This window comes from Pelodiscus sinensis, chromosome 10 (genome assembly GCF_049634645.1).
Source record: "Pelodiscus sinensis isolate JC-2024 chromosome 10, ASM4963464v1, whole genome shotgun sequence".
NCBI classification, from domain to species: Eukaryota; Metazoa; Chordata; order Testudines; family Trionychidae; genus Pelodiscus; species Pelodiscus sinensis.
Window position 1 is genome coordinate 35,317,500 of NC_134720.1, and position 144,179 is coordinate 35,461,678.

At 41.6% G+C, this 144,179-nt stretch overlaps 1 long non-coding RNA gene across 1 annotated transcript; it reads left to right on the forward strand.

Moving 5' to 3' along the window:
• Positions 1-21,094: 21,094 nt before the first annotated feature.
• LOC142830867 (uncharacterized) lies at positions 21,095-115,199 on the forward strand. Its single transcript, XR_012906398.1, has 4 exons — positions 21,095-21,188; positions 53,520-53,682; positions 98,007-98,096; positions 113,700-115,199. It is a non-coding gene; the product is annotated as an uncharacterized LOC142830867 (long non-coding RNA).
• Positions 115,200-144,179: the final 28,980 nt, after the last annotated feature.

Consider the following 144,179-nt stretch of genomic DNA (forward strand, 5'->3'; position numbering starts at 1 on the left):
AGTCTTTTTTTGGTGTTACCAGAGTGACTTTTGTGAACCCGCCGTCTATTCCATTACTGCTGCAAGGACTTTGCAATCATTTTGTATGTGTATGATCAATTAGCTATTTATACCTCTTCTGGGCAGGTAAGGGGGAGAGAATGGGTATAGGTCTTTATTGTTTTCATGCTTTACTCTGCATGGTGAGTAATGTCAGGTGAACAGATAATGCTTTCTTTGGTAGAAGATGTTTTTGTCACTTCAGTCAATGCTGTCATGGGCTCCTCATGAAAAAGGGCTTACAGATGTCCGAGTTAGACCTTTTGTGTTAACTTGATTAGTAACTTGATTACTAAACATGGAGGCTGCAGCTCAGAGACCTAGTATAAGAATTGTAGGACTATGTGGTTCCTCCCAGAGAAGTGTAACAAAACATTCCCTCCCCAAAAAGGATAGTGTTGGGAGAAATTTAAAGGAGTCTAAGTGCAGCTCAGTCTATAATTAGAACAATAACTGCAAATATCAGGAAATTATATGGAGTCCCTTATAACCTGTACTGGTTGTCTGAATGCCAAGATGTCCAGCAATAATTTAAAACATATTAAAGCCCCAAAATGAGATGTGATAGAGTTTTTCTTGAACTCACTGTAAAGTTGATAAGCAAATCCTGCCCTTCTAAATCAAGAAACTAAAGGATTACAAAAGCGACGAAGAGTCCTGTGGCACCTTATAGACTAACTGAAGTGTAGGAGCATAAGCTTTCGTGGGCAAAGACCCACTTCGTCAGATGCATGTAGTGGAAATTTCCAGAGGCAGGAATAAATATGCAGGCCAGGATCAGGCTGGAGATGACCAGGTGGATCCAATCAAGGAGGATGAGGCCCACTTCTAGCAGCTGATCTGGAGGTGTGAATTCCAAGAGAATAGAAGCTGCTTTTGTAGTTAGCAAGCCATTCACAGTCTTTGTTTAATCCAGAGTTGATTGTGTCAAACTTAAAGATGAACTGTAGCTCAGCAGTTTCTCTTTGAAGTCTGGTCCTGAAGTTTTTTTGCTGCAGGATGGCTACTTTTAGATCTGCAATTGTGTGTCCAGGAAGATTGAAGTGTTCCCCTACAGGTTTTTGTATGTTGCCATTCCTAATATCAGATTTGTGTCCATTGATTCTTTTACGTAGGGACTGTCCTGTTTGGCCGATGTATATAGCAGTGGGGCATTGTTGGCACATGATGGCATATATTACGTTGGTGGATGTGCAGGAGAATGTACCAGTGACAGTATGGCTGATCTGGTTAGGTCCTGTGATGGTGTTGCTGGTGTATATATGTGGGCAGAGTTGGCACCGAGGTTTGTTGCAAGGATTGGTTCCTGAGTTCGAGTTATTATGGTGCGGTGTGTAGTTGCTGGTGAGAATATGCTTCAGGTTGGCGGGTTGTCTGTGGGCAAGGACCGGCCTACCTCCCAAGGCCTGTGAGAGCGAGGGATCATTGTCCAGGATGGGTTGAAGATCACTAATGATGCGTTGGAGAGGTTTTAGCTGGGGACTATAGGTGATGGCCAGTGGTGTTCTGTTGGTTTCTTTCTTGGGCTTGTCCATTAGCAGGAGGCTTCTGGGTACACGTCTGGCTCTGTCAATCTGTCTCCTCACTTCCTCGTGTGGGTATCGCAGTTTACAGAATGCTTGTTGAAGGTCTTGTAGGTGTAGGTCTCTGTCTGAGGGGTTGGAGCATATGCGGTTGTACCTCAGTGCTTGGCTGTAAACAATGGATCGTGTGGTGTGTCCGGGATGGAAACTGGAGGCATGCAGGTAAGTATAGCGGTCGGTAGGTTTTCTGTATAGGGTGGTATTGATATGACCGTCACTTATTTGTATCGTGGTGTCCAGGAAATGGACCTCCCGTGTAGATTGGTCCATGCTGAGGTTGATGGTGGGGTGGAAGCTGTTGAAATCATGGTGAAATTCTTCCAGAGTCTCCTTCCCATGGGTCCAGATGATGAAGATGTCATCGATGTAGCGTAGGTAGAGAAGGGGTGTAAGTGGACGAGAGCTGAGGAAGCGTTGTTCCAGGTCAGCCATAAAAATGTTGGCGTATTGTGGGGCCATGCGGGTGCCCATAGCAGTGCCACTGGTCTGGAGGTATATGTTGTCACCAAATCTGAAATAGTTGTGTGTGAGGATAAATTCACAGAGTTCAGCCACCAGTTGTGCTGTGGCATCATCAGGAATACTGTTCCTGACAGCTTGTACTCCATCTGCATGTGGGATGTTTGTGTAGAGAGCCTCTACATCCATGGTGGCTAGGATGGTGTTTTCTGGAAGATCACCTATGCATTGTAGTTTTCTCAGGAAATCCGTAGTGTCACGAAGGTAACTGGGAGTGCTGGTGGCGTAGGGTCTGAGCAGAGAGTCCACATAGCCAGACAGTCCTTCAGTAAGAGTGCCAATGCCTGAGATGATGGGGCGTCCGGGATTTCCAGGTTTGTGGATCTTGGGTAATAGATAGAACAACCCTGGTCGGGGCTCTAAAGGTGTGTCGATTTGTTCCTGTGTTTGTTTGGGGAGTGTCCTGAGCAGATGGTGCAGTTTCTTAGTATATTCCTTAGTGGGATCTGAGGAAAGTGGCCTGTAGAATTTGGTATTGGAGAGTTGTCTGGCAGCCTCCTTTAGGTAGTCAGGCCTGTTCATGATGACAACAGCACCTCCTTTGTCAGCCTCTTTGATTATAATGTCAGAGTTGTTCCGGAGGCTGTGGATGGCATTGCGTTCTGCACGACTGAGGTTACCAGGCAAGCGATGCTGTTTTTCCACAATTTCTGCCTGTGCACGTCGGCGGAAGCATTCTATGTAGAGGTCCAGACTGCCATTTCGGCCCTCAGGAGGAGTCCATGTGGAGTTCTTCTTCTTGTGCTGTTGGTGGGAAGGTATCTGTGTGTCAGTGCACTGTTCAGTGTCGTGTTGGAAGTATTCCTTGAGACGGAGACGGCGAAAGTAGGCTTCCAGATCACCGCAGAACTGTATCATGTTAGTGGGGGTGGCGGGGCAAAAAGAGAGTCCCCGAGATAGAACAGATTCTTCTGCCGAGCTGAGTGTGTAGTTGGAGAGATTGACGATATTGCTGGGTGAGTTAGGGGTACCATTGTTGTGGCCCCATGTGGCAGGTAGGATTTTAGACAGCTTACAGTCCTTTTTCCTCTGTAGAGAAGTGAAGTGTGTAATGTAGATCTCCTGTCTTGTTTTAGTAAAGTCCATTTGTGCAGAAGGTTGGTGTTTTATGAGAGACTCCAGATTGGAGAGCTCTTTTTTGATGTTTTCCTGTTTGCTGTACAGGATGCTGATCAGGTGGTTCCTCAGTTTTTTGGATAGTATATGGCATAATCTCTCACTGTAGTCTGTGCAGTATGTAGATAGCAATGGATTTTTCACCTTCAGTCCATTTGGTATAATGTCCATCCGTTTGCATTTGGAGAGAAAGATGATATCTGTTTGTACTTGTGCAAGTTTCTTCATGAGGTTGATAGATTTCCACTCCATACGGCTAAATGCAGTGCCTTGCATGGTGTCAAGTATCAGAGGGGTAGCCGTGTTAGTCTGAATCTGCAAAAGCGACGAAGAGTCCTGTGGCACCTTATAGACTAACTGAAGTGTAGGAGCATAAGCTTTCGTGGGCAAAGACCCACTTCGTCAGATGCATGTAGTGGAAATTTCCAGAGGCAGGAATAAATATGCAGGCCAGGATCAGGCTGGAGATGACCAGGTGGATCCAATCAAGGAGGATGAGGCCCACTTCTAGCAGCTGATCTGGAGGTGTGAATTCCAAGAGAATAGAAGCTGCTTTTGTAGTTAGCAAGCCATTCACAGTCTTTGTTTAATCCAGAGTTGATTGTGTCAAACTTAAAGATGAACTGTAGCTCAGCAGTTTCTCTTTGAAGTCTGGTCCTGAAGTTTTTTTGCTGCAGGATGGCTACTTTTAGATCTGCAATTGTGTGTCCAGGAAGATTGAAGTGTTCCCCTACAGGTTTTTGTATGTTGCCATTCCTAATATCAGATTTGTGTCCATTGATTCTTTTACGTAGGGACTGTCCTGTTTGGCCGATGTATATAGCAGTGGGGCATTGTTGGCACATGATGGCATATATTACGTTGGTGGATGTGCAGGAGAATGTACCAGTGACAGTATGGCTGATCTGGTTAGGTCCTGTGATGGTGTTGCTGGTGTATATATGTGGGCAGAGTTGGCACCGAGGTTTGTTGCAAGGATTGGTTCCTGAGTTCGAGTTATTATGGTGCGGTGTGTAGTTGCTGGTGAGAATATGCTTCAGGTTGGCGGGTTGTCTGTGGGCAAGGACCGGCCTACCTCCCAAGGCCTGTGAGAGCGAGGGATCATTGTCCAGGATGGGTTGAAGATCACTAATGATGCGTTGGAGAGGTTTTAGCTGGGGACTATAGGTGATGGCCAGTGGTGTTCTGTTGGTTTCTTTCTTGGGCTTGTCCATTAGCAGGAGGCTTCTGGGTACACGTCTGGCTCTGTCAATCTGTCTCCTCACTTCCTCGTGTGGGTATCGCAGTTTACAGAATGCTTGTTGAAGGTCTTGTAGGTGTAGGTCTCTGTCTGAGGGGTTGGAGCATATGCGGTTGTACCTCAGTGCTTGGCTGTAAACAATGGATCGTGTGGTGTGTCTTCAAAGAGAAACTGCTGAGCTACAGTTCATCTTTAAGTTTGACACAATCAACTCTGGATTAAACAAAGACTGTGAATGGCTTGCTAACTACAAAAGCAGCTTCTATTCTCTTGGAATTCACACCTCCAGATCAGCTGCTAGAAGTGGGCCTCATCCTCCTTGATTGGATCCACCTGGTCATCTCCAGCCTGATCCTGGCCTGCATATTTATTCCTGCCTCTGGAAATTTCCACTACATGCATCTGACGAAGTGGGTCTTTGCCCACGAAAGCTTATGCTCCTACACTTCAGTTAGTCTATAAGGTGCCACAGGACTCTTCGTCGCTTTTGCAGATTCAGACTAACACGGCTACCCCTCTGATAAAGGATTACAAATTTCCATTGTAACTTTTGAGATGTACACACACTTTCTCAGCTTGTTGAGTAACATCCATTCCTCCCTGTTCTTAACAAAGTGAATTAAACAAACATAATAAAACTTACATCATTGGATTCAGATGATGTTCCTGCCAGCTGCTGCCATGTTATTGAGTAATACATTATCAAGATGATAGTGTGTTTGTGATGATATATTACACTGATACATCATTAGAACAATTGCATTCTTATGATATATTAGTCAATAACAGCCCCTGATAGAAGAAAAACACATTGGAAACTCAAACTCAAATCTTACTTTTATTGTGTATATACACACAACTTTTAACGTTAAAAAAGGGCATGGACAGCATCTCTTTGTATGTAATAGAAGCTTCACCCATGAGTGAAAGGCATTCATTTTTTGTATGTAGCTTTGATATCAGCTGTTAAAACTGTTTGTTTTTCAATATTTCCTAATTATGGCTGTGGCATACGTGTGTGTGTATGTGTGTGTGTGTGTGTGTATATATATATATATATATATATATATATATATATATATATATATATATACACACACACACATATAAAAAAGGCTCAATTTGTAGAGGAAATGCCTGTGTGTGCATTATACCATCTAATTCCTACTGAAACTGGGTGAAAAAAAATCACACAAAAGTCATTCATATGATGGTGGCATAGGATGACAACCATAACAAAGGAGCATAAGGTTCCGCAGGAGGACTGGCTAATGGGGGGGGGGGGAAAGCCTCCTAATCACTAGACATTTGGAGTATGTTCATAGCCAGGAACATTGTCTATTTCAAAGACACTGCCAGAAAATAAGTCCATATTATAGTTGATTCACTTTTCTCCGTTAAATGCTTCTCCTTCTTCCATTCACCCTTGTTCTTTCCTCCAGCCACTATTGAAAACTATCAGCTCCATTGAAACTGCTGAAGTTTGGGATGCTCTCCAAAAGCCATACTGAGAAATTAAGAACCAGGAATCAGAATCTTGCAAAATAATATCTTAAGAGTAGAATAAATAGAAAGTAAGTAACTTCCCATTCCACTTTTCTGTTCTGTCAAAAGAAATATCAACCCACTTAATATGATACGACTGCCCAAGGTGTACAGTGGGTTACATTTGAAAATAGTGATAGGATGTACAGTGAATTAGTTGCATCATTTGTTATAAATAAGCACAACCCCTTTACTCTGTTGCAGGCTTATGTTCTTCTCTGTTATACACATGTAATCACAAAGATGTCAGTGCAGCTTATCCAAGTAAGGTTCTTGCTTAGGAATATACTAGATTTACCCTTCAGTATAACTATGCCTGCTAGCAGACCCCTCCCTTAGAGTTTTATTAGAAACAATTACATCCTAAGCACATCCCATGCTGTGTTCCTCTAAATTGTGGGGCACAGCTTCAAAGGTGATTAATCAGCCACACCCAGGCAGAGGCTCAGAGCAGACTGCCTGGGTGGGGCTGATTAATCACCTGTGAAGCTGTGCTGCACAGCTTAGAGGGAACACTGATCCCATGTTTTCCAACTAACAGACTCACAGATGGACAGATGCACAAACTCTCTCAAATACAGGCAGTCCCCGATTTACGCGGATCCGACTTATGTCGGATCCGCACTTACGAACAGGGCTTTCTTGCCCCAGAGCTCGCAGGCAGCGGGACCGCCCAGAGCACAGCGGTCCCGCCACCTCGACCTCCAGGCGAGAAAAGCTGCTCCGGGTGCCCATGGTCTGCTGGGGACCATCTCCAGCAGACCAGGAACACCCGGAGCAAAGCCGGGGAGGCGGAGGGGTCCTGCGCCTCTGAGGCTTTGCTCTGGAGCGGGACTCTGCCACCGCTGCGGCTTTGCTCACGGTGTCCCTGGTCTGCTGGAGACGGTCCCCAGCAGACCAGAGGCACCGGGAGTAAAGCCGCAGTGGTGGCGGGGTCCCACGCCTCTGAGGCGCAGCACCCCGCCGCCGCTGCGGCTTTGCTCCCCGTGTCCCTGGTCTGCTGGGGGGGGGGTTCAGCTAGTGCACCCGCCCCCCCCCCCAGCAGACCAGGCTTTTGTTGTGGACCCTGGGGTAGAGCAGGGACCTACCTGGCAGCCCAGCTGTTCTGTCCCAGGCTCGAGATTCAGCCGCTGTTGAAACTGATCAGCGGCTGATTCCAGGAAGCTGGGGGCAGAGCAATTCTGCCTCCAGCTTCCTGTAGTCAGCCCCTGGTCAGTTTCAGCAGCAGCGGCTGAATCTGGAGCCAGTTCCGACTTACATACAAATTCAACTTAAGAACAAACCTATAGTCCCTATCTTGTACGTAACCCGGGGACTGCCTGTATATAACAGATAAACTATTAGGGCCAAATCGTCTCTCAGTTAAACTTATGCCACCCAACATATTTTTATTGCAATCACATGACAGTGATAAAGAGCATAACTTGTACCTTTTTACCTTGACCAAATAGTCTTTTTACATTTGATCCAGAGTTGGGATCATTTGATAGCACCATAATTTAGCCTTTGTATTCGATGTATATGTTGACAAAGTGGGAGTTGTATAAAAATGGAACTTCTTCCTTTCTTTCTTCCAATATAATTAATCATTTTTGCCACTTTGGTAGTGTTATAGATACAATGCTAAGTTCTTCATTCAGTCACAAAGGTGTAGATCTGCAGTAAATTTATTAAAATCAAGAGTTTTGTTCTCATTCAAATGAATATGACCCATTGTGAGTTCTTTGAAGTTGATTGCAAAACTCTCATTGACTTCAGGGAGCTCAGGATTTCACCCATTATATTCTCATCCCTTTTTCTGTGCTCATATGTAGCAATGGGCCTGAACTTGAACTCCAAATAAGAACACCATTTTGTTTTTTGTGCAGGTTTGTTTAGAGCCTGAAACTGAATTTTTCAGTTCAGGCCTCATTTCTGTTTTTTCATGTTGACGTTTTGTGCCTTTTTTTCTTTTAAAGCTAATTTGATGAAATATCATTAGCATAACCAGAAAGCTGAATACTATAAAGATAAAATCCAATCAATATAAAATACCCCAGATTAGGACATTTTGTTTTGTATTAATATGACTTAAACTGTAATGGAATAATTAACTGCAATTAATATATCTTAGCAAAAGTCAGCCTTGATAAATTAATGATGTCTAAATTGTAGGATTTAATATAGAGTTATATTAATCCAACATAATTACTAGTAAATGTTTCCTTCCTATGATGTATGATATTGGTTTCTCTTTGTTAATATTTTATATTTAAAATGAAGGATTCAAATTTAGAAACAGAGATTATTCATAGTGTGCTTCTTACAAGATAGTCACATATCCTGAAAAGTGCAATGGATTTTCCCTTTCCTTCCCCCCGCAAGTGTTATACCAAATAAAAGCAAGCAGGATCTTATGAGGAGGATAAGGCAAAAAGCCACATTTATTGTAAAGATAATAATGAAAAAAAAAGAAAAGATAGAAGCAAACAACGTTGTTTAACTACTTAACCCTTATACATATAAACATTCATTCATCCATTCATTCAGGTTCTGTGTATTTGTTATAGTTACCAGCCTGGAAGTTGCTTGTGACAGAATACTGGCCAGGTATTCTGTGCACAAGTGATGGTAGTGGGGAGCGAAGTCCTGATCAGATGCACACCTGAAGCTCCTGGTGGGCTGGCAGCAGAACCTTGAACTCCGATTCCATAATTTTTTAGTCCAGTTCTTATAGGAATGTTTTCCTATGCCAGTCTATGGAAATTGCTGCATCATGCTGATGTCTTCAGGGTGGCTGCCAGACGCTCGTCAGTGATCTCATCGGGTGGACCTCCAGTACTTGATTTTCTCCACTTGACACCTTTTGGTTGCACTGGCACCTGACGCCTTATTCGGCCCTTTGTTGCTGTATTCTCAGGCTGGCACCTCTCAGAACCATTCATTCATCGTCCAAGCACTCTCTCTCTCTTACATACATTCCCTAATTAATGTTTCCCATACAGTATTTTGTATAATAATAAAAGTTGTAGTTACAAAAGTTTCTGGGTGGTATTGCTTAAAACATTCTCTGAGTGCTGAGTAAAGTTACAATGTTTTAAAGAGAACAGGCGTCAATTATGTAACAATGCCCTTAGTCAATTACAGGAATGGCTCCCATAGCAGAGTTAGTGGCTTGACAATGCATTGTTACAATGTATCTCTGCAATATCAATTTCAAGCAGCCCCTTGCACAAGCTTGAGCATGCCCTGGGACACGGGGAGGGGAGAGGGGGGGCTGTTTCTGGCTACATAGGATTATATTCTTAACAGTTCTAAGTTACATGACCTAATACATTATATTCTAAAGGGGCAATGATAATAATAAATCTAAACATTTAACAATCTTAACAAATAATAATAATAAGAAGAATTAATAATAAATCTAAACACTTTGGCTACGTCTACACTGGCCCCTTCTCCGGAAGGGGCATGCTAATTTTGAACTTGGGAATAGAGAAATCCGTGGGGGATTTACATATCCCCCGCAGCTTTTTTTCCGGCTTGGGGAAAAGCCGGAATAAAGAGTCTAGACTGGCGCGATACTCCGGAATAAAGCCCTTTTCCGGAGGGTCTCTTATTCCTTCTTTGAAAGCAATGGTCAATCTCCAGTGAACTAAGGACACAGTTCTTGAAAGTCTCATTCAAGTCTCTAGTGGATACCACTGTAGGAGATGGTTTGCAGGACTGGACCCTAAGTCTGTATTGGTGTCTCCTTATTTTCCTTTTTTTTTTTAGAATTGCTTTGACAGATCATAATATACTGTTGTCTCATCCTCTGAGTAACATGCTTTGCTGTTGAATGCATTCTAGACTGTGACACCCCTCCATTATTTATCTCTAGAAAATTACAGTACCTATAGATTTTTTATTTTATTTTATTTTATTTTATTTTATTTCTGTTAAAAGCAAATTACAATGATAAGTGAAGTTTAACTTAAAGTACTCATTGCCTTTTGTTAGTAGATCTAAAGATGAAATGTGGGTGATTAAGTGCAAGAGTCAAAAAGACTCCTAAAAGTAAGGGCTTGTTGTGTTTACCAAACACAAATGGCCTTTTCCATCTGGCTTGTCACCTTTGAAAACAGAAAATAAAATACTCCCAGGGCATGTCTACACTAGGAAATTATTTCAAAATAACTAAATTAAAAGTATCAGAGGGGTAGCCGTGTTAGTCTGAATCTGCAAAAGCGATGAGGAGTCCTGTGGCACCTTATAGACTAACTGAAGTGTAGGAGCATAAGCTTTCGTGGGCAAAGACCCACTTCGTCAGATGTGTAATAACTCCCGAACAAAGTCAAATTAGCATGTCCCCACTATATGGGGATGACTTAGAGCCCCTGGAAGCATTGGGGACAAATTACTTCAAATTACTCTGGGGAGTAGTTATTTCAAAATAGAGTTAGTGTGGATACTCTGGTGCTGCTATTTTAAAATAACAATTTAAAAATAACGGGCTTGGTAGTGTGGATGTGCCGTTTATTATTTCAGAATAAGGGGTGTTATTTCAAAACAACTCCCTAGTGTAGACCTGGGCTCAGGGACTAAGAACTTTACTTTATGCAAATTGTCAAGCATCATGACCTTATTAAAGCAATGTTTTCCCTCTATTTTTGTGTCTCGGGTGCATTTGAAATCTGGACTGGTAGGATTAACAGTAACATTATTATTCTTGTAAAACTGCCAAAAAAAGAGTGGTGATAAGACTATTTGCTTGTTGTAAGCAATATTCTTTTCAAGATATACTAGCGAACAACTAATTCAATGCAAAACTCAGATATTAAATTATGCTAATGTTCGCTTTGTGTTGACAAATAGAAAATATTAATTAACACCCAGTCCTTACTTTTCTTTTAAAAATTTTCATATAGTTTAACTAGTGTTCATTAATTTTGTCTAAAATTGCCAAACCAATATTTCTAAAGTATTTTGAGATCTGTGCTAAATAACTTTAGAACCTCAGAGTTACAAACACTTTAGTAATTGAAATTGTTCATAACTCTGAAATGTCATAACTCTGAAAAAAATATTACAGTTGTTCTTTCAAAAGTTTGCAATTGAACATTGACTTAATGTGGTTTTGCAACCTTAAAATGCAGAAGAAATAATTTGCATTCCCTTTCTTTTTAGTTTATATTTATATTAATTATTATTGAAGTGTTGTTGTTGTGTCTCTGCTTCATACTTTCGGTTCCAAAAGAGGTATGTGGTCAATTTGTAACTCTGGTGTTCATAACTCTGAGGTTCTACTGTTTGAGTGAAAACCATGTAGCTCAGGCCTCTTTTAGGAGGTCAGAAAACAGAATGGATGTTTCAGAATGGACATTTCAGAACTTCCAAAAGGACTTTGTGAGTGTTTGATTGTGAGATGGATGTGTGGCTTGGAATGCTCTGACTTGATTCAAACCAGCTTCCATATGCTTACCTTCATTGCATTAAGCCTGAGTTGACAAACTGGGTCTAAAATACTCTTCTCACTGACAAACTTGGGAGAAGTTCATGTTCTGATCTGATTCTAGATTCAAATGTCAAGACTTAGGGTGTGTCTAGACTACTGAGTTTTGTCAACAAAAGTGGACTTTTGTCAACAAAACTATACCTGCGTCTACACTACTGCTGAGTTCTGTCGACATAATGTCGACAGAACTCATCAGTTTTGTTGACGCTGGTAAACCTCATTTTACGAGGCATAACACCTTCTGTCAACAGAGTTCTGTCTACAGAAGGTGTTATTGCCTGTAGGGTTGCGTCTAGACTACAGGGTTTTGTCGACAAAGCAGCTTGCTTTGTCGACAGAACTGAATGTGTCTAGACGCTCTATGTCGACAGAAGTTTTGTCGACAGATACTGTAGACAAAACTTCTGTCAACAAAACCCTGTAGTCTAGATGTACCCTTAGGTGTGACTCTGTCTTTAAAATTATAATCTAACGGCCTGTGGTATTGGTACAAGCATATGAATACAATTTTCATATGGCACAAGGGGCCAATCAAACACTGCTGTGACAATTGAAGTGCTTCCACTGACTTCACTGGGTGTTGAATCAGGTCCCTAATGCATACTGGACCCAAACTATTCCTGTGTAGGTACAATATGCTTTATATTACAATGCTTTTAGCATTGGCAAAGGATTCAAGCTATAATACATTAAATTATATGGCAGGACAGCCCCTTAAAGTAGAAAGATTTGCTGCTGCCAGCTAGCAACACAGATACTCAGCTACTTACCTTATTCCAATCTCACATGGCTTTGAGCTGCTGATTTATTCAAAAAAGGACAGAAAGAAAAGAGTAAGCTGTACTGCAGCATCTATGGCTTAACTCAAAGGGGTTTTCCTCAGAAGTTGTCTCCAAATTTAGCTGCAGGCTTTAATTTGTACAGGATCCTAGACTGGTGATCTTCACTAGGCTCCTGACTCTTTTTGTCTGCTCTCTGCAGTTATGTCTCCTTGGGCAGCCTATTGAAATAGAGACTTCTTTTAAATTAGTCTCCCCTTCTTCTCTTTTACACTTGCTCTGGCTCACCACTGCCAGTAATTGGCAGCTGCTCCTTCAATTTTTCAATTAGAGTTTAGTTGTGAGTTGGACTATATATTGCATTAGGGATTATGGGGGAGCGAACATTCCAATAACACCCTAAGGGTACGTCTAGCCTACATGCCTCTGGCGACAGAGGCATGTAGATTAGGCTACCAAACATAATAAAATGAAGCGGCGATTTAAATAATCGCCGCTTCATTTAAATTTACATGGCTGCCGCGCTGAGCCGACAAACAGCTGATCAGCTGTTTGTCGGCTCAGCGCGATAGTCTGAACGCGCGGGTGTCGACATCAAAGGTATTTGTCGACCACCCAGGTATGCCTCCTGGAATGAGGTATACCTGGGTGGTCGACAAATACCTTTGATGTCGCCACCCGCGTGTCCAGACTATCGTGCTGAGCCGACAAACAGCTGATCAGCTGTTTGTCGGCTCAGCACGGCAGCCATGTAAATTTAAATGAAGCGGCAATTATTTAAATCGCTGCTTCATTTTACTATGTCTGGTAGCCTAATCTACATGCCTCTGGCGACAGAGGCATGTAGTCTAGACGTACCCTAAGGCAGGCTACCTCCAGGCAGGCCCCCTCAGAGACTGACAGAGGCCTGGGCCACTTTGAGTTTAGATGCCCCAGCCCAGCCATAGGCCTCCAACGTATCTAACGTCTCATCCACATGGTCATACTAAACCTAACAGAATATATGAAAATGAACACTTGAGATATTTATTTTTTGACAATTAAGTCATTATAACAATAGCATGTACAGGCAGTCCCCGGGTTACGTACAAGATAGGGACTATAGGTTTGTTCTTAAGTTGAATTTGTATGTAAGTCGGAACTGGCTCCAGATTCAGCCGCTGCTGCTGAAACTGACGAGGGGCTGACTACAGGAAGCTGGAGGCAGAATTGCTCTGCCCCATCTTCCTGGAATCAGCCACTGATCAGTTTCAACAGTGGCTGAATCTCGAGCCTGGGACAGAACAGCTGGGCTGCCAGGTAGGTCCCTGCAGGACCAACCCAGCAGCACCCCAGCTGCTCTACCCCAGGGTCCACAACAAAAGCCTGGTCTTCTGGGGGGGCGCACTAGCTGCCCCCCCCCCCAGCAGACCAGGGACATGGGGAGCAAAGCTGCAGCGGCGGCATGGTGCTGCGCCTCTGAGGCTTTGCTCTGGTGTCCCGCGCCACTGTGGCTTTGCTCCTGGTGTCCCTGGTCTGCTGGAGACGGTTCCTAGCAGACCAGGGACACCCGGAGCAAGCCGGGGAGGCGGAGGGGTCCCGCGCCTCTGAAGCTTTGCTGTGGCAAAGCCTCAGAGGCGTGGGACCCCGCCGCCACTGCGGCTTTGCTCCCAGTGCTTCTGGTCTGCTGGGGACCGTCTCCAGCAGACCAGGGACACCGGGAGCAAAGCCACAGCAGCGGCGGAGTCCCGCGCCTCCCCGGCTTTGCCAGAGCAAAGCCTCAGAGGCGCGGGACCTCTCCGCCTCCCCGGCTTTGCTCCGGGTGTCCCTGGTCTGCTGGAGACGGTCCCCAGCAGACCAGGGGCACCCGGAGCAGCTTTTCTCGCCCCGGAGGTCGAGGTGGCGGGACCGCTGCGCTCTGGGCAGTCCCACTACCTGCGAGCTCTGGGGCGAGAAAGCCCCGTTCGTAAGTGAGGATCCGACATAAGTCGGATCCGCGTAACTCAGGGACTGCCTGTATATTAAAAAATGTAACTTTAATTGTGAATTTCCACTGCCAGCAAAACTCTTCATTTTAGGAATTCTTTTCTGGTTTTGTTGTGTGCAAACTCATTTATAATTGAAGAAAAATCTAATTTATGTGCAATATCACTCTTAATGTTAAACATTGCAAGGCCATTCAAATGCTCTTGTCCCATTGTAGAACGATGATAGTTCTTTACTTGTTTTAACACATTCAATGTGCATTCACCTGAAGCCACTGATGCAGGGAGACTGAGAAAAATATGTAATGCAATTGTGATATTAGGAACAGCTCTGTCTGACAGGCTGAGATTGAATATTTCTTGAAGCAGTTCTTTTGACTTGCATTTCGATTTAAAGTTGGTGGAATAGACACATTTCAGGAAGATGATCTCATCACAGAGATCTCTTGAAATTTTGTTTTTGTTCTTTTATTGAAACTGTTCAGCTGCTGAATATAGATCTTCATCACTCAGTTCTCTGAACTCCCAAAGGAACACCAAAAGGGTACAAATTTGTGGCAGTGACTACATGTTTTGTTACTCTATAAAGTGCAACCAGACCTTTTGTTGTTTTTTAAGTTTATCCCTTACAGACTAACTTGGCTACTCCCTGAAACTTCAAATCTACATGTAAGACCAGATTTGATGGAATCAATCATAACAACAAAAAATTGACTTAATAGTGCTTTTCTGCATCAGGTTGAGATGATAGGCTATGATTGGTGGAAAAGTCAGACGAAATGTCAATATCTCGTGCTACTGTTTTGCACTCAAAAAGGATTACGTCTCACTGATCTAGAATGACCATATTTCTCATGTCCAATATGGGACACCAAGGGGAGTGCCAGTGCTCAGGGCTTTAACCCAAAGAGGGGGTTTCAGTCCCGCAGTGGAGGGGGGTGGAAATGGGATGAGGTAGGGGCTGAGTTGCAGTACTGAAGCAAGGGCCACCCAGGGACAGGGCTGAGTTGCAGTCCATGGCCAGGGCCACTCTGGAACAGAGATTCAGATCTACAGGGAGGGCTGCCCTGGAAAGGGACTGAGCTCTACAGCCAGAACCGCCCAGGAATGGCGCTTCATCCCCATTGTGAGGGTCACTTGGGAATGGAGCTGAGCCTTGAGGTGGTAGCAAAAGGGTTAGGGCACCTGGGAATGGGACTGATCACTGTGGGGAAAAGGGCAGCCCGAGAACCGAGCTGATCTCCGTTGGGGGGCAGCCTGAGAACGGAGCAGAGCCCCATGGTGGGGAAAGGACATAAGCCCTACAGTGGCTGGCATTCCTGGGCGGCCCTGGCTGTAGAGCTCAGTGCCCTTCCAGGGCAGCCCTCCCTGTGGGTCTGAATCTCTGTTCCAGAGTGGCCCTGGCCATGGAGTTCAGCCCTGCTTCTGGGTGGCCCTTGCCACAGGACTGCAACTCAGCCCCCACCTCATCCTATTTCCGCCCCCTCCATTGATTTGAGCCCCATGGTGGCTGGGGCCACCTGGGAACTGGACTTGAGCCCTGCAGTGACTGGGACCTGCCTGGGAATGAGGCTGAGGCCCACAGTGGGAAAAGGGCTTCAGCCCCGGGGTAACCAGGGGCTACCCGGAAATGGGGCATTAGCCCCATGGTGGCAAAAGGCTACAGCCCCATGGGGAGGGTTGCTTGAGAACAGGGCTAAGCTCCGCAGTGATAAAAGGCTTCATCCCCACAGAGAGGACCTCCTGGGAATGAGGTTGCAGCCAGTAGTGGTGACACACAAGAAAGGGGTTTCAGCCATGGAGGGGGGCACCAGTGATTGAGACTTCAGCCCCATGTTCCTGAAAAGCTGGCAGACTCCCTCTCCCCCCTCTTAGGGTGCACAGAGAGGGAAGCTCCTACCTAGTTTCTTCCTCTGCTCCCTGCCTGGCTCCACACACCATGTGCTGGTGCCTGCTTTACTGCCACCCACAAATAAGAGGCTGCTGCAGCTGTGCTGACCGGGAAACTCAAGGACCAGCAGGAGGCATACAAATACAGGGCATTTTGCTGTTGTTTTTTTTTTAAGTTGGGATGCCTGGAAGACAGCTTAAATATGGGGCATTCCCGGTAAAAACGGGACAGATGGTCATCCTACATTGATCACAAACGTTTTGAATATCTTTAAGAAATCATTCAGTCTTATCACCCTCAACATCTAATGTAGCATTGTGTGCTTCAATTACAAGATTAGGTTTATGGATCGTTTTTAGCAGCTTCATCCACATGGACAACATTAAAATGCGTTCAAATTTGGAGATATACTTCTGAATTGACTTAAGCTCAGTGTCAGCCTATACTGTGAGAGTAAGAAATTCAAGCTCACTGAAAGCCTTTCTCACAGAGTCCTAATGCTGTGCAATTGGTTTAATGCCATCAATTCATGCTGACCTTCTTGTTGTCAACATGCTGTGAAGGGAAACAGGCAGATGCTGCTTCGGAATTTTCCACTTTTGAGGACTGCTACTGAAGAGGTTGCACAATTGTTGGACTGTTCCAAAGTATGTGATTGTTTCCTTGCATGAGTCAGCACAGCTAACGCTAACAAGATTTAATGTGTGGTTGCCACAATTAGAGAAAATACAGTTTGGATTTTGCTCAAGAAGGACTGCTTGTACTTTATTGTACTTCCTAGCCATAATGGATCCATTGTCATAGTCTTGGACAATGCATACTTGAAAATTTAATTTAAAGCCTTCCAGAATTTCTAATATACAAGCTGGGTATGTCTACACTACCCCCCTAGTGCGAACTAGGGGGGGTAATGTAGTCATACAGAGTTGCAAATGAAGCCCAGGATTTGAATTTCCTGGGCTTCATTTGCATAAAGCCGGCCGGCGCCATTTTTAAATGCCGGCTAGGTCGGACCCTGTGCTGCGCGGCTACACGCGGCACGGACTAGCTAGTTCGGATTAGGCTTCCTATCCGAACTAGCTGTACGCCTCATGGAAACCTAATCCGAACTAGATAGTCCGTGCCATGTGTAGCCGCGTGGCACGGGGTCCGACCTAGCCAGCATTTAAAAATGGCGCCGGCCGGCTTTATGCAAATGAAGCCCGGGAAATTCAAATCCCGGGCTTCGTTTGCAACTCCGTATGACTACATTACCCCCCCTATTTTGAACTAGGGGGGTAGTGTAGATATACCCGCAGTGATTTCTTTTCCAGTTTGTATGTGTGTGTGAAATTATTGAAAAAATGGCATTAAAATGTCATTTGTGACTACGAAGTTTTCATTATCAGAACAGGAAGTGTTACTGTCAGTGTGATACTGTCTAATTGCTCAGGCATATTATCTATGAAAAATAGTGTTATTGGCTTTAAACTCTTAACTGCTGCTTCACTCTGTTGCTTTTGCCATCTCTTACTCGCACCGCTTTCATATTTTCACTTCATTTTTTTAAAGGAGGTCTTTTAAAACACAGTAACACACAATAAATTAATTCACTAAAGGCTATTGGTTATAAAAATTGTTAATTGTATATACTTCACAATGAATATTACATAGTAACAGTTTGGGAGTGTTATTTACTATGACCTTCTGGCCCGTCTTTTATAGTAATGAATTCCCCTGAAAGTCTATGGGGCCTTGCTTTGTCAGGTGGTGTTGTTAATCACAAAATAGTGAATATTGTCCCCCAATCAGGGTTGTTTTTGGAGTTTCTACACCATAGTTATCTTGCCTTTTCAGCTCTACTTTTATCTCATATTCCTGGGTGTATGTCTTTACATTAAGGTCATCAGTCTGGTCTTCTTCGGTTTTACAAATGATCTTGATTGTTTGGTCCAGAAGCCTAACACCTTCTTCTTGAATATCCAATATTATGTCTCTTCCTTTGGGGATTGCTCTCTATCCAGGCTCAACCCTCCAGGAGGCTGGAGATTCTCTCCTATCAGAGGTTGCTAGACTCTTGATTCCTCCAAGTGGGGGAACAGACTATCATCTGAAGAGGTGGGTTGTGCCCACAAAAGCTCACGATACCATCTACATGTTTTGTTAGTCTTTAAGGTGCTACTAGACTATTTGTTGTTTTTTAAGTTTTTCCTGTTACAGACTAACTTGGCTACCCCTCTGAAGCTTATCATCAACCTGTCTGAAGTCTCACAAGAAACTCCCAGACATGGCTGAGCAAAAGGAAACTGAGGCAAACTCTCTGTAACACCTGCTCAACTTGAAGTCAGATCACAAGCATCTAAGAGCCACCCCTGACTCTCTTCCTCGCTACTTCAGTCACTAATTCCTCACTACTTCTACCCATTGAGTCCACCTTTCCATTCCTCCATTTATCAGTCCTACCAGTAATTTTATTGACATTGTTTTCCCAGGGCCCTCTTGCACTGCCTGAAAGCATGCTCTCTATCCCATTTGCTGGAAAAATAACCTGCCTTCATTCCACCTTTATCTAACCTCTTGTCCAATCTCTTTCTTCCCCTTATGCCAGGAAAATGTCATTGCCCATTCAATTCCAAAGGTCTCTCATGACCTTCTCATTTTAAAAGGTACTTCTTAGTGTTGCTCTTTTTTTGCTACAAAGGCTAGGTATAAAGTAATTCTTATTCAGTTAGCTGGGGAGATAAAATTAAAGGGTGCAGGGTGAAGCCTATCACTGCTTAAATGCAATAATGCAAACCATATAGGAGGAATGCATTTTAAGTCCCGGAGGCATAGAATAAATCACAGAAAATCATCTCTATGCCTGACAGATGGCTTCGTTATGAAAGTAAATGCAAATGGATGAGAGTAATATGACAAGAATAGCAGAACTCTACGTCCTGATATATTAATAAAGTATGGTAGGGAGGTAGGGCAGGATGCCTAATCACTGATTGTGACAATAGCCTATTAGGACTCAGAAGAAACAGCATAGATTCGAGACTCAAACTTAATGAAAATATCCAGGGAACAAAGGTGAAATTCTCCAAAAGGACCAGTGGCCATCCATGTCAAGAGGGAAGAACTAGAAAAAAATAAGAAATTGCTTATCCCAGCACAGGGCATGTAACACTCAACAGCTTTCAAATTCAGCTCAGAATGATCATGAATCACCAGTGGGATAATATTTGTGATTGTTATAATTAATTTGTATTGCATTAGTGCCCAGAGTTCCCAATGGACATCTATGCTAGCTATGTATATGTATAAGAAAAGGCAGTTTCTGCCCTGAGAAGCTTACAGTCTAAAGAGACAAGAAGTAATAAAGGAATAAAAGGAAACTGAGGTACAGATTGATTAAATAATTTCCCCAGCATCACACAATGAGTCTCTGCACACACAAATCTCTACCCCCATTCCCTCTTCCAGTGTCTTTACCACTTCTTTCTTACTACTCTTTTGGAAACAGGCCAGGGCAAAATATGGCCCATGGGCTGGATCCATCCCACCAAGCCACTGGATCCAGACCACAGAGGCAGTGGGGAGCCCCAGGCAGGCTTCCCTACTTGCCCCACATGCTACCCAGAAACGTGGCTGCGGGAGCTTTCTCTTTGAGTCCGGAGAGGTGGGAGGAAGAGTCAGATGCTGGTCCCATTGGCTGTTTTCTACACAGACACTGGCCATTGTGAGCTGCCTGTATGAATAACAGCCACAGAGCACAACCCTCCTGATCACTCACTCAAACACATGGCCGAGCAGGCAGAAACATTTTATCTTCTGCAAACCTCTGCAGGTGGGCAGGCAGGTAAGTAAGTCTCCTGGCAAGAGCCTGCCTCTGACACCTCAGCTCCTCCCTTCCCCAAACCTCTGCCCCATATTCCTGCCCCGCTACTCCACATGCACCCATATTCATCCTCCCAGATCTGGCACCCCAATCTCCCACCCAAGATCACAATCCCCTCCCATCGTCAGTCACATATCAAAACCCTGCACTCTAGTTCCCTGCCCTAGGTCACAACTACTTCCATCGCCCAAACTCCCTCCCAGACTCCATTCTCCTGCACCCCAATCCTTTACCCCAAGCTACCTTCTGCTCCCAACCTCCATCCCAGACTGTGCACCTCCTCCATTAATACCATGGAAGAATGTGGTCCTGGACCACTTTCCAAAATCTGGGGAGTGACATCAAAAATTATTACCCCATCAAAACTTATTGCCCACTTCTGCTATAGAAGAAGAACCAAGACCTTAATCAGTGTTCCAATGTTTCTCATAGTTTTCTAATTTTACTTTTTCTTCGTCAGTTTCATGTTTGATGTGTGGATTACAAATCACTGTCCTTAAATTTCTGTATCCATGTAGTACTGAGACTGTATGACACCAAAAGAAAAAAATTGCCATGTCTGAAACTTTGCTAATCTCTGTATCGTTGAATTACTTTGAGCATCAAGAATTAGATATGAGAGCCTTATAAAACTGTTTGTCCACATGAGCAATGCCCATAGTAATGTTTAACCTTTGCATATAATCCTAATAATTCACAAACAGTTGACAAAGATTAAGTGGACAGGTTATCAAGAAGGTTGAAATTTTGTGTAACCAATTGGTGAGTATGTGTTATAGAGTCCCTGGTCCACAGAGGATGTGAGTTGTTAAAGCCCTCAGCTGCAGACCCTGGGTTGGTTAGACCATGCTGTAACAGGTCATGCTTTTGTTTTGGAGGTCCTGGTATATTAGTTCAAGATGGAGACTGTCACGTAAGTAGGAGTTTATCTGGGATTTAAACTGTGGTGGATCTCAAAAGATGCTCAGGATTGGTTTGAATGGTAAATCAGCCCCAATTTATATGAGGGATAATGCACACTTCAGAACAAGCCTTCTAACAATTACTAATGCTCTTGCCTTTTTCTTTTTCTTTTCTTCAGAAATAACTTGTCATCTATGATTCCCCATTTGTTTTTCAAAATGGCTTACAAAATTCAACTTATACTTGGCACAAATTGAGTCACCACATCTGAGTAAGTATTCAGTCATGTGATATAACACTGCATGACACTTAGAATGTGTTACACAACTATCATCACAATTCCATTAAGATATGGTGCATGGAAAACCTACTTCTACATCTGACATTCCACTTCTGTCCTTTTATCTTCACTATGCAAGTTATGCACAATAATTTCCTTCTCTCCCTCGTCTCCACTCTCCTCCCTCTCTCCCCCCACCTCCTTTCTTCCCTTATTTATTCTTAGATCTGGACTTCCAACACTCCTATCATCTGAAGAAGTAGGTTGTGCCCACAAAAGCTCATGATACCATCTACATGTTTTGTTAGTCTTTAAGGTGCTACTAGACCATTTATTGATGTTTAAGTTTTTTCTGTTACAGACTAACTTGGCTACCCCTCTGAAACAATAAATATAGTCATTTTTGAAGGAAATTATATTATATTTTTGTACGAGTGATATTATATTTTTGTAAAGTGACGTTACATGTTATACATAGCTGGAGATGCATTTTGATAAACAGATCTAAAGTTTCAGGCATGAAATTGGCATGTATGTGTAATGACACACAGTTACCTGTTCCTCATGTTCATTCACTCAGCTGCCAATGTGATGACTGCCTGCATCTGCTTATTTGTGGGTGCAGTTGAACTGCCCAGTTAAAAAAAAAAAGAAATAATGAAAAAATCCATTTGGAATTGTAGAGAGATTTCTTTTTTAGAATATAATAACTGCTAGCTTAGACATGTGAGGAAAGTACAGCATAGACACATGCAAACCCTTGAAAACATTTCCTGTGAACGTTAGCTTCAATAACATAGTGAATTCCCCTTCAACTTTGTTCAGGGCCTTTTAAGGTGCACTTTTCACAAACATTCTTTCTCACTAGCTAAGCATTTTAGGCTGTGTCTAGTCTACACCTCTCTGTCAAGAGAGAGATGTAGATTAGGCACGTCGAAATTGCTAATAAAGCATAAACATGGCCGCTGCTTTTTTTCTAAACGGAGCTTTTTCGAAAAAAACAGCAGTCTAGATGCAGATCTGTCGAAAATAAACCCTTTTTCGACAGATCCTGTAAACTTCATTTTTTGAGGAATACAGGTTTTGCTGAAAAAGTTTATTTTCAACAGATCTGCGTCTAGACTGCCTTTTTTTCGAAAAAGCTCCATTTTGAAAAAAAGTGGTGGCCATGTTTATGCTAATGAAGCATGGGATATTTAAATCCCTGCTTCATTAGCAATTTCAACGTGCTTGATTTGCATCCCTCTGTCAACAGAGGGATGCAGTATAGATGTAGCCTTTATGGACAGAGCAAAAAGTAGTTATTTGTGGAACTCAAATATATAAATATGAGTATGAAACATGAATGATGAGTAAGTACATGGATAATACACAACTGCAAAAGGGCTGCTTTTTGCGTTTGCTAGATAAATGGTTATTTGCTCAGCTCTAGGATAGTACTCAGAACAAATGAAGTGGACCATTGAAGAAACTATTAAGTAGTGTAAGTCCTTGCTCCCAACAAAGTACCTGAAATATTTTAGATATTCTGGAAAATAAAGATGTATTCTTAGATCCACAGTGGCAGGCACTGTATAAGATTCCAAAATGGAACAAAATAATTCCTTTGTAAGTAGCTTTCTGTTATATACCTACTACTGACACTTTGTCCTTGTTTAAAAAAACCCAGACTTTCTAAAGTTTCTATAACCTCCTTTGGAAGATGTACCAAATGTAGCTACTATTGCCTAGCAATAAAGCATTGAACTTAGCTCAACTTGTTTGTTTTTATTTGTAAGCAATATCTGTTTTTACTTACTCATGCATCAAGCTGATCTGCAGGGGAAATTAATATATTAGATATACCAAGCCAGCTCATTTTTCTATTGTCAGTTTTTTCATGATTAATGCTACAAAACGACTGTTTAGCTCCATTGTAAATGACACTTCTGGTTTCACTCCTTACTCGGATTTTTTAGGGGTTGTCATCATTAACTACAAAATAATGTGAAGTTGAAGTTGTATATTATTGTATTCTCCTTCTGAAATGACTGCATCTACCTTTTCATATGTTTTGAAAATTGCAACATTAAAATCAGGCAATTAAACAGCAATTAAACATCCTGTGTTTTATTATTTAGAGTGGATATATTGATATCATTTTAAGTATATGGTTTCTAGCTTTTATAATTATTAATGTACTGAGAGAATCCTGGGCCTTGAAATTAGTTGCATAAGAAAATCTGTCTTCTATCTCATAAGCTGTAAAGAGAATCAATACATAAATCTATCCCATGCTTTGTAAAAATATGCTGCATTATAACAGAGGGGGAGAAAAGTCAAGAAACTATTAAGCACAGGAAACATTTCTAACCAGGTTTATTATAAGCCTCAAGGGGAGAAAGGGAATGGAAGCATATTGTAAATTGGTTTTAAAAGAAAAAAAAGAGAGAGAAACTCATAATACTGGATGTGCCTTTGGACTAAATGTTCATGAAAATTCAGTCCTGTCCAGAGGGACCTCTCACGAACCTATGTATCAATTAAGCTCCATTTAAATTCATAATGGGTTGTGCAACAGAACTGGTGTGGAGGACCTTGCATGGGGATGAATATCATCTGCCTCCGAACATCCATTCACACACACACTAGTGCTTTAGAAATAACAAGGCCTTAGGTGATTATTGGACTGATATCCTACTTTAGGGGCAATGGATAAGATATTCCCTGAAGAGACAACATTGTTTCAACCCTTTCTCATACATTCAGGTGGTGAAGGTAGTTAAAGACTCCCTGAAATCCCCTGCTCAGATTTTAAATCTAGCCATGCGGAGGAGAACAGGAGCTGCCCAGTCACTTGTGTATAGAGTGGGGCAGAGAGAAAAGGATCCCCCTGATCTGGTCCCCCACTTGACAGCCAGAGTTAACTAGCTGGGTGCAAAACGGGAGAAAAAGCTGCTACACAGCAAGGGGCAGGACTATTTACTCTTTGCCAGAGCAAGCAGAGAGTTGGAGAGGAATAGTGATCCTGAGTCATAATTAACTTGATGCTCCCAAGGTGGTACTCCATGCTCTGAGCAGACTGTAAGGTTGCAGTCTATCCCAGAGTTTCCATGGAATGACCCTCCTGAGTTCAAACCTTCAGTTTTTTAACACATGTAAGCAATTTATCTAAAATACAGCTAAATAAAAGGGAGGTAGAACACCCTCCCCCCATCACCACCACCACCACCACCACCACAGTTGCATAAGAAACCACACGCGCGCACACATATTTACGAACAATGTCTTGAAATATTTACAGGAAGGAGCAAGACAGAGTTATTTTTCTCTACTGCACTCTTCTTTTGATTTAATGATGCTCAAGAAAATGATTTTAAGTTTTACATTTCCACCAGTAAAGAATGATAGCAAATTCCAACACTTGCTATGTGAGGCGGGCATTTTTAATATTTGTACATAGATTACATTAAAATAGCTTTGAAAGAGCTGTTAGGGTAGGTATATACTTTCATGGTCCCCATAATAAGTCCATAATAGATGATGAATGCTATCCACAGTTTGTATTTACAGCATACATTGAGTCTTTTCACCTACTGCTCCTGAACCCACAGGCAGGCAAAACTGCCTATTTCTAAGTGTATTATTTCATAAGCAAACTTCCCATCAACTAACTGGAAAAATAAAAAATGCATTATTAAGACAGATCGTTAATACTAGGGAAACTGCTCATCCACCAACAGGCAAAAGGAAAATGTAAATTATTAATAGGTATTATTAATTCTACCCAAAATCCCTTAAAGGGAAATGAAAGGTTTCAGCATTCCTTTTGAAGAGAGTTGAGAGTGGTGAGCCTGGTAGATGCATAGAAACTTTCTACAGTACATTAGAAAAACATAAATTATGAATGAGGTATGGAGCATCAACCCACAGGAAAAGCTAAATGTACATTGTTAATGTATGTTATTTTTACTTAGTGAAATCCCAAAAAGAGGCATTTTTAGGCACAAGAGAGTGGTTGGCTTTTACAAAATTATTCAGTAATCAACAGGTAACTTGAAAGTATATGTAGGCTCAGCAGAAATTGATTTTTTAAAGTTTGGTGGATAACATCGGGTTTTTAAATTTTTTATTTTTATTTATTTAAACCTTTGAAGTCATAGGATAATATTGGGAGTCATATGGGATATTCAGACTAGAATTATGTAATGACAGTATATATGGAGATATAAAAGATACATTTTTATAACTGTTAAAACATAATATCACATATATATGATATAAATATCTTTAAGCAAAATTCTAAGTTCTTAAGAAGATTTTTCTTAGTTTGCCTGCTGGTAAATTTCTATGATCATCAATGGAAATAATTTGGTTTTTGTATACAATGAAATCAACATTTAATTGGAGGGAATTGATTTACTTATTTTAAAAAGTTAATCCTTCCAACCATTACTGTGTCATTACTGTGCTTTATTTGCTTTAACAGCGGTGTGAGAAGTTCAAAGCCATACTTGAAAACTAATTCAATTCAGGCCAATTAACATAGTTGTTTCATCAGAGAGAGGAGAGGAAATTCAAGAGTATGTTCATCTCTTCTCAAATGAAATTTTTTCTATGCCATTGTTAATGAAGAGGACAAAGGAAGAAGGTAGAGTGCACATGGACAAATATGTGCAAATGCTGAAACATAATTTGTGAAACCCATGCAAAAAAAATCAGCTATTATTTTCTTAGGTATATGGGGCTGTGTATTTTAACTTTCATCTCTTAAGATAGGACTGGGTGGGTGAGATGCAAAGAATGAAAGGGAAAATGGTGAAGCAGCTGGAATGTGTCTTTTGTTATATTATGCTCTCTCTCCAAGGAGGGCTTCCACTTTTCTTGAGGTTAATGAAGCTACAGATTGACCCTCACCAGTCCCACACTGTCTAGTCCAGCAACATCCATGGTCTGGCATGATTTTAGATAGGTGGATATCCACTTATTATGGGTGTGGCCAAGTTTCCCATGATCCCATACAGTTTATTTCCCACGATCACATAAAGTGCTGGCTGTCAGTGTTCTGTTCTGTTATTTAGCTCCAATTTACCCCAAACGTCTTCTAAGAGCCCTGTAATGAATGGAAGTGTTGGTAATGTTGCTAGACAATATTGACTTCCTATTGTTTGTCAAATTCTCTGGTTTGGCATCAGTCAGGTCCCAAGGGTGCCAGATTAGAGAGGTTCAACCTATATTTGGGCTTTGGCAGAACGGATGTGGTGTGCAAACATTACTAACCAAGGCCCAGACTTTGAATTGCTTTATTGCTGAGCACTTATGTGAGCAGTTTCAGTAGTATTTGCTTCAGTGGTATTTTTTGTGTGAGTATGGGGTTCACAATCTGGACCCAAGAGATAGACAAGCCTACTGTACCTATATGTGTTACTGCAATTTTAACTGAATATTTTAGGTGGAAATATTAAATCACATTATCTTGATGACATAGAACCTGTTAGTCTCAGGCAGTTGAGTCCAATTCTTAGAACCGATTAAATATTTGGTCATTTTAAAATAATAAAATCTGTTTCCTTTTTTGAAAACCTCATATTCTCAATCACTAATGTGTTGACATTTTGCCCGGTCCTGGAGTTCCCATTGCAGGCCAGGTTTTTACAGTGATTGAGGTGCCTACACATGCAGATAGATGCCTTGTGAGATCTTCAAAAGCCCATGAGTGCTCAGATTCCACTGAAAGTAATAGATATTGGTTGGCATCAAGGCACTTTTGAAAACCTCGTTAGGTGCCTACGTGCAGCTTTAAGGTGCCTAAACACCTTTAAAATCTGGCTGTGTAAAAACTTCATTATTTGTCTCAGTATGTGTGTTTTATTCATAATCAGATATCAATATTACCTTTCTCTCCATTCTGAAGTAAATATTAATGTTACTCTTTGTGTAATGCTATAGTGACTAACCTCCAATTACTTCTATTACTATCTTACTCCAAAAGCAGACCCATTGATTAAATTCTATTTATGATTATGAGCCAAACTGTGGAACACTTACTTGTCTGAGGGTCCTAATGATGACTGACTAACTGAAGTAAATCCCTGCCCTCCAGTACCATAGTAGGAATGCCTTGTAGCATTTAGTTCATGTATCCTCATAACACTGCTGTTATCCTTGGGCTGTATCAAGACTGCATCCCTTTTCCATAAAAGGGATGCAAATTAGACACATCGCAATTGCAAATGAAGCGGGGATTTAAATCCCCTCTTAAAATAAGGAATAAGGGATCTTTCGGAAAAGGCTTTATTTTATGAAAGATCCCCATCTAGACTGGCGCTTTTTTCCGACAAAGCTCCAAGCTGGAAAAAAGCGGCAGCCATGTTTATGCAAATGAAGCGGGGGGGACTTAAATCCCTGCTTCATTTGCAATTGCGATGTGTCTAATTTGCGTTCCTTTTATGGAAAAGGGATGCAGTCTAGACACAGCCTTGTTGTATATATAGGGAACTGAGGTTTAGAGATCCTAAATGACTTGACATAGTGATACAAAAATCTGCATTGAAGGCGAGTCTCTGGAATTGAATGCTGGAACTATCCTTATTCTTTGCAGTAATTATGTGAGTAAATCTCACCAGCATAGATAAAGGTGCTGCAATTGCTAGTCTAGAACAGCACTTAACCATTGCTGGGATGAGACATAAAAGTAGTCAGGATTTTCTGTCTTCAGATAGTGGGCATGTCTACTCTAGGAAATTATTTTGAAATAACTAAATTAGAAATAATAACTCCCGAAATGACTATTTCAAAATAACAGGCTTGGTAGTGTAGATGCTCCACTTATTATTTTGTGTGGCTTGGTTTTCCAGCAGCTAACTCAGCTCTTTCTCCATCTGCCTGGGGAGCACACACAGTCACCCTTTAGCTTTTCGCCTTCACTTCCCTCTGGCTGCATTATCTAGGCCTCTGGCTAATGAGGCCCACAACTGCTTCCCATTAGTTCTTCAGACATGGGCTTGCTCAGCTGGCTTCCATTTGGCTTTTTCAACCAGGCTATAGTGGCAGAGCTCTGACTTAGCCAGCAATCTGTCACATTTGAAATAAGAGGGAGGGGGCTTATTTGGAAATAACTCCCTAGTGTAGACTAGGGCAGTGAGTGATCTCAAAGCAACATTTCCTGGGACAATTTGTTAAAGAAAGGTGCTATAACTGGTAGAACCTATTTCAATTCCCACTGGACAGCCTCAGCTCATGACATATATCACATTGCTTATAGAAAAATGGCAAGAGGAAAAGCTGCCTTGCCTTGAGCCTGTCTTTCATTACTATATCATGTTTTAAGCTCATGTTTTACCTTCACCTTTATATTTGCAATGTAGTTTAAATTAGTTTGTCTGGTTATTTATTGTTTTGAAATAAAGAACATTGGTTACCTGGCAGGTTGTCACAGCTCTAAGAAACAGAACACGTCACCTTTTATTCACTTATTTATTTTGAAAAAAAAAAGAATTAATGAATCCGGAACAGAAGGTTCAGCTAGTAATGGAGATTGAGGGCTCTATCCATAAAATATTTCTTGTCCATTTCTATGATTTTTGTCAACTCTTCAGCATTCTGCCTTACATTTACATATTACCTATCATATGAAATAAAAGTTTACACAAATAGATATTTGAGCTTTGCAAAGACCTGAGAAGCATAAAGGGTAGCTGCTAGCCTGAGGGTAAAAACAAAAATGAGTGTCCAGATGATCACAATAATACAGTCGCATAGGTCCCAAGACTTCGGTACTTTTCGAGTTCTAGTGACTCACTTAAAGAATGTTTTGATTGTTTGCTAGTTTATTGAGGACTGCAGTGAAAATTCCCCCAACAGGGAGAGACATCTGTAGTATCCATTCTGAAGAGTGTTTAGACAGAGACCCTATGCTACCCAGTCTGAAAAGGACTGTGACTATTTAACTACATCTTTACATCTTTTTAGTTTAAGGGATCATTTACCAATATTGTGGCACTGGGACCATGTCTGTCTTAATTATGATAGGTCCTGTGTTCAATATTTTCTTAGAGAAGACTGTCGCTTCCGGTACAGAGAGTGGAGAACAGTTTTACAGAGAATAGAGAACAGTTGGGGTACTCTTATTCCCCCAAAATAATTCTTTATCAACAGTTCAAATTCTATTTTTCAAATTCTAGTTTTAGAAGTTTTAACGAATTCAAACAAATGTGCTTAAATATAGTGACAAAGGGAACATAGCAAGGGCACGTCTAGACTTACTTTCACTTTTGAAAGAAGATATGCAAATTCATGCCAAATTTGCATATCTTCTTCCAATCGCTTTTTCGAAAGAGGTTCTTTTGAAAAAAAAAGTAGTCTACATATGGTTCTTTCAAGAAAAAAACCCTTTTTCGAAAGAACTGTGGAAATCTTATTTTTTTTAGGAAGAATGGTTACTTTCTTTTTTGATAGAACCTCTTTTGAAAAAGCGATCAGAAGATATGCAAATTTGATACAAATTTGCATATCTTCTTGCGAAAGTGGAATCAAGTCTAGACATGCCCCAAGAGTATGATTTATCAGATACGGTATGTCTACACTGCACGTTTATTTTGAAATAAGCTATTCCGGAATAGTTATTCCAAAATAGCTTATTTTGAAATATCATGTCTACACTGCAGGGAAGCCTCAAAATTAGTCCGAGGCAAGCTTCCCTAATCTAGATGTGCTGTCTTTATTTAGAGCTCCAAGAGGAACTGGAGAGGAATAACTTAAAGTGTCCCTGGTGAGGGGCTATTTTGAAATAGCAGCAGTGGAGCATCTACACACGCCTTATTTCGAAATAGCTATTTCAGAATAGGTGTTATTCCTCACAGAATGAGGTTTACAGGTTTTGGAAGAAATGGTCCATTATTTCAAAATTATTTCAAAATAACGGAATGGCTGTGTAAATGCTTTCATTTTTATCTTGAAATAATGCTAGTTATCTTGAAATAATGGTGCAACATAGATGCACTCTAACACAGTGAGAAATAATCATAAATACTCCTGAGAGATATAAGATTAAAATTCCCTAACAGCTTTTCCCTCCCCACCAGCAAACAAAACAAAATAAAAAAACCCAAAGTGAACCTGGATTAAGTTTGTTCTGGCCTCATGAAAATCCAAGTGCTTTCATAGTTGGATTTTGTGTGTCTATAAATTAATGTCAGTTTTTCCATGTGGGTGATGTTGGTTAGCTCAGTTAGACAAAGAAAGTGAGGGGAATAACAGATTTCTGTAATGTGACACTTTTAGCAACTATAAAGGCTACTGCATCCATCTCCTTAAATTATATAAACAGGGTAGATCTTCCAGAATGCTCACAACACGAGGCTTGATGTAGAGTAAAGATAGAGCATCACATACTTCCACAATATGGGAATACTTTGACTTTTAAAAACTATATGAGATATGTTTGCATTGGAGCTGTCAGACCTCCAATATTTATTATGTGGGGCAAGTCCAGCTTTGTGCAATCACTCAAGAGTCTAATAATATGTCATATGATTTTTTTTTCTGAAAGAAATGCAAAACAAAGTACTTGAATGTTATGTGCATATTGTGCCAGATATTATTCCACCTGTCAAAAGAAATTGAGATGTATAGCTCATTTCCCTATTTTTCTTTTAAGGTGTAGTCAGTGGGATAAATGGAGGAGTTCAGCTATCGTATGTGTTATCCATAAAATTTTTGTAGCTCACATGCATTTTAAACTTCACATCAAGTGCTGTGTTGTTTGTGACCTGGCAAGAAGTCAGCTGATTGTAGAATGACCTTGGTCTTTTGGTAACCGGTATTTATCATGATGATATGTGAAGGAGACTCAAGTTGTCTATTGAATCCTATCTTTATGATTAATAGGCCCTGGTTAGTCAGGCAGGTTTGAGTTTTGAACTATTAGCAGATTTAAATCAGGGAGTATTCTAGGTTGTGTTGAAAGAATAGCAGGTGAGATCAGAAGTGCCAATGTACTTAATTTTATGAACACATTTATGAATAAATATTTCCTTTTTCTTTAAAAATGCAAATAAGTGTGTGTAAGGGGGGAGAGACTTTTAATGGAAGTTCAGAGAGAGAGCCAAAAAGATTAAGTAAATTTTCTTCAATTTCAAGTAACACTGGGGGTTTAGGAAGTATTAGTCTGACAAAATGATTTTAATAAAGGCCTTAATTAAAAAGCCTGATTATATAAAGAACAAGCAAGACCCCCTTTTTGGAAAGGAAGACTTATTAAATACTGAACAACTTTATTTGAATGAAAATTGAAGCAAGGCATTTAAGTGGAATTAAGTTAAACGTAAGTTAATTTTAATCCTTTTTTCATCTATAATCATTTCTACCTTTCCTAATATATATGTTGTTGAATGCCATTTCTCCCTGTCTTTTTTTCACTTCTCTGAATATCATCCATGTTTGAGGATACTCTTTGATAAAGCAGATCATATCCTGATGCCTGAGTAAACTATTTCTTTGTAGGAATAAAAGTTGAATGGCTGCATTTGAGCTAAATTTGGTTTCTGGAAAATATTAGTCAACTTTACACTTCTTCCGCTTTATCCAGAATCCTGATAGAACACAAATTACCTTAATGAAGACAGTAGCAGTGGAATTGAAGAGGGATTTTTGAGAATGAGTAGAACATTACCCATGAGTAGTCCTTGGTTATACAGGTGGGTTTGAGTTTTGAACTATTAGCAGATTTAAATCAGGTATTATTCTTGGCTGGCAGGGATGGACGATTGGAGAAATATTATTTAAAGGGGATTTTTTTCAGATTTTTAACATCAATATTGAACAGAGAGATCAGCCGCATGTCTCCACACTGAAGACTATCCTTGTCTTTTGTTGGAATAAGGCTAATTATTGATGTCCTCATGTTTAGTGACATTATTTCTTTTTAAAATATTTACTATAGATTTTCTGACAGTATCAGAAATAATTGGCTGATAAATATCTTATAAAATTCCATTGAAAAGCTATCATTCCCAATTAGCAACCCAATTGCTTTCTTAGCTCCTAGCAGAAAGATATCTTCCTCCATGTAATCAGTTTTAAGTAATAGCAACAATGAATTTAGGGTGCAGTCTGTCCAGGAATGGGTCAAATAGATTGGAACTGAACTTACCATGAAATATGCAAAGGGGCTGATAAAATCTTTAAATTGTCTGTTAATTTTAATGGGCTAAAGTACAGAAAGACTACTGTCCTATAGTAAAAAGGCTATAGTGTTTACTTCTGAGGAAATTCTGTGCCAAAAAGTGAAATATTTTGCACCAAAAATTGAATTATTTTGAAATTCTGAAAAATTCTCTATATTGTATTTATAATACACACACACATGCCATTTTAATTATTGTCTGACAAGTATTTTGAAATAAAATACCAAACTAATTGAAAAGAATATGATTATATTGTTATGCTTCTTAAATTAAAGAATTAATTTACAATTTGCAGAATTTAACATAATTTTATTTTTTTGAAAAAAATTGGTGCAGATTACTTTCAGGAGTACCAGGGTTTGGTGTGGGTGGCTTGGTGGGGGAATCAATACACAGGGGTTCAGTGCAGGGATCTGGGTGCAGGAGAATGGGACTCTGCAAGGGGGCAGAAGGTGAGGTGAAGATATTTAAGATCAGTGTGTGGGGGGGGCAGGAGTGGGACTTGGTGGGATGGGTGGTTCCAGGTGCATGGGTGGCAGAAGGGGTCAATGTACAGGGAGATGCTTCCCCTGTTTGCCCAGCAATCATTCATACCCTGCTCCCTATACCTCGAACCCTTCCCCCAAAGTCTCTTGGCATCCCACACCCAATTTGCAGAGTTTTCTGCAGACAGAGGAAGTTACTGGCAGGTCCACTGATGGGGAGGGGTAAATGAAGCAGTTTTCCTGTGGCCCAGTGATTCAACCCAGCTTGGCTTAACAAGGAGATCTTGCACGATCTCAAAATAAAAAAGGAGTCATATAAAAAATGGAAACTAGGACAACTAACAAAGGATGAATATAGGCAAGCAACACGGGAATGCAGGGGCAAGATTAGAAAGGCAAAGGCACAAAATGAGATCAAACTAGCTACAGTCATAAAGGGAAACAAGAAGACCTTTTATAAATACATTAAAAGCAAGAGGAAGACCAAGGACAGGGTAGGCCCACTGCTCAGTGAGGAGGGAGAAGCAGTAACAGGGAACTTGGAAATGGCGGAGATGCTCAATGGCTTCTTTGTTTCGGTCTTCACCGAGAAGTCTGGAGGTGTGCCTAACGTAGTGAATACAAGCAGAGAGAGGGTAAGTTTAGAAGATAGGATACACAAAGAACAAGTTAAAAATCACTTAGGAAAGTTAGATGTCAGCAAGTCACCAGGATAGTCAAGGAGCTGATAGAGGAGGTATCTGAGCCTTTAGCTATGATCTTTGAAAAATCATGGCAGACAGGGGAGATTCCAGAAGACTGGAAAAGGGCAAATATTATGCCCATCTATAAAAAGGGGAATAAGAACAACCCAGGAAACTACAGACTGGTCAGTTTAACATCTGTCCCAGGGAAGATAATGGAGCAGGTAATTAAGGAAATCATATGCAAACACTTGGAAGATAATAAAGTGATAGGGAATAGCCAGCATGGGTTTGTGAAGAACAAGTCATGCCAAACTAATCTGATAGCTTTTTTTGATAAGATAACGAGCCTTGTGGATAAGGGAGAAGCGGTGGATGTCATATACCTAGACTTTAGTAAGGCATTTGATACGGTCTCGCATGATATTCTTATTGATAAACTAGGCAAATATAACTTAGATAGGGCCACGATAAGGTGGGTGCATAATTGGCTGGATAACCGTAGTCAGAGAGTTGTTGTTAACGGTTCTAAATCCTGCTGGAAAGGGATAACAAGTGGAGTTCCTCAAGGGTCTGTTTTGGGACCCGTACTGTTCAATATCTTCATCAATGATGTAGATATTGGGATAGAGAGTACGCTTATTAAGTTTGCAGATGATACCAAACTGGGTGGGGTTGCGACTTCTTTGGAGGATAGGGACATAATTCAAAATGACCTTAGCAAGTTAGAGAAATGGTCAGAGGTAAACAGGATGAGGTTTAATAAAGAGAAATGCAAAGTGCTCCACTTAGGAAGGAACAATCAGTTCCATACATACAAGATGGGAAGCGACTGTCTAGGAAGGAGTATGGCGGAAAGGGATCTAGGGGTCATAGTGGACCACAAGTTGAATATGAGTCAACAGTGTGATGCTGTTGCAAAAAAAGCAAATATGATTCTAGGTTGTATCAACAGGTGTGTTGTAAGCAAAACTCGTGAAGTCATTCTGCCGCTCTACTCTGCACTAGTTAGGCCTCAGCTGGAGTACTGTGTCCAGTTCTGGGCGCCACAATTCAAGAAAGATGTGGAGAAATTGGAAAGGGTACAGAGAAGAGCGACAAGAATGATTAAAGGTTTAGAGAACATGACCTATGAAGCCAGGCTTCATGAACTGGGCTTGTTTAGTTTGGAAAAAAGAAGATTAAGGGGGGACATGATAGCGGTTTTCAAATATCTAAAAGGGTGTCACAAGGAGGAAGGCGAAAATTTGTTCCTCTTGGTTTCTGAGGACAGGACAAGGAGTAATGGGCTTAAAGTGCAGCAGGGGAGGTTTAGATTGGACATTAGGAAAAAATTCCTAACTGTCAGGGTGGTCAAATATTGGAATAAATTGCCAAGGGAGGTGGTGGAATCTTCCTCTCTGGAGATATTTAAGAACAGGTTAGATAGACATCTGTCAGGGATGGTGTAGACGGAGCTTGGTCCTGCCTTGAGTGCGGGGGGGCTGGATTCGATGACCTCTCGAGGTCCCTTCCAGTCCTATTATTCTATGATTCTATGATTCTAAAAGGGCCCAGGGCTCCTGGTCATTGCTACTGTGACAGCAGCAGTCTGGAGCCACAGACTCTTTAAATCATGGCTGGAGAACCATTCAGCATGCTCCGGGAAGCACTGAAGACTGGAGGGGGACATGGCATGGCCTGAGTGGCAGTGAGGGCTGGCTGCTCCCAGCCCTCGCCCTTCCACCCAAACCCCACCTCTTCTGGGAGCACAGAGCTGCCTCTCTCCCACATTGCCCAGAGGCCTGGCAAGACTGTTGCTCCCCTGGTTACCAGGACATGATATGACCCTGGCTGGTCCATGCAGGGAAAGGGCAGAAAATACTCTGTCTCCATCCTCCTGTCCCCCACCAGCTGAGACTAACATCCCTGTGTGGCCAGGGCATCCCCAGAACTCCTTCCCCCTGAGTGATTGATCTCTTCCCCCCCAGCTTCCTGAACAATCTGACACGCTGTCAGGAGGGGTGAGTAACCACTGGTTGGTGAAGTTTCTCTTTGCTTTCCACCAGAAACCATTTTCTTCAACAAAGCAAAGGGATTCTGTGGGGAGAAATTTTTCTGCTATGCAGCAGGAATGCAGAATTTCCCCAGGTTTAAGTGTTACTAGATGAATCCATTTTAACTTTCCTCACTCTGAGTCTGCCTGCTTTAGCCACCCATTCATAATTTCTCTGTTTAACTCTATTAAGAATGTAATATGAATTCAGTATATTAATTGCATTTGTATTTTGAGGTAATGAAAGAGCATAGAACTCACCACACTGAGGTCCTTCATGTTTATTTTTCAAACTTGGTAATCTCCTCTACCAAAGAACATCTTTCTTTCTTTCTATAAATTTTTATGCATTCTCCCCTAATATAACCTTCAGTAATTACCATAAAGTTGCAGTAGAGGAAGCAATATTTTCCTTTAAGAGGTTGGTAATGGATGTTTCGGTCATCTGAAGAAATTCAGGGTCTCTGAGTAGAGGTGCATTTAAATTCCACCTTGAGGATCTTTTAGCACTCTGACCAATATCTATGTGAAGAGAAATTGGAGGATAATCAGAGATGATGATATTACCAGCTTGTGCCTCCAGAGCTGAAGGAGCTAGCACCTTAGACATCCATAAAAAAATCTAATAAAAATCTGAAATGGGAGGCATGAACCATGGAGAAATATGTGTAGTCATGCTTTGTACGATACTTCAGTCTGCAAATATCCTCTAGTGCAATAAGCTTTAGTAGGTATAATAGATGGTTTGCAAAGGCCTGCAATTTTCACCTAGAACAGAGAGTTTTCTCTAGGATATTATCCTTGACAGCATTCTAATCTCCTCTTCCGAGTACCACTGGGAAATCTGCTCTGCTGGAAATAATGTCAGTTATTTCAGCAATAAAAGGTGCATTCCCACCACTAGGATTATATACACTGCCCAAAATTAATCTCTTAGCATTGAAAATGCCTTCAATTATTATGTATCTGCCTTCTGAATCTGACCACAATTGAATACATTGAAAAGTTAGGGCTCCTGTGGATTAGTATCACTATTCCCTGGCTTCTGGAGTTGAAAGAGAAGCAATGTTAATGTCACACCCAGAGATTTTAATTCTGTCTACAGCTTTATTCCTTAAATGTGTCTCCTGAAGAAAACTTATGTGACACACATCTGATTTTTAAGTGCCTAAAAGGTTTGATTGTCTTGGAGGGTTCTGTAAACCCCATATATTCTATGACTAAAACTTATTAGAGTTCATGTAGTTGTTCCACTGCTAATTGATGCCCAATAGATTGACAGCCTCTGTGTGCCTTTCCATGCCAAATAAATAATGTACAATCCACTTTATTCTTAACATTCCAGATTTCTAATATGGTCACATTCAGATCTCAGATGGTTATGCCTGCACCCACGTTTTCTCCCACCGTGTATAATATGAATCAATTAGGAATCTGTCAGAAACATACTTATATTTACAAAAATACATACATATTCCATGGTATATAAATGAATGAAATCTATTGCTTCAGAAGTATGAGGCATAAGTAATAGTAGACAGATAGTATATAAATGCTAATACGCACATGGTATATGAATATTTATCCTGAAAAACTAATGAAAAGGGTAAACATGAAATGACATAAATAATATATTTTCAAATTAATAAATATGAATATGTTTTATTGTATTGGAGGCCCCTGACTTGCGACGCGATTAGTTCTGGGGGAAGCGTTGCAAGTGAGGGGCGTCGTAACTCGAACCCTCATTGACCATAGGCACCACTGTGCACCATCATAAATGGAGGCCAAGGACATAAGTCGGTGGTTTCTGGTCTCTTCCGCACTTACAAAAATGGTTGCAAGTGCGGGGGGTCAGAACTCTAGCGGTCACAAGTTGGGGGCTTCCTGTATATAGATTGTCAATATGTAGATTTTCAGTAAAGATAGAAATGTAATAATAAATATATGTGAGCCTACATAAAGTGATACAGGAGGTCACAAATAGCATTAAAGTAAATAGTCATGAATATATTAGAAGCATATATATTCTATAAACATATAAATATACTTTTAAATGTGATTATATAAGGAGAAATTAGATAAGTATATTACAGTTATGAATAGATAGATAGATACAGAGATATACTTCTTCTGGCTTATCAATATATTGAGAGTATTAATTAACAACCTATACTCAACAGCTTGTCTAGCAGAACTAATTGCTCTCTCTAACACTATTAAATATATCAGATATGTCAAATATATGCACGAGTTGCCTGGTTTTCTCAATCACAGTTCCTTTTCTTCAGGGCTTAAAGTCTTCATTTTCTTTTCCTTTGTGTTAGCCTTAGTGAGATCTGGTCTCAATACCTGTAGTGCTTACCAAGCCTGCAATGGAGTCCTGAAGTATTTCACAGTCTGTCATCTTCATTATGAAGATTGCCAGATAGTTGAGGCTGTATTTAATATCTGATCCCCTGAGAGCTTGTTTGATACCATTAAATCCTCCTTTCTTCTTACGTAAATTTACAGGGAAATCTGGATTTAAAAATTAAAATCCTTATACTTCAGTTCCTATTTGCCTCCTGGAAAATATAAGCTTAATTTTGCCATTAAATCTTAGCAATTCTAAGATGATGCATCTGGGGCAATTATTGTTCTCTCTCCTTCTGGCTCCTTACACTGAATGAGCCTTTTCAGTCACCACACAAACAGTGAACCAAACCCAGTATCTCAGGGAACATGTTCTGGGGAAAGTTAGTCATGTTTTTCCCCCCAGCTCTTCAGGGACTCCCAGTAATCACAAATTATTCCTGTGTGATGTTTTCAAGATATTCTTGTCTCTCCTCAAGACTGGATAGTCTTTGCCTTAAGGCAGAGTTCTTTGTTTTAACCTTTGTTTTAATATGAACTTATATTTCTTCCAGATCTATAGAGAGCTCATATGTATCTTGAGATGCAAATTGCATATCTTATTTTGATCTATTTCAGAAGAGATTATTTTGAAATTTGGCACCAAATTTCAAAATAACATTCTATTTCAAGACATCCCTTAACCCTCGTGGAACGAGGGCTACAGGGATGCTGAAATAGTGTGCCCATTATTTCGAAAAATATTTTGAAATAAAAGGAGGCTTGTTAGGACGTGGGGTAGCTATTTCGGAATACCTCTGGTAGCACAAAATAGCCACACAGTGTAAAGATGTACCTAGGGACTAATAAAAGTATAAAGTATCATGAGCTTTTGTGGGAAAAACCCACTTCATCAGATGATGAACACTTCACACACACTTCATTGTTTAGCTAGATCCATACCTTTCCTCTATATGTTGTGGTGCAAAGATATAAACAGCAGTGAGAACTGTTTCTAGCCAGCCAAATGGCAAATACATGCAATACTGTTCCACACCACAAGAAGGAACACAATGTCTGGATAAGGGCTAAATGAATATGAATTGTTCTGAAGACTGCACTAATCTTGGATTATTTCTTTGTGTGTTGGCCTGATTATTAATTTTTCTTAGTATAGTCATTGTATTAATGCCAAAAAACTTGATAGATTTGGCAGCAATTTGATGAAATCATTGATTGCTTCAAAGGAGTTACTCTATTAAGTCCCATAGAGATTGAGTTTAAGAATAGCTTACATACCTTTGGTATGTTTATTTTGTTTGCAAGAGGAGATCTGCAGCTGGCAGATTCTTGCCTTTGAATATTTACCCAACAGGAACTATCACAAATGTTTTGTTTAGTGTTCTTATGCTTCTGGAAAACACATGGAATCTTTCTCAGGGGGAATGAGGCAGTACATTGTGTTCTTTGAAAATAAAGAGTAAATATCAGTATATGCCTATATTCACATGCACACACACACACACACATCGTGCAGCTGGTGTTATAATTCCCAATCCTTATAATTTCTTGAGTCCATCTAGTGGCCAGTTAGACTGTCAGGTGCAATCTGATGCTCCAGTCTTGTTGCAGGATGAACCCCAAACACCTTTCCAGTCCTTTATAATTGTCAGTCTTCATGGAGGTCTATGCATCTTCTTGTTTTGTCATGTTTGGATTACTAATCACCAACTGATGGTTTTCCACACAGTTTTTCTACAACCTCCATCTCCTTGTACCTTGTTCTTAGTATAGGTTGGGTACCTTTTGCACTTTAGGATCATCAGTCTGCACTCTCTTTGTGGCTATTAGGGTATCAGGATGATGATGCTCGTGCCTTCACTTGCTTCACTCCCTCTTTTGTAAATTGCTGGTGGGTTTTTTCCCTCTTATCTACTCACATGTCTCACAAACTTCAGTCATGCACAGAACAGTACAATGGTCTCAGTAACAGAACTTTTTACAGAACAGTTCAGAACAAAACTAAACAATTCTAATCTTATGAAGATAACAGATTTTTTTCTTCTTATTCTAACAGATCATACTAAGAAAATAAATACAAATATTCCGAACGAAAACAATGTTATCAATTCAGCATGTTGGCTGACAGTCACATAGCTGTCATTAAAAAGTTTTGGTTGTATTTCAAATTCCCGCTGCCAACGTGTGGGTTTATTGTTGTGGAGGAAGGAAAAGGAGAGAGAATGCAGCCTAACACTCCTGCATATCCACACTTATAAACTGGCTGTGTGCACAGATTGGTTTATATTCTCAGCTGGTTTAAATTAGAATTGCTCAAGAGGCGATGAGGGTGTGGAACACACAAGGTCATGGTGTCACTCCTCTCCCACCCCATGCTTGGCTTGTACTGAGCATGGTCACATAAATTGAGCATACTCAGTAATAACTGCTGAAGCTGCTGCCTTCACTCTGCCCACCCCACCTCCCCATCTTCTGGTACAGGTCCTCTCTTCATAGCTCCACTGAGGAGGAACACCAGGATTGACAGAAGGGTTGAATGATTCAGAAGAGGTCTATCTGAGCATAACAGGTCCTACATTCTCTTATGCACCAGACACAGACTAGGGAGAGGCAGATGTTAAATCTTTTCAGAAGATGACCGTGCTTCCCCAAGGCACTTGCAATCAAGTTCTAGCTTGCTTCCAGACACAACTGCGCAGATTACATCACTACCACCCCTTTCTTCTCAAGGGTGGCTACACTCATAAGTATATTTTATTTCTCTATTTTCACATATACACATATTTAGCAATTTTAAATCGGTATGAAATCCAGAGGGATAGCAGTCAAGAATCTAAATACTTAAATCCTTGTTAGTTTAAATGAGTGCTTCTCTCAGTGATTAAAAATTATTGAGAGTTGTATAGAAAAACCTTGAGGTACTCATTAAAATTAATAGGGATGGTTTGTTTGTTCATCTGTCAGAAAAGGAAAACAAGCAAAAATGTTCTTAAGTCTGACTGCTAATGTGCAAGAGGGGAAAATTATGATGTAACATGAACCATCAACCTATTTTGAGTCAAAGCTTTGTGAATATGTTTGAACATATTGATATGCTAAAATAGAAGGGAGGGATAATTTACTAACAATGAATTACGAGAAATAAAAATTGAAAGGAGACTGATTGCAATGTAATTGTCATATACACAGGACAGATTTCAGAACAGATGATAAAGGCAATGGAATGGAGGTGTGACATTTCTGTGCAAAAGGGCCAGCATCTTAGCTAGGGTAAATCAATATAGCTCTATTAGTTCCAGTGAAGCTAATTACTTTACACTGCATATCTGCCCCATAAATATAAAAAGACTAGAAAACTTACCCAGCATTGCTCAGGTCCATCAGAGCAGGGGTGCTGGCAGCCTGGGGGAGGGGTGCAGGAACCAGTCCCCCAACTCCTTGGGGGGGAGGTGGAACTGTGGTGCCTGCTCCCTGCCCTTGACCTGGCAGTTCTCCAGGTGTGAAGGGCTAGGGCACTGATCCTCTGGATGTGGGATGTATGTGAGGAATCCTCTGGATCCTTAGGGATGTGTGGCTTGGCGCTGGCCCTAGTGGTGCTCCTTGGGGGGCAGGACCAGGGCTGCGTGGCTGGCCCCAGACTCCAGGTTGTCCATGGGGCAAGGCTGTACTGCCTGGCTCAGGCTATGGCTTGTTTGGTGTGGCAGGGATACTGGCTAGTGAGGGTTCTGGCTGGTGAGTTGAAGGGGTTTGAAACTGTGGGGCCACTTATTTGGGCCAGTAGCTGGCAACATTTATTTGTTATTTATTTAAAATATTTTACCCTGCCTTGCTATTTACAATATTTGAGGTGGCATACAATTTTTTTAAAAACTCATATATATATATATATATATATATATATATATATATATATAAAAGTAAAATATAGGACCCCAAAGGGGGAGCATAAAACCTGCTAAAACACCATAAGAGGAGGGACGGACACACACACACAACTAAACACCAATAAAAGCATGGGGGAAAAGGGTGGCTTTGTCCTGGAGCTGAAAGAGTGCCAATATGCAGAGTCCTGTCCCCAGCTGTCACTTTCTTCCTGTTGCTGCCACTCCCTGTTGTCACTCTGTAATGTAACTCTCCTACCCAACAGCCCCTTCCCTTTTTGTGTTATGGAATACAGTTCTTTTCTAGGCACATCCCATTTTCCTGGCACAGCCAAACTCTTACCTTGCTTTATATTAGGGTAAGAGGAAGTTGCACATCAAATTTGATGGTCCTAGCTCTTACCATTTAGGAAAAATGGACTCTCAGATGGACAGATGGATGGACTCAGACAGACAGACTCTCTCTCTCTCTCTGTCTCTCTCTCTCTCTTTTTCATACTCATGAATGACCACAGGGGACAGCAAGTACCCTAGCCCCCACTACCTTGGCTTGCCCCAGGGAGCAGTTGCTAGCTGCCATGTGGTCCCTACCACCTAGGCTGCCCTACTGCCCATGGCTGGCCAAGCCTGTGGGAAAAGCCACTTGCATGTGCCCACCAGAACAGGCCCTGGGGAGAAGCCACTAGGGTGCTGCAACAGCCCAAACCCAGGCAATGCCATATACATCTTCTAGTGATCTGTCATTTCTATCTACTCTTCTGTCTATTTAGCAGGAATATTAGCTCAAAAATCTATCTATCTATCTATCTATCTATCTATCTATCTATCTATCTATCTATCTATCTATCTATCTATCTATCTATCTATCTATCTATCTATCCTCTTACTCCTGGAGCTTTTCAGACAGCCAATCAAATAATGAAGATTTAATTATACATAGCTTATACGTACCATACATACACTGCTCATTGAGTATATGATTAGTCCATCTAATGCATAATAATGCATAATATTATTCATACTCTATACAATTACACTGCAAAGTTATACAAGAGTTTTGAGAGAGAATAGGTTAGTATTATTTTAATATTTATGATAAAGGAGATCACAGACATTTTTTTCTTCTGCCTTTTCACAGCAGCTTCATAAGGCTGATTTCTCTCTTTCCCTCTAACTACATATATAGTTGGGGTGAAAGAGAAAAAATTCTGAATAACTGTGTATATTGTCTAATGGGTTAAATGTCACGGTTATTAATATTGCAATAAAAATATTTGTACTCTTGGTAAGTATCAGTATTGGGCAGGATGTTATTACTTTTATCCCCAGCTGAGATGTCGTTGTATTATTCTGACATCTAAATCTTACTGGAATGTTTTAAATAGATTGCAGTTTGCTAAATCGCAAAACAGAGACAATAACAGTCTCTCAAGGAACTGTGCAGAAAAAAAAGACTATTTAAAATTAGCTTATAATAGTTTCTAATGTACTAGATTGATGGGGCTCAAGGGTACTTTTGGAAGGAGCAGTGTAATTATTACCAGCATTGATGATGATGACAGCAAAGCTGATTCTAGAATGATAGTGAGGTAAAAAGAAGTCTGTGTGTCATTTGAATAATTAGATTGATACAAGCAAAATAGGCAACTAAGAATTAGAAAGAAAGGGATAATTCCAGATTAGAAGTGGTAGGTTTGGGGATTTTCACTAGTCAGAATACAGAAGAAAGAATAAAAGGTTTAACAGGTTAATTATTATCAAACCCTTTAAATGTCCTAAAACTAAATTGAATAGAATAAAGGAATTTACTAGATAAAGTATTAACTTTACAAAATGATTTTACAATGCATAGGTTGGTTGAACTTCCCGTTAAAAGGACGGTATCTGTTTGTTTCGATGGTTGTAAAAAAAGGGTTTTACTGCTTTACAGATATAAGATTCTACAATGGTTTGTTCAAGAAAATATTGATAAAGTTAGCAGGATTTCTCCAGGATTATGATAAAAATGTACTGTCACAGCCCCCATTGGTTTATGAAAATTAGTTTATGAATATGAATATGCATAATCAAAGATACTTTAGGCAATATGCACTATTTGACATCATTTTTAAAGTTGGAATGTAAATATTCTCTTTCCGTGCATATACCAGTCTTATATGTGAAATTAGAAATGTGAAATGTGAATCTGTTTATAAGTCTAGATGTGCTAATGAGGACCATTACTGATACTCCAGAAACATAATGGCACAGTATTCAAACCAACGACCTATGAATAGTCTTGCTTTTCCTGTAAGCCTGGATTGTGGCTAGTACTGCCAGGACATGTGGCCAGACCATCCATTGCTAGACCCCATTTTGTACTTTTCCACTGAAAGTGGGAAAAGTTTGACCTGAATACAAAGAATTCCCATCTTGGGCGAAAGGGGTATAAAGATAGGAAACCAAACAATAGGGATAGTTGCCACATGCTAGGAAATCCACACTTACTACTCAAGATGATTGTTGAAAATATCTAAGACTGAACAGGGGGAAAGATTATGCTCAAGCATAATCCTAGAAGGTTTCCTATCTGATGAAAAAGATGATTAGAACAATTGTTTATGGTAAGAATTTGCACATAATAATTTTCTTAATATATTAGGCTTAGTTGGTGTGGTTTATTTTACTTTTTTGCTTAGTAACATATTTTGATCTATCTGTTTTCACTTGCAATCACTTAAATGCTACTTTTTATATTTACTAAAACACTTCTGTTTATTATCAAACTAAGGGTACGTCTAGAATACATGCCAGACTGTCTCCACAGGCATGTAGATTAGGCTACCAGACATAGTAAAATGAAGCGGCAATTTAAATAATCGCCGCGCTGAGCCGACAAACAGCTGATAGTCTGGACGCGCGGGTGGCGACATCAAAGGTATTTGTCAACCACCCAGGTAAGCCTCATCCCAGGAAGCTTACCTGGGTGGTCGACAAATACCTTTGATGTCGACACCCGCGCATCCAGACTATCGCGCTGAGCCGACAAACAGCTGATTAGCTGTTTGTCGGCTCAGCGCGGCAGCCATGTAAATTTAAATGAAGCAGCGATTATTTAAATCGCCGCTTCATTTTACTATGTCTGGTAGCCTAATCTACTATGTCTGGTAGCCTAATCTGGTGACAGAGGCATGTAGGCTAGACGTACCCTCAGTGTAAATTATTGTTACCTGAAGGGAGCAACCACTATTCATATCTCTCTTTTATTGATAAAGTGAACTTACCAGTTTTCTCTGTGTAAAACTTTTATATGAAATAAGACAGATTTATCTGGGGTTTTGGTCGTCTTCTGAGAGAGGTGCTTTCTGTAAGGAAAAACTTCCTCTTTCGAAAGATCGCGTCTAGACTGCAGGCGGATCTTTCGAAAGAGAAATCCGCTTTTTCGAAAGAGAGCACCCAGTGAGTCTGGATGCTCTCTTTCGAAGACGGCCTATTTACATTGAAGAACGCCTTCTTTCGAAAGAGGAACTTTCAAAAGAAGGCGTTCTTCCTCGTAAATTGAGGTTTACCGCCATCGAAAGAAAAGCCGCGTTCTTTCGAAATAATTTCGAAAGAACGCGGCTTGAGTCTGGACGCAGGGGAAGTTTTTTCGGGAAAAGGCTACTTTTCCCGAAAAAACCCCTGAGTCTGGACACGGCCCAGGGGAGAGGTGTTTTAGGAAAGGGATAAGAAGAGAATCCAGAAGGTTTCACTTCTATCATTATGTTTTAGACTACATAATTGTGCAACCTTTACTCACAGTGAGTATGATTTACCTTACCTTCATGTTAGGTAGTACTGAATGTCACTGCATTTAAGGTTGATCCTGCATCAGTTGACATCAAGAGCAATTAACTTAAATGGCTACAGGACAAAGCCCTCACTGTGCAAATAGTGTCATTGACGGGCAAGTCAATAAACATTGTAAGGTTGGCAGCACTGAGTATGTTAGCCTCAATCATTCCACTCAGGAACAGCTACTAGTTTGTGCATATTGAAATGGGCTACATAGCCCATACCAAGCTTGGATACATAATTCATCAAAGTCAAGTTGACACCAACTCCGGATCTAGCCAAATGGTAGTAATTCTATATATATTTACCTTGGAAGGCTGAAAAGTTGAGTTCAAATTGTTGGGACTTAAATCTTTGGTTCTTGAGAATCAGGATAAATTTTTGACACAGCTTGGATTTTTCCCCCATTATTATATCTGTAGAGTAAGCTGAGATATCATTGTAAGGGATTGGACCAATAAAAAGAATACTAATGTTTCCTAAATTGAATATATTGTATATTTGAAATGTCATCCAAGTTCCCTGTGGGTTGCTGCTTTGCATTGCTAATAAGCAGAGGGACACATAATGTATATAAACGGCATGTAAAAGGCAGAACATTAGACTGATTAAATAATACTGTGCTACTTGCAGCCAAAACGATAGATCTTTTGTGGTTTGGAGATTCCACTAAATTTCAGTGAACCCAGGAACATATGCAAAAGATTGTCTTCTATCTATAAAAGAGCAGACAGTTGGATAAAGCACAGGAATTTCCCCAGTATTCCAGAATGAAAAAATGTGCTATCTGATCACTTCCAAAAGATAGTATTGTACCAGAGTGGAATAATGATGAAAGTGTCACTATAGCTATCAGAAGAGAAGGTCCCTTCCCCCACATCATGCCACATGCCTCTTCACAAGAAAACCTGTCACCATCTATATGATTGTTTGGGAGGTGACATAGGGCTTTCCTGGTACTACCGCTAATCACATGTGGGAAGGGAAATGAATTGGGAAGCACGGTCCTTAATAGTTCTATTCTGAACCTCTAAAACTATAGTTTTGGTTTGGATTAGTTTTATGAATGGAAAACATTGTCCTCAAGAGTGAAAGGAACTGCCAATTGAAACAAGAGGGAGAAATCTGTTTCCTTTAATTACTAAGAATAACTACAATTGTAGAAAAAAATGAGAGAGAATTATAGCTAAATTATATTAGTAAAACTAGCTCCTCAGGATTCTATATCTGGTGCAAGGAAAATATTCCAAAGTGTCATTCTCAAAAAACAAAAAAACAAAAAACAAACAACAAACAAAAAAACCAATGCTGTGGCCTTGACAAATATAGGAATAAAAACATTGTCCTAAGGTTTGTGGTTGATCTATTACATCCTTTTACACATAGTAATCTTCATTGCTTTTTATGTTAGAGCTAGGCACATACTAAAATGCTTTGCTGTATCTGTTTTTAAATGCTTATGTGGGAGGCCACATTGAGTTTGCAAGACACCATGGAATTGATGAGACACATGTCTAGCATCATACAGATCAGTTTGTTAGTATGTTGTATCCCAATCTCTTTGGGATAGTGACTGTCTTTGTGTTGAAAGTACTAGAACACTTTGAGTTCTACCATGATTTAAATAATAATTATGCCTCAAACCGGAAAACACTTTGGGTACTTGTCAAGAGTTATGGTATTCCAGAAGAATTCTCATCCTCATGTCAACTGAAGTTATCCACAAAAATCAGTTTTAACCCAATGACCTTGGTGAAGAGGAAAAAAAAACAATATTAAGAAAAATGTAGATGGTACTTTTGTTTCTGATGCATCAAGGATTGCAATTAATTTTTTACCATCTATTCTGTACTGTGTTCAGAATGTCATTTTAGTTTGATTTGGAAAGCTGGACAAGAAAAACAACTATTATCATCAAGATGTATGGAGAAAAGTTGTATGGAGAAAACCACTGGACCAAGTGGTTCTGGACTCAAAGAGGGATGTATCAGAATGATCTTTTTGACTCTACCAAGCGAGGCAAGATAGAAGAGACTGCTCCTAATATGAATAGACACTGATCTACAGAGGAAGCAAAATGAAGGAGAAAATGCAGGAATCATTCTTCAATCCTCTAAAGCATTTTACTTATTGCTTTTCAAACTAAAACTGTATCTAAGAAATGTTATTAAAATTAAAATGATGTGGGACCTGATGGCACATTGAAATCAAATTAAAACTCTCATGGAGTTGAATGAATCAACACCATGTTGTTTAGAATGTATTTTGTCTGATAATCAGATATGTAATATTATTTATATTAATAGTAACATGTAGTTAATAACGAGGTATTAAAAACACAAATACTATAATGAAGTCAATAGGAGCTGTTGGGTAATCACCCATTGGTAACTTAAGCCCCAATCCTGGAAAAACAAATAATACTGTACAATTTGCAAATAGAAAGATCAGAAAGAAAAGCTGGTTCTGAGATTCTATGTACCAACCTTGAGTACGTTCCCTGTGATGGTACAGGAATATAAATAGAAATAAGACCTTTCTGAATAAACACATTCCACCCACTTCTCCAAAATAATGCAATATACTTGGACTTCACACAGGGGAAAAGGCAGCTGCATAACAAGAGTTCCTTGATATTCATATTCACACCCTTTTTTCCTCAGCAAGTCATTTATCATCTAAATGTGTTGTTATTCATCACAACTACATATGTCAGCCATTTACTGTATAACAATTACAATATTACAATTGACACCCACTATTAAGTTTTAATACTTTATCTCCCTCAAGCATAAATTCCATGTATTACTTCCATAATTTCTTTTTTTATTAGCAGTGTCTTACTTCATACCTTTCACTCCTAATTGTTCATTCTTTCTTCTCTTTGAGTTTCCCACAGAGCACTGCCAGACAGTTACCTGCACAAATTTCCTTATGCCTTCCACACTTTTAGGGACACACACCTTTACCCAGTTCCAAGGTGCAACCCTATTAATTTAAACATCCACCCTTATCCAATTCCTAGGACTTAGGGCGTAACTTCCTGCAGGTCTGCAGGGTCTTTTGTCACTGAAAGAGTAATCCTTACACAGTACTAATCATATTCTCTATTTATTGACAATTACCAAGCAAGCAGAATATCCATGCCAAGCATAAATGTCATGCTTACCAATACTGATAAAGGCAGGCGGACTTCCCCTGTTGGCCAGGCAAGGTCAATCTCTCTGGATCCTAGCTACTGCACGTCATGGTCGTGCAAAGGAGTTCTGGCAGCTCTGGTCTTAGGCTGTGTCTTGGAGGTGAGTTCTTCTTCCAGGTCTTCTCTCCTCCATCTTGTTGCTGTTCTTTTCTTCCTTTCCTCTTTTCTTTCCTCTTTCCCTTTTCTGCTGGTCTCCTTCTTCAACCCCATTTTATATAGTGAAATTTGAGTCCTTCTTAGCTATACTTTAACCAACTAGTTTAGTACAATTTTACTAACCAATCATAACATACTGTAACAGAATTACATAACCAATCATATCCTACCAACTTAGTTGATTTACACCTAGCAAAATTAATTATATAGCAGGCAGAAACAATTAAGAACCAGACAGAGATCATACAGACAAACAATAGGAAAGTGAAGATCATAATCATAGAATAAGGATTCTACAACTTCAGCTATTGATAAATAGTTTCTTGCCAGACAAAATGCTGGTAAGATAAGTTTTCTCTACATATCTTGATATCTATTTCTTTATTTGGTAACAGTGGGTTCCAACAGAATGGGATCTCTTTCTTAACAGCCCATTAGGACACTATTTTAATGCAATTTAGATAGAATGTGAATATGTGACTTCAAGCTTTACAGCTAATGATTGCTGCTCTTCAATCTGGCTGAAGAGGAAGGCTTTAGGCCTTCCGTTATGGTTACAGGCCTTCAAATGTGACTATAGAAAAATCATATTGTTACAAGACCACAACTGAGTGTAACAAATCCCATACCAATTATAGTAGGACAATATAAATTACAAATATTGCCATTTATCTGAAAATGAATTAACTTTTTCAGGGTACTTTGAGAATAGCACATAGACTCCTTGATGCTTGCTTTTTCATGCTAGTTTCTCTCTTTCACTCTCTCTCTCTCTCATTCTCTTTCAAGGAGAGGAGGAAATCTTGATACTTTAAAAAAAACTTTAATGAAGATAATAAAAATGATGGTCCTCATCCTGCAGACATTTTGGCATGTAAGCAACTTTATTTACATGAGGAGTGGAAGTCCCCCTGTAGTTAACTAGTTTCATGTGAAAGTGGTTCTACCATTTAAAACTTCATGGTTCATGGGACAAATGCATGTTAACAACATTCCCAGCAATCCTGTTCATAAGAATGTAGCATACCATAGTAACTGTCTAATTTTTAATGTTGGCCTGTATGAGATCATGAAACATCAGAATGCTGGAGATCATACACTGCTTAAGGAGATTGAAATTTGGCTTTATTAGTATTAAGATGGTGTCCTGATTTTCTTTCATTTATTATAAGTTTGCCCTCATTTTGGAATTTCAGTAGTTTCAAGTTTGACTGGGTTCTTTTTTCCCATCTGATCATATGAATTGTTTAAAACACGAGTTAAGACTTTATGTTGTGCATCTAATATTTCAGTCTTTCAAATAACATTTAGTTCCTCTGAAGGAGATATGATTTTACATATGTACCAGGTGACACGGCAATGTTCAACACAAAAAGAATATGAGAGGTTCAAATACTTAACCCATTTGAGTAAAAATGTTGTGGGGTGGGGTGTTGTATTGGAGACAAGAAGCAATTCATTCCATTGCTCCAATGCATTTTTACTGCAGGAAAGAGTGTTTGACATTTTAGAAGCATGTGGATACATCAGACCCTTTCTCACTCCTTACACAGCCAGCCACTGGTGGACTAAAAGTTTTTCTTATGAACTATTGCTCTAATTTAAAAATGCACACACTCTAATTTTGTTTCTCTGAACCTCTTTATAACTTAAACTCTCACTTGCGAGATTCAAAGCCCCGGAATTTCAATTTCAAATCCAAGCATTTCTCCTATAGGTCTGTTCCTATAACTACTGAAGTCAATGCCAAAACTCCAATTGAGTTGAATGGTGCAGGATCAGAACTAATAAGAATTATGTTTCCTAATCAAGAAGCGGGATCAATAACACGTGGCTTATGCAACTGATCATTGCTAACAAACATAGCTTATGTTTTGAAGACAAGCTATCAGATAGTTGCAGTGAAGGGCCCATGATAAATGCATAAATTAAAACTTGAACAAGTCATTGCATCATGTAAATTCAAGGATGGAATAAATTTGAGGAGACTGAATTTTGCTCATGGAAGTTTTGTGATCAGAGGAAGAGACTGAATGCATTGAGGCCATGTCTACACTAGGAAATTATTTCAAATTTACTAAATTCTGACTTCTGGGCACCTAATTTTACAAATTCAATGTTCCATGTCCTCACTATGGGGAAGAATCGAATGTAGTCCGAAGCAGGCTCTGTTAATGGGGACATGCTATCTCAGACTCAGAACCCCAGGAAGCATTCCGGGGAGCTGTGGGTGACCTAACAGAGGTCAATTAGTTTAAAGTAGCAACACCTGTTATTTTGGGCTTACAAGTTTGGAAATAGCATTATTCATCATGAAAAGCAAGATTACATATTTCGAATTCTGTGACCCTTTATTCCATCGCTTACAAAATCAACCTTGGGGACCTAATTTCAGACTAAGGTCCTAGTGTAGACCAGGCCCGAGTAATTTATTTCCTGGTTTAGGAAATACAGTCCCATAATCATTAAAGGAGCCATCTAATCAAAAATGGAAGATGGAAGGCTACATTCTTTCTTAATTCAATATTGTTTCTTAGACTTGTGTTCCTCGCTAACCTTCTCCTGAGGAAGGAAGATATGCCAGCAAAAGTTTTATCCTAAGCAAAGAAAATACTTCTTGAAAAGGCCATATCTGTTGCAATATTAATTTGATATTGGTGCTATTAAAATATTGATGTGTCTCCATCTGAGTAGTAATATTCATAATGTACCTTGAGCTGTGTAAGCAGCTAGACACTTTTGAAGCCTATAGTCTGGTCCAAAGAATACCAGAAATTTCTTCTCCTTCTCTTGCTTTATTTTTAAAGTTTCTCTTGTCCTCCTCAGTTTCTTGTTTTATTTTTTTAATAAAGAAAACAAGTTCGTAGGCCTAGAAAGTCCATCGGATTCTTTCAAAACCCAGCATTTTTACAGGAAAAAAGGATTGTATGTCAGTAGAATATAAGCATTAATTTCACTGCATCAGCCTGTTAAGATCAGTAAGAATTACTGCCCACATGGACAGAACTTTGGAAAAGTAGGGTGATTAGTGATCCTGAGTAACACAGGAGATTGAGGACATTCAGTTGTTTCTGCTTCCATTTTTCTTGGTTCCTTTTCTGAATTTCCTCTTTAATAGTCTGGTTTTTTCTTCCAAATTAATCATTTTAGTTGTAGCAGGCATGAAAATATTGGGAAATTTTAGTATAGAGAAGGGTAGTCAGCACACCATGGAGGTATTCAAATAATGGAAAATAAATCTTTTGCTTATACTTATCCTTTCTCTTAATACAAGAACAAGGGAGATTTTAATTAAATGGAAAGACAGCAAAATGAAAACAATTTATGAAAATAAACAAATACATAATTAACCTGTGGAATTTAATTCCCACAAAATATCACTAGAGCCAAGAGCTTAGTAGGATTCTGAAAAGGATTAGACATTTATATGGATAATGACAATGTTCCACAGTTGTTTTGGATGTAATTTTAAAAATGTATAATAGATATAGGGCTTGATTCAGCTTTTGGTAAAGCCCATGCAAATCAGATCTGGACCATTAACCCTAATTTTTCAGGGCATAAACCAAACTCTAACTGATATGGTTAGGAAGATAAATCTATAAGGGTAGTATAATGGTGTGTGTTTCCTACTAAATCTCCAAAAGGGTCAATATGATCCTGAGTATTTGTCTAACATCTGGGTTGTACCCGAAAATGGAACAAGCTTATCTGTGGACTAAACCCAGGAAAGAATGTCTGGGTGGCGTTATAAGCAGAGGAAATTGACAGTAGAGGGGAGTAACAAGGAATATCTTCAGTCACTCTTTAGGACTAGAGAGAATAGATACTAGGAGGGTCAAGGAAGAGGTACGGGGGATCCTTTCCTGAATAGAGAAGTCTGTAGGGCAACCAGGAGATAGATGAAGCAGGTACTGGGAGTGGAGCTGGCATATCTTCCTTCCTCAGGAGAAGGTTAGCGAGGAACACAAGTCTAAGAAACAATATTGAATTAAGAATATTGAATGTTGGAGTGTACCAGTGCATTCTGATAAAAGGAAATGATCTAGACTTGCTGTGAACAAGTCCTGGGAAGTGTTCTGTAGAAAAATATCAAGGACAATTTAATAATCATGAAAAGCCATGCCAAAGAAAGGTGTAAGTTGGTCTGAATTTGCATCCTTTGATTTGGGTTTGTTAGGTGGTTCTAGAGGAGGGTTTTGAGAAACCCATGCCTAAGAGAAAGGTAATTCTAAAGAGGTTGCAGGGAAGAAGGCCTCTGAAAGGCTGAGTAGGAAAAAGCCCAGAGATATGGCACTAAGAAGATAGACAAAACACCTCTTGGTTACTTGCTAAAGTATTCCAGAGCTAGAACCTAGTGAGGTAATGATAGGGCCTGGGTTCCTCTACCAGCCACTGGCTGGGGGCATGATGGCATGAGATGAGAGAAGGGGACAACAATGAAGGACAGTCTGAGAAAAGGAAGTGAGGACCAAGAGGCCCAGAATTAGAGTTGAAGATCTGATACAAGTTCTTGAATGTTGGTTAATTGGTCTTTTTCTCCATCCCAGAAGACATGAATTTAAATCATGACCAAGCTAGAAAGCCAAGTCATGGAAAGATGTGGACCAATGGAGGACAAGAATGGCCTTATGAAGGAGGCAGCAGATGAGGAGAAAGCCACCACACTTGGCCATGGAGAAGTATTCCAGCAGTCAGTTCATCTTTGTACTGGTAAGTTATTCCATAATTTTCTACACAGATTTTCTTGTACCTTCCTATTGGGACAGGATACTGAATTATGTGGACCAGTTGTCTGGTTGGGATTGTTAGGTCCTTTTGCCTTGTGAAGGAGAGTTTGCACTACTTAAGTGGTGAAAGCATTATTTACTTGCATTTCATTCTTCCTTAGCTAGCAAAACTGGTGGGCTGTGTCTACACTGGGCCACTTATTCCGGAAAATCAGCCACTTTTCTGGAATAAGCTGCGAGCTGTCTACACTGGCCCTTGAATTTCCGGAAAAGCAACAACGCTCTACTGCACAAAATCAGCCGCTATTCCGGAAAAACTATTCTGCTCCCGCTCGGGCATAAGTCCTTATTCCAGAACACTGTTCCGGAAAAGGGCCAGTGTAGACAGCCCAGTAGTCTTTTCCGGAAAAGCACGTCTACATTGGCCACAGACACTTTTCCGGAAAAAGGGCTTTTCCGGAAAAGCAGCCTGCCAATGTAGACGCTCCTTTTCCGGAAAAACTGAAAACGGAATAGTATTCCGTTTTAAGCAGTTCCGGAAATTCAGGCCAGTGTAGACGCAGCCGTGAAGTAATTAGCTAAACACAGTGTATATTAATCACTACTATCCATGACTATTATCATTGTAGATCTAAAGAATCGAGCAAAAAAAGAATATAACATCCTGAAAAATGTAAGAGGATGATACTTAACTTTCCCACTGTCCTATGCATTCATAATATTAAACATTATATTTAAACATTGTAATCCTGCATACTGTCCAGGACTATTTTCCTTCTGGCATTGGAAAGAGTAGAAGTATAGTTCTGTATTTGTTCACATTCAGTGCACTACACATTTGGGAGGAAACACTAAGGGTAAATAAATCTGCTAGAGAATGTATATAATTCTGAATGTAATGGAAGCAGAAGCATCTTGTCTCTACTAACATCACAATACGCAGAATCCAGTTTAAGAAATACAATTGAGAAGCTCATTAATTTAATATTTTAAACAGCTTTTTAAAGTCAGTTACCACATGCAATACAACCAAATGCAATACAACCAAATTAGTTTCCAGATCAAATGAGTTAAGATGAATCAGACTTGTATGGTTGTAGTGCTATCAGAAACGCCATAGTAATGTACCACCTTGAATGCTGTTCTACTTAACCTCATGTTGTAATTTATTGTTTTTTCCCCCTTAGGCAGCAATATTTTAGGATAAATAGATGTCACTATAAACTCTGTAATAAGATCATTTTTATAGCCATAAACTACCTAAAATTTGGATTGCATTTTCATGATGGCCAATATGCTGTACACCAAAGCATTCTGGTGACCAGAACTGCATTATTTTAAGCCCAATTCCCCTTTAGTAGTAGTATGATCTAAACTAAGTTTATGAAATCTCTATACACAGTGCATATACTGTTCTCTGCATACACAGATATTGCTGAAGAACAGAAATGTCACAGGCATCTGGTAAAGGTTCATCCCCATTGTCATTTTTTTCATTAACCCTTTCTGGCTTTCTGTCAATAGAAGCACATATCTTTTTGCCACTTGCACTGAGAGTTTTCATTAATCCACTTCTAGTGTTGATCATTACGACTCTAAATCAAAGCATAATCTCCACTGTACCATGATGAATATTGAATTAATGAAATTTTCCTTAGTGCACAATTAGTCTTTTAGCAATAGTCATCATCCAGACCATGTGTTTATGATATCTCAGATCTTGCATGATATTTGTGAATCTGACAGGTCTGGTCTAAGATGTCAAGGATCCTCCCCTGTCCCTCCATAACTGCATGTTAAAACTGGAACTTCAACATTAAGTTTGGCAACACAAACTTGGTTATTTTTAAGAACTTCAAGAAACAAAATAGAGTAGAACGGTCACAAAGAATGTATAATTCAGTGAACTAACCTCCCTTAAAATCCTTCCTGATGTACGTATTTGTTCAACTTCTTAGATTTGAGACATCTGTTCATATTGCTGTCATCAAAGCTAAGCTGCTGTAACATACTAAACCCAACAGTGACTGTTTTCACTCTTCACACTGCCTTTTTCAATCATAGATGAACAGAAGCAAGCAATGATTTTGAAGTCCCCTTACCTCATACATAATTAGAATGTTTAATTTTGGGGGTACTTGTAGAATCTCCCTCTGGGTTGTCCCTACATGGTTCACTAAAATGCAATTTTTAAAATATTCTTCTGTCAACATAAACTATTTGGCTACGTCTAGACTGGCATGATTTTCCGCAAATGCTTTTAACTGAAATGTTTTTCCATTGAAAGCATTTGCAGAAAAGAGCGTCTAGATTGGCACGGACGCTTTTGCGCAAAAACACTTTTTGCAGAAAAGCATCCGTGCCAACCTAGACGCAGTTTTGCGCAAGAAAGCCCTGATCGCAATTTTCGCCATCGGGGCTTTTTTGCACAAAACAGTTTTTAGCTCTCTACACTGGTCCTCTTGTGCAAAAGCATTTGCGCAAGAGGGTTTTTTCCCGAGCAGGAGCAGCATAGTATTTGTGCAAGAACACTGACAATCTTACATTAGATCGTCAGTGTTCTTGCGCCAATTCAAGCAGCCAGCTTTTGCGGAAAAACTTGCCAGTCTAGACGCAGCCTTTATGTAATGCTATTCCATGTATTTTACACACTACAAGGCTGATGGGCACAGCAATAATGTATGAACGAGTCTATCTGTAGGTTTGTTGCTCACAAATGAAGATACAGTGGTGGAAAAGCATATCCTGTCTCTTGAGGATCATTTACATGCAAAAGAAGTAACTGACAAGCAGCTGTGCAAGTATAAGTTCAGGCCGATCTTTCAATCTGAGTAACACCCAAGTCTTAAACTGAATTATTATTACATTTATGATTATTTTCTTTGGGGCCTATAAGTTCAACTGTACTACAGTCAAAACTGTGTCAGCATTATGTGAGGTATATACAAACATAAATTAAAAACCAAAACTTGCTAGCTCCTAGAAGTAAGAAACATGTGATTTTGCTAGTGGATCTTGGGCCTTGGGGAAAATGGAGAGTCCTGAAGTTTTGGTGCACTGAAATCCTATTTTTGGCATCTCTGTCCATGTCATTGAGGGGGAGAGGAAGAGATTAATCTTAGGGCTAGGTGGAGGAGAGTTTACTATCAGAAAATTTGGTGACCACAGCCAAGCTGAAACTGAATTCCTGTACAAAACCCTTTTTTATAATCTACAACATGCAATTAGACTGTATGAGGGAACTTTCAACATCAAACGTCACATCTGTTTACTTCTCTCCGAAATACTACTGAGTTCAGTTACAATTATCACTACAACTCTACTATGCATACTTATGCATAGATTCTGTAGTCCATATTTCAGACACAGAAATCCATGTTGGGAATAGTAACGAGAGAATTCTCTTTCAGTTCCTGGGATATCATGTTTTTAGTTAATATTAGTTAAAAAAACCAGCATAATTTACTGCTGTGTTCTGACTGAGACATCACAAACAACTGAGGGCTTGCCTATAGGTGTGGTGGGGTGTAAATCTTTTTGCAGAATCAGATAATATTAATTATGCAAGCTACAGTGATCAAATGCACATGGGATAGTGTTCAAACATATGCAGGCAGTTTGCTATGAGCTGAGTGTATCCCATGACTGGAATTTTAGAATGGCATCCCATCTAGACTGGCATCTCATGTTCCTTTGCTTTCAGGCTGGTTAGTGTGCATTCTGGGATTTTTCTTGCTGTATATGTGGAGTGCACAGTTGAATCCAGGCTGGTTCAAATATTTTTAAAATTCCATGATTATCTGTCTCTGTCCTGGGCAGTCAAGCACCATTTCCAGAACGCCGTCAGCAAGGGTGGACATAACAACAATGCTCTGCACCACTGTGCTGGCAATGTCTACCACGCAGAGGCAGCTTAAATTGTACTTTAGCATTGAGAGCTGTATGAGTTTGGCTTTGGACTTCTCCAGCTGCATTACTAAGCATAGGAGTGTAGCAATAAGAATATATTACAGAATATATTACACAACCTGACTAAGATGCTGGTTGTGTAATGCTCAGCAAGATTAGAAAGGCTATAAAAATAGAAAACTCGATAATAATGGATTTTAACTATCTCCACATTGACTGTGTAAATGTCTCCTCAGGAAGGGATGCAAAGATAACATTTCTAGACATCATTAATGACCGCTTCTTGGAACAGCTAGTCTTGGAACCCATAAGAGAGGAGGCAATTCTTGATTTAGTCCTAAGTGACTCCCAGGATCTGGTCCAAGAGGTGAATATAGCTGAACTGCTGGATAATAGTTATCATAATGTAATTAAATATAACATCCTTTTAGCTGGGGGAGGATGGAGATAACCAAATAAGTGAGAGATAACCACAGTGGCATTTCACTTTAAAAAGGTAAACTACTCAACAGCAAGGAAGCTAGATGAATGGGAATTAAAAGAAATAGTCACAATTGGGATATGTCTGCAAGCCACGGACACTTAAAAAACATAATAGAGGCTCAAATTAAAATGTATATCCCAATTAAAAACAAGAAAAAGAACAAAAAACAATGCCACTGTGGCTAAATAACAGAGAAAAAAAGGGCATGAGAGGCAAAAAGTCATCCTTTAAAAATTGAAAGTCAAATCTTATAAAGGAAAATAGAGAGGAGCATAATCTCTGGCAAGTAAAGTGTAAAAGTATAATTAGGTGGGCCAAAAAAGAATTTGAAGAGTAAACAGCAAAAAACACTAAAAATGTTAATCAGAAACAGGAAGCCAAAGAATCTGGTGATCAAGGTGCTAAAGGAACACTCAAAAAAAGACAAGTCCAATGAATTATATGAATTGATCTTCATTGCAGAGGATCTGAAAGAGATTCCCAAGCCTGAGCCATTCTTCAGTGATAAATCTGAGGAAATGTCTCAGATTAAGTTATTGATAAAGGTGGATTTGGACTAAATTAATAATTTAAACAGCAGTAAGTCACTAGCACCAATTGCTATTCAACATGGGTATGTCTAGACTACATGCCTCTGTCAACAGAGGCATGTAAACTAGGGTACCCAACATAGTTAAAGAAGCCGGGATTTAAATATCCCCGGCTCCATTAAAATAAACTTGGCCGCAACGCTGTGCCGGCTCAGCTGATTGTCGGCACAGCGCGGCAGTCAAGACGCGGATTGATTGACAGGGGAAGCCTTTGTCACCCACTGCCTTATGCCTCGTGAAATGAGGTTTACAGGAGCAGTCGACAAAGGCTTCCCCTGTTGACCGATCCGCATCTTGACTGCTGCGCTGTGCTGACAATCAGCTGAGCCGGTACAGCATGGTGGCCATGTTTATTTTAATGAAGCCGGGGATATTTAAATCCCGGCTTTTTTGACTATGTCGGGTAGCCTAGTTTCCATGCCTCTGTCGGCAGAGGCATGTAGTCTAGACATACTCTAAGAGTTCTAAAAGAACATAGACATGCAAGTGCAGAATCACTGACTTGGTATGTAACATAATTTAAATCAGATTCTGTATCCAATGACTGGAGGATGACTGGAGCTAATATAATGCCAATTTTTAAAAATGGTTTCAGAGGTAATCCTGACAACTATAGGCCAGTAATCTTAACTTCAGTATCAGGCAAATTAATTGAAATTATAGTAAATAATTGAATTATCAGACACATTTCTAAACAAGATTTGCTGGGAAAAGGCAGCATAGCTTTTATAAAGGAAAGTTATGACTCACCAATCTTTTGGAATGTTTCAGGGATCAACAAACATGTGGACCAAGTTGATATAGTGCACTTTATCGTTCAAAAAGCCTTTGACAGTGTCTCTTACAAAAGGCTTTTAAGCCAAATAAACAGTGGGGCTGTGTCTAGACTGACAAGTTTTTCTGCAAAATCATCTGCTTTTGTGGAAAAACTTGCCAGCTGTCTACACTGGCCGCTTGAATTTCCGCAAAATCACTGATGATCTCTCGTAAGATTGTCAGTGCTTTTTCAGAAATACTATGCTGCTCCCATTCGGGCAAAAGTCTTTTTCCGAAAAACTTTTGCACAAAAGGGCCAGTGTAGACTGCAGAGATTTGTTTTCTGCAAAAAAGCCCCAATCGCGAAAATGGCGATCGGGGCTTTTTTTGCGGAAAAGCATGTCTAGATTGGCCATGGACGCTTTTCCAGAAAAAGTGCTTTTGCAGAAATGTGTGCTGCCAATCTAAACGCGCTTTTCCAAAAATGCTTTTAATGGAAAACTTTTCCGTTAAAAGCATTCCGGAAAATCATGCCAGTGTAGAGTTAGCCTCATGGTATAAGGGAAAATCCCCTCATGGTTCAGTAACTGGTTAAAAGATGCAGGGGAGCGGAGCAGAACAAGGAATAACCGGTCAGTTTTCTGAATGAAGTGTAGTAAACAGCAGAGTTCCCCCAAAGTTCTGTACTGGGATCTTGTGTTGTTTGACATATTCATGAACGATCTGGAACAGGAACAAACAGTGAGTTGGCAAAGTTTGCATGTGATACTGAATTACTTAAGATATTTAAATACAAAGTAGACTGCGTAGAATCACAAAAGGATCTAACAAAACTGGATGTTTGAGCAACAAATTGCCACATGAAATTCAGTATTGATAAATGCAATGTAAGATAATTCACATGGGAAAACATAAACCCAATTATATATACCAAATGATGAGGTGTAAATTAGCTATCACTCAAGAAAAAGATCTTGGAGTCATTATGTTCTCTATAAATATCTGCTCAATAGGCAGTGGCAGTAAAAAAGTTAGTACATTAAGAATCATTAGGAAAAGGGATAGATAATCTCACTATACATTTTAAAAATGTGCATCTGTCTGTCTAGCTGTCTGGGAGTCTGTTCAAGAACTCTTCCTAAACAGTAAGATCTAGGATCACAAATTTGGTATGCAGCTTCCTCTTATCATAACTTATAGCAAGGTAAGGGTTTGGTTGTATCAGGATGATAGGGTGTGTCATTCATTCAACTGACTCTCATAAAATGGAATGAACAATGATGGGCAGCAAGGAGCAAGAGATGGGAATCAAGAGAGCTATAACCTCATTAGGCGTGCAGGGGGCAGGAGCAGAGAAAGGAACAGCTATCTATTATATATCTCAGACAGTTTTTCTGTTTGGCTGCGTCTAGACTGACATGATTTTCCGGAAATGCTTTTAACGGAAAAGTTTTCCGTTAAAAGCATTTTCAGAACAGAGCCTCTAGATTGGCACGGACGCTTTTCTGCAAAAGCACTTTTTGTGGAAAAGCGTCCGTGCCAATCTAGATGCGCTTTTCCGCAAAAAAGCCCCATTGCCATTTTCGCAATTGGGGCTTTTTTGCGGAAAACAAATCTGAGCTGTCTACACTGGCCCTTTTGCGCAAAAGCTTTGCGCAGAAGGACTTTTGCCCGAACGGGAGCAGAATAGTATTTCCGCAAGAAGCACTGATTTCTTACAGTAGGAAGTCAGTGGCCACAGGGGAGCAAGAGGTGCAAGTGGCCGCTTGGGCACCACGGTCCCCATGCAGCACCCCATGACGGCCTGGCTGAAAAGACTGGCACCTTCAGCTTAGAAAATAGATGACCAAATGGGGTTATGATAGAGTCCTGTAAAATCATGAATGGTATTCCGTCACTCTGTGTCCCGTAGGCTCTGCAACTCCCACAGCCTTCCTGCCCCAGACACCGTTCAGGGACTGGCAAAGCCACCTGGCAACTCAGCCTGGGCAGATTTTGCCTCCTGAAACGCTGCAGCCAGAGCTGAGCAAGCAGGACCCTCTGGAGGAGGAATCTATCCAGGTCAGGCTGCCAGGAAGCTTTGCCCATACACTAACAGTGTCCAGAACAAGGAGCAAAATCTTTTATCAGATTTAATTTAGCAGACAGCAATTGCATACATCTGATTTCATATGGAGTAAAATGCCCCTTTTTGTTACAAAATATCGAAACAGTATTTAAAAGACAAATATGTTTTAACCTACTTATAATACAATATTTTATTTTGCTCAGACTTAATCACAAATTTCATTTGGAGCATATGAGTCTCTCCTTAAAAATATTAAACTTCTTAAGATTGTAAGCCATCCAGAGCAAAGGACTATCATTTCTATGATTTTGTGGTGCTTGGCACAATGCAGAGGGTCCCAATTCTGTTTGGGGCCAATTGGAGCAATAGTATTTACCAAAAGGGATTCTGGAAAAAATAAGAAATACTGAGAACCCAAATGTGTCTATTCCGATATATTTTTAAACACAAATATTTCACAGCATATATATTACAAATACGTAAGTTTGGAAGAATTTTAACTTTCTATCATCCTTGTCAATGGTCTTAATGCTCTACCATAGTTAATCTCTCTAAAGCAGTTAGAATTCTGTGCTTTACACTTTCTGTACCTTTAGACAATGCAAAAAAACAATAAAATTCTGAGTCTTGTTTTACAAAAGACATTTATCCAAAAAGTCAAATTGTCTTTTCTATAAACTATATATATATAAGACTCATGAAAATTTTTTTAAGGGAGCACATCTTTTGAAAACTACTGTGTCTCTTCAGTGATTTAATGTGGCAAATTATCAATTTAACTGGCCATGTAAGTGCTCTTTTGAGAATCATTATGGGTGCGTGGATTGGTTTGTTAAAAAGCTATAATTGACAAGTTTAAATACTGCAAAGAATTGTCCAAGTAACTTGTCAACCTAACTATTGAAAATTTACCTATCACCTTAATAGTTTGGGAATTAATATGGAACAGCCGCACTCCATCTGCCCCTTGCTAATGGTTCTGCATCTTACTCAATTGAGGCCTGGTCTACACTGTGAGTTTAAGTGACACTTAGCCATATTAGGTCGAATTTCTAATCATTGACTTGATACCATCAAGTCCATTCTGTTGGCTTTAAGAGCCATTAAAGTTGATTTCTGTACTCCAATTTTTCATGAGGAGTAATGCTAAATTCGACCTTGCATGATGGACTTTATAGTAGTGAAAATGCAGTGCCGTGAAAGCCAAAGTTCTTGGCTTCCAGGAGGTGCCCTGTGGTGACTGCTCTATCCAGGTCACTCAGTTCTGCTGCTCTCCAGGGATGTGTCTAGACTACAGGGTTTTTTCAAAAAAAGTGGCCTTTTTTAAAAAAAATTTCCCCTGCGTCTAGACTGCTGCCACGTTCTTTTGAAAGTAAATCGAAAGAACACGGCAGTTTTTTCGACCATGGAAAACCTTGTTTTATGAGGAATATCGCCTTTTTTTCGAAAAAGCACTTTCAAAAAAAGGCGCTATGTAATGCAAACTGTGCTTTTTCAAAAGAGAGCTGCCTGGGTGCTCTCTTTCGAAAAAGCGGCTTGCTTTTTCAAAAGTACTGATTGTAGTCTAGACGCTCTTTTTCAAAAGAGGCTTTTTCAAAAGTATCTTTTGAAAAAGCCTCTTTCGAAAGAGGCTTTCAGTCTAGATGTAGCCCAAGTGAACAGGAAAAGCCCCAGGAAAATTTGAATTTAATTTTCTGTGTGGCTAGGATGGCCAACAGACCTCAGAGCAGGCAGCATAGCTGAGCAGCACACCTGACCATAAGTTCCTAGAGTTGCAGATGAGCCCCAGCACTGAGCATGCAGAAGATCCTGGATCTCATCTCTGTGTAGGGAGAGGGATTTGTCCTTGCAGAACTATGAACCAGCAAAAGATTTCAAAAGTCACGGAGGAGAAAGAATACACTAGGGATGCCCAGCAGTGGCGCATGAAAATAAAAGAGCTTATCACATATCAGGAGATAAAGGAAACATAGGAATGGTCTGGATCCTTGCTGCAAACATGCCTCTTCTATGAGCAACTGCACGCTAACCTGGGAGGGGGACCAGACCAGCTTCCCTAGCCAGTTTGTGGATTCCAACCAAGACACTTTTCTGGCAACCTTTGGCAAAAGTACAGAGGACAGCATGGATGAGGAAGAGGAGGAGGAGGAGAGTGATCAGCAGAAGAGTAGGGCAAGCAATGTCACCAACAGTCAGGATCTTTGTATAACTTTGGAGATAATCCCCTCTTCCCAGGATGTCTTGCAGCTGGGCACTGATCCTGGGGAGGTCACTTCTGGTAAGGTCACATTTTTTATCTTGCTACAAGTGGGTTAAGGCAATTGGATGTAATATACGTCTGCCACTATGCCTACACAGTGTGTTGGGTCCCCGGAAAAGCTTGTTAACATGTCTAGAGATGGTGCGGAAATCCTCCCTACATAGCTCCATAAAGCTCTCATAGAGAAGCTCTTTAATCCAAGGGTGGGAAACCCTTTATGCTCAGGGTCCACTGACCCACAGAAAAATCTCACAGGAGTGAGGAAAAACCCCATCCCTTACCAGCATGGGGTCCCCAATGTGGGGAGAGCCCTGAGTCTCAGGGGTTGAATCCAGGTAAGTCAGGGGTTGCATTTGGACCCCGAGTCTTAGGTTCCCCACCCCTGCTTTAATCCTTCTCATAAGGTTTCTGGGGAGGCCTGCCTTATTCTGTCCTCCACTAGGACACCTTTTCATGCCGAGCCAGCAGTAAGTGGTCTGGCATCATTACAGCATAAAGCATTACAGAATAAGGTCCAAGTTTCTGTCCACAATTAGTCAGCATCTGTTCCCTATTACTCTGTGTGATTCAGAGAAGACTGATATCTCGCATGCCAACCTGGGTGAAGCAGAGGAAGCTATTAGCTGATGCCTCTGCAGTAAACCTTTGTTTGTTTGTCCCCAATGAAACACGGCTTGAGTCCCTGCCCTGCCCCAGTGCCCAGAACTCCCAATCCCTCCCCTCTTTATGCTCCTCCAGAAAGGGAAAGTTACACTCTCCCAGAAAATAGGAATTGCCGAACCCATAGACGCCATGTGAGACCCTGCCCTGCCCCCATACTGGACCCCTTCCCTCCCACATGTTCCCTGGGAAAGGAAAGTTGCACTGTGCCAGAAACAGAGGATGTTGAACACACGGGTGCAGTGTGATCCCTTACCCTGCTCTACCCTGCTATCATGCCCAGCTCCCTTCACCTAACAGGCTCAAGCCCCAGTGTGTCACTTACCATGCCTTCCACCGAACTGAGTTCAGCTGGCTGCTCCCCATAGAACTCTGTGGTGTATCTGCTGAATAGTGGCTGCTTAAAAGCCTAACTGTGGCCTTGTACAAAAGGGACCAAGGAGTGTGCAGTGGGAAGGGCAGCTAGCCTGCTGAACACTCAGTCCTGGCCAGCTGCCCGACTGGCACAAATCCACAAGCAAAAATGGACTAGGAATGACATGTTCAAGGAGCAAATGCAATCCAATTACTGGGACAGGGAGTGCATAAGAGAGTGGAGGAATATGCTGCTGTTGGAGATGAGAATGAAACGTGAAGACAGAAGAGTGTGCAGGAAACTGGAAGTGAAGAACCAGGAGAGAGTCTTCAAGAACATGGTGAATGTTATGAACTGCATGACAGACTTCTAGGATAGTTACATGCAAAGTCACCCCCTCTAGCTTTTGTGGAACCATATTCTGTCTTCACCACATTCCATAGCTTCCTTTTCCATGAGCCCTAGTATGGGAGAAGATGTCAAGCGTAGCCTCACACTGAACCCCCAGGGATGTATTCCGAAGCAAAAGGCTGTCCTTCTTGCAATTGTGATCATCCCTCCTAAGCTTCTGCTATCAACTTCTTTTCTGTCCCTCCTGTGGTCCCTAAATAAAAACACATGATTTCTGAATAGCATTCTCTTTTATTGCTTGTGTTGGAGAGGGGAGGGAGGTTACAACGTATACAGGACACCTCATTAAGAGAAACATTCATGACTTTCAAATCTGGTCCTTCATAAAACTATCTTTCAAAGCCTGCCACTTGTTTTCCTCTCCTTATTGCCCTAGGCTACGTCTAGACTGGCATGATTTTCCAGAAATGCTTTTAACGGAAAAGTTTTCTGTTAAAAGCATTTTTGGAACAGAGCGTCTAGATTGGCACGGACGCTTTTCCGCAAAAGCACTTTTTGCGAAAAAGCGTCCGTGCCAATCTAGACGCGCTTTTCCACAAAAAAACCCCGATCACCATTTTCACGATCAGGGCTTTTTTTGCGGAAAACAAATCTGGGCTGTCTATACTGGCCCTTTTGCGCAAAAGCTTTGTGCAAAAGGACTTTTGCCCGAATGAGAGCAGCATAGTATTTCCGCAAGGAGCACTGATTTCCTACAGTAGGAAGTCAGTTCTTTTGCGGAAATTCAAGTGGCCAGTGTAGACAGCTGGCAAGTTTTTCTGGAAAAGCGGCTGATTTTCCAGAAAAACTGGCCAGTCTAGACACAGCCCTAGTGTCTGGCTGCTCATATTTGCTGGCGAGGTGCTGTGCCTCAACCTCTTACCCTGCCATATAACTTTCTCCCTCACTGTCACAAGTATGATGGAGCACACGTCAGGCTGCCACTACAATGGGAATTTTGCATTAGCTGAGGTCTAACCTAGTCAGTAAACTGTAGCAATTTCCCTGTGCATTCCCAAAAGCACATTCTACCATCATTCTGCACTTTCTCAGCCTGTAGTTGAATTCTCCTTACTGCAGCAGTGTAGGCTGCCTGTGTAAGGCTTCATGATCCTTGGGAGCAAAGGGTAGGCTGGGTTGTCAAAGATCACTATTGATATTTCAATACCTCCAATGGTAATTTTCCAATTTGGGAATAAAGTCCCAGCTTGCAGTTTCAGAAGAGGCAGGAATTCCTAAAGATGCACTTTTCCTGATCATCCCATGTTGATGTTGGTGAAATGGTCCTTGTGACCCACCAGCTCCTGAGGCACCAGCGAGAAGTACCCTTGCAGTTCATGTACTCTTTTGCAAGGTGTTCGGGTGCCAAGATAGTAATGTGTATTCTGTCTATCACCCCACCACTCTTCAGGAACCCCATCATGGTAAAACTGTCTTCTGTTTTCCAGAGTCACTACTCTCTGTAGCATAGGGGTATTGATTTCCCTGGCTACTTGAATCACAGCAGCCCCACTGTAGATTTCCCCACTCCAAATTGATTCCCAACTGACCAGTAGCTGTCTGGCATTGCAAGCTCCCATGGGGCAAGTACCATTCACTTATCCACTGTCAGCATGGGTCTCATCTGGTATTCCTACACTTCAGGGTGGGGGGACAGTAATTCACAAACTTCCATGAAAGTGGCTTAAGGCATGCAAAAGTTTTGCAGCCACTTCAGATCATCCCATAGCTGCATCTTTATGCATTCTACCAGTCTGTACAGAGCATTGAATGCCAGCAGCATTTGCCAGTCACTTAGTTCAAGTGTTTTGCAGAAGAGTATGTTCATGCCTCCTGATATTCTTCCTCATTCTGGTGGACCCTGGACACATTCTGGATATGCTCCAGCATAAGACTCTCCCTAGATAATATGATTGCCATAGTGCTTTGATGCTCAATGGGATCCGCAATGAATTCCATACTTTCACTGCTATGGCATCTGTATAGATAGCCAGGGAATAAATAGTCATGAAAAGACTGTGCCATTGCTTTCTAGAAGGGTGGGAGAGGGAGGAGATGAGTGCATTATGGGACCCAAGTACCCAGAACCACACACTCCACAGTTTTGGACCTAGAATACAAAGGAGCTATAGGCTAGCTACCTACTGTACATCGCGCTCAAAGTTGATGGTAGCCATCCTACTGGCTCTAGCACTAGGAAGGCAGGATAAAGGATGTCCTGATGGTAAGGAGGTGGAGTATAGGGCATCCACCTAGAGGATAGGGCATCCGCCTGAGGAGCACAGAGCAGTGGGCTCAAGTCTGCCCCACCCCCACCCCCACCTGCCAACCCTGGGTGCAGCCAGACAGCCAGCATTGGCTTCCCTGGCTGGCGAGCCACACTAGGAAGGCAGGGTAGGGGATGTTCTGGAGTGGCCTAGGGGCATCTGCTTGGGGAGCACACAGTGGTGGGCTCAAGTCCCATCCCCCCCCTTTCCCCACTCTGGGAGCAGCAGGATGACCAACATTCACTGTCCGAGGTTAAGAGACCCTCTGAAGCTACTTTGAACTGGGTTCAATTCTTGTACACAGTGGGGACATGGATTTTCAGCTTTACAAAATCAGGTGCTAAAAATCAACCTTGATAAATTTGACCTTATCTCTTAGGCTGCATCTAGACTGGCATGATTTTGCGGAAATACTTTTAATGGAAAAGTTTTTCCGTTAAAATTATTTCCGCAAAAGAGCATCTAGATTGGCATGGATGCTTTTGCACAAAAAAGTGCTTTTGTGCAAAAGCATCTGTGCCCAGTAGAGACGCGCTTTTGCGCAAGAAAGCTCCGATGGCCATTTTAGCCATCAAGCTTTCTTGCACAAAAAATTAAGGTGCCTGTCTACACTGGCCCTCTTGCACAAGTATTCTTGCGCAAGAGGGCTTATCCCTGAGCGGGAGCATCAAAGTATTTGCGCAAGAAGCGCTAAATTCTTACATTAGAACGTCAGTGTTCTTGCGCAAATTCAAGCGGACAGTGTAGACAGCTGGCAAGTTTTTGCTCAAAAGCAACCGCTTTTGCACAAAAATCTTGCCAGTCTAGACGCACCCTTAGTGTAAACAAGGCTTAAGTAATGTCATTGAGGTCAATGAGATTAATCTGATCAGATCCATACATATAAATAATGGTTGTATAACTAGTCCTGTAGTTAGTATAGAAATTTTGCAATTTTTTCTTCAAAACAAAATCATTGGGACAGTCAATTGCAAACCATGACATGTTTTTTTTATGTGGTCACCATTTTAGAAATATTCTGACGCTCAGGATACTCTCACACTGACTACGTTTCTTATGCCTTATTAATATTATAGAACTTAATGCAGTTAAATAAAGGGTTGGTGGTATAAAAGCCTTCTGCGGTGTATGGGTAATATTTCATTAGCCCTCAATCCAGGACAATATTAAAAATGCTTACATGTATACCAGATTAATTTTAGTAATTAAAATTAAGCATTTGCTTAAGTGCTTTGCTAGACCAAATAATTATTTCCCATATTCTTTCTCTCCTTCGTATGTGTGATTTGCCAATACACCTATTTCTATTAGTAATTTTCCTGCTTGTTCAAACAAAAGTTAAAAAAAATGGGAAATTTAACTTTTTCCCTAATATAATTTATATATTAACATTCATTAGGGAAATGAGTTTATCTATCATGCATTTCTGCTGATAGGGTATAAAGTGTTCTCAACTCATTTTTCTTTGTAATAAATACGTTGAATTATTAATGTACCATTTCCTTTATCCAACAGACAAGACACATTCGTCACCCTCATCATATGCTTTCTGGTAGCAATTTTTGCCAATATTTTATGTATTTATTTTGATTTGTAGACATCCAAAGAGGAAGAAAACAGCAACAGACCACTTGAAATAGCAGATAATAGATGTGCTAAAGGCATAAATTATTGCAATATAAAATCTGGGATATATAAAGTAGAGAGTCAGTCTGCTTTGTATATCCTGGATTTTATATTGCAATAATTTAATTGCAAGATGTGGAGGGAGCTCCGTTGCTCCCAGAAGGGCTGGGGCCTTAGGTGGAAGGTATGGTGCTGGGGGCAGCCAGCCCTCAGTGCCACCAGGACCAAACCATGCTGCACCCCTTAGAACCACTCAGAGTACACCGCAGGTTGCTCCAGCAGTATTTTAAAAGGCCAGGGGCTGCAGGCCCTTTTGTATCACTGATCTCTGGGGCAGTTGTCCCCTTTGTCCCTTCCCCTGTCAGCAGGCCTGCTTTCAGTTGACATAGAGTCAGGTCTAAAGAGGTATCCCCATTGAAGTCGATAGGCATAGGTCATATTTTCAGACTGCTGAAGACATGGGAGCTAGCATTTACAGGGAGAATCTGGCCCCATATTCCTGCATTAATTTCAGTGTTGTAAATGTTGGGATTACTATTTGACTTATGACCACAGGCCTACGTATAGTCAGCTAGGGCCCCATTGCCGGAGGTGCAGAGTGCTTTCAAATACCACTGGAATTATTGAGAGCAGGGGACTCCTCAGGATTTCCCTGGATTGGGACATCTAGAGAAATATTCACAATCTCATTCTCAGCTGGATCTTGCACCCTTGATTGCATTAGCAGCAGGCAACAAGTTTTAGGGCCAAAATGAAGGAAGAGCATACAGTGGTCTGAAACCCTAACTCTGAGAAATCCCATCTCTTAAACATCTGTATTTTTTTTTTATTTAAAGCATTACTAAACCATTGTATCTAAAATACCTGCTCTCATTGAGTAATTTAACTGGGATGGGCAGAAATAGATTAATTCTTAATTTGCCAAGGTTGCCAAATTGTGCTGTATTTATCATTGAAAATCTGCAGCACAAAATTAATATGGTTTAGTCTTAGAGTTTTGTTGGTTTGTGACAATTTCCAGTAAAAAACAAAGCCTTCTCTACAAGGGTGTGTAGAGAATGGACTTTTGTCGACAAAACTATACCTGTGTCTACACTACCTCTGACTTCTGTCGACATAACGTTGACAGAACTCAGCAGTTTTGTCGACGCTGGTAAACCTCATTTTACGAGGCATAATGCCTTCTGTCGACAGAGTTTCTGTCGACAGAAGGTGTTATTGCATGTAAACTGTCCTTTGCGTCTACACTACCATGTCGACAAAGCAGCTTGCTTTGTTGACAGAACTTAATGTAGTGTAGACGCTCTTTGTTGACAGAAGTTTTGTCGACAGTATCTGTCGACAAAACTTCTCTCGACAAAAGCCTGTAGTCTAGACGTACCCCAAGATTTCTAGTGTTCATTTCATTATAAGTTTTCTATTTTACTTTGAGATGGAATTTCTTTCTTAGAAATTCCAATATTTGCAAACACTTCATTAATGAAGATATGCTAGGGATTTCAGTGAATAATTCTTCAAACGCTACAACTAATACAAGGGGATTTCCAAACATGGGGTATCTTTTTTATTTTCCAGCCACCATCTTTGTATCTAAATTGCAGAGCTCAACATGTGCTTCACTAATCAGACATACATCATGCTGTGAAATACATCTGCTTAAAAATGTCCAGTTCAGGACTTATATTCAGGATATAAACTGATGACAGGAAGTACTTTTTTACACAATATAGATTTACATGGTTTTGCATCTGAGACATTCATATAGCCCCATGATCACAGTACCTAACTAAATTAAGGATTGCAATTCTCACAGCACCCTTGTAGATTGGAGGTTTACTATATTCCTGTTTGACATATGGGGAAGTAAAGTGCAAAGAAGCTAAGTGATTTGCACAGGGTTATAAAGGAAGTCTGTGACCAAGCAGAGCAACTGCAGTCTCCCAAAGCCAAAGCTAGTGCTCTAAGCAATTGGACATCTTTCTTTTTCAGGGAAGGAGTCTTACCATGCTTCCTATTTGTTTGTGAGTCTTGCCATTCTTACGCTATGGGGATGGGTAGGAGGGTATGTAAAGAGCCAGTCTTATGTGCAACAGTGACTTCTGGACAGAAAGGGCACTGAAACATCTGACTGAAAGTTTGGATATGGCTTCAAATGCCCTGGGCTACTTTGTGAAAAGATGAAGTCTTATTACTATGTTGTCTGAGAGATTTTGCGAGCAAATCAGAATTTTTTCTCAAGTGCTGGAGAAATAAATGGCTAAGGAGAAGGAGCTCTGAAGTCTGGGAAAGTAATCTAGGGCAAGCTCCCAGGAGAATGGAGGGCTTAGCAGAGCTCTCAATTTATCCTCTGAGAGCTCCAGTCTCTGCTGGTGATGCACAAAGTCTTTGTCCCTGCATATTTGTCCCTGGCTATGGGGATCTTAAGGAAAACACCAGGCCAGAGATCAAAGACTGCAATGGTGACAATTCAGTTATTGTTTGGCAGTGGCAATATCCAGTCCCTACTCATCCCCTTCCTTTCACAGGGGCCGCAGGCTTTTCTGGGTTGGGGCATTTTCCCTTTTTCTCACAGTGCCAGGAGACAAGTTCTCTGCAGACTTCCCTGCATTGATAAACAAGTATGCAGATCAGTACATATATGTACACACAAACATCAAAAGGTTCTGCAGCTAATGGTTATGGTTACCAGCCCTTATGCTTGATCAAGTCAATCTAGAGGCCAGCTAGATTGAACATGAGTAGCAAGCCGGGCTTTTGTTGAATGCATGCTAATTTCAGTTGTTGTTGCAGAATGAATCTAAATTCCCCTGGCTCTTGTCCATCTTTTCTAGTAGTTGATTCACTTGTAAATCATGCTGGGATTCTTAATCACAAGCTAGTTGTTCTCACAATCATCCTCTGTCTTATCTCGGATCTTGTTCTTGCCTTTTGCCCTTTAGGGTCACCAATCTGCCCTTTTCTTCAGTCATCAGAATCATGGTACTAGTGGCTTTGTTTCTTTACTTTCTCTTTTGTAATTAGGCTAATTTGTGCCTCACTTTTCTCTTATCTACACACTTAATCCTCATTCATACAGAGAAAAAAAATTTCTAACGAGAGAACAGAACAAGTAATTCCAATATTAATGACTTAACTAACAGAACAAAATAAAGTATTTTCTTACTGCTAATTTACCAATACAATTTCCTCTTAATACCTTACACATATCAAGTAAACTATAATTCAACAATTTCATCAAGAATTAAAAACAGTTTCATCCAGTTTGGCTCACATTATCCCCCTTTTGACCTTTCAATGACAGCATTGCTGTTCAGCTCATCTGTTACATTCTCGATGGTTTATAATTGACCCTTCTTCATTCAAATAAGTGTCAACCATGCGTTGAACCCAAATGCATCTGCCCTGAAAAGTTGGGAGTGCTATAAAGGGTCATACAGTGCTTACATGCTTCTGTAGTTGGATTCGTGTTATCTGTGTTGTAGTGTACCCTGTCAAGGAGGTTACATTTACATGTGATTCCAAATGCTTGTACCATTCAAGGGACACAGAGGAGGAAGAGATGGCATCTTTATGGTTAATTAGAGAGGGAATTTAAACTGACAGATCTTTAGCCAAACCATTTCTTTTCCTGTGAAAACAATGGCTAATAGTTGCTGTTCTGAGCACCATAAAGCTGTACCCATTTTATTGACTGTATCCCACATAGTGGCACATTGGGCCAAAAGATGTGGTTCATGTGGTTCCACATATGCCTCTGCAAATCTAATACACAGACTCCAATTTGCATTAATTCAGTAATTCGCCATTTCTTAATTATATGGTTCATTTTTACATTCAGGCTGTGTTGCCCTAGGTTATTCCTTGGGATTTTTTAGTGTTGTATTCAGAATCAATCATCAACTGCATCAGCTGTCTGAATGGAAATTTGATATGGCTGGATCTTTGTCCTTAGCCTATCACTGCTATGAATGACAGCTTAAGTCAAAGGTAGCTTTTCAGGCCATTAATTACTGATATGGTCTACCATTTTTTGCAGTACTTATTTAATGGTATGATTAATTACCTCTACTTGGCTTGAGGATTGAGGTTGGTATGAGATGTGAAACTTGATTGATTGCCAAAGCACTATTGTAAATATCTCCCCCAGAAGTGCACTCACCCCCCCCCCCCCCAAACATTGTCTGAATCTATAACTTCAGGGGTATTATACCTAAATATCATTTCTGTAAAAATATTTTTAGCAGCAGTCTTGACATTGTTTTTTTGGTAGAGAAAACTTCCACACATCCTAATAAGGGGTCTATAATCACTAGCAAATTCTGGAATCCCTTATTACTCCTTGGTAAATTATCAGTGAAATCTATTTGAATCCTATGCCACATTCCATGTCGTTGTTGCACCATTTTTTGCCAGTATGAGAGGGTAGCTTTATCCCATGCCCAGTAAATATAGTTTTGGACTTATGTTGCTTTCATATGTTCCCATCTTGCTACTTGCTTTGGCCTTCTTAAGGTCCCTTCTAGTTCCTCATGCATAAACTGATGTGCTTCATGAATAAGTTCTTGTTTTTTCAGTGTTTCCCACCATGTGCTTTGCATAACCTGTTGTGTTATTTGAAAAGCGAGAATCGCCTTTGTTCATATCGTTTTTCTGGCTCCTAGTAACAACAGCTGTTTCATGCTATCAAGCTATAGTATCAGATTGATTGTTTTAGATAGTTCTTCAAGTGCTTGCTCATGTCCATTCCACTTTAGGTGTGTGTGCTCACCACATATACCAGTGCTGAACGTTTTTTGTCAGCAGTATCTGGGTAAAAATTTAATTCTTGGCCTTGTAGCTTCAGGATTCATAGGCTACCAATACCAATTTCCTCCTTGATTGTTTTGCAACATAATGGTGGCAAATGCCATGGCTTCGACTCATTGGGAAACTTTAAAGGTGGGGCTGCTGCTACTTTTTGTTTGAAGATATTCAGGGCAGAATTGTGTTCTGATATCCATTCCCACTGAGTACTTTTTTTAACATCTTTCATACTGGAAGTATGATTTCAGTCTGCTTTATAGATATGTGGCCACAAGAAATTAAATCCCCTTAACATAAGAACTTAAGATCAGCCATACTAGGTAAGACCAAAGGTCCTGTCTTCAAACAGTGACCAATGCCAGGTGTCCCAGAGGGAGTGAACAGAATACATCATCATCATGTGATTCCTCTCCTGTCATTCATTTCCAGCCACTGACAAACAGAAGCTAGGAACACCATTCCTACCAATCCTGGCTAATAGCCATTGATGGACCTAACCTCCATGAATTTATCTAGATCTCTTTTGAACCCTGTTAAAATCCTGGTCTTCACAACATCCTCTGGCAAGGAGTTCCACAGGTTGACTGTGCACTGCGTGAAGAAAAGCTTCCTTTTGTTTGTTTTAAACCTGCCCCTAGATCTTAGGTTGTGGGAACAAGTAAATAACTTTCCCTTATTCACTTTTTCCACACCAGTAATTATTTTATAGACCTCTATCATATCCTCCCTTAGTCTCCTCTTTTCTAAGATGAAAAGTCCAAGTCTTTTCAATCTCTTCATATGGGACCTGTTCCAAACCTCTAATCATTTTGGTTGGCCTTTTCGGAACCTTTTCCAATGCCAATATATCTTTTTTGAGATGAGGAGGCCACATCTGTACGCAGTATTCAAGATGTGGGTGTACCATAGTTTGGTAACAAGATTCTTAAAGCGTATATGTCCATAAGTGCTGGCATTTCTAACAACACTTTTACTTTCTGTTGATCTACTTGTCTTTCCTCTTCTCTAATTACTATATCCAGATGTAATTTGTAACTGTACCATTTAAGCCTTCTCTAAATTGACCTTAAATCCTGTCTCTTGGATTAATTTAAGACATTTTCAGTAAGCTGCTGTATTTGTTCTTTAGTTTCCCCCCAAAACAAAATGTCATCCACATAAGAAAATGTAGGGTCAAGCAGTCTAGCACATTGACGACATGCCAGTATGCAAATAGCTGGGCTGGTATCATAACCCTGTGAAGAACTGCAAAAAATGTACTGCTGTTTTCTTAAAGGAACCACAAACCAGTCTAGTGATTCTGAAAGCAGATGTATAGCAAAGAAACAGTTGGTCAGATCAATTACAGAGAAATATTAAAATATGACCTATGCTTTCTGTATAATTTGCATCATATCATCCATGAAAGGGGCTATGGGCACAATTATTTTGTTGAGTCTTCTGTAATCTATGGTTAGATGCCAAGATTGGCTGTATACCTTTAAAACTGGCCATGCAGAGGAGTTAAAGGGAGAGTTTGTTTTTCTAATAACTCCCTGTTGTTCCAGATCATGAATAATTTGCACCAGTTTAGCTTCTTCTTCCTTAGATTACGGATGTTGCTTTTGATGGGACACTAGTTTTCTGACAATTTTAATGCAAGCATTCATTTTGCTGCAGTCTGTTTTCTTACGGGTCCATATGGTGGGGAATTTAAAACGCCGCTCCTCAGTTTGTTCGGCTGAGAGTCCTGCCATGAGTCTCCCACCCACTTTGTTATAATAATAATCTGATATATCCATTCCAAATGAGGTGAGAGTACCTCCAGTTTCCATAAAAAAACCTGGGATAAATCAGTTATTATGGTTTTAAATAACCAATCTGTTCTCAGAATTATTTCATCGAGCATGTCAGGGGTGTAAATTAGATCCCCTTTTGTCTTAAAGCCCTAAATTGAAAAAAGGAACACCTGCCCATTCCCAGCTTGTGTTTCTAACCCTTTCTTTCTCTGTCTTCCTTCTCTAAGTGCTTCCCAAAGGGGGTTTAACTGACTTTGCATTCCTGTTCATAGCAGCTTTCATTTTTTCAGGGGGAGGGGGAGGGAAGGGTTTGTCTTAGGAAATTTTCTCGTGAAGAGCAACATTCTCTTCCTGGAATGCTGCCAGGAGAGCCTGTGACTGATTGCATGCTTCCCATTAAACTAAATTTCTGAAAAATCCTTTTTTCTGGGGTAGAGCGTTTGCAAAAGAATATGTACTGTGCCAGCCTGTTATCTAAATCCAAAATGTTAGGGACATCTGCCAGTACCTATTGGTTCATGGGCCGTGCTCAAACTTTTGCAAAATTTGTTTAAAAGGCCCAAGAAGTAATATCTCCTGAGGTTCCTTAGATTGCTTTCTCTTAAACATTGATTTAGATTGCTTTCTCTTAAACATTGTCCCAAGAGCACAATATCACTTGACTTCTTTATGTGGAATACTAGTTGCCCAATCTCTCATATCCTTCAGAGATGGGTCCATCATAGAAAATACTTTCTGGAACTCCTGTATCCTTCAGAGTTTATTCTGGTACCAAAACAGAGCAAGAAAGTCTAAGTTCTTTTTGCTGTTTGGCTCACTAAGACCGAGGGTGTGTGTTATATTGTTTGGAGCTACCAAATTTAGAAAGAAATCACTTGAAACACAGAAAGCTGAAGCAGTTGCAAGTTTCCCATTTATAACATATTGAATAATACAGAACTAACTAGAACCAACCAGAACTGGCTGGGCTGACCCCTAATGAGCTAACTCAGTTACTATTCAACACAAGATCTATATCGATGACAACCCAATACACAACAGTGCGCACAACAATTTTACAAGAAATAATGTTAGCAATTTTACAATAAGCATGGCATACAACCATGATCCCCCTTCCACAATTCTTCACCAACAAATACTATTCTTATAAAACCTTCAAGGGATATTTTTTTCAGGGGACAAGGCAATATGTCATGTTTATTTAAAATTCTAAACTAGTATTCGATTCAGTATATGTCTCTCCTCTCCCTCCCCACACACACATCAAAAGGTTTTGCAGCTAGTGTTTATAGTTACCAGTCCTTATTGCTGCTCAAGTTAGGCTACTGGTTAGCTAGGCTGAACATGAGTAGTGAGCTGGACCTCTGATGGATGCAAACAAATACTCAGTTGTTGCAGATCGAACTTCAAACCCCTGGCTTTTGCCCATCTTTTCTAGTAGTTGATTCCCATGTAAGTCTATGGATTTTTCTGTGTCGTGCTGGGTTTGTTAATTACAAAGTAGTTGTTTTCACCATCATCTGACATCTTCCTATCTCACATCTTGTTCTTGATTTAGGGCAGATGTCTTTTGCACTTAGGGTCATCAATCTGCCCTCTTCTTCGGCCATCAGGCTGATGACACAGGCACTTTAGTTTCTTCACTGTGTCTTTTGTAATTAAACCATCTGTTGCTTACGTCTTACTCACACACCACTCATACCTCATTCACACACACAACAGCACAAGGCTTTCAAAAATAAACTTCTAACAAGAGAGAACAGAACAAGCAATTCCAATATTAGTGACTTAACTAACAGAACAAAACATTTTCCCATTACTAATTTAATAATGCAAAGCAATTTCCTATTACAAACCTGACACCTAGCAAGTAAACTTACAATGAAACAATTTCATCAAGAACTAAACACATTTTCCTTCAGTTTGGCACACATTTGGCTCAACCACTCTCCAGTCTGTATGGAGAGGTGGACAGATCAGATTTCAGTAGCATAGCAACCATGTAGCTGGAGAAATGCTCCAGTGGTGGTTGTACTGATTTAGTAGAGGACCCCCGATTAAAAATTATTGGGCCATGGCCCAAAGTACTTGGAGCAAGTGCAAAAACCTGTGAGGAATGAGTGTGTTTCCTCCTATCAGACACCCAATAACTGCTACGTCTGCCAGACAGGCAAAATCCTCAGGATCAGACAGGCTATGAGCCATCAGTATGATGTAGCTATGAAAAAAAGGCTAAAGCAGTCCTAGGATGCATTAGGTGAGATATTTTCAGTGGGAACAGAGAAGTGTTAGTAACATTCTACAAGGCACCCCAGACCTCATCTGGAATACTTTGTGCCATTCTGGTCTCTCATGCTTAAGAAAGATACATTTAAATTGGAACGGGTGCAAAGAAAGGCTACTGAGATGATCTGAGGAATAGAAAACCTATCTTATAAGAGGAGACACACACAGCTTGGCTTGTTTAGCTTGGCCAAGAAGGCTGAGGGGTGATATGGATGATCTCTATAAATACATGAAAGGGAAAAATACCAGGGAGGGAGAGGAATTATATAGATTAAGTGCCAATGAATACATGGATATAAACTGGCCATTAACAAGTTTAAGCTTGAATAGGTGAAGGTTTCTAATGACCAGAGAAATGAAATTCTGGAGCAGTCTTCTAAGGAGATCAGTAGGGACAAAAACATCTAACTGGATTCAAGATGAGCTTAATAAGATTATGGAGAGGATGACATGATGGGACTGCTTACAATGGTTTGTGGCCTACTGATAATTTGCCAGTAGCAAAAATTCCCAAAAGCTGGAGAGGGGACACTAGATGGGGAGGTTTTTGAGTTACTACAGAGAATTCTTTCCAGGTATCTGCCTGCTAAGTCTTGCCCCACACCCCATGCTCAGGGTCTACCTGACCACCACATTTGGGGTTCAGAAGGAATTGTCCCCTGGTTCAGGTAAGCAGAGATCCTACAGGGTTCTCACTTTACTCTGCTGTATGGGACCTGAGTCACTTGCAGGTTGCTTAAACTAGTGTAAATCATGAATTCTATGTAACTTGAAGTCTTTAAACCGTGATTTTAGGACTTCAGTAACTCAGCCACAGGTTATGGGTCTATTCCAGAAGGGGGTGGGTGAAGTTCTATGGTCTGCCTTATGCAGGATGTCAGATGAAATGATCACAATGGTCCTGTCTGACCTCAAAGTTTGAGTTTGAGGCCATCTGTCCTGATATTTGTTCCAGAAGCACTTGAATTCTTACCACAACTGGTACTTAGGAAACAATGAATAAAAATGTATTAATATCTGCCACTGTAGCACCATTACATGTCAACTGAGTATTTCCTCAGACATTGCCATCCTGTCGCTACATAACAAAGCTAATCACTACCATTCCTTATCTGTGATAAGACCCTCTACCACTAACCACTATCAACATTTATGTGCTTTAGGACAGAAGTTGTTGCCTGTGACGGGCCATCACTGGCCCAAGGGCTAGACGGCCGTAGCCACCACCCGCGGGGGGCTGACGGCTGGTCCCAAGCCCCCCGGCGTCACCCCGACGTGAGCCGGAGGAACAGGCAGAGGAGCATTGACCCCTCCCCGAGGCCCTGACCGGCGGGAGTGGGGAGGAGGGGAGGGAACGCCCGGCAAGGGCGAACGCTGGCACGCCGCCGGAAGGGGAGGGGCCCCAGGCAGCAACTGGCGCGGCGGGCCAGTTTAAAAGGGCTCGTCACCAGTATGGCCGGGGGCAGCCTCCTCGCCACGGCGGAGGAGCGGCCCCCAACCCAGGACGGACCGCGAGCGCCACTCCGGGCGGCTGTCGGTTCGGCCTTGGCCCTGCGGCCTCCGGGACAGTCGCCACCGCTGGCGGTCAGCTAGCCCCTCCTCCGACGGCAGCCGGACCCCGCCGCGCCGGACCAGGAGGGGACAGACGAGCCGAGAGCAGGCTCTGCCCAGGGAGCTCTCCCCAGAGTCTTCGCCCAGACCCCCGAGGATCCGGACTGCTGAACCAGGGTAGGTCCTGGGGCTTGGGGCAGCGACCCCAACAGACGCAGGAAGGGAGATAGGAGCCCGGGGCAGAGCGCTTTTGGCGACCGTGGGTGGACGGGTTATGGAGGGAGTGACCCCCCCCGTCCACCGTGTCGGGGAGCTAGCAAGCCCCGAAGCTTAGGGCCCTGGGCTGGGACCCGGAGAGAGGGTGGGACCGGGTCCCCCTCCCTCTCCAAGGGGAACGTCCAGCTCCTTACAGCCACACCTAAAGGGAAAGCGTGAATTGGAACCCCGTACTGGGGAGGATCTAGACTGGGGGCACCAGCCCCACCCCATAGGGACGGATGATTATTTCAGGGTTCGCTGACCCCCCCTTCCAGCCGAGAGGGGGTGATCACACCCAAGGGCCCGGGCCCCATATTGGGCATCCATGGGACAACAAGGGACAGAAAGAGGATGAGAGGGTCCACAGACCCCCCCTCTCGGGCTGAGAGGGGGTGATCGCACCCCGAACCCGTCACACGTGGTGGAGAATGTGGGCATGGGACCCCCCCTAATGGGCGCCCACAACAAAGAGTGCTTTTCGCCTAGGGAATGGACAACAAGCTCCAGAGCGATGGATCCCCAACAGCTGTTGGACTGGGTGAGGGAAACCCAGTGCCAGCAGCAACAGCAACAGGCCCAGATGATACAACAGCTGGTGACTCAATTCCAGGACCAGCAGTGATTGCTGATACAGGAGTTGTCCACTCAGCACGAGAAATGGATACAAGGGACCCGCCCGCCCGGCACAGCAGGGGGGCCCACCTGGCAGAGCAAGGAAGGTGACCGCGACCTGGGCTCACTGCCCCTACGCTTGACTAAGATGGGGCCGGGGGATGACCCGGAGGCCTATCTTACAACTTTTGAATGGGTGGCCACGGCTGCGAGATGGCCGGAAGACCATTGGGCCACCTTGTTGGCCCCTTATTTGACCGGACCCGCACAAATGGCATATCGGAGTTTGGCAGGCTGGGACGTGCTACAGTACACCAGGGTAAAAGAGGCTATCCTGGATCAGTTGGGGATTACCAGCGAAACATATCACCAGCGTTTCCGGCATGAACGGTTCAAACTGGGGGAGCGGCCCCGAGTTTTCGCGCAGCGCTTGCGCGAATGGGCCTGGTGTTGGCTGGAACCCGAGCAATGCTCCAGCACCGAGGTTGCGGAAATGGTAATCTTGGAACAGTATGTGCACCTTCTCCCCCAGGAAGCGCAGAAGTGGGTCTGGAGGAACCAGCCCGGGACCATGGCCGCCGCAATCGCCCTCACCGAGGCCCACATGAACGCCGAAGGCGGAGAAGTAGGGGAGTGGCGAGAGGGAGGGACCACGGGCACGAGGAGCAGGACCCGTCCCGTCCAAGGACCCCCCTAGACCAGCCTTTGGGGGGGTGTGACGGTTAGCTCCCATCTGGCCCAGCTAGCCTGGCGAGGCTCAGGAAGGGGCCAGAAAAAGCCGAGAAGAGCAGGCGGGCGACAGCTGGAAGGCGGGGAGCCAGAATGCCTGCTATCAATGTGGGCAGGACGGGCACTTCAAATGTGACTGTCCTTTGATGGATTGTACCCTGACCCTGCCCACACCGGCACGGCCACCACCAGGACAGACCCGGCCGATAGCGACCATCTGGCTTGGCCTGAAACCTCTGCAGGCCTTGGTGGACTCCGGATCTGCCCTCACATTGATATGGGAGGATCTGGTCCGGGACGCCCCGGCAACTGGGGAGACCACCCAGATGAAGTGCGTGCATGGCAACATGCGAGCCTACCCCACGGTCTGGGTCCATTTAGCCAATGGTCGAACGGCAAAGGTATGGCAAGTAGGGAAAGCACTGGCCTTGCCTTTTCCGATAGTGATAGGGAGAGATTGGCCCGGGTTTTCGGGGCTGATACGGTGAGGGATGGACCCGCCGCAGGAGCTGGGACCCGTGACAGAGGGTTACGTTCACCCTTGTGCCCCTGGGGAACTGGACGCAGGACGGGGAGCACCGGCAGCGGGACCCCCGGGGGGCGGATCGATCGGCAGCCCAGACTTCCTGGACCAGCAACGGGGGGACGAGACCTTGCGGTATGCCTGGGAGCAAGCAGAGAATCCCACAGAGGCCGGCAGGCGTCATCAGGGCCCCCTCTTCCAGGTAATAGGGGACCAGCTGTACCGACTGGTAGGGGTCGGGGAAGGGGAAGAGGAGAGAAAACAGTTGGTGGTGCCACATTCCCGGTGGAAGGAGGTCTTAGACCTGGCGCATATGAACCCCTGGTCAGGGCACCTGGGACGGGAAAAGACACTGGCCCGTGTCCTCCAGCGATTTTACTCGCTGGGGGTTTACCGAGCAGTCCGGGACTTCTGTGCCTCTTGCCCCAATTGCCAGGTCTCTGCGGGTAGGATACCCGTAGCCCCCTTGGTACCTCTCCCGGTGGTGGGCACCCCCTTCGAGAGGATAGCCTTAGACTTGGTAGGACCCCTGGAGCCATCCCGGGCAGGGCACCAGTTCATTTTAGTGGTGATTGACTACGCCATTAGATATCCGGAGGCTGTACCGCTCCGCAATACCAAAGCCCCGACCTTAGCAGCCGAGCTGCTCAAAATCTTCGCGAGGGTGGGGTTCCCCCAGGTGATCTTAACCAGGGGACGAACGTGACTTCACGGCTGATGAAGGAACTGTGTGCCCTACTCCGGATAAAGACCTTGCGGACATCCGTGTACCACCCCCAATCAGACGGGTTAGTGGAGCGGTTCAACTGCACTTTAAAGGAGATGCTCCGGCTGGGATCAGACCCTGCCAGCCCTCATGTTCGCCATCCGGGAAGTGCCCCAGGCCTCCACAGAGTTTTCCCCATTCGAGCTATTGTACGGGCGTCAGCATAGCTTAATCTTTGGGATTTTTGTGCCCATTAAAATAAAGATTAAGCTATACACTGTGTGTTGGAACTTCAACTTCTTTGATTTTACTGACATTACCAATATAAGGTATGTCTACACTGCATTTTTCTTTTGAGAGAGGAATGCAAATGCAGACTAACAAAATTGCAAATGAAGCGCGGATTTGAATTTCCCGCACTTCATTTGCATAATCGCTTCCGGGCGCTATTTCAAAATACCCTATTTCAAAAAAAGAAATGCTGTGTAGATGCAGTTATTTTGAAAGAAACCCCTTCTTTCAAAATAACCCTTGAGATGAAGCGCGGATTTGAATTTCCTGTGCTTCATTTGCATAATCGCTTCCGGGCACTATTTTAAAATACCCTATTTCAAAAAAAGAAACTCTGTGTAGATGCAGTTATTTCGATAGAAACCCCTTCTTTCAAAATAACACTTACTTCTTATAAAATGAGGTTTAAGGGTTATTTCGAAAGAAGGGATTTCTTTCAAAATAACTGTGTCTACACAGCATTTCTTTTTTCAAAATAGGGTATTTCAAAATAGCGCCTGGAAGCGATTATGCAAATGACACACGGGAAATTCAAATCCACACTTTATTTGCAATTTCGTTTGTCTGCATTTGCATTCCTCTCTCGAAAAAGGAATGCAATGTAGACATACTCATACAGAATAGCATGAAGGTTTTAAGCCTGTGGCATTAGGAATGTGCAATACTGGCTAATAACTGAACTCCTTTGGTACAGTGAAATCTTTGCAGTGGGAAATCACTGAAAAAAAGGATTGCTTCTTACTTGCAGGAAGTCAGTGTAGCCTCAGCCTTTCCCATTTAGCATATGTGTACCGAAGACTTGCTAAACATTACCATTCCATTACTGAGAGTGTTTTATCTTGTAAATTGGTGCCTGCAAAAAGTAAACTTGACAAAAATTGTGTCTAACCTGTAATCTTATGCTGTTGTGCATCCGTTAGTATGACAATTTAGTTAGCAAAATAGGCAAGATGGTGGCAACCTATGGTTGAAGCTTAAGCTAATAACTGAACATAGTAAATAAGAATTAAAGCACACAGCTGCCTTCCATTCCCACCTCTGTGTCATTTGGATGACTTTTTAGTGTCTTCTTGACAGCCTTTTGAATGAACCCACACTTTATTGTGCATACTCTATTGGCCTACCTACTACTCTCGGCAAAGTGAAGCTGAACATGACCAAAGAGGAACTAGTTTGTGGGCCCTCAAAGGGGAGAAAAATGTTCCTTTTAAAAAAGCACAAAGTATCAAATACAAAAAATGTAACTGAATGTCTGTATGCTAAAATGGCACCATTTCCCCTCCTCTTCTTCATTTCAAAGCATAAATAACATGGGGCAGCAGGATTGTGTTGAATGATGTTTTATATCAAAAGGCAGTCTGTTTTTTCACTTCATCAGACTATCAGATACAATATTTTGTATAAAATGTTGCATATCAACTTCTGCAACGATACTGTATAAATCTTTCTGCTTCCATCTTGCTAGAATGTTTACTGATAATTTATGGTGAACATGATTAGATAATTTAAATGGTGCATGTACCAGAGAGGCAGAAAATATTTGCAGTTATAACATGAAATGCTTCCTTGCTAGTTTAAATATTTTAAATTAGTCAAAAATAAGCAAATTAATGATATAAGTAGAAACCAGAATTACAAAACCTCACTCTGGGTCAAATTTAAAATTACTTCTGTTTAAGATTAATTCTTCTGGTCAATGAATGTGGGAGGGGGAGACAGGAGTAGGTGAACCTCTTTCTGGACACATAAATATTTAAATGAAGGGAACAGGCTTCTTTGGTTTGTTTCCCTAAGGGCCTGATCCAAAGCTTGTTGAATTCAATAGAAAGCTGAGGAGAGACAGTAGTTTCTTGAGCAGACAATATTAAAGGTACAATGTAAATTATTCTGATGCAAAGGAAAGGGCCATATTTGTGTCTTATTATTCTTCCTATCAGGGGCACTTTAATTATTTGAAAATCAAAAAGGAATCCTATGGAAAGTGGATATGTGGAGAAATTCCAAGAGTGCAAAAGAATAGTACAAGCATGTAGGGACAAAAACAGAAAGGCAAAGGCACTAAATGAGTTACACCTATCCTGTCCTACTTGGCAATGATAGGGTCTCAGCTGAAGTATTGTGTCCAGTACTGGTCAAACTGGAGAGGATGTAGAGAAGAGCAGCAAAAATGATAGATTTTGTTTGTTTGTTTTTAAAGGGGGTCATGTATCATGTTAATTGTCAACGGAAAAGTTGTAATCCCTCAAGTCTGATTATCCTGGTTAAATCCATCTATCTATTTGTATCTCAAGTGTTTGTACTTAGGGTGATACCCCCAAGATAGTTTACATCAAATCTTATCAGTACATTATGAATGGAATATTCAAGTTTTATGGGCCATTAAAAAGAATTGACTCACCAGATTGATATTCCTCAGGACAGCTCAAACCACAAGGAGCCAAACAAAACATGTAAGTGCATGTGATGTGGATATACAGCCTCAGATTCCATATTTGTCATAATTTTCCATATACAAAAGTTTTGGCAGTGGTGTGGGAACATTTTTAAGAGTGGGGGATGCTGAAATCCCATCCCTTACCCTTTTCCACCTTCCCAACATATGAGTCCAGAAGCTGACACCCTAGGCCAGTAGCCCAGGAGTGCTGCAGCACCCTCTGCTCCCTTAGTTCCCACAACTCTGGCTGTTCACTTTGTTTGGGATAGTAACTTTCCATTCACGTGGCACAGGATATAAAAGATACCTGAGACATCTCAATTTTTGCCTCATTCCTACTTCAATTCTCTGGACCATGGATTTACAACTAAAGTTGTGTTTACATTTTTAGTTTACTAAGCGTTGACTGACTGTGATATTTGGAGCATGGATATCTTGTTGACTGACAATGTAATAAGATTTGAGATACATATGGATCTGGAGGTCAGTGTCTGATCCCTTAATATTGGTAGAAATTCACACATGGTGAATAGGGTTTTCAGTAAACTTTTACCTTATTAGACAAATTTGTCTTGATATATATTCCTAAAGGGTCTGTTTGTTTCTTGGTAAACCAGTGTGATCCTACGGATGTGCTTTTGTTACTGGTTTGGTGAATCCAATCTACTATATATTTGAGAGAGTAAGTTTGTCTGTCTGTTCAAGAACTCCTCTTAAACAGCAAGATCTAGGACCACCAAATTTGGTATGCAGCTTATTCTTATCCTCACTTAAAGCAAGTAAGGGTTTGGTTATGCCTGGAATGTGATTGTTTCTCATAAAATGAAAAGGGAGTGGTTTGTTAGCTGTGCCTACTTCTCACCTCACCCCAAGCTGCAGCAATGACAGAGGGCTCGGTCCTCTCCCAGAGTCAGCTTTCATAGAGAACACTTCATCCTTAACCCAACCCCAAAGCAATGATTTAAATGAAGAAAAACATAAATTATTTCAGCTAAGGATCAACACCAGGCACATCCTCTCATTGTAGTATAAAGTACCAGTTTTGGGATTGTGCCTGCCTATTTCTTGCAGTCTTCCCTGAATGTATCCTTCTCAGCATGGTCAGCACCCACCACCCAGTCACACAGACTACAATAACTTAGAAGAGGATGCCCATTATAAAGAACCCTTGACATAGATGTTCAGCTTTAATTCCTTAGAAAGAAATAGATTGAAAGGCTGAGAAAATAGGTATTTGTTAGATCTTTATACAGAAACGTTTCTAGGTTCTGCATACAGTTTAGATCTTACAGTATCACAGAGGAAATTGAAAACATGATACTTATGTAAAGATGTTGTTTTCCCTTGAAGAAAAGTGCTAGGTATCATGAAAACCTTTCAGCTCATATAATTTGACAAGAGCATAAATAGAAAAAACATTAAACTCATTAAGAGATGGGTGCTAAATGACAAAAAGAAAGTTCAGAAAGCTTACTAAAAAATAAAGTTCCCTTCTTAACCTATTCAAATGAAAAGGTTACTCTTTTCAAATGAAAAAGATGGTTACCAGACAAAAAAATTGCCTGGTAAAGATATAAATTTAATCATATAGCATGTTATAGTTGTTCTGTTTCTGATACAAGTGATGGAATGTGATTTCATGACAGAGTGCCTCATGACTGTCCATTTCTAGAATATTTCAGTTTTTAGTGTTGTCTACTCATGCTCATTTAGGGCACATCTACACTGCACGGAAGATTGTGGTTGATTTTCCGGAGTTCGATTCATCAGGTGTAGTATAGACCCGCTAGATTGAACTCAAAGGGCACCCCAGTTGACACCAGTACTCTAACTCCTTGTGCAAAGTAAGGCAAGACTATGGGAGCATTTTCTCCCATCAGCCTCCCACAGTGTGGATGGGGATTTAAGATATGTCAACTCCAGTTATATAAATGTATATAGCTGGAGTTGTGTATCTTACTTCTACCTTCCTATGTTGTGTAGACCAGGACTTAGTATCTCATCTAATCTAATGTGCTATTTCTGCTTCAAGAGCCCAGAAGAAAAAATTATTCTTTAGGTTTTGTTTCAGACTACAAATTCAAGACAGAAAAGAACCACTGCTCACTTTATAGACTCCAGAAAGTTACCCACTTTTTACATGTAATCCTATCTAGTAATTATCTTTAATTCATGTTGAGGGATAAGTACACAACAACTCATGTGACTATACAAGGTCTGTAAGTAGGAACAACCTTTTTCAAGAAACCTTATAATTTACAATAGAAAGTTATATTGAAAAACACTTTTGTTTCCTCCACTATAATTTCTTTTGAAAGATATCCATGCCCCATAATTTCAGAATATTCTTTTTTTTTTTTTTTTTTGGTATGTATTTTCCCATTAGTGATTTGGGTTCACAGTTATGGAAGAAGCCCATGTTCATTTAGAACTCCCATTGATTCTACTGGGAGTTTTATGTGCAGGGCAGGCTCAAAACTGCCCCAAATAACTTCTGAAGGGCAAATTTCATTCCACAGGACAACAAAAAGGCTATGCAGCACTTGCCCTATCAAAGTAGGGCTTCAGTGAGACATGGGTTCTGCAAAGGCCTAATGACCCAAGTATCATCCAAACTGGCTGACAATTCAAAATTGCATAGCTACTCTGGTAAACTGAGACTCATATGTGACAACAATGGATTCACTAATGTTATAGTCTTTATCCCAAGTAGATAGCCACACATCCATAATGTTAATTTTCATGGATTACAGAGACTCAGCAATGATGATAATCATGAGTTGTGTTCTCAGTTGTCAAAGATGAGATCAAATCTTTGGTAGGAATATTTTCATGTTGATGGGATACATCTTGATTCTTTGTCTCTAGACTGACAGAACTACTGCACCTACACAAAATTCATGTCTTGGTGGAATTTCTTTTCTGACTGAGCACTATGCTTTGATTATTCCATATGATTTCACGCAGTGTGAAGCACAGCTTACCGTAATCTTAGTTTAACAGCCTCTTCAAAACTGGCTACATTTCCAACTAAGACACTCTTATAAGCCTCAGTTAATGCGTTTTGTCTCAGAGTTCTGTAAAAGACTTTGTCACCCTTGATTGCAGCTCTAACATAAAGTGGATCAGATATTACATTTCTATACCGCTTTCATGAAAATTCACTCACACTTTATCAGCTTATTCTTTTTTAATTAAAAAAGCCAGCTCTTGACCTTATATTCTTATGTATTTATCTATTGACTGACAAACACTGGCGTTTTCCTTCTTTTTCCTTCTTGGCATTTACAGGTGCTTCATCACAATAGTGTATTCCTTGCCATCTTGAATCTAATTTATAGTCTCAAAGATACAACCACCCTCTTTGTGTCCTTAACAGCTTCTCCCTTTTTAAAAAATATCCAATAACAATTGTAGAATGGATTTAACTCAATGTATCACTGAGTTAGACCATTTTACAAAAAAGTGTCCTGATCCTGAAAAGAGTTATTCACTTAATGGGGTTACATGTGCTTAAAACTCAGCATGTGTTTTAAGTGTGTATGTTTGTGTGTATTACTATTAACTACAGTATATAGCTTCTTTCTTTATTCCAGGAAGACCTATTGGTGTGGAAATCAAGATACATCCTAGATCTTTAATTCTTAACCAAATGGTGAGACAAAGGGTTTAGCCTTAAACTTTGGAAAGACTAAAAAATAGGTTTTTTGTTTTGTTTTGTTTTTGCTTGCTGAATGTATAATCTATGATTTACAAAGGTTTCCCCAGTTTACAATTTCCCAATATCACAGGAGATTGCTTTTTCCAAAGGTCAGTAATTACTCTGAAAGAAATATTTCATTGCTCATTGCTTAACTTTAAAAATAAGAATGGATAACATCAGATAATTTAAGACCCTAACCAAAATTTAATTCAGTTTCATTTATATCAGAAGTTTTATATTTCAAAAGTTTTGTTGTGCTGCACCTTTTTTACTACATGTACCTGTGTTTTTCTGCAACTTAGTCTAAAGAAAAAGCAATGTTATAGCTTGAGTAAACCTGCTCTTTGGACTTTCTGGTCTGGCTTGCTGTGATACATGGCTAGAAAGGGTTAAATATCTTCCAGGATAAATGATCCAGATTCAACCTTTAGAGATATACTACTAGTTAATGTTTGGTTTTTTGTGTGTGTATTGATTTCTTTGAAGTATATAGTGAAGCATCAGCAAAGGACAGGCAATTATCTTATGTTAAACCATAATTACAAGTGATGCTTGGTCTATTTGGAAGTCTCCATGATGCACTCAGGACAGAATTGTCAAGAGAAGGGATTTCAAAGTCATGGTCCAAAGCCATCAATCCAGCCCCAGAGACTCAGTTGTCCAGGGGGACATCTCTAAACACATCCCTAAGCTCTGTCTATTCCTGCCACCATTCTGCCCTTTTCATGCCATAGCACCCTGTCCCCTGAAAGACCCGGCATCAGGGATTTCTGGGGAGAGGGGCTGGCATGGAACAGAATCAGTGGTCAGGGCCCCACCCCCCTCTCTCCCCACTGCCAATAGCAAGGAATCTGTAGCAGCACGGGCTAGCTGCTTGAATACATGCCTGTGGTGCCAGAGTGGTCTGCGTTACCACATGTACTGTGCTGCTTTGCTGCTATTGATCAAGACCTCTATCAAAGCTACCTTAGGTATGTCTACACCCACAGCGAACATAGCCTTTATTAGTGGAATGTCCATGCTACCATTACCACTCTGAATGCTGATAGTTCAATTAGCTTCATTAACACTGGTACTAACATTGACAGGTAACTGCTTTTGCTCTTATATATACACCCTGGACTCCCTAATTTCCACTTCAACTCATCTGATGAAGCGGGTTTTACCCATAAAAACTCATGATATATTTGTTAGTCTCTAGGGCTATGTCTAGACTGCAGGCTTCTTTCGAAAGAGGCTCTTTCAAAAGCATCTTTCGAAAGAGCCTCTTTCAAAAGATCGCGTCTAGACTGCAGGCGGATCTTTCGAAAGAGCAAGCCGCTTTTTCGAAAGAGAGCACCCAGCGAGTCTGGATGCTCTCTTTCGAGGAAGCCCTATTTACATTGAAGAATGCCTTCTTTCGAAAGAGGAACTTTCGAAAGAAGGCGTTCTTCCTCGTGAAACGAGGTTTACCGCCATCGAAAGAAAAGCCGCGTTCTTTTGAAATAATTTCGAAAGAACGCGGCTTGAGTCTGGACGCAGGGGAAGTTTTTTCGGGAAAAGGCTACTTTTCCCGAAAAAACCCCTGAGTCTGGACACAGCCTTGGTGCCACAGAACTGCTCATTTTATATAGTGTGACAGACCAGGGCACCTGGATACAGTAGCTTGGTGGAGGGCAAATACACAGGAAACAGGGTACATAGTTTTCTGTTCCCTGAGTGAACTGGCCAGGCACTTCTGTCACATAATCAAGGCAGGCAGGTACCTGGTGCAAATTAAGAGCTTTCCTGAAGCAGTAAGCTAATCAGGACACCTGCAGCCAATTAAGGCCTGCTGAGGCCAGGAAGGACTGCTCAGGTACTAGGGAGAAGGTACTGGGAGGGATCATTTGGGGAAGTAGGCCAAGGGAAGGCTGCAAGACTGGGAATGGAGGAAATGCTGCCACTTGCCAGTGCCTTAGGGTCCCTGGGCTAGAATTCAAAGTAATGGGCATGCCTGGGTTCCCCTCAATCCTTCCCACACCATTATTGAGTCTGCCCCTGAGAGGGTGACCAGGACTATAAAGGGGTTTCACCACAAACTATGGACTAGCTTATAGAATCATGGAACACTAGAACTGAAAGAGACCTCGAGAGGTCATTGAATCCAGTCCCCTGCCATCATGGCAGGACCCAGTACCTTTTGCTCTTAAATATCTCCAGAGATGGAGATTCCACAGCCTCTCCGGGCAATTTATTCCAATGTTTAACCACCCTGACAATTAGAAAGTTTTTCCTAATGTGTAATCTAAACCTCCCTTGCTGCAGTTTCAGCCCACTGCTTCTTGTCCTATCCTCAGAGGCCAAGGAGAACAATTTTTCTCCCTCCTCCTTATGATGAAGATGGCTCAGAAGGCTGTGACCTTTGCTTCTAGTAAAGGGCTTGAGGTTGTGTGGAGGGTCACAGTGAGCTTCTGAAGCAACACTAACCACCAGGAAGAGATTGACCCTCAGGGCACAGCCAGAGCATTGCCACAGTAGATAATAAAATATTTCAAATGATAATGCAACCATTTGATTTACTAACATGTGTATTAATTTGTAGGGATTCAAACAGATAGCTTGGGTAATTTATTTGACCTATTAAGGGAAGAGTTTTGAGGGCTCTGGTTGTTCTTGTAAGAAAGATACATGAGAAGAAACAAGAAAAATCACTCATATAATATAGGCAGTGGTAGAACAGGCCTGTCTATTGTGGAAGACATGCAGGCTACATCTAGATTGCATCCCTTTTTCGTAAAAGGGATGCAAATTAGACGTATCGCAATTGCTAATGAAGCGGGGATTTAAATCTCCCCCACTTCATTAGCATAAAAATGGCTGCCGCTTTTTTTCGGCACGGAGCTTTGCCGGAAAAAAGCGCCAGTCTAGACGCGGATCTTTCGGAAAATAAAGCCTTTTCCGAAAGATCCCTTATCCCTTATTTTAAGAGGGATAAGGGATCTTTTGGAAAAGGCTTTATTTTCCGAAAGATCCGCGTCTAGACTGGCGCTTTTCTCCGGCAAAGCTCCGTGCCGGAAAAAAGCGGCAGCCATTTTAATGCTAATGAAGCGGGGGAGATTTAAATCCCCGCTTCATTAGCAATTGCGATACGTCTAATTTGCATCCCTTTTACGAAAAAGGGATGCAATCTAGACATAGCCGCAGAGTAACGTTACAATGATAGGAAGGAAGATGTGCATGATGGGTTTTCTGACAATTACAAGGGGGTTGAAAACAATGGCCTTAAGCTTCTTATCATTTCTATTCTGAGCCAACTAATCTGGGCTTTGATTTTTACATGGGCGAACTGACCTTTGAAGCTTAATTTGGAAGGTGAGCAGCGTTCTGGCCCAGGGTGACAGTTGTCCTTTCAGAGCTGATGATATCTCATTGTTGAGGTCATTATAAAGTAGTCTGCTATAAGATCCACTGACTAGTTGAGCTGCAATATTAGGTGTAGCAGCCCTAGGGTACCTTTAGGTGGTCAGGATCTTATCGAGATTATGCGGAAGGGAGAAGTGGTCCCATTTGAGGAATGGACCTATAAAATGGAGATAGTCCCAGATAATGAACAGTTTTATTAATCTGACCAAATTTCTAGAATACCCAAAGAAGAAGGAGAGTTCAGTTTTTCTTCTTTTTTTCTCCCCTTGCCCAATTTACGGAGTTTTTATAATCTTGAGAGTGCAGTGGTCCATTGTCTGTTCTGTTGGTGAGAATGTCTTGTAAAATAGCTGTTTCGTGCTTTTATTCTCTCAACATTCTCTGCTTTGAAACCTTTTGGGTTAAAATGTTGTATCTATTTGACTGTTTGGGATATAGGTCATGGCATATTTTGCCCATTTCTTTTGCAAGAAACACCATTATTTTCAGATGAATGTGGATTCAGTTTGTAAGTTTATTGAAATTTGGTATTTCCCCTAATTTTATAGCTTCTCTTTCAAATTTCTGCTGTTGTCTATGCTATCCCCAACTGTGTGATCTATCTTCTGTTGGTTTATTAGTAGTCTAGTCCACTCACGCTCCAAGTTGTCCACATCTTTTGGTGCTTTGATAAAAACTCTGTAGTTTCCTCTAGGCCCCATAGTATCTGACTTCCCCCAGGTAAAAGCTTTAAGACTGTTGGCAAATGGACAATGTTATCAGTTTCTGTGATTGTACTTTAAATATTACAATGTACATCTCCAATCTCAATACTGTCTTCCTGTTCTCCAGCTTCCTTTGTAGCATTAAACTAACAGTGAAACAAGCCCCAGTTTTAAACTCTTGCTATGCTAGGGGAGTTTCCAAAGAAAACTTAATTTGACATTGCTGATAAGATTAAAAGATAGAGCTTTAATAGAATTGGCTTTCAGCAACTTTAATCTATCAACCTTTCTCCAGTCCAAATCTTTTTCAGCACTTGGAATGGTTATGGATGTTGTTTTCCCCCACTTACAGCACAAAGAGAATGACTTTCACCTACCCTTTGAAAGCTCCTTTAACAGTAACGTGTTTATAAAATGATGAAAGCACAAGTAACTGATAATTCTAAGGATCTAGGTGAAATTACTTTTGTTGTACTTGTTAGTTTAGCAAGATCATCACAAATCCTTGGCATCTTTTTCATATAGTCTACTGTGTATTGCCCTATCACATGGTAGCCATACCATCATTTTAGAATAAGATTATTCCCACAGAAGTATGTGCTTGAGTCCTATTAACTTCACTAAATATTACACTAACCTATCCAATGGGCAGTTGGAACCTTATTGATTCCTTTTACATGAATAATTTATATATCTTTATTAATGACCAAAACTAAGTAATGTGGGATGTGTTTGGCAAAAGTCAGATTTCTGAAACTATTTGATTACTCATTTTTCTATTGTTTATTTTGCCTATTTATGAAACATTAGTTTCACAAAGTTATATCTGAAATAATAATAAAAATGAAAATCAGTTGATGGTAAAGCAGATGGTTGGCATTAAGTCTTACTCCAGAGTGCTTACAGAGTAGCATTAAAAATAGGGAAGGAAATGGTGTTATTCCCCATGGAGTTCAAATTACTTTCAGATTTGTTTCAGCAGGGAATTAATAGGGTTCCTGTGATTGTTGCTATACTGCAAATCCTTCAGAGAAATGTTTAGTTTAAGTTGTTGCAGACTGTGACTCTATGAACACTTCAGTATCATTCTAGATAACATTTATACCATTCCCTTCAGGACAGCATACCTAAGTTTAATGGGGGTAACTTCCAGTCCTGAGCAACCTGAGAAAAATAAAAGAATACATTTTTTGTAAATATTTATGTTTTCAATTATGGAGTGATACTATTTACCCATTGTTGTAAATCTACTGTATATTAGCTAAACCGGTATTTTTTACATACTAGAACTATGCTTATTCCTAAATGAACATTCCAGATGATGGTCATTTTAATAATATCACAATTTCAGGCTTCCATGTCATGCTAAATTCATACTGCCTTATGACAGTGTTCAAGAATGCCTGTATGGCTTTGACTTGGCATTTGTACTCAGCATACAGATTATTGTACTCAAACAGAATTCGCACAAATAATATAGAACTGAACTTTGGTATTTTAGTTATTATTGCTCAGTAATGTAAAAGATGGAGAATTCAGCTTTGCATTTAGACATGATTCTACTTTGGGTGAATACTGCCCTGTGTTGGACTACTTTATTGAATATAACCTTTTCCTTTTCTGAAAGGCCTCTTATTCCTGTCTTGTACAGCAGTCTGTGTGCTTAAATTTTAACAGTAATCGCTAACATGTTTGTTATTTGGATGTGATTTGAATCAGTCTAAGAGTGAAAGTAGATTGTGCTTTTTGTGAGTCTGCAGAAAACCAACAGTGACAGGGGAAGGGCTGTATATACCTTCTTTTTGTATTTCGTGGCTTACAGAGAATTGCTTTGCCATTCTTCACATTCTGAAAGATCATTGAACATTGTTGGGTTATCTGAACTCCATATTAACAGATATTGACCATTTAATTTCCTTTATTTAAAAAAAAAAGTCAGCCTCTGCCTTTATTACCTTAGGTTACCATGGAAAGCCTGTTAATGAATGGTAACTATACTGCAAAAATCTTCTGTTGAACTGCATAGCACTTGCTCTGCAATAATACACTAAAACATATGATAAGTGTCAGGCTGGAAGAATTGGTACCTCCTGTCTAGGGTAACTAGAATGAAGGCCCACACGTCAGATCTATTTAAAATTAACATTTCAGTAGATTCCCTGCCACTCATAAATTAATGAGAGAAAGTATGACAGTTACTTCTTTGCATCACAATAAAATTTGTCAGGCCTAATCCGAGTAAAAGTTTGTGAACTACTCCTGTGACTTAACTTAGACACACAACTGCTTTTTACATTTTTTTCTCTACATAAATTCCACTGTTCTGTTTTGAATGTTTGTTTTCCCCAAAGCCATATTAGAGTTGGACTTTTTCACAGCAGTAAATTGATCACAAATCACCCATCATGTATTACGGATAAATTCACAAACATTGTGTGGGCAGAAAAAGCTAAAGTGATATAAAGAATCAGAAATAGCTCATAGTCATGTATCATCTTCCAACTGAGGGTAAGTAAATGGAATTAGGAATCCACCTTCCACTGAAAATCAATGGAAATTAGATGCAAATTGTTGTTTGTACCTCTGAAAATCTCCCCCAACATCTACTACAGAATAGATGAGAAATAAATTTTGGGAATTGTGGGAGGGCACATTGTTGGGCTGCCACTAGAGCAGGTACGAAGAGAGACTAAGTTACAATCTCTCATCTGGGTTCTATACTCAGCGTACTGTGTATTTCCCCAATGCATAGCTACCACTAGCAGGGGCAGCATCACCACTAAGTCTCTGCCCTAATCTGCCCTCTGTATGAGGTGGTAGCAGAGTGCCTTTATGCCTCCCACATAGCTACCTGGGATGCAGGTAGCCAGTATAGGGTTGCCAGACATTCAGTTTTTTACCAGAATGTCCAGTCAAAAAAGGACCCTGGAAGCTGCAGTTGGCACTGCCAACTGGGTCATTAGAAGACCAGTCAGTAGTGCAGTGCAGTGCAGTGCCAGGGCTAAAGCAGGCTCCCTACCTACTCTGGCTCTGAATGGCTCCTGAAAGCAGCCAGCAGGTCCCTTCAGCCTTTCTGCACAGGGAAGCTCTGCACACTGCCCCTGCCCCAGATGCCAACTCTGCAGCTCCCACTGGCCAGGAAACACACCCAAAGGGAGCGGCAGGGACAGTGCCTACAAACATGAGAGCAGCATGTGGAGCCTCCCTCACCACAAATGTACCTAGAAGCAGCTGGTGGCTACTTCCTGGGAGCTGTGGTAGGCATCACCAGAACCCCACATTGTCTCTTGCACCCCAACCTCTTGCCCCAGCCTGGAGTCCCTCCTGCACTCCAAACTGCTCATTCCTGACCTCACCCCAGAGTTCACACACACCCTGCCCCAGACCTGAGCCCCCTCCTGCAACTCAAACCCCTGTTACCCAGCTCCATCCCAGAGCCTACACCCTAGCCAGAGCCCTCATCCCCTTGCACCATCCCCTAAGCTTCCTCTTCTAATTCAAACCTCTCATCCTTATTTCTATCCCAGAGCCCACATCTCTAGCTGGAGCCTTTACTCCCTCCTGCACCTTCACCCTTGCTTCAGCCCAGAAAAAGTGAGTGAAGGTTGGGAGAGCAAGGTACAGATGGAACGGGTATGGAGTGAGTAAGGGGCAGGGGCAGACCCTGGGGAAAGGTCAGGGCAGGGGGGGGTTGATTTTGTGATATTAGAAAGTTGGCAACCCTAAAGCAGCATCCTCTCATTCCTTTGTGCTACTAAAATAGCTAGGACACAAACTGAAAGTTTAGTTAGGATCACAATAGCCCATGGAGGATATGGTAAGTATTCTTCCCACTTGAAAGTAGGGGAAATTTAAGTTCATAAAGGACTTATCCAAAACCCCATGGCAAATAAATGTGACTAGCCTCTCCTTAGTCAGACCCATGATCCAACCAATAGACAAAGGATCTTCAAAGACATTCACTCTTAACAAAACAAAACAAAAAAAAAACCCTTGTCTGGCTAATTGTAGATATACACGTAATTCAAACCACAGAGCAGTTCCCAAGAGTTCTACTTAGTACCTCTTTATCTTGTATTTTGATTGTATTCGATACCACTCTTTACTCTGAAGTCGAGAGGTTAATGATTTTTTTAACTACTAATCAAATTGCAATCAGAACTAGTTATAATCTGTTTCTGAGCAATGTTTTTTTCACATTTTGTGCTAAATAGCCAAGAGTATTAAAATTTGAAGCACAGACTAAAGAATACTTATTCTAACCTTCAGTTTATGGCTGCTATCAGAAAACACAGATGTTAGCACTAGAAAGGGGAAAATATCAGGAATACATTCTGTTTTTTCTTGTAAATTATATCATCATCCTAATAAAAATACAATAGCTTATTAAATGCATCTTGGGACTGATGATGGAAAGATGAAATGATAGTAAAATAAAATTTGGGGTGAAAATGATTAATTTAGTCTTTCCACCATCTCTTAGTAAGATTAATGAAGTGATCATTTGAAATATGCTATTGAATTTTTGGCTCACAGAAATAGTTTATATACATAACTTTATACATAATTTCCCCTTTTGGAGGAGGATGTATGTACTGGCAAAAACATGAGTACAAAGGGTTCCCCCTATATTTAAAAAAGCAACATTTCTCTCTACATCCTTAATCACCAACGTCATTTGGGCTATGTCTACACTGGCAGCTTCTTGCGCAAGAACATCTTGCACAAGGGTTCTTGTGCAAGAACTCTTGCACAAGAAAACGTCCACAGTACCATGTGCGAGATGTGCTTTTGTGCAAGAGCATCCATGGCAGTATGGATGCTGTCTTGCACAAGACAGCTCTGATGGCCATTTTAGCCATACGGCTTTCTTGCACAAGAAATCCCTGTCGAGCGTCCGCACTGCCCTCTTGTGCAAGAGCCCCTGCGCAAGAGGGCTTACACCAGTTAAAGAAGAGCATAGCTCTTGCGCAAGAAGCCCTCTCTCACCACTCCATACTGTAAATTTCCTTGTGCAAGAGCAGGCAGGCAGTGTGGACGCTCTGCAGAACTGTTGCGCAAGAACGGCCATATTTGCACAAGAAACCACGAGTGTAGACATAGCCCCTGAGTCTTAATGGCTAATTTAATTTTGAAAATGTTTCAGTAAATGGCCGAAGATTTTTTTTTTTCTCAATCAGCTGTATTTCTAACACTGAAGATATATATCCTGCAAATACTGGAACATGAAAATCTACTCTGAGAATTTCCCCATAATGTCACACAAAAATGTAAGTATTACCATGTCTAAAGCACAAACGTTCTATGTTCAGGAAGCCTGGAATTATGTGTTACATTTGGAAACCATCAATGTATATACTGTGTGGCAGGGTGTTGCCCTTCTTTGGCAGTTTAAGGGGTCAAGGAGCTGGAGGGAGGAGAGCCCAGCTGAGGACCATAAGGAGGGCCCAGCTGAGGGCAATAAGAACAGCTCCTGGGAGGAGAGAGAGAGCGACCTGCCTGCTGCTCTGGAGGAGAGAGCAGTTAAGACCTGATGTCCAGGGAAGAAGGAGGCTCTCTGGAGGAGGACAGGACTGGGGATGCTCAGGCAGGAGGAACCCAGGCTACACTGCCAGAGACCCAGTGGTGCATAGGAGACATCCACAGCTGCATAGGAGGCATCTGAGGTAGGCTGGGGGAAGCTGAGCCAGGGAAGCCCCAGGCCATAAGTCCAGGAGGCAACCGGGCATGCAGAGGTACACCTGTGGCCGGGGAATAGGGGCCTAGAGATCCTGCAGCCTGCCCGGAGGGGCTGTTGAGTGGCTGACAGGGGACCTGAGGCCAGGATGGCACGAGGGGAGCTAGGAGTCCTCGAGAGGAAGAACTGGGGGGTCCTTGGGAGTAAGGAGGACCCTGAACTAGAACAACATGGACTTCCCCCGGAAGGGGGGTATGGATGAATTATGGAGTGGTCATTGCCAGAGGGCAGTGACCTGAAGAATACGACCACACCTGAAGGGGGCGCGTCGGATCAGCCGGCTACTTCGCCCCAAGAGGTCACCCAGGAAGGAAGAGCCGGACACGAAAAGGAAAAGTGAGTGAACTCGCTTCAACTGCAATGAACTAAAAAATAGCTCATATCAAATACAGTGGTCCCCTATAGCCATTTCTAAGTTAGGGAAGAAAGATGTGTTCTGAAAAGATGTGCTGTTTAGAATATTTTAGGGGTCTTTGGGGTTTTAGAGACTTTGATAGCAGCTTTTTGTTTAACACTTCTAAGGCCTTCTCTTTACTTCAGAAAAAAAAAATCTTTCTTCCTGCTCCCTTGATCAGTAGCAAAGCCAAAACTAAAGGTAGAAAGAATCCAAGTTTGTTAATGTCATTCACAGATGCTGGCTGTTATTGCGGGAATGCAGAAAACTCAGCCTGTGTTTAACTCAGTTCAAAGGAGAAAAACTGTCAATGTAAAGAAACTTGGATGGACAAGGCTTCCTGTGCCAAAACTCTGTGAAGACAACTGGGGAGAAGGGCAGGAGTCTGAATCAGCAGGCTGCATGCCCTCAGGCATGAGCTGTAGGATGGGTTCAAACTGTTTCTCTCCTTTCCTCTGCTCCTCCCCCCTTCCCCCATTCTAATGATGGAACTAGAGCAGACTCCTTAAGGAGTCTCTATTATTTACTCCAGTGGATGCTGGCATATCTTGCAGCTGGACTTGCTTTGGGCCAAGAGCTGAAATCACTAGGTTTGGTCCAGAGCCAAACCCACCACAAGCCAGCGAAATGGCTGCAGCATGATGAACAGCCAGCAGAGCAGCAGCAGCGAGGCAGACAAATGGCCAGCAAGACATCAGCATGAGCAATGGCTGTATGCTCACAGAAGTCAGGTTGACCTAATTTTGTAGTGTGGATATGGCCAAAGTAACCATAGTAAATGATAAGAATTCTTGTGTGTGAGGATTCTGTGCTGGTGAATCCGCATAAGCATATATCCCTTTGCTACCTACCTTTAATACTCTACTAGGAGCAGGCATACTGATTTCATTGGGAATGTTGCCCTAGGGACGTGGACAAACAATTAAATCAAAATGGCCGACGGAGTGGATATAAAAGGGGAGAGGGAGTCCCTACACAGAAGAGAGATCCGTCCTGAGAGCCGTATCTAATCACCGGTGGATCTTTAGCCACAAATCAGGCATACACAATTTAGGGCCAAACCATGTATTTTTGAGTAAATAATGGAACAGATATACAGTTAACGGTAATTTTCAACAAACCAACCCTCCCTAACCCGAAGAAAGGAGATAGGACAGTTCCCTAAATACATAAGGTATATACAAAGCCTGAGGCGATCGATGCCTGCGACCTGCAACCCTCGGGCTATTTGTAAGCCTCTGGGGAGGACAAGCAGGGAGATCCCACGGTAGTGAGTCCTCTGTGAAGAGATGACCCCGATATGGATCCTTGATCTGGAAAGGAATTCCCTCTGGACACAGTCTGATCTGTCCTTCGACAACACAGTCTGCTCCAGTAGGTGAGTAATCCAATGAAGATGACAGGAAAGAGAGTCCCAGTCCCAGTGACCAGTGCAGACAGGAAAACCTTGTGGGTATTTACCACACAAGGGTAGCACCGTTCAAAAGTCCAGGCCTCTGATTACATAGATGGTATCCAAGCTTCAGGCAAACAATACAAGGAGCAACAACAACAACAATAACCACAAAAAAAAAAACCAAGGCTGGGGAAAATCCAAGGACCCAAGCCCCTGATACCTCAGGGCTCTTATTGGCCCAGAGGCAGGAAAAATATGCTAATGAACTTAGGGGTTGAGTGCAGCTTCTTAGGGGCTGTGTGCAGTGGTTTTGGTGCTGAGTGCACCTCTTTTGGTGCTGAGTGCACCAGATAGTAACGGGTGCACAGCCTGCTTGAGAGGGGTGCACAAGGTAGTGCCGTGTGCAAATCAACAGGTTAGCGGGAAAAACCTCCATCATGTAGAGAAAAGAAACTGTCTCTTTCAAAATGGAGCCCACTGAACTAAACTATAATACAGCCCCCCTTTTCTAGGGTAACAGGAATTATTGGCCGAAATCCTTCTGAGGATCTGGGCCTTCAATCCTTCCCATAGAACAATGGCTGTGCAAAACATTTCTGCTTGGCTGATCTCAACCAATACTCTATCCACATCACGGTGCCTCTGTGAGACTCAAATCTGGAATGCTTGTGTGAGATGTTTGTGCTTAGATCAATTTCACTTTTTGTTTTTAAATGACTATTGAGAACAATATACAGCCAGTCCCCGAGTTACGAATGCATCGACTTACGACTGTTCGTATTTACGACCAACCTCCTATACAGCCGGAACCTGAGTTATGAATGAAATTCGCATTCACGAACGCCGCAGCCGTACGTAAGTGAATGTAATCCGACTTAGGAACAGATCGAGTTACGACCTAGTGCAGTGATCCCCAACATGGTGCCTGCGGGCGCCATTTGTGTGCGCCCGCCAAGTGCTCGGGGCTGGCCTGGCCCCGGGCACGTGGTGCATGCATGGTGCCGGAACCGGCCCGGGTTCATGGTAAGTGCCGGCCCTAGGAGCGCCGTGAATTAGCTGCTCAAGCCGTGGGTGCGCGGCGCTTGCGGGGGGGCACCGGCCCCGGGAGTGCGGCATTTGGAGGGGGCGCTGGCCCCGGGCATGCGGCGCTTGGGGGGTGGTGCCGGCCCCGGGCGCATGGCGCTTGGGGGGGGCGCGCCGGCCCCAGGCGCCCGGCATTTGGAGGCGGCGCCCGGCCCCAGGAGCGCAGCACTTGCAGGGGAGGGCGCCGGCCCCGGGCATGTGGCATTTGGAGGGGGTGCTGGCCCTGGGCACGCCGCATTTGGAGGGGGCCCCACCCCCGAGCAAGTGGCTATGGGGGGGCCCCGCCCCCGAGCATGCAGCTATGGAGGGGGGCTGCCCCCGGGCGTGCACATGTCCCCGCCCTCTGGCGCCCGGCAGCCTCTAAATGTTGGGGACCACTAGCCTAGTGTTTGGTACGTAACTTGTTCGTAAGTCAGGCTGTGTGTTAAATATCACAAATTTGCTTATAATCAGACTGAGAAATACATGTTAAATACAATTTGTATTTCACAATTCCATCAAAACCTGTTACATTCATGTGTGTGAAAGAGAGAGGAAAAAATTGTGACTGGTAAATTTAATAGCTTTTGACTGACACCAACACAGTTGTGATAAATGAAGATTGTATTTAACACGTATTTCTCAGTCTGATTACAAGCAAATGTATGAATCTTTCCTTGTACAACACAACATATAGCACCTTTTGAACCATGGGCTATTAAAATTGGCCCAAACAAAATTTGTTCTTGTTCCTAGTGTAATTACAAAGCCAGAAATATATCAACAATCACATTGTTAATGCCAAGAGTTCTATTACAAATGCAAATATTCATGAGAAAAATAGAAAGACTAAGCACTGCTCCCAGATAGGTAATTTTCTCAACGTTAAACTTGACTTATAGTTAGAGGCAATTCTGCCCAATTCTTATGCAGATTTCAGCAACTAAAACAGTAGTGAGATAAAATAGGGAGCTGAGATGTGTCTTAGGAAGAACAAAAGCAGCTACCTTCATTAGACCCTGCATAAACCAGAAAAACCTGTATGCTGATTATAGTGTTTAAAGGTTTGGCTTTGACTATAAATGTCATGGAATTTAGAATAAAAAATAAACAAGAGAATTCTTAATAGGATGGAAGGACACAGAGAAATTGTTTCAGAGGTTAGCAACCAGAAGGACAGTCTTTATTTGGATTCAAAGATCTTGTCCTCACTATTTTTGAAGCATTTTTCCTTGACTGTATTCAACACAAGATGTATGCTGAAGTAAAAAGACAAGGAAGAACATTTTATATTTTATATTTATTGTAAGATAAACACTCCAAGATCAGCCTTTTACCCTCAAGTGGAGCTGCCCTTGGTAAGTTTGCCTTTACCTTAAAATAAAATACCTTGTTTTCATTATCTTTTTAGCTCAGGATATATCACATGCATTAACTAGATGAGGTTAAAAAAATACCTTTGTTAGCAGTGGAGACAAGTCCTGAGACTCATAAAGCACCATCATGAGTGACAGAGGATGCTCCTATTTCCTGAATAAAGATTAACTGAGCCAACTTACTATACACCCTTAAATGTTTAAAATGCAGGGAAATATGATAATGGGTCATTCCAGCTGTCACTGAAGTCAATGGGAAGGCTCTGTCTCTAAAACTGGATTGTGATGGCTGAGGTCAGAAGCCATTTATATATGGATAGGAATTTCAGCAAGAAAAATATTAATATTTTTGACAGGGACTCAAGGAAAATAATGTACTAGCTTTTTAAAATATAGTAAAGGTCCACCTCAGTGTTGTTTGGTTTTGAGCTTGGAAAAGAGGCTTTCTAGGGATTGAAGCATAAGAACAAGGCTTTTTAGAAAAGGAAATTGTGTAAAATGTCTCTTCCTGATGATAAGAAAAGTAATAGTAGGATGCTGATGTATAAAAAAACTAGAAATATTAGTCCCAGCTGTAGGTTCCAGAAGACCTTCATGGATGGAAGCATGAATTCTCCATATAGTTACCTTCTTGTTACCTTCTCTAGCAAGTAGCTAAAACCTCCACTTTTAACACAATTCCTTTTAAATGAAATAGAAAAGAGAAATGGCTTTTAAAAAAAATCTATATATGTAAATTTCCTTCTAAAAATATTTTGCCAGTTACACTGCGTCCTCATGTCATCATCAACAAAACTCTTTGCAAAAGAAAATCACACAGAAGCCACAAATTCCTTTACATTTCTAATTAAATGAAATATCTTATAATGCTGAGCTTTATAATTGTCTACTTTGTAGACTTTAAACTAGAGTGCAGAGAGCATGTTTCAGACATTCGTTGTCCAAGAAATTCCATTCCAAGCCTGGAAGCTCTTTACAGATCTCATCCTACAGCCCGTACCCAGATCAAACTCCTATTAACTTCAATGAGGGTAAGACTCTAACCTTGATTGGTCACATTCTGAATTTTGAAAGAAACTGATATTTTAAAAAAATCTTCCACAAAGTTGTGAAGGAAAATCAAATTGCTCCAAGGGTGGAAACCTCCAGGAGATGCTAACACAAGGAGATAATGTTCAAGCATTATTACTGTACCACGAGGAGTAACGGTAGTTCGAATTAGAAAGCCTAATTCGAACTACCTACTCCGTGTCGCGTGTAGCCGCGGGCACAGAGTCCGCACTAACGGGGATTTAAAAATGGCGTTACCCGGAAGTCCACGGTTTCTATGGGGTCTCCCGCCGTCCAAACCGCTTTTCCGGAAAAGCTGTCTACACTGGCCCTTTTCCGGAATACGGACTTATGCCCAAGCGGGAGCAGAATAGTGTTTCCGGAATATCGGCTGATTTTGTACAGTAGAGCATCGTTGCTATTCCGGAAATTCAAGGGCCAGTGTAGACAGCTCGCAGCTTATTCCGGAAAAGGGGGTGATTTTCCGGAATAAGTGGCCCAGTGTAGACACACCCTAAGGGTATGTCTACACTACAAAGTTAATTCGAACTAATGGACGTTAGTTCGAATTAACTTTCATAGTCGCTACACTAGCGCTCCGCTAGTTCGAACTTAATTCGAACTAGCGGAACGCTTAGTTCGAACTAGGTAAACCTCATTGTACGAGGACTAAGCCTAGTTCGAACTCACTAGTTCGAATTAAGGGCTGTGTAGCCCCTTAATTCGAACTAGTGGGAGGCTAGCCCTCCCCAGCTTTTCCTGGTGGCCACTCTGGCCAACACCAGGGAAACTCTATTGCCCCCCTCCCAGCCCCGGACTCCTTAAAGGCTGGCTATGGTGCCCGTGCCAGGAGCAAGCCTGCCAGCACCCAGTCAGCAGACCCTGCACCTGGCATGGCTCGAGCCAGCCACCCGGAGCCCCCCAGCCCTCCCCCTCTTCCCGGGACCAGGCTGTCGGCTCCCGGGAGCTTGCCCAGGACCGCAAGAGGCGGGCACCCGCCTGGTCCAGTGCAGACATCGTGGACCTCGTCCACGACCTCCGCACTAGGCACAGGAAAGCAGCCGTCTAGGGCAGGAGAGCTGCCAGCCTGGCCACCCAGGAGCAGATTTGCATGAAAATCAAGGTGGTCCACTGAGACCCCCGACCCTGAGCCCTGAGCTTAGAATGGCCATACTGGGTCAGACCAAACGTCCATCTAGCCCAGTAGCCTGTCTGCCGACAGTGGCCAACCCTAGGGACCCTGGAGGGGATGGACCAAAGATAGTGACCAAGCCATTTGTCTCGTGCCATCCCTCTCCAGCCTTCCACAAACTTCGGGCAGGGACAACACTCCTACCCCCTGGCTAATACCATTCCATGGACCCAACCTCCATGAATTGATCTCACTTCTCTTTAAACTCTGTTCTAGTTGTAGCCTTCACAGCCTCCTGCAGCAAGGAGTTCCACAGGTTGACTATTTGCTTTGTGAAGAACAACTTTTTGTTGTTAGTTGGAAGCCTGCTACCCATTCCTTTCCTTTGGTGTCCTCTAGTCCTTCTATTATGGGAACCAATGAAGAACTTTTCTTTATGCACCCTCTCCACCCCACTCATGCTTTTATAGACCTCTATCATATCCCCCCTCAGTCTCCTCTTTTCTAAGCTGAAAAGTCCCAGTCTCTTTAGTCTCTCTTCATATGGGACCTGTTCCAAACCCCTCATCGTTGTAGTTGCCCTCCCCTCTCCCACCTTCTCTCTTCCCCTCTCCCACCTCCTTTTCCCAGTCTCCCCGAGTTTTGTTCAATAAAGAGAGATTCTATTTTTGAACACAATTGTCCTTTATTTTGTACATCAGGAAGGGGGGCTAGAGAGGGGTAAGTGGAAGGAGGTGAGGGAGGAATGGGGTACGAGCCCCCGATGGGGAGGACTGGGCTGGCTCTGTGGGCTTCTGAGTGTGGAACCTCTCCTGCAGCCCCCCAATTGCCCCCTCTCCCCAGATGGCAGCCTGCGGCAAGTGCAGCCGGTCTGATGGCCAAGTGCTGTGATGTGCCCAGTGTGGGTACTCCGGGCAATCCAAGCCAGGACTGCTTTGCAAGCGGGGCACTCCTGAGAACTGTCTGTCCGGGGTGGGGGTCGGGACCCTTTAAGCACAGCCCTCGGCTAGCCTGAGACAGCATCTCCACGCTCTAAGTCCTCCTCTGATGCCCTGCTGGCACTGCTTCCGGCCATCCTTAACCCCGGTTCAGAGTCCACTCTGTGTGGACATGCTAGTTCGAATTAGCAAAATGCTAATTTGAACTAGTTTTTTAGTCTGGATGCACTAGTTCGAATTAGCTTAGTTCGAATTAGCGCTGTAGTGTAGACATACCCTAATATATTAGTAAGACAGGATTTCCCTTTACTGTTGTATATAATACACTCTGAAATATAAGGACAGTATTTTTATTTCATTTGATTTGTTTTATAATTACATGATAAAAATGAGAAAGTAAACCATTTTCGGTACTAGTGCTGTGACACTTGTGTATTTTTATGTCTGATTTTGTAAGCAAGTGGTTTTTAAGTAGGTGAAACTTGGAGTACACAAAACAAATCAGACCCCAATATGTATAGGGTAGGTTGAAATTGAAAGGTTCTGAACAACTGTGCTAACTAAATTAATTGTCTAGCAAAAAATACATTTCAAATTAGTATTTTGTGATAACAATTAGTGTAAAATAGTAATCAAGGGACATTATAAATAATTTCACAGTTTTCAGGTTGACATGAAATGTTTGCTCTCTCTGCAAATTCCTAGTGAGTAGATTATCAGAGGTACTTGGCCTGTAGAACTGAATTTATTTTCATCTGGAACTAGAGCTTAGCATTTATGAAAAGTAGGCCCTAAATTTTTTTATACAATCATAGAATACTAGAACTGGTAGGGACCTTGAAAGATCATCAAGTCTAGGCCCCTGCTCGCATGGCAGGACCAAGCATCATCTAGATCATCCCTGATAGACGTCTATCCAATCTACTCTTAAATATCTCCAGTGAGATACTCATTTTTTTAGGAATACAGGATCTGTCGAAAAAGGGTTTATTTTCAACAGATCTGCATCTAGACTGCCATGGTGTGTGTGGGTTTTGTTTTTTTTGAAAAAGCTCCATTTTAGAAAAAAAAAATCCCTGCTTCGTTAGCAATTTCTACGTTCCTAATCTATATCTCTCTGTCGACAAAGAGGTGTAGTCTAGACGTATCCTGATTGTTCCTTCCTAAGCGGAGTACTTTGTATTTGTCCTCATTAAACTTCATCCTATATATCTCAGACCATTTCTCTAGTTTGTCCAGATCATTTTGAATTAGGACCCTATCTTTCAAAATGCTTGTAACCCCTCCCAGCATGGTATCACCTGCAAACTTAATAAGCATACTCTCTATGCCAATATCTAAATTGTTGATGAAGATATTGAACAGAACCAGTCCCAAAACAGACCCCCACTTGTTATACCCTTCCATCATGACTGTGAACTGTTAATAACTACTCTCTGAGAACTACCTTATAGTAGCCAAGGGTTATAGTTTTGCTCAATTCCAGGTCTTAAATCTGTAATTGCATCTAAAATTAACTGTAGCCCTTTGTAAAAATGGTGAAAGATCTAATGAAATCCAGTATTGGGTGTGGAAGCCAAGGCATTTCTTCTCTGCCATTTTGCAGTTTTGTTAGCCTAACTCCTGCTAACTCTGAGACCTAACAATGCAGAGTACTATGCTGTTTTTGCCTCTCGTCTCTCTTGTGCTTGAGATAAGGATAGAATGCTGACTCTAGTGAAGACCTTGAGATAAGGTGACATCTGAAGGGAATTGTTAGGAAAAGGGGAATAATTGTTATTGTTATTACATATAAACAGATAGTATATATGTTGGCTTCTAATTGTTTTGTATTTGACGATCTGCCTAACAGCAGCTTCTTCCCTTGTAATATTAGTCGAATAAACTGTCTCTGACTACTTGTTGCTCACAAACTCAGAGTGAAGTCCTTTTTTCTTCCACATGGGTGATAGAGAGAATTGGCGTTCTGGCTTGTGTGTTTAAAATGCTGAGATTGTGATGATACATCTCTCGGATCATTTGACCACTCTTAATTCTATGCGACAGCTTTCATATCATAACTAAAATGAGTTCTAGGTGGCAGATATGGCATTAATTACCTCCAGACCAGATATAGATAACGATATGGGAAGTAAAATATATAATAGGGCATGTGTCCATTGCTTTACATGAAGTAACTTGCATGTAGAGAGAGGGGGGTTTTGTTAATTAATTATTATTATTATTAGGAAACAATGGATCAAATCCTGGCTCTGAAGACTTCATTGTAGCCAGGATATCACCTTCCTGCACAAAAATGTTGCTACTTATATGTTTTTATTTTCTTTCTGAGTATATATTGATTAACGTTAAAGCAATGGCTCTGAAAGATGAATCATTTATCTAGGCCATCTCATTCAGAATTAAGTTTATTAATAAAGATATTGAACCACGTTTTGGTTAGGTGAATGCTTGTGGGTCCAGTTACCTTCTTTCCTGAAGGGATTTTTTTAAAGGGGGTAACTGAAGTTAGGGGATATCTGCCTTGGACAATTTTCTTATGTGAATCTTCTTGCTTTCTCCATTGCTGATGTTGCTCAAGAAAGAGAAGGCACCGGAGAGAATTCAAGAAGCAGAGAAAGAGTATAATATGTAGTACAAAGGAGAGAGCTGTTCAGTAATTCTCTTCCAATAAGAAAGTTTGGAAAATTACATGTACTAATCAACACTTAGGGAGAAACATTGTCTTACTAAAATGAAAACACAGTAGTGCACAAACTGAAAGAAAGAGCATGTGTGCCAATAATCAGCATATTATGTAACAAATCCATGCTCCCATGTGCGCACACTACTACTGGCAAAGAAGAATAACCTTCTTCCAGAATAACCATCAAACCATTAGAAACCAACCAAATTTGGAATCTCCTTTACACAGGTGATTCCAATACTTCAACATTTTGCTTTTTAATCATGAAATGGAATAAAAAAATTAAAATTCCAAAATCTTAACTTTGGAAATCTCAGTTTCATTTCATTTTAAAACTTGCAAACATTTAGCATCCCAGAGAGCCTAAGGCAGGTTCCTCAACTGCTTTGGCTCTGTGTACCTCCTGAAAGCAGCTGGTAGATCCCCATGGCATCTAGGCTGGGGGGGGGAGAAAGGATCTCCATGTGCTGTCCTTGACCCAAGTGCAAATGCTGCTGCTCCCATTATCCAGGAAGCACAGTCAATGTGAGTTATGTGGCCACTGCCTGTGGGCAGGAGCAGTGCAATCAGGGATGTACCAGCCACTTCCAGAAGCCACCCGGAGCCATGGCAAACAGGGATCCTGCTTTTTAGTTTGGCTACACTGCCAAGAGGCAGCCTCCTGTGGTAAGTGCTATCTGGACAGAGCCTGCACCCCTCACCTTTATACCCCAAGTCCCAGCCCTTGGCTTCCTCCCAGAGCCAGCACCCCACTCCCTCTCCCACAACCTGAACTCTCTGGCACACTAAGCTCCTGCCTCAGTCCTGAGCCCCCTCCTGGAGCCAGCACCCGCCAGCCCTTCATGCCTCCCAAATCTTTTCCATTACCTTACCCTCCTGCCCAGTCCTAAGTACTCTCCTGCATCAAAACTCCCTCCCAGAGCCCACACCCACTCCTGCATCCCAACATTTGCCCCAGGCTCAGTCTGGAGCCCTGTTCCACACTTCAAAACCCTTGTTCACCAGCCCAGAGCCTGCACCTCAACACCTTGCCTCATCCAAGTGAATGAAGGCGGGCGTGGGGAGCAAAGGGAAAGAATGAGCAGGGGCATGCACTTGGGAAGGGGAAGATTGTTTGGATTTGTTTGATTAGACAGTTGACAACCTTACTCAGTTATCATGCTGCCATAGTCACTGTTTCAAGTACTGTTCCACTCAAACTATTAGCATTGTTGAAATGAAAAATCCAATCCAAACATTTCACCTAATCTTGTGTATCCAAGGCAAGGCAAGTAATATTTATTTGTTAATTAAATAAGATAGCATAAGATACAAGAAGTCACTATTAGAATTAATAACACAAAGTGTTACTTTTTCTGTTTCTCCATGTGATGTGCAAAAAAATCCTAGTTGATGTTCTCTTTAATTTAAATTTACCCAGGCATAATGTAAATGGCCCCCGCACTTCTCCTTTGAAAATAATTTGTGGAAAAAGTAGTAATGCCATTTTTTCAACTGCAGAAATGTGAATTGTTTCGGCATGCAGCATTTGAAGCCGGTATGCAAATGTCATATAAGTACTTGTCTGTATCTGAATAAGTTTGCTTTTCTACTTTGTGTTTGGGTTGCCACACTCTGAAAAGTTAGCATAGTATTTAAGATAATGAATCAATGGCTTTTTTTTCTGTCTCTCAGAACAGAGCACACACACACTCAATAGTAAATCAGTACTGTTGCAGACTATGGTTTTGATTACAGGATTTGCTTGCATTTGCCTACAGGATTCAAAGTTGGTTGCACTGGAATGCTAAACAGCAGCTCATACTCATTCAGTTAAAATGTAATATATATATATACTACTAGATTTACCCAATATTGCTAGATCTTTAATGCAATTAATGTTTGTTTTTCTTCATTTAAATCATTGCTCTGGGGTGGGTGGCAGATAAGGGATTCAGTATGCAGGCTGACCCAAAGAGAGAGGACAACCCCAGCCCTGTCTCACAGCAGCAGCTTGGGGTCAGGTAGGAAGGACCTGGTGGTGATGAATTGGTTTGAAACAGTAATTCATCAGAACCAGCAGTCTGGTGTCATGTATATTACGTCAGATCTATCGTTCTGTAAAGGTCTGTACTCAGTTTGGGCTGTCGTTCACCATTATTGACTGACCAGTACACTGACGGTATCCCCCGGTAAGGATTTGGACTCGGCTTAGGTCATAGTCCGCCTTTGTTGGCTAACCTATACCGACGGTATTCTGCTCACAGCACCACTCACATATGCCCTCATGCCCTGAGCGGGTAGGGATCTTCTGCTCCTCTCATGCTGAGGCAGGTAGGGGGGTTTGGGCCCACCCCCACTCTGAGCCCCAACCCAGGGCCCTAAGGATGGGGGTCACTGCCCCCATCCGGTTGGTGGGGAAAGTCTCCCACAGCTCACCAACTAATGGGCCTATCCACGACCGTGCCCTGGGTCGCTTCCTACTGCCTCTGCTGGCCAGGCCTCTCCCGAGCTTCCTCCACCTCGGCAGCCATCGGCCTCCCTTTCTCCCCCAGTCTCTCTGCCGCTCTCTCTTGCAATGGGGAGGGTGGCTTTTAAATTGCCTGCTGCACCTGCGCCCTGGAGGGTGGTACCACCCCCGCCGGCATCAGCCCTGCCTCCTCCATCACGGTGTGATCATACTGGGGTACCCAAGCGGCCGCGGAGCATGAGCCGCAAAACCGCGGGCCGTGGCTTTTCTCCCCAACAGGCCGGGACGGCGCCTCGGAGGTGCAGGCTATGCTCAGGGTCCCGTCACATGCTCAATAAAAAAAAGTTGCTAACTTGTCCACCATCCACTATAATAAAGTACAGAGTGTAAATAACTTTACCATTTTTCCCTTGGAAAATGCAGTTATTAAAGCTGACTATATAAATATTTAGATTTAGACATCTTTCATTGGAGTCTAAAAGTTCTGGCTTCCCTGTATTCTGGAATGAAAGTGCAGCCCAACTCAAATCCATTCCATAAGTGGCCCACACAGTTTTACTTTAAAAATAATCTGTGGGAAAAGTAATAATGCAGTTTTTCTACTGCAAAAATGTACATTGCGTCTGCATTGAATATTTTTGTCCTTTTGTAAAATCCTCCGCAGAACAGAGCAGCAACATTGCATCATCAATATTTTTGCTAAGGATTCCTTTTAATCACACTTAATTACTTTCTTATGATCTTTGTTGTTAGACTAAAGTCAGGGAAAATCTAGAGTTCAGGTATTGTATATGGTATTTCTCCTTTCATTCTTCTTACTTGAGGGATATACATCTTGTCCTTACGAAAAGACTATGAATGGGAGATAAGTAATTGCATGACCACTGTCGTCTTCATTGGGATTCTCTGACACTTTCCATTACTGTTGATGAGAGAGAGGGGCTTTTGAGCTCTTTCATTTAGGCCTGTCTCTCTCACCAATAGAGGCCGGTCCAATAAAAGATATTATCTCCCCCTTCTGTCTCTCTAGTATTCTAAGACCAGTCTTTCCATGTCCCTTATTTTGACACCTCTTTCTGATCAAAGACTGATACATTGAGCAATAGGATCCCTTAAAACACATAATACAGTCATTTCTGTTTCCCATGTATGCCTGCACAATTCTTAAGATTTGTCTATGTTCATTTTCTAATCCTATTTTTAGTATTTTTTGCCATAACAAAAATATAACAATTTTACAGTGTTGTGTCAAGAATAGTAAATGATGATATTCAACACTACCATATTAATCCTTTTTACACTTACCTGAAGATCCACCTGCTTAATTGTTCATCACATCTCAATTATTGGTTATATCCCAATTTGATTATGTATTAATCTGATTGAGGTTTTACAAAAGTGGAAGAAAAGACTGGAGCATTCATTTAAACTTTTCTAATATGCAATAGTAACATCAAAAGCAACAAAATTCAAAGTAAGGGAAAGTAACAGCAATTACAGGCTGTGTTATAATAGTTTCCTTGGGTAGTACATGTTGAATGCTCACTGTGAAATCACTATGAAATTGCAGCTATTATTATTCAATATGGTGTGCACAAATTCTCTAATACAATCTCTTCCGGTAATTTATTTTGGAGGACAAGCAGGTGTTCAACAATGTTAAAATGCAATTTCAGTGGAAATCTGTTTCCTATTCCAAGCCATTCTTGCAATCTCATTGGCTGACTTGTGGGCTAGTTTTTCTTTTTAATAAGGTGAACCTGACTACCATACAAAAAAGCAATTTACCTAAAGTTATATTAAGGCATATGAGGCCCAAATAGCTTTTAGCTCACACTGAAAATGGATTGCCAATCAGATGTTCTCTGTTTAAATTAAGGTAAAATATACCTTTAGCATGCTTGGACAGACTGTGTGCAGGGAAATGTTCTTGTCAGGCAATCTTACGTATCTTTTAAATGTGTTATGTTTGAAACTAAGTCAAATTAAGGAAATCTGTATCTCTTATCTAGCACTGCAATGAAAATAAGAGTCCCTTCCCCTCCAAGTGCATTAGTAGCACAAGTTAAGTTCCTAGTTTCTGCCATGATGTCACATAGATTGCATTTGAATTGCAATCGGTGTACTTTAATGTCTGAAAGATTGTACCAAGAAAAAAATCTACTAAACATATTTCTCTTCTGATCTTAAGAAGCAGGTGTTTGCTTCAATTCCATTAATTGTTTGAATTTAAATACAAAATACACTTTGAGCCTGATTCTCCAATCTGCTATGCCAGTTTTATTCCAGTTTAATTCCATTTAAAAAAAGTTACACTTAGGTAAAAATGGAGTAATATAATGGAGAAAATCAGACCTTCATCTCTAGAGGCTCAAACAAACAAGTACATTAAATTAAAGCAAAAGAGTAGCACACCCAGGAGATAACAAAACCCCTCCCATCATAAAATTAATTTCACAAACCAGTAGTCTGGAAAAATTATACTCAAACCATCATAGCCATACCTTCAGTTCTTCCCCAAAGACACATTTCATGTAACGGAGGTCAACCAGCCAGGATTATTTGGAATAAGAGGGCAGTGGAAATAAATTCAAGAGCCAAGCAGGTCTGGTGACAAATATTTTGTCAACAGTTTACTCTCTTCTGCACACAGGGGGTGCCAACTTGATGACCTATACTAGATGGAACTGCCCCTTCGCCGGACTTCTATTGAAAGGCAGCTGTCAATGTAGTAAGATGACCATGGGCAATGGGATTGGGCAACCTGCATCATACGACTCTGATTGCCCCATGTGGCATTGCAAACTCTTCCTAAAGCATCCTCTGACCAGCTGCACAGTGGGATAGCTACCACAATGCTTTACATTTGCCAGACAAATTGGAGGACTGAGTCAAAAGAACTCTGATGAAGTTCAAAAGGACAAGTACAGAGTCTTGCATTTAGGATGGAAGAATCTCATGAACTGATACAAGTTGGGGACAGACTGACTAAGCAGCAGTTGTGTAAAAAAGGACCCAGGGATTACATACAGAAGATGCTGGATATGAGTTAATTCTGTGCCCTTGTTGCCAAGAAGGCCAATGGTATATTGAGATGCTTTAGTAGGAGCATTACCAGCAAATCAAGGAAAGTAACTCCTTTCATTTTGCCCTGCTGATTGAACAACACCTGTGGAATTCTAAAGATGCAGATGGTGTTTGGAGGAAGCATTCAAGTGTAAGGGGCTCATGGCATCTTTGACGTGACAGCTGGGTAGATCATTTGATACAGAAGAGAATCTGAGGAGGAACAGAAGTTCTCCATGAGGCAGTACAACTCTGTACTCAAGCAAGTGACTAAATGTAAGATTCTTCCCCCATTTTGTGAAAACAGTGACACTCAGGGATAAAGGGTTTTTTTCAGAAACAAAATGGAACCTTGGATCTGCAAACATATTACAGAACTTTTCAATGATATGACAGTAGCAGTGATAATATGTATTGTTGTATAGTTACAAAAAAAAAACAGGCACACGTTTCTCATTTATTTCCATGTAAAGTAGAACACTTATCTTATACTTGGTTCTATTTTATATTCTCTCGTATACACAGAGAGTACGTCTACATGCTCGGCTATTTCAGAATACCAGAGGTATCCCAAAATAGCTACCCTGTGTCTTTACAAGCCACCCATTATTTTGAAATATTTTTCTAAATAATGTGCACACTATTTCGGCATCCCTGTAACCCTTGTTCCATGAGAGTTAAGGGATGTCTTGAAATAATGTGTTACTTCAAAATTTGGTGCTGTGTAGACATGCCAAATTTCAAAATAAGCTATTCTGAAATAGAATCAAAATAAGATACGCAATTTGCACTATGCAAATTGCATATCTTTTTTCAAGTTTAGGGTGCTGTGTAGAGCATCCAGAGTGAATCGGAGATGCTTTGCAAAATTTTTGTCTCATAAACTGAAGAATGTGTGAAAGTAACAGTTTAAAAGTATTTTCATTTTTAAAAGCATTTAAGAGGAAAACTCAAAATATTTGGACTCTCTGCTTATTATTTCAAAATAATGGGCGTTATTTCAAAATAATTCCCTAGTGTAGACCAAGGTCTAGGCATGTCTACACATGTCCCTTATTTCAAAATAAGAAGGCAAGTATCCACACTACCAAGCCTATTGTTTCAAAATAAAGGGGTTATTATTTCAAAATAATAACTCCTGTTTGGGTACGTCTAGACTACATGCCTCTGGCAACAGAGGCATGTAGATTAGACTACCAGGCATAGGAAAATGAAGCGGTGATTTAAATAATCGCCACTTCATTTAAATTTACATGGCTGCCGTGCTGAGCCGATCAGCTGTTTGTCGGCTCAGCGCGGTAGTCTGGACGCATGGGGGTTGACATCAAAGGCATTTGTTGACTTCCCAGGTATGGCTCCTGGGATGAGGCATACCTGGGAGGTTGACAAATGCCTTTGACGTCGACCCCTGCGCGTCCAGACTACCGCGCTGAGCCGACAAACAGCTGATCGGCTCAGCGCGGCGGCCATGTAACTTTAAATGAAGTGGCGATTATTTAAATCGCCGCTTCATTTTCCTATGCCTGGTAGTCTAATCTATATGCCTCTGTCGCCAGAGGCATGTAGTCTAGACGTACCCTTTGTGAAGAGGAATAGCACTATTTCAAAATTGTTATTTCGGGAGTTATTATTTCAAAATAACTTAAATATGCCCCCTGAAATTCTACTAAGCTCTTGACCTCAGTGATTATTAAAGCAGTCAGTTCCATAGGTTACTGATTATAGGGCATGTGTGAATCATAGAATCATAGAATAATAGGACTGGAAGGGACCTCGAGAGGTCATCGAGTCCAGCCCCCCGCCCTCAAGGCAGGATCAAGCTCCGTCTACACCATCCCTGACAGATGTCTATCTAACCTGTTCTTAAATATCTCCAGAGAGGGAGATTCCACCACCTCCCTTGGCAATTTATTCCAATATTTGACCACCCTGACAGTTAGGAATTTTTTCCTAATGTCCAATCTAAACCTCCCCTGCTGCACTTTAAGCCCATTACTCCTTGTCCTGTCCTCAGAAACCAAGAGGAACACATTTTCTCCTTCCTCCTTGTGACACCCTTTTAGATATTTGAAAACCGCTATCATGTCCCCCCTTAATCTTCTTTTTTCCAAACTAAACAAGCCCAGTTCATGAAGCCTGGCTTCATAGGTCATGTTCTCTAAACCTTTAATCATTCTTGTCGCTCTTCTCTGTACCCTTTCCAATTTCTCCACATCTTTCTTGAAATGTGGTGCCCAGAACTGGACACAGTACTCCAGCTGAGGCCTAACTAGTGCAGAGTAGAGCGGCAGAATGACTTCCTTTCATACATTTTAAATTTGGTACTTCCTATTGACTTCAATTTGCTCTTTAAAGAAGAACCAAAATGCCAGATATTTGAGGCTACAGCCAAATACATGGACGGTATGTTACCTCGAAATCATCCCTTGTGGGGAAGTGTACACTCGTACTGCCTTGTGCCATAACATTCCTTTGAGACAACTAGAGAATTTTGGTCTCTATTCTATTGAAATAGCAATGAAGTAGAAGTCAGTCAATTAATTCTGTAATCTCCTCTAATGATACTTCAATCTGTGACAAGTCCTCAGATTTGTCACCTACAAAGGACGGGTCAGGTTTGGGAATCTCCCTACTATCCTCAGCTGTGAAGACTGAAGCAAAGAAATTATTTAGTTTCTCCTCAATGACTTTATCATCTTTAATTGCTCCTTTTGTATCTCGATCATCCAGAAGCCCCACTGGTTGTTTAGCAGGCTTTCTGCTTCTGATGTACTTAAAAAACATTTTGTTATTACCTTTTGAGTTTTTGGCTAGATGTGCTTCAAACTCCTTTTTGGCTTTTCTTATTACATTTTTACACTTAATTTGGCAGTGTTTATGCTCTTTCTATTTACCTCACTAGGACTTGACTTCCACTTTTTAAAAGACATCTTTTTATCTCTTGCTGCTTCTTTTACATGGTTGTTAAGCCACAGTGGCTCTTTATTAGTTCTTCTACTATGTTTTTTAATTTGGGGTATACATTTAAGTTGGGCCTCTATTTTTGGTGTCTTTGAAAAGTGTCCATGCAGCTTGCAGGGATTTTACTTTAGTCACTGTACCTTTTAATTTCTGTTTAACTAACCTCCTCATTTTTGCATAGTTCCCCTTTTTGAAATTAAATGCCACAGTGTTGGGCTGCTGAGGTGTTCTTCCCACCATAGGAATGTTAAATGTTATTATATTATGGTCACTATTTCCAAGCGGTCCTGTTACAGTTACCTCTTGGACCAGATCCTGCTTACCACTCAGGACTAAATCGAGAATTGCCTCTCCCTTTGTGGATTCCTGTACCAGCTGCTCCAAGAAGCAGTCATTTAAGTTATCAAGAAATTTTGTGTCTGCGTCTCGTCCTGAGGTGATGTGTACCCAGTGAATATGGGGATAGTTGAAATACCCCACTATTATTGAGTTCTTTATTTTGATAGCCACTCTAATCTCCCTTAGCATTTCATATTCACTATTACTGTGCTAGTCAGGTGGTCGATAATAGATCCCTACTGTTATATTCTTATTAACACAGGGAATTACTATCCATAGCGATTCTATGGAACATGTTGATTCATTTAAGATTTTTACTTCATTTGATTCTACATTTTCTTTCACATATAGTGCCAATTCCCCACCTGCACGACCTGTTCTCTCCTTGAAGATCACATAAAGAAAAGTGATTTTTCTGTAGTTGAACTTTATTGAAAATTACTTCATGCAGCCCTAGAAGACATTGTAGGTTAGTAAGGAGTCAAATATTACTGTATTTAGGATTCTTATAACTGACCTGTAAGAAGACAGTATTTTTTTCTCATGGGTGCAAAGCAAGAATATATCTGTCTGATTAGATTATACCTTTCAACATTAAAATTTAGTGGTAGCATTGTTTTATTTCAAACAATAGTTTTGATTTAACAAGAAAGCAAACATATTTTCACTTAGCAATGATTAAACTAGATAATAAAAACTATGATGAAAATGGGGCCTTGGTAAGTTTTTAAATTTTTTTTTTCACTTGAATTATGTTTATGTAATTTTAAATACTTTTGACTGTAATAGGTTATCAAAAATTTTATTTGTGTGTTGGAATCTGTGTGTATATCAATTTTAACAAACTTCAGCATAAAAAATTTGTAGCTGCCAAGGTAATCTACATTTGTCCATTTGCAGTACTTTTAGATGTAACAATATTTTTTTCTTCTAGCATTTCTGCACCAAAAATTAAAAATTCTTCACACAATATTTTAAAATGCTGCAAAATTCTGCATATTGTATTTGTCATAACACAGTATAATCTGGTTTCAGTTAGTTCATTAATTTATTTAAACTACAACACAATGGTTGGAGAATAGAAGTGGGGAGTATAAGAAGAAATCCCCAAACCCTCTTGCCTAATAGTAACATTTAACCCACATGATCAATGTTACCACGTAGGCAACTGAACAGCAAGTGGGGGCTGGAGACTCTCAATATCTCAGTTCCCCATATGTTTAAAATAAGCAGGTAATTGCACTTTCCTGCATTCACAGGGTTTTTCTGAGGATAAGCACATTAGTGATTTTTGATGTGCTCAGATACTATAGTGATGGGAACCATCCTTAGAAACAAGTAGACCTCAGCCCTACAGCCTTCTCTCAAATTTGGAACCCAATGGGTATCAATAGGTTTAGTCATTGACTTTGAAAACCATTAATTTATAGTCTTATCACTGATGAAGAGACTATTAGCATAACTAAACGTTACTCTCGTGAGTAAGGTTTTGTAGGATTTGGCCCCATATGAGTAAGAGCTGCAGGACTGGAAGCAAATTACAATTGTGAACCATATTTCTTTTACAAGAGTTTAAAGAAGTTTGGAAATGTTTGAACATAAGAAAGAGATATGAGAATAGAAGAAAATCATGCACTGGTCTGGAAAAAAAAAACTTCTATTGGGTTACTTTTAGTAATGGAAAGAACTTTGCTTTTGTAACTCACGTTCCCAAATATAGTCACTGACAATTCAGATGAATCATGTTTTCTGAAATGTTTAAACTCTTTACTCTATAAATATACTAGTAAACAATTAAAAATAAAAGGCTAGAAACCAAGATTTAAAAACTCTGACAATAGTCAGAGAACCCTGGACCTGATTCACTGTTCCAGTTTTAAACTGATGTAATACTAATACAATCAAGTCCTACATCCCTTTCTGTTGGGCTTAAACATTCCTGTATTTATCTTTATGTAATCTGACATACATACATACACTAAAGATATCACTTACCATTTCTCCCTCTCTCTCCGAAAAAGCGGGTGCATCCTTTCGGCATCCCTGTATTCCTCATTATATGAGGAATAAGGGATTTCTGAAAGAGGAGGTTTTTCTGAAATTTGGCTCCGTGTAGACAGGCTAAATGTTGGAAAAGCCTCTTCCAAAAACACAAGCAGAAAAATATTCGCAAATTGTGGTTCATAATTTGCGTATCTGTTTCTGAAAAATAACTGCAGTGTAGACACAGCCTCTCCCTTTCTTCCTCCCGTCCTCTGTCCCTCCACAAAGCAGGCATGGGTTACACTTCACAATATTGTATATATTAATATTGCAATCATGTATCATTTGACATAAATAAAATGTGTTTCATGCTTATAAATATGAATATATTTGCAATTTTTCTTTATGGAATATCACATTTCAATATTTTACTTGTGTTCTTTAATATTTGTCTAGGAGGCAGAGAATGTAGGTTTCTACCATTCTGCGCCTAGTGTGTATTTTTCCTGCTAAACTATGGTTATACACTGTCGTCATAGGTTATGTGCTATTCTTACATCAGCTGAAGGCTCAGATTAAAATTGCAAGCAACAACTAACAGCCTTATTAATGTAATGAACCTCCTTTACATGTGATTCTAACAATGACCTTCTGAGCATATTGTCCATCATTATTTTAATGAAGCTGAAAAAATTACTGTCTAGGCTCAGGATTATTCTGATCTTAATGATAAACAGAAAAGAAAAACAGGTATGTATATAAATAATAATCTCTTATTTGGCTTTCAAGGAAATAGGAATATCTTCTAAACCACAATATAAAAGCATCCATGTGAATATAGTATTACGTCAAAAATTTTCAGAAGAGTTTAGAAACTACAGGTGGGTTTTCAATACTTTAGAAAAGTAAGCCTCATATCCAAAGAGTCTAAATATGTAATTCTCAGCTTTATATTAGGTATCTGCTTTGGAACACATTAAATCTAAACATCCTCATTGTGCCAGTATTCACTACAGAAAACAATGGAGTAATTCTTTCATCGTGGTTCCTTTTTGCAAATGGAGATAAAACATTGGCATCTACTGAAGTGTCAAAAGGAGGAGTGTGTTTTGGAGCACACTGATCACTGCAGTGGCATTAAATCTCCAGAAATGGAAGACATTTATCCAAGAATTCTATAAGACTTTAAGAGTGGAGTGTCTGAACCACAACAAAAATATGTGAACATAAAAATCTGGAGGACAGGAGGGTAAGTAATGTTTTATTTATCTTTAAGATATGTGCTGGGGTGAGCCCAGGAATTATAAGATGATAGGCTTTACTTCAGTACAGGCAGTCCCCAGGTTACATGGATCCGACTTACATCGGATCCCTACTTACAAACGGGGTGAGGCAACCCCACACTAGCTGCTTCCCCCCAGCAGACCAGGGAGACGCGGAGCGGCTTTTCTCAGCAGACACCTCAGCTTGAGAATAAAGGACTGAGGGAAGTGAGGTGTGGGAGAATAAAACTGAGCTCTGGAGAAATGTTTGGCTAGAGTTTCCCCTACAATATGTACCAGTTCCGACTTGCATACAAATTCAACTTAAGAACAAACCTATAGTCCCTATCTTGTACGTAACCCGGGGACTGCCTGTATCTAGTAAACTACCTGAAAAATAACTATAGAGTTATAAAACATTTGCTCATTTGTCCAAGTAATTGTATGCTTTCAAAAGGAAAATTGCTACTAGCCTTTTGTGATTTCTTGAGGGAGATATAAGTATCAAAATAACTTAGAATTCATAAATTTAGAGGTTTCAGAAGCATAGTAAGTTATTAATGAAACAAAGTCATCATATGGTGAGGCATAACAGACAAAAATTAGGCAAGAAATAGCATAGAAGTAAACATAGGTTTAGCAAGTTAGAAGTTGTCTAAAACCTAACTTGTTTGCATTGCAGCATGTGGTGGGCTATCTGAGACTCCAGGCAATATGTGATCATAAATAGCTTAGGGTATGTCTACACTACCCCCCTAGTTCGAACTAGGGGGGTAATGTATGCATACCGAACTTGCTAATGAAGCCCGGGATTTGAATTTCCTGGGCTTCATTAGCATAAAGCCAGCTCCGCCATTCCACGAGGCGTACAGATAGATCGGAATGGCTACATAGTTCGAACTATCTAGCCCGTGCCGCGTGTAGCCGCGCGGCACGGGGTTCGAACAAGCCGGCTTTTAAAAATGGCGGAGCCGGCTTTATGCTAATGAAGCCCGGGAAATTCAAATCCCGGGCTTCATTAGCAAGTTCGGTATGCATACATTACCCCCCTAGTTCGAACTAGGGGGGTAGTGTAGACATACCCTTACTCAGCACCACCTTGAGATACTATGCAACACACAGAAGCTGTCAGTATATTGGCTGCAGTGGCCAATGCGAACAACACTAGAGTCCCGGAGCCAGATGCACAGGCCAATCCTAGGGAGGCCCAGTGAGGGTTGTGGTGGCCCCTGAATAGGGATCGCAGAGCAGTGGCAGTCCTTGTGGTGGCCCAGAACAGTGATCGTGGAGCGGCAGCCCTGGAAGCTGCCCAGAGTGGCAGTCCTAGCAGGTGAACTTCATGGGCCTCAGATCAGAGGGTGGCCAGATACCATCAGCCTCCTCTGCTGGAACAATGGCTGGAACAATGGCCAGCCATCTGCCTATCTGCCCCAGAGAGCTGTGAGTTAGTCAGGGTATTTATAGTAAAAGTCATGGGCAGGTCACTGGCTGTGAATTTTTGTTCACTGACCATGAACTGTCCATGACTTTTACTAGAACTACCCAAGACTAAATCTGAGCTTTACTTATAATAACTCAAAAATCAGATATTGAAAAGACCTTTACAATAAATCATCTAGACCTTCCTTCTGACAACTTTTCAATTGCTTTGTCTATGAACTTTTAAACAACTTTCAGCAATTGGGTTTTTGCTATTGTTGTACGTAGTAAATTTTGCAGCTTAACAGATTGTATTGGTTGGTTTTTTATATCTTGGCCTTTTAAAATTCCTTCATATTTAAATCTGAGATTCACACTCACAGGGCCAGATTGATGTACGTGAGTGTGAGTGTGAGAGAGAGGCAGGCAGACACATACAGGTATTGTAGAGAATTGATGTGTTGTGTTATATATACTTAACTATAGTTTTAGGGTTTGAGCACTGGTCTAGGTGGCCTTTCAATCTGAGCTTTGCTAATTCGAAATAGCGTGTCCACACTGATTGGAGGCTGGGTCACATTTAAGGGCAGCTGAAACTAGTTCCAGCAGGGCATCCAACTTTGTGTGGCTGCTGTCTGAGGCTATCTGAAGCTCGTGCTTAAGGGGACCCCCTTGGACAGCTGGTTCTCAGCTTTTTTGCTTGGTTGCCTACCTCACCGAGGGACAGCAAAGCATTTCCCTCTCTGCCTGTCTGTGTCGGTGGTTCCCATTGGGGACACAGCCGCGGTTGGCACCATGGAGCCAGAGCTTGCCCTGGGCATTCTGTTCCAGTTTTTGGACTTGCTACTGCAAGCCTGCCAGCAATGGCTGGAGGCTGCCTGGCACCATCCGGTGCATGTCAGCCCCCTGCCTCTCCCCCTGGCCTCCCTGGGGACTGTGGAGGAGTCACAGCAGTGCCCGGATACCAGTGTGCCCCGCTGCATCTGGCGTCCAGACACCAGCAGCGACTGGTGGGATCTCATCATCCTGGAGCACTGGGGAGACCAACAGTGGACCCAGAACTTCAGGATGAAGGACACCTTCCTGGAGCTCTGCGAGTGGCTTGCCCCTGCTCTGTGGCAACGGGACACTCGCATGAGGCCCGCCATCCCCCTCCAAAAGCGTGTGGCCATCGCCCTGTGGAAGCTCTCCACACCGGACAGCTACCGATCCATTGGGAACCAGTTCGGCATGGGGAAATCCACCATCAGAGCAGTGCTCGTGGAGGTACAGCACTCATTGGCCACTGGGCCGGGGGGAAAGAGGGGCTGCAAGGAGGGGATGGGCCTGCCCCAGGGAAAACGGGGGGGGGGGAGGAAGCAAAAGTGCCCCGCACAGGAGGGTTCGGTCTGTCCCTGCCGTACTACACGCTGCCCACGGGAGTTGCTTCTGGGAGTGGGGCGCAGGGCAGTGCCAGGGAACAAACACTCCCAGCCACCAGGGCACCCCAGTGATTCGTGGTTTGTTGTGTCCCTCTGCAGGTGGTAAAGGCCATCAACAGCATGTTGCTCCGTAGGGTGGTCCACCTCGCCGACCCGGATGCGGTCATCTAGGGGTTCGGTGCACTCAGCTTCCCCAACTGTGGGGGGGGGGCCATTGATGGGACGCACATCCCCATCCGTGCCACGGAACACCAGGCCTCCCAATACATCAGACACAAGGGGTACTTCTCCGTGCTCCTGCAGGCCGTGTCTGACCACCGGGGCCAGTTCACGGACATTAATGTGGGCTGATCCGGCCAGGCACATGACACCAGGATGTTCCAGAACTCCTCCACGTGCCGGAGGCTGCATGCCGGGACCTTCTTCCCCGACCACCACATCAGGGTTTGGGACGTAGACATGCTCGTGTACCTGGTGGGGGATGTGGCCTATCCCCTACAGCCCTGGCTCATGAAGCCCAACACAGGACACGTCAGCCCCTCCCGGCAGGCCTTCAATGCCAGGCTCACCAGGGCCCACATCATGGTGGAGGGGGCCTTCAGACGCCTGAAAGCATGGTTTAGGTGCCTCCTCACCCGCCTCGATCTTGCCGAGCACAATATCCCTCCCGTGGTGGCAACATGTTGTGTGCTGTACAATTTGTATGAGCGGAAGGGGGAGGCTTTCCTGCCAGCCTGGATGGCTGAGGCTGACCGCATGACTGGCCAGTATGCGCAGCCGTGCACCGCCGCCATCCGGGAGGCCCAGCGGGGGGCCGTCCAGATCCAGAAAGCCCTGTGGGAGAGCTTTCATGTAGAGGAGGACTAAACTCTCCCTGAATGCCCCACTGGGGCCTTCTTCCACCCCCCCTCCTTCTCCTTTCCCCTCCCTAACTCTCCTTCCTTATGTCAAATAAAGATACCTGTTTTGACAACAAAAATCTCTTTTTATTTTACATAACTGGGGTGGAGGGAGGGAGGAATGAGGGTGGGAGAGGGGAGGGGGAAACCTGGGAGGAGGGAGCTGGAAGGGGAAGGAAGGGAAGGGAAAGCTTAGGGCTCAGGGGTCCTGCTGGCTCTCCCGTCTCACAGCACTGCCGGTGTGGGGGTGTCGGGGGGGAGTGGGTGTGGAGGGTGGGGCAGGAAGGGTAGCAGGGGTGGGAGGAGGAGCGAGAGCTGGGGCGGCCGCAGAGTCTGGAGCAGGAGGAGGCAGAAACCTGTCCACCAGGGTCTGAAGGTGGCCGCGGAGGGCACGGCCCTACTCCTCCAGCGCCTCCAAGCTCCACTGCCACAACCGCAGGTCCTCCTGGACCCAGTGGTCCTGGGTGCGGAGCTGCTTCTCCAGTAGCCGCAGGTGCCACCACTGGTAGTCCTCCAGGTTCCTGGTGCACCTGCTGGCCCGGGTGCAGGTGGCTGTTGCAGGCGGGGTGGTGTGCCCTGCAGTCCCAAGGACTGTGGTGAAACAAGAGCAATGGTCAGTTCTCCCTGGAGACACACTGGTTGAAACCCAGCCCCCCTCTGCAAGGCAAGGTCAGCATGTGGGAAATGGGCCAGGGCCCCTGCATGATACCCAGCTGCTGCTCCATGGTGGGCAAGGCCCATGCGCACGGTCCCTGAGGTTTACCTAGTTCGAATTAAGCGCTCCACTATTTCGAATTAAATAGCTGCTGGATGGATCAAATGGCTTAGGGGACCACATCCAGCCCTCAGGCCATATCTTGCCCATCCTGGCACTGGAAAATAGTTTTTGATTTTGTAAGTAAGCTATTGAAAGTTCAGCATTGATAAAAATCAGTGCAGTATATGAACCAAAGTCTTGATGATTTGAACTTCCACCTGAAGCTTTGGGGTCCATAGATATCAGAAGTTTGTAATAAACAATTGAATTTACAGAAGTCTAAAGTAGCCTTAGGTGAATTTATAACTTGGACTACATATTAAATCTTTGGTTCTCCTTTGTACAGAAAAATATAACTTAGAAAGGTCACACTGATAAGGTAGATATTTTCTTTGTGTTTCATTGCTTTTCAGCCATTTTCAAGATGTGTAATGGAGGTCTCCTAAAAGGCCTTCCTTTCCCATTACAATATTAAATATTCTTGATTGTATTAAGATGAGAGTGAAGATTTGTATATATAATACATTTATTTCACTATTATTCCATCCTTGCTTTTTGTTGTGACTTGCATAATCCTAGAAATATGAGTTCTCTGGGTAAGGGACTATCTTTTTATTAATATTTGTTTATATCGTACCTTGCATGGTGGTCCTTAATTGGCACCTCTAGGCCCTACTACAGAGAAAATAATATTTAGTGGTAATTGGTATCCTCTGTGCATTCTAACAAGCAGTATTGACAGTAGCTCTGCCCCTAAAACATAAAAAGCCTTTCTTTTGATATAGTCTCCTAAATGTAATTCATGTAGAGATAGGTTGAAGCTGGAGATTTTTTTGTCTGAATTTAGAAATAATGTCCAGTATTAAATGAGATATTTTAACACCTACTGCTCCTAGAAATCCACAGCTCCAAAGTGCTTATAGTCCTCCTAGTAACATGCAGTAATGTGAATATTTTCAACTGTACTAGTGGGCATGTAGATATTCTGGGGATATCCATCCACCAATAATCAGCATCAAATGGAGAGCACATGGTTTCCATAATGGCATATCATTGGGATGTAATGACTGTTTGGGTATAATTAAAACATATATCTTTTATTAATAAAGAAAAAAGTTATTTCATTCCCATTGTTGTACTGACCAGTATCTTACAATTGGGTCTAACATAATATTAAAAAGAGTTAAAATTCCCAGAAATGGTTTCTGGAAAATGTGATCTGCTGTTGGGTACCTAGTAAAAAGACTGACCTCAAACACTGCTGAGCAGCATTTAAGAATGACTTTCTTTGTTTAAGTCCATTTCTAAATTGGTCTGTAATCTGTTTTAAACCTCCAGGTAAAAGCTTAGGGTTGCTATCAGCTAGGAAATGATGCAATCCTCAGTATAAATTCATTAAATAATTATGTGGAAAGGGGAGTAAGCCATCTTTAATAAGCTAAAATTGCTAACACAGTACTCATAACAGGTTCTTTCCCAAAGGTTTTTATTGCAGTTATATAAGAAATCATTGACCTATGAAGTTTAAAGAAACTTTCAAAATCTTTTTGTTATATTTTTGAGAGCTGTAACAGGAGAACATGAAGATATTGCTCATAATATTTAGAGTAATGAAGTCTTGAGAAAAATGCCTAGGGAGTGAGCATATTTTGTGTGTACTCGGAATGCTTTTAAACTGAGAAATGTGCTTAAAACCTGAGTGAGAGCGGTCTTTGAATATGGAAACCATCATAATGAGGTGTCTAGGCTTTCTAGTAAATCACAGGAAATAAAACATATTAGTTTATACTTTTGTGTACTGAAGAGCTATATTAGCAACTTTTATACAAACTGTTATACACTTACCCACATTGCAGTTCTAGAAGAAAACTGGATTGACTTTACTTATGTATGTAATGTGAATATGGATTGTGGCCTGTTTGACTGAATATTTGTTAATCTGTTTGTAGTGGAATGCATAGACTTCATCTTCAAACATAAGAACTGGGTTTTAGTAAACAAATTGCTTTTTCCTTATATAGGAGATTGGAAAGATTTTCAGAGCTTGGACCAGGGTATAATTCCTATCAGCTATTTTGTAGTAGAAAGAAGAGAACTTGAAGGCTTATTTCAGTACATCAAATTTCAGGTCAGAAGATGCATTTTAAATTATAGGGAGAGTTCTAGCTTTTCCATTTATATCTTTATACAATATTTATAGAAGAGAAAAAGATTCTAAATGAGATCTGTTGAAACCTAGCATCTAGGAGGACTCTTAGGCTGTGTCTAGACTACATGCCTCCGTTGACGGAGGCATGTAGATTAGACAGATCGGCAGAGGGAAATGAAGCCGCGATTTAAATAATCGCTGCTTCGTTTAAATTTAAATGGCTGCCCCGCTCTGCCGATCAGCTGTTTGTTGGCAGATCGGGGCAGTCTGGACGTGCCGCTGTCGACAAGGAAGCCTTTGTTGATCGGTGCAGGTAAACCTGGTTTCACGAGGCATACCTGCGCCGATCGACAAAGGCTTCCTTGTCGACAGCGGCGCGTCCAGACTGCCCCAATCTGCCAACAAACAGCTGATCGGCAGAGCGGGGCAGCCATTTAAATTTAAATGAAGCCGCGATTATTTAAATCGCGGCTTCATTTCCCTCTGCTGATCTGTCTAATCTACATGCCTCCGTCGATGGAGGCATGTACTCTAGACACACCCTTAGGTATGAGAAAGGTGGAATTAGGCAGTCCCTCATGAGATGTTCTGTTCTGGCATAAACAATGGCTTTAACTCCCTGATCTTCCTGGATTCAACACCAGTGGTGTACGTGCATCTGCACATTCCTGAAATTTGCTGCGTCCCTGAGAGGGAACACATTCAATTATGCCAAGAGTCTGAAATTAAGGACTTGATTATTTGATGGTCTTGATTATTTGATACTTTGGGCTTGACTCAGTAAGTAGGTTGTCTTACTGGAGAAGTAGAAAACCCAGACTCACATTCCAGATTCAGTTTCCAGGTTAGGTAGCCAAATTCAATACACATTTGAACCAGGAATCATGGTAAGGCTATTGTGGGGTTTTAGGAAGTTGTTTTATACTAACTTTTCAGAGTAGAAGTGCACTTTAAGTAATGAAGCTTCTTTAACATGACCTCCATATCCCAGTAAAACTTCATGTGTTCAAATTGCCAAAGACCTGGATACTGATTCTGCTTCCTCTGTCTCTTTATGGCAGAGGTGGCCAACCCATTTAACAAAGAAAGACAAAACAGCAGCGGAAAAAAATGCAAAGAGCCACACCAGAATTATCAAGCAAAAAAGAAAAAGCCCCCCAGAACAAAATTGTTGAGCAAAACCAAAAAAAATATTTTTTTTAAATTGTTTTTAAAGGTGGCTGCCCCATTAAGACAGCCGCCATCTTAGGTGCCATTTTTAAAACCCCGCAGCTCTGACCCGGCAAGCACAGGGAAACCAGGGGCCAGAGGGGAGCTGCGGGGGGCTGGGGCCATTTGGGGGGGTGCAGGAGCAGCTTCATGAGCCGCACTTTTGGGGGGCAAGAGCCACATGCGGCTCCTGAACTGTGGGTTGGCCATGGCTGCTTTATGGTGTCAACCCGTTATCTATAGTCCTATACTTAGACTGTAAGTTCTTTACATTAGGGACCATTGTTGTTCCTAGTTTCCTAGAATGGGGTCCTGACCACTGCAGTGTTAAGCACCACTGCAATGCACATAAAAATAGTAGTAACCTTGAAATCAATAGCCCTTGGTATTAAAAGGAATATCTTGAAGAGAGGGGAAAAATTCACCCAATTATCAGAAAAATGGGCTTCTCTAGCCATTCTTGTTTGCCAGTATGGCTTCCCTCTTGCACAATGGCATGTCCTTTATTTATTTGTTTGCACTTGCTAGAGAAGAACAGACTGAAACCTAGAAAGTACCATAAATCTCTTGAACTTTGATTTTATAAAAATTCTCACTGCTCATATCTGTTCTCTCACTATGCTCTGCAGCACAGAAGATCATAGTAACTTCAGTTGGTTGAAAAAAAAGCCTTTATATATATACATATATCCTCTGATTTCTTTTCTTTTCTCCCTGGAGACTCTGTGCTATTTTGCTACATTAAACTCCCTGCCACAAGTATTACAAATATTTAATCTCTTTAGTTCATATTATCTGCAGATCTGAAGCACTGATTGCATTAAATTCCAGTCAGTACTTTTAGCCTCTTAACCATACATCTATTAATGTTGTTCTTGTGCCAAAGTTATAATGCAGATGGAAATTAATGTATAATGATTTATATTGTACACTGCACCTGACTCTATGACCTCTATATTCATTTGTATTTCAACAATAACTAAGACACAGATCATTCCCTAGGGATTAATTAATTTTGAGATTTATAAATTGTTAATCACTAGTATGAATCAACAAAAATCCATTTTTCACTTTCCCCTTCAGGGGCAAAAAAATCCAACTTTCTCCATTTCACAAGGAAAAGCCTGAGTAAAATGAACTTCTCTCAATGCCTTGAAAGTCAACAAAAAAACCTGAATTCTAATGGACTAACAAAGCAAATTTCAGCAGTTATTATTGCTTGAATATTTTCTGTCTAGTTCTGGATGTGAAAAACTAGATGCAGATACACCCAGCAGGTAAGCAAGATGTAAACAATATAATAATATTAAACACTTTGAAATGCATTCCAAAGGAATTAGAAGTTAGTGTAGTTTACAGCGAATAGACAAAACATACTTTGCATGGCTCACATCCCTAAGCAAGTATTCTGAACTATTGGAAGGTCCTTTGCAGTCTTAAAGGGAGAATTTAAAAAAGCCCATTACAATCACAAAAACATCAGAATAATATTTTGAAGTGTCTAAAATCCAGATGTACAAAGGTACTTGAGTGCCTAGCCCTCAGACATAGATGCCTAAGTCCTGTTTTCAGGTACCAATACAAACCACCAGCCTCCTCCCCCCACCCCCTTCCAGGCATTTAAATTCACTCAGCACCAAAGCTCTTGGAGTAAAAGGTCCCTATGTACGTATGTTTCTGCTTCTGGTTCTTATTTTTTATTCATTTAAGTAAGCAGCCTCAATGAAGGACAGTGAAGGAGCACCACATGAGAATATCCATAGCCCAGTGGCCTACCACAGAGAGGTGGCAGATATCTTTTCAAGTCCCTTGTCATCAGGCAGTGGAGGGACTTGAAGTAGTGGTCTCCTATATCCAGAGAGGTAGCTGAGTTAGTCTGTACAGGATAAACCTGCTGGATTGGGCCCCAAATGCAAGTTAGGAGGAGGAATGCCCATTGCGAGCAAAGAGATGTGGCTCCCTGCAGCCTGAATTTAGGTTCCTGTTTCCAAGAGAGTGAAGGGTTTAGGACACAGCCCTCTGATTGGCATCTCCCATCGACTATCTTAAGTGGCATGCTGCCTGGTGCACTGGGTTTGCAGATCATACCCTCATTCCTAATTCATTGCACAGAGAGCGTAGGCATCTCACTCAGGTATTGATCACAGTGTTGTTCTTGTAAATTTTCTAAGCGCCTAAAAGCTAGGCAACGTGGTACTCTGTTGTGTCTCAACACTTAAGTCCTTTGTGGATCTAGACCACAGACTCCAGACTTTTGCAGATAGGTATAATGACAGAAAAATTATCAAAAGGATGGAGATGATGTCCTAAGGCAGAGTATTGAGAAGTTCCTAGAACCAAGTCAGTTGCAAATTGAAAACTAAACAAGGAGGAGTTCTGTGGCACCTTAAAGACTAAGAAATTTATTTGGGCATAAGTTTTTGAGAGTAAAAACCACTTTTTCAGATTCATAAAGTGAAAATCACAGAGGTTGGGAGATATATATATATATTTCCTGTGGAACGACATCATGTCACTCCATGTACACAGGAGGCAAGCCCCACCCACTCCCAGCCTGGCCAACCTCAGGACCCACATGGAGAGCTGGGGCTGCCTGTGGCCCCAGCCCTCCCCTCCCCTTCCCAGTGGCCAGGGGAAAGCCATAGCTACCATAGCCTCAGCCAGCCCCTGCAGCAGTGGAGGGGGGAACAAGAGATTGGGTCTGGGGCAGCTGTGGCACTGGTGCGACCTCAGCACAGCCCCTCCTGGTGGCTGGGGGGAGGGGAGAGCCAGCCTGGTGTGGCCTCAGCCTCGGCCTCACCTTCCCTGGATGCCAGGGTAGAGCTGGGGCTGACAAGACCTTGGCTAGGTGGTGGGAAGGGTGGTGTAGGTTTAGGCCGGGGGCGGGGGGCGGGAAGCAGGGGAAAGGCCAGGGCTGGTGTGGTAGGAGGAATGGGAGAGAAAGGGTCAGGGCTGGTGCTGAGCTGGGGAGTTAGAGAAAAGTCCGGGGCTGCCATGACTAGGGGCATGAGGGGAGAATAGGCCAGGGCTGTTGCAGCTGAGAAAGGGCTGGGGTTGGTTTGGCTGGGGGCTGGGGGAGGGAGAGAAACGGGTGGGGCCTACCCTGGCCGGGGGCAGGTTGGTGAGCATAGTGAGCAGAGAGCACAGCCCCTGTCCTGTGTGTGTGTGTGTGTGTGTCTGTGTGTGTGTGTGTGTGTAATGTACTAGCATATCAAAAGAAGGGAGTAATTTATCAAATGTAGGACCAGTGTTAACAAGGACAATTCAGTCTGGGTGGATGTGGCTCATTAAAGGCTCTTAAGCAAATTGTCATGTGATAAGAAGGAAGGTACTTTCATGGACTGATAACTGATTAAAAGACAGGAAACAAAGGGTAGGAATAAATGGTCAGTTTTCAGAGTGGAGAGAGGTAACTAGTGGGGTTCCCCAAGGCTCTGTCCTAGGACCAATCCTATTCAACTTATTTATAAATGATCTAGAGAAAGGGGTAAACAGTGAGGTGGCAAAGTCTGCAGATGATACCAATCTGCTAAGACAGTTCATACCAAAGCCGACTGAGACAGTCTGGGCCTTATCAAAGGCTTTCTGGAACTCAAAGTACACTGTATCCACTGGATCCTCTTGTCCACATGTTTGTTGACCCCTTCAAAGAACTCCAGTAGACTAGTAAGGCATGATTTCCCTTTATGGAAACCATGTTGGCTTTTCCCCAACAAATTATGTTCATCTATGTGTCTGACAATTTTGTTCTTTACTATAGTTTCAACTAATTTTTAAGAATGATTTGTTCTCAAAAAACTGTGAGAGAAAAACATAGGCCTAGTTAAAGCCTGTCTGAAAATAAAACCATCTCTCATGTTACTAACTTCTTATTGACTGACATTGTGGCACACAAGGACTTCTAGCATTTTAACTTGGTGCAAGTAAGGAAATGTCTTCACCCTATAAAGTCTAGCATATGAGCACTATTATGGAGAAGAGTTTCTGTGTCGTGTGAAGATGAACTGCCATATCAAATTATGTATACCCTGAGGCACTTGAGGCACTTTTCTGTGTGTAACCACAATCCTTTGGGGTTTTTTTCATAAACAACTTTAACTTTTCATACCTTTGTGGTTTGTTCATGTTTTTTAATACTTTGATTTTCTCAAAACTGACATATATATTTACCACATACATTTAACTGGTCTGTCCATAAAATCTCACAAATATTTGCCTGCATCCACAGTATTTCATCCTCCTATTTTACCTGTAAGCTTTAAGATTTTAAACTTTATATTTCCCATTGATTAGTTGCTTCGGTGCAATAGGCGTCCAGATTCTGATTCCGTTTCTGTGGTTATTGCTATATTGTCTGTAGACAGACTCTCCACAGGGTTGCTGTACTCCTGCCAGCAGTGTAGCACTTCCATTTCCTTCTGCTGATGTTACAGTCAAGTTCATTCCTGCTGAAAACCAAATAACTTGCTATGTGCATCATTTTATCATTCCCTTCTGCTTACCACAGTAGTTTTCTAATCCCTTGTTAAACCTTAGAATATTTTCTTTACATTACAGTTTTTCCAGCTGTTGCATTACTATTTGCCCATTTCTTGGTTCAAGATAAAAGAGAAGAATTATGTGTTGATAACTAAAGGAAGATGCTAGGTTAGCATGAACGCAGATGTTTGGGGGGGTTTTAGTGGTGATGAAGTGTGAATTGTTTTCACTGGAGGCAGTAGTTTGAGTGCAAATATTTTTTTTTTAATTTAAGGTTGACAATGTTGAAGAAAGTAATAAACAATATAAGGAACTCTTGGAACTATGTGGTATATAAGAAATTCTTGATATAAACTTTGGGATGTATTGATGAAGAAGACAGACAGTTTAATAATGGATACATACTGTTACACACAGCCTTCAATACCATTGAGAGCCTGCGTGTTACAAGACAACTTGATGATGAGCCAACTGCTGAAGAGCTCAGCCTTGCAAAAATGGCTTCCCCAATAGAAAGGCCCCTGGAAAAAATTGCATCCCCTCAGAGGTCATAAAATGTAGAGAACCTATTCTACAGCAACACCTTCATGGGTTTTTCTGCATGTGTGGGAAAGAAAAAGAAAAATTACAAGAAATAAGAGATCATATCATCACTCTCCATAAAATCATACCAGTCAACAAATGTGGCGCTCCAGCAGCAATTTAAAGGGTCCAGGCAGGGCTCTGGGCACCACCTCTGCCACAGTAGTGGTGGTGGCAGCCTTGTGCCACAGGCCCATTAGCATCACTGGTCCCCAGGACAGTTGCCCTCTTTGCCTCCTCCTTCCTGTCAGCAGGCCTGGATAATGGTCAAACTTTTAAAAATATATTTTAACAAACTTTACCCCATGTTTATTATACTGTACTGGGGTCACCCATCCCAGGCCATTCCCTTTTCCTTAAGATACTCGCTACTAAATTGCAGTTAAATGTATATTTACAAAAGTATTTCTGTGTTAAGAGAGCATCAGATACTGTGATGTTTCCTTCATGTCCCACTGCCTTTAAAACCATTTCCTTAATATCATAAGGAGCAATAATAAAAAATATATATCTGGCCATCTTGAAAAAAACTGGTTATTGCTCAAGCAACCTCAAAGATTGCTATTTTATAACCACATTTGAGCCATAACTTTATCAAAACCTGTATACCCTAATATGAATTAATTAAAATTTTGGAATGGCTTAATTGTTTTGAAGCTTAGCCAACCAGTTACTCATGCTGTTTTCAAACAACCCATATTGCTGATTAGCCATATTTTATGTTTTGATTTGCCGCTTGAAATCTGACTTTGCTGCAGTCTTTCAGTAGGAAGTATCAGTCCATTTGATGCCAACAAAGGACAAAAAAACAAAACATGCTGTATTCTAAAAGCAGGGAAACTGCAGTTTTAGTTTCAAAGTGTTTTTTATGTACAGCTTGTGTACATTTGGTACAAGATTATATCAGATAAGCATAACCCCATGATTAGGAGAATTCAAAAGGCACTTTTAATCAGTAATGGACATATAAATACATGATGGTGAGTAGCACTGTGGGGTTTTTGGATGACAACATTGTATCCTATTGCATAGTCATCTCACCACTCACACACCAAAATAACTTTTCTATGAAACATATAGCTAAAAGAAAATTATTTTTGAAACATTCAGAGAATTTGAAAACTATTAAGTGCTATTTTTTGATCTCTCTCTGTTGAACTCACTTTTGATGCTCAGTTGTAAAGATAGTTGGAAAGAAAAATATGTATTAACTTATTAGAGGTTGTTGAAAGATGGCAAACCTTTTTATAAACCTCTTCAATATAGTTGAAGAAAAAATATCCTTTTATATCACAATGTTGTGCTATTGTAATTTCTGGGGTAAAGAGCTTGATAGGTTTGTTCTTTCTTTTCACAATATCAGTTTCAAAATATATACATTCTCAAAGTTAAAAATAATTCTGGGGCACAGATGGCTTGGTAGGATGAGATCGGCTACCCATGTAGTGAAGATGGTGGAATTCCTTATCACAATATTTCTGTGCGACATAGGACAATGCACTCGGTGTCTCTGTATCTCAAATTCTCTTCTGTAAAATTGGGATAATAGCAATTATTGGGATAATATCTCATAGTGGCATTGTGAGAATAAATACATTAAGGATTGTGCAGTGTTCAGATACCATAATAATGGTGATCCTATAAAATAAATGAATAAAGCTGTGCATTTAAGTTTATTCCATAGTTACAGAAATGAAGGAGTATGTTCTTTGGTTCTCATGACCACATACATTCTCTGACCTCAATTAATACCAGTTCAACATGCAGTAATGTCACAATGTATACTCACATAAATATGGACAGAACTAGGCTCATGGCAGGGGGCCACAATTTAATCCATCCTGATAGCATTAGCTCTAATGTACCACTCCCATCTCAGTATTCCTGCTGTCTATTTCCTTTTCTTTCCCTTCGTGCATCTTATGAAGTGAGTTGCAGCTCACGAAAGCTTATGCCATCAAAAAACTGTAACTCTTTAATGTGCCATGGGACCACCTTGTTATAATTTACTCCATTTGAAATGACCACAACATTAAGCAAAGGACTATTTGGGATGAATATTAGAAACAAGTTCATCTGAATGAGGTTGACGCCTGGAAATATGGTTCTTTAAAAAGAGATAAGCTGATCTTTTAAACTATTCTTTTGTTCAAAAGGTAGGTCTTCTATCACTAATATTATAATAATATGTGACAGGCGTGTGCATTTCAGACTGAACCAGAGTTAATGTTAGGATTGGTTTATGCCATTATCTCACAAGACTTCTCTTAGAATTACAGAGCTGGTATATTTTACCTCCATAGTACCCTCCAGTTTATGGTAATATATGAAAAGCTGTGTAAACCTGGGACTTACAAATATCAGACTTCAATCCTCCAGTCCTCTGTCAGCCATACATTATCCCTCTGATTTTTCTCTCACTGCCCTTCAGTAACAGCTGCAACACAGGGTGTTTCTAGACTACAGGGTTTTGTCGACAAAAATGGACTTTTGTTGACAAAACTATACCTGTGTCTATACTACCACTGAGTTCTGTCGACATAACGTTGACAGAACTCAGCAGTTTTGTCGACGCAGGTAAACCTCATTTTATGAGGCATAATGCCTTTGTTGACAGAGTTCTGTCAACGAAAAGGGCAGTCTGGATGCGGGGGTTTCTTTTGTCAACAGAAAAATACCTCCAAGAAACCCCCCGCTGGACAGTCCTTCTTCAGGAAAAACCTCTTCCTGTTCATGTTTTAAAGGCACAGACATCCCTGGCAGGCATTGTGACAGGAAGCTGGCCACAGACGAATCCTGTCAGCACACAGCTCTCCCTGCTTCACCTGCACATGGCTATGTGTGCAGCTCCGGAGCCATGAGGCCCCCAAGGACCTTCGAGGGAGCCAGCCCTTGTGCCCACAGCCGAGAAAATGAGAGCTTCAGCCTGGTCAGGGCCAGAGGTCCTGACACTGCTCGAACTGTGGGGGGAGGAGGAAGCAGTCCAGGCCCTGCACATTCGGCGCAGTAATACCAACATCTACGGCCGCATGGCTATGGGGCTGGCCAATAAAGGGCACCACCCAAGGACACTGTAACAAGTTTGAGTGAAAGTCAAAGAGCTTCGGCAGGGATACGTGAAGGCCCCAGAGCAGAGCTCAGCATCAGGTACAGCCCCAGCACACTACGCCTATTATAATGAACTGGACCACATCCTGGGAGGCCAGGAACCTATGTCTGCACCGGTGCTCGTGCAGACAGGGTTGCACACACCAGTGCAGCAGAGCCGGCAGGAGATCCCCAGGGAAGATGTGGAGGAAGAGGAGGAGGAGCAGACGGGGGACACCCTGACCCTGACTCTGCAGCCTGTCTCGGAGACCCAGGAAGCCTTGCTGGCATCCTCCGATGCTGGTGAAGGAACATCAGGTGAGTGCAGTCAGGGTCACAGATACAGAACAGGGGAGGTGGGAGCAGAGAGGATGCAGAGCAATGTTCACGTCTTGGCCCTCCTGGACAGCTTGCATCTCTCTGTGCATGTGCAAGCAGGTGGGCAGGTGGTGGGTATGTGGGTGGGGGCCATGGGAGACCCAAGGTGCTGCAGGCCCCTGTCCTACTGTGGCTGCACACCGATCTGGCCTGGATAGCCACGGTGGAGGGGGGAAGGATGTAGGGGGTGGAAGTGGACATTGTCCTAGCCACAATGGGGCCCCCGTGCAGCCAAGGCAGCTGGCAGGGCCAGACGTGGCTTACCAGTAACAACATTCCCATCCCTTGTTGTAAGGACTTGTGTGTGAATTGCTAACACTGATCGGTTCTCCATCTTCTCCTCCACAGCTGGACCTGCTGCTGCTGACCGCTGAGTGACACCTGTGCCACCACCCACCTGGTCCCACAGCGCCCATAGGAAGGCCTATAATGACTTCTTGTGGAGGCATGTGAAGATGATGGAGAACATTAAGGGGACCATGGCCAAAATGCAGGAGACCATGGTCGAAAGAGCCAGGGAGGAGGCTCGCTGGTATACTCGCCTGCTTGAGGACTTCCTCCCACAGTGGAGCGCAATGTGTGCCACGGTCCAGGAGGCCCTGGGTGTGCCAGGTCCTCTCCCCCTGGGGACTCCTCCTGCCCATCCAGCTCCAGCCCCCTCTGACCCGTCTTCCTCTCCCTCAGCCCCTGTCACTCCCCCAGCCCTGCCTCACCCCTCCCCCCGCTATAGCAGAGTCATCTTCAGCCCCAACTCGAGCCCGAGGATGGCAGGGTCCACGGACAAGAGGTGGCAAAGCCTTGTGGCCCAGGTGATACTGCCATTACCCTTAAGTTGTCTGCCCTCCCTCCAGGTTGAAATCCCCCCTCCTACCACAGTTATAAACACAGGTTAATAGTTCCAAAAAAGTTTATTTTTAACAGTGGTTGAACAATATTATGTTTTATAACAGTTCCTAATTCTAATTTTACTTGTTAATAAACATTATATTTTTCATATTTAACATGATGTGTGTGTCTTAACTGCTTGGAGGCTGATGCAGGGATGGATTATGGGAGGGAAGGTTTTGGGATGGGGGGCCCAGGGCCACAGACCCCATTGGGGATACCTTGGGGAGTCATTGGGCTCCAGCTGAGAAGTGCTCACGCAGAGCCTCCCGGATGCAAACCCCCACCTGATGGGCTTGGCGAATGGCAGCTGTCCAAGGCTGCACAAACCGCCTTGCCTCCACTTCAGCCATTGGCCCCCAACCTGGGAGGAAGGCCTCCCCTTTGCTCTCCACCAGGTTGTGGAGGATACAACATGCTGCCACCACCTCTGGGATATTGTGTTCCCCCATGTCAAGGTGAGTTAGCAGACACCTAAACCTTCCCTTCAGCCGGCCAAATGCGCTTTCTACCTGTAAACGTGCGTGTGTCAGGTGCGTTAAACACTTCCCTGCTCGGGGTCAGATGCCCTGTGTCTGGCTTCATAAGCCAGGGCATGAGAGGATACGCCGCATCGGCCACAATGCAGACTGGCATCTCTACGTCCCCAATACCAAAGGTTCACTGGGGGAAGAAGGTTCCTGTCTGCAGCCTTTCGTACAGGTGCGAATTGCGAAAGATCCGAGACCCCACACAAAGATCTGTAAATAGTCCACAGTGGTCAACCAGGGCCTGCAGCACAACGGAAAAGTACCCTTTTCTGTTGATATACCAGGCGGCTCGATGGGGTGGTGTACGGATGGGAATGTGCGTTCCATCGAGCGCTCCTCCGCAGTTTGGGAATCCCAGCCCTGCAAAACTGGCCATGATGGTGTCTAGGTCTCCGAGGCAGACAATCCAATTCAGCAGCTGTGAGTTGATGGCTCTCACCACCTGCAGAAATAGACACATACAAACACACACATAATATGAAGTAAGAGGGGTTGCCCAAGTCCTTGGGAGACCATACCCCCCAAAGACCCCAGTACCCCCCCCCCCCAAGTAATTGGTCCCAGTAGTATGATGGTGTAAGGCACAGGAGCCCTCCACTACCTCCCCTCCATTGCCCCCCCACCCACCCTTTTTCTGTTACAGTCCCCTTACGGACTGCCCCCCCCCTCGCCACCAAGGGACTTACCTCAATCAACACAGCACCAACAGTAGATCTCCCCACACCAAACTGGTATCCCACTGACCGGTAGCTATCAGGAGTAGCCAGCTCCCAGAGGGCAATAGCTACCCTCTTCTCCAGAGGGATGGCAGGACGCAGGTGGTGTCCTGTCATTGCAGGGTAGGGGCAAGCCAGTTGCAGAGCTCCAGGAAGGTGGACTTCTGCATCCTGAAGTTTCGGAGACAAGCCTGATCATCCCACTGCTCCATTATGAGCCTGTCCCACCAGTCCATTCTTGTTTCCCTCCTCCAACATCGCCTCTCTGGGAAAAAGTTTGGAGGCAGGAGCAGTGCTGCTGCATTCTGAAGGAGGGGCTCCAGTCTGGGTTCAGGATCTGGACCATACATTAATAACATGAAAGTCTCATGCAGTTGCAGCAGCATTTGAAGCACCGTGGAGTGGGGCAAGCACTGCCCAGGGCAAGCTCTCGCTCCATGGCAAACAAAGGTTTGGAAAAACCTTCCAAAAAAACAAACAAACCACACTGCTGTGCTGTGCCAGGAATCAGGGCACTCCAAGCAAGCACTGCAGAACTTTTGCTGTCCCTCTAGGAGGTAAGCAAGGCAGTTGCAGCAGCAGAGCAATGGCTAGTCGGGGGGGGGGGGTCCCTTTTAGCACGTGTCTCTGCAAAGGGCAGGCAGCAGCACCAGGAAGTATATTCTGCCCCTGTGACCTGGCAAAAGCAGTTTCGGGTACTTTCTTCTGTCGACAGAGCGTCCTGCAGTCTGGATGCTCTCTGTCGACAAAGCAAATACTTTTGTCTATCTGCTTGATGTAGTCTAGATGCTCTTTGTCGACAGAAGTTTTGTCGACAGATTCTGTCGACAAAAGCCTGTAGTCGAGACGTACCCAAAGTAGCCATGCTGTCAATGATTACCACATCATTATCATATCCCTTTTAAGTGGGTAGGAATTTTAGGCATGCTCAAATAGTTAATATAATGACCTCATTGGGAGCAGAGCTACATACTCTTCCTCTCTTTCAATTGGAGAAGTTTGCCAGTATAAAATTTAAAATACAGTTATAATTTGAATTGACATTTCTACCTGCTGCTGGGGATGACTGTTCTGGTCAAGAAGTGTGACTAGATAGAGACTCAGACATCCCAGAAACACAGTCTCTATGATAAGTCACTAAACTCAAATATTTTTATAATCTCTACAAGTGTGATATATTTAATTTTCTCTGAAGAAATAAGTGATGTCCTTGATATTGTGTACCTGATTGTAAGAAAATGTGAACAACTTAGGCTTTACAGTTGCCCAGTTTAACAGAGAGAAATACTGTTCATAATATTGTAAGTTATATTTTGCATGGTGCTTTTCAAAACAGAGGAACACTTTGTTTTTATCTCAAAGAGTTGCTGTTTTAAGGAACTAATCCTGCAAACATACACAAAAGTACTATTTTTCTACAAAGGAATTTCACTAACCAATTGCAGAGAGAATCTGCAGAACTGGAATTCGTCTTTAAATTTGACAGTTACCTTGGGCTTGAATAAAGACATTAACTGGTTGGCTCATTACAAAGGCAATTTCACATCAAAAGCTATGAATGGGACACATTCAGCCCACTTAATTAGCATCATTAACTATATATATATATATTATATATATATAACTATATATAATATATATATATATAGTTGTATGTTATTTCCACTCTAATTCATCTGATGAAGTGGCATTTACCCACAAAAGCTCATGATTCTATCTATTTTTGTTAGTCTTTGACGTGTTAGAGGACTAGTTGTTATTTTTAGAGTAACTTCATGAGCAATCCCATTGAATAATTTTTGTTCATATGTCAAAGCATGATTAGGATCTAATTTAAGACAATGGAAGAAAAGGTGTGCAAACGCAAAGCTTGAAATTACAGTCAAGATGTACAATCAGTGTTTCTTGAAGTTTGAATAAATATATCAAATTATCAAAATAATAGTGTAGTAGAACTCTGAACAGTGACTCTGAAAAACCACCATGTCATTCCTTGTTCATATTCTCTCAAAATTTCATATCAAGGATCATTTTACAAGTAAAAACATGTTTATAAATTCCAACACTCATAACTCTAGCTGGAATCAGAAAGTATAGGTGAGTTCTTTCATTAGGATTACCAAAGATTCTGCAGTTCTGCAGGCCAAATTCTTCCCTAATTTACACCTCTGCAGCCTTTAGTGGGTTGTTTAGATATAGTAGATTCACTCTAGAATGAACAATGCATAAGAAGGAATTTACCATAAAATCTCAAGTATAATGCGCACTTTTTTTCCTGTTTTTTTAGGGTCAAAGCCAGGGTGCACCTTATACATAGTAGATTTTCTGTTAAAGTTTTTAACTCACCCTTACCTCTGCACAGAAACTTTCCAGCTGCAGCGCGGTGTCCCGCCATCCTCCTGGACAAGGCAAGGAGCTGGCGGCGCCACCAGACTGCAGCACCCTAGCTCGCTGCCTGCCCGGTCTCGGCGGCATGCAGGCAGCTGGGCATGGGGCCCCCGCAGTAGGCGTGAGCTCAGCTGGGCAGGGGGCCCCTGCGGCAGGCACAAGCTCAGTTGGGCAGGGAGCCCCCGCAGCAGGCACGAGCTCAGCCAGGCTCCTGGACAAGGCAAGGAGCACCCTGGCTCGCTGCCTGCCCGGACAGGTGGGTGGGGGGGGGGAAGGGGTCCTGCGGCAGGTTCGAGCTCAGCGCGGCGTGCGGGCAGCTGGGTGGGGGGGGGGCTCCACCACTGGTTCCCCAGTGCTGCACGCACTTTTCCTGGGCAAACCTGCAGGTGGGAGTGGCCCCTTGCTTCCTATATATACTGTAAAATCGTGAGTATAATGGGGTGCGCATTATATATAGGAGTTCACTTTTTTCCAGGATTCTGACATTGAAAAGGTAGGTGCGCATTATACATAGGTGCGCATTATACTCGCGATTTTACAATAATCTAGTTCATTCTCTGAATTGCATTGGCTCCAACAGAATGGTGAGAAAGAAGGGTAGTTTTAAAATAAAACACTTATTTTAGTTCCTGAAATCTACAAATAGGACTAAATATACCAAGGGAACGGTGCTATTGAGCATGAACGTGCAATTTTTATGTACACTTTTCACAAAGTAACCACAGTTTAAAGTTGATAATGATATTACTCTTGAAGAACACTTGATTAGACAATGTATATTCATTTTAATTACAAAGTAAGGTTACTTTAACATGTGTGGTTAACAGCTGTTACTAGAAACATTACAAACTTTTAATGGATTGTGAATACAAGACTTTGGTATTAGGATTAGAGTGGTATGTTGGATGTGTCTGTGTTTAAGTAGATCTATGTAATGTTGACAGTAGCAAAAACCTGCTAGAAAGACAAATTTTGACTCAATTGATATTTTAACATATATTTATCTAGGAAGGTAGTTGACTTTATAGTTAACGTCATTGGACAAAGAAGTTAGAATGATTCTTATATGATCCAGTTCTACAGAGACATTTGTAACCTAATTATTAATATCATAGTTACCTTTTCAGAATGAGATTAGGTAAGAGCCAAACTTCATTGTGAAGCCAAGTATTTGAACAATTTTTTTAAAAAAATCTTTAGTCTGCGATATGTTTAACTTAAAAACATAAATGGGGAAGGGGTTAAAATTTTATAACATCTTGCTTTTTAAATTTAAACGTTCTATCCTTTACCACTGTATTGTAATGTTTATTGTAGTTACTAAAACTTATAAAATCTAGACTAAGAAGCCAATTAATTTAACAACGTTATAATTATGAAATGCTAATAAAATGGAAAGTATAATTCATAACAATACTTAACTTTATTTGTTATTATTTCTACATATAGAGTGTCATTACTCAGAAGGTGCACATAGTTATTCCCACCATACTAATGTGGGATTATATAACATATTGTTTCAGCATAGCATTGTTACCTTCTGTTTACTTATTTTGCCGCTTCAGCAAGTAACCTTTCCCCCTCAAAGTTAATTCAGCAGCAGAGTTCTATTTCTGTCACATGTTTAACTAAATGAGATTTATTAGAAAAAGAAAGTACAGATTCTGAAATATAAATTAATTTCCCAGTGATAGGGTTCAGAAATAAGAGGTTATGCAACTTTATAGTTAATATACTTTTATAATTCAAAATAAAGCATACGAGGACTTATTTGTACCTCTTGCCTGTGAGCATCTGTTTTCCTTTTTTATGTAAAAGGACTGTTTGTTTGTTTGTTTGTTTTTTAAGATTTAGATTTTTCCAATACATTCATTTTCTTGGAAGGAAAAAAATCCAGTTCCAATCAAAATAAAGCTCTAGGCACATTATCACTCTCTTTCTCTGACTGGATTCAGCTGCAGATGGTTGCACAATTATGTGGAAGTATAAAATGATATACTATGTGACTCTTCAGTCAGAGACCTCTTTCATTTTAAGGTCAACTTGCACTGCAAAATCTGTTCCTGCAGGTGAATTGCTGGTATAAATTGTACCTACAATTTAACTATAGTCATAGATCTGGGCACTTGCATCTCTAAACATCTACAAATCAGAGAAATAAAAGCTCAAATTCTTAGTGTTGCACACACAAGTAAATTCTTATGTGCACTAAGTTGTAGACTCAAATTGTACAATCATAAACCATTCCTTCTCAAAGATATAGAGAAGTGTATCCTGAAAATCAATTGACTGTTTCAGACCAACGGGGTAAGAGATTTTCAGAGGAAAGGGCTATTCACTGAAAATTATTTGACTCAGTTTCCTTCTAGTTACAGCTGAGAACTATTAGCTTGAGTGTCCCTTCTGACTTAATTTTGCATGGTATTACACAGAAAAGAGTATTCCATCAGGTAGTTAAGATTTCTGTAAACTGGGTCTGAATTAAATCTCCCCTGACATCTAATGATTAACTGTTGGGAAAGTCCTCAAGAGCAGATCTTATTTTAATAGACGTATCAGCTCTGCATAGATGATCACTATCAACCTGCTTTTCCAAAGTGATCAATTTTGGCTGTTTTGGGTT